General features: G+C 44.7%; 3 protein-coding genes across 8 annotated transcripts; 1 reads left to right on the top strand and 2 right to left on the bottom strand.

The window, feature by feature from the left end:
- Positions 1–32210: 32210 nt before the first annotated feature.
- TMEM39B (transmembrane protein 39B) lies at positions 32211–51711 on the bottom strand. Of its 3 annotated transcripts, none has more exons than XM_048502042.1 (9): positions 51587–51711; positions 48999–49199; positions 46445–46664; positions 43432–43524; positions 42113–42267; positions 40555–40891; positions 38671–38858; positions 34956–35076; positions 32211–32743 (listed from the first exon to the last, which is right to left on the bottom strand). In XM_048502042.1, exons 2-9 carry the CDS (start codon positions 49124–49126, stop codon positions 32507–32509), a joined length of 1479 nt encoding a protein of 492 aa, XP_048357999.1. In that variant the 5' UTR covers positions 49127–49199; positions 51587–51711; the 3' UTR covers positions 32211–32506. The 3 variants fall into 3 exon arrangements, with proteins under 3 accessions (XP_048357999.1, XP_048357997.1, XP_048357998.1); XM_048502040.1 differs by lacking the exon at positions 51587–51711 and adding an exon at positions 51287–51580; XM_048502041.1 differs by lacking the exon at positions 51587–51711 and adding an exon at positions 51287–51580 and having other exon boundaries at positions 43441–43524.
- Positions 51712–57767: 6056 nt separating this feature from the next.
- On the bottom strand, positions 57768–87100 carry KHDRBS1 (KH RNA binding domain containing, signal transduction associated 1). 2 transcript variants are annotated; one of them, XM_048500300.1, is made up of 9 exons: positions 86525–87100; positions 70978–71102; positions 70475–70591; positions 68418–68564; positions 66182–66315; positions 64505–64718; positions 62114–62181; positions 61288–61346; positions 57768–59102 (listed from the first exon to the last, which is right to left on the bottom strand). In XM_048500300.1, the coding sequence occupies exons 1-9, from the start codon at positions 86877–86879 to the stop codon at positions 59005–59007; spliced, it is 1317 nt and encodes a 438-aa protein (XP_048356257.1). In that variant the 5' UTR covers positions 86880–87100; the 3' UTR covers positions 57768–59004. The 2 variants fall into 2 exon arrangements, with proteins under 2 accessions (XP_048356257.1, XP_048356258.1); XM_048500301.1 differs by having other exon boundaries at positions 64598–64718.
- A 15467-nt stretch (positions 87101–102567) lies between these two features.
- PTP4A2 (protein tyrosine phosphatase 4A2) lies at positions 102568–140372 on the top strand. Of its 3 annotated transcripts, none has more exons than XM_048500302.1 (6): positions 102568–102832; positions 113962–114641; positions 118728–118820; positions 130338–130468; positions 135420–135494; positions 138085–140372. In XM_048500302.1, exons 2-6 carry the CDS (start codon positions 114546–114548, stop codon positions 138191–138193), a joined length of 504 nt encoding a protein of 167 aa, XP_048356259.1. In that variant the 5' UTR covers positions 102568–102832; positions 113962–114545; the 3' UTR covers positions 138194–140372. The 3 variants fall into 3 exon arrangements, with proteins under 3 accessions (XP_048356259.1, XP_048356261.1, XP_048356260.1); XM_048500304.1 differs by lacking the exon at positions 102568–102832 and adding an exon at positions 111752–111809; XM_048500303.1 differs by lacking the exon at positions 102568–102832 and adding an exon at positions 113521–113748.
- Positions 140373–143453: the final 3081 nt, after the last annotated feature.

The raw sequence follows: 143453 nt of genomic DNA, 5'->3' as shown, positions 1-143453 counted from the left end.
ATGGGTCTGCAACCTGAAGCTCTCCAGATGTTCATGGACTACAATTCCCATCAGCCAATTGGCCATGGTGGCAGGGGCTGATGGGAATTGTAGTCCATGAACATCTGGAGAGCCACAGGTTGCAGGCCCCTCCAATCTCATCACAGCTCATAAGCTAACCAGGGTCAGCCCTGGTTAGTACTGGGAGACAACCAAGGAAGCCCTGGCTATGGTTGAGCCCAGAGGTGGGATCCAGCAGGTTCTCACAGGTTCCCGAGAGTAGGTTACTAATTGGTGATTTTGTGTGTGCCGAGAGGGGGTTACTAATTGGTGATTTTGCCACGTGATTTTTGCCTTAGTTACGCCCCTCCTCTCAGCAGTAGCACGCAGAACTTGAAGCAGTCTAGCAGGAGGTGTACCGGCGTGCATGGCAGCCTGCGCCTTTGTGCATTCAAGTTTCCCCACCCAAGGGATCGGCACAGCTGGCAAGGGGCCTCCTTAAGCTACAGCGCCCCGCCCAGGAATGCCCCACCCCCAGAATGCCCGACCACACCCCCATCGTGCCCCACCCAGCCCTATTGGCACTATGCTACAGTTTGAATTCCACCACCATGGGAACCTGTTACTAAAATTTTTGGATCCCACCACTGGTTGAGCCCGACGATGGCAAACCACCTCTGTAAGTCTCTTGCCTTGAAAACCCTCCAGGGTCACCATAAGTGGCTGTGACTTGATGGCGTTTTCCACCACAGTGGCCTGTTGTGTCTTGCTTGCAATGGCTGTTGAAAGGCAGGGCTCTCCCCCCTCCACCCCCCTGCCACCTTGGTCTCTGCCCCAAATCTATCTTTGATGCAGCAAAACAGGTTTTACCACTCTGTGCTCCATAAAAGAAACACTGAGTTTTTTTGTGAACAAAAAAGTTTTTAAAGGCTTCTAGGTTAGACTTTACATTTATTTACATTAGATTCGGATTTCATGTTAAATCAGATTATTTTTAAAAAAGAGACTTCATAAATTTTTTTTTCTTATTGAGAGATTGATTTTAAAGTGGCAGAGTCAGTATCGGGGCAATCAAGGTGATGGGGTTTCTAACATACTGTTTGTATTTTGCACATGAAAACAGGTTCATTCTTGTGTAGTTTCTGTCTCCTCTGTCCCTACAGAAACAAAAACTCTGTACGTGTGCACAAGTGTATGCAGATGTATTCCAATGAATGAGCATAGGTTGTGTTTGGAGCTTGCCACTGAAATCATCCCGCTCCCTACTCAGCTTGTGACCCAGCAAAAACAAATTACTTTCATTTTCAGCTAGTAACTTCTATCCTCTGGAGCATGCCAGACCCCACACCAGTCTATATTTGGGTGCGTGTGGTTTCTTCTTCTCCTTTTTCTTCTTGGAACTGGTGCTGTGTTTCTTTACTTGTTCTGAAATTTATTGGGCTCTTGTAGATGGTCTCTTTAGTAAGGAAATGTTCTGGTGTTCAGCACAGGTGGGTCAATTTTCACAATACAGTGTTTCAAATTCCATCTTCCCTTACTGTATTCCTTTACTGTTCTGCACAGTTTTGAAAGGAAAGAGGGCATTACCTTTTTGGTTAGGCAGATAATAGGCCATGCATTTCAACCTAAGAGCCATAATATGCAAGTCTCTGTCTGCTTTGATGATTCCACATTGGATGTAGACAGGTAATCTGACCTCACATTCAGAGATCTAGTTTATAAAATGGTTACAGGAGAGCCTGAAACCTGGCATTTTTCACAACTGATACTAGCAACGTTTTGAACAGGTATTCTCAAAAACTCCCAAAAGTGGCATAGGGGCAGAGGTTTCTTGGAACAGAGATCCCAAAATCTGGACTGTTACCTCTAAAAAATAAAAGTAATGACCCTGTGCTTGCACCTTTACCTTTAAGGCTTGGAATTTGCATTCAGTGCTTGGATGCTGGTGTAATCAGCAAGTGGTTTACTTGTATGAGCAGCCTAATCCAGGAAGTGGAGGAGAGATTATAGGGCCTGTCCCCACTTTTCCCTCGGCCACTGTCGCTGTGCGCAATTCCCAGCGCGCGGCATCCCTGGCTTGCGCCTGGGCGTCCCCACAACCCTGTGCTCTGCGCGGGGTCATCAAGAGCGCCAGGGATGCCTCGTGCTGAGGGGGTGTGACAGCGGCAGCGTTGGGGTGGCCGCGCTGTCGCCGCCTCTCTCGTGGGGAGTGCCAGGGGACCCCACGCTACTCTCCTCAAGTAGCGTGGGGCTTAAGGTATGTGGGGAAAGGCCCATAGTCACTTTTTCCTAACTATTATTTATTTAGAAAATGGAGATGCTGCCTCTCCAGAGATCTGTCCCAGGTGGCTCAGAAACTAAAAGAAAAAAATTACAATAAACCTGTGAAAACGATAGAATAAGAATTATTAAAACAAGCCAGGGGCATAAAAACAGCACAAAACCACATTCAGGTGCCTAGAAATCTCTTGCTAGCCCTTTGAGCAGCCATTTACTAAAAGAAATCAGCTGTAGCAATATCTACACCAGCTCAAGTTCTGGAATATGCAGAGGAAATGGTTAATTGACCTTTCAGGGAAGTCAAAGTAAACCAGAATTACACATAGATGTTTTCTTCTCACTGAACTGAGACAGAAACTGAACCCATTTTCTGAAAATCTCCTGAAAGGAACTAAAAAAAAATCTGGTTTCCACTTCAATATAAAGAGTCAGCGAAAGAAAACGACCAATGTGGCAATACATTCCCTGGCTGCAGTCAGAATGAATCATGAGTATGCAAAATTAATGTCTGGAAAGATCTGGGATGGGTCTTGGATTCTGTTCACAGTTCCTTTAAAGGACTATAAAGGAACAGGAGAAATGAAAAGGCTTTTGCTTTATGTGTTAAGGAGAACATCATGGTAATTAAAGAGCACTGTTTTTAAAAAGTTACACATTTTTTAGCAAGAACTCCAGTTCTTTTGACTTCAAAGGTACTTATGGATTGTGACTGATACTAATTTAGATCAAGTTTACACCCATTATCTCGCAAACAAGCACATATTTCAGAACTGGAACGAAACTGGTTCCACAAATGTTCTCAGCACCTTTGTCAACGACAAGCGTATTTAAAAATTCTGACGAGAACAGACTATGTGCCTTAGCCTGGAGAAAAGAATCTCCTTGACCTCGTGCCAAGCCACCAAAAGATGTCTCACTGCTTTCTGTGCATTTCCAAAGTCGACACAACCTCAGGGTGAACCCCCAGCCCCAGCCTGGAAAATCTCATTGCCTTTCAAACTCCACATGGGGTTTTTCCCCACATGGAATGCAGGAAGTTTTATTTATTTATTATTTAAACTTTTAAACCGCCCCATCCCCGAAGGGCTCTGGGCGGTGTACAACACAAAAATGTAAATACAGTTAAATAAATAAATTACTAAAACCATTTTAAAACAGCGATAGCAGTAAAAGAGGTGTCCGCCAACCCCAATTTTAAAATTCTCCCCAGGAAAGTGCGAGGGGGAGGTGGCGAAGCCAGCGTTAGATGGAAGGCCCAGGTGTAGAATCAGCTAGGGGCCAAACTGAGGGGGGTACCCATTTCAGCGGCTGGACCCTCCAAAGGTCTGGCGGAACAACTCGCTTTTGCTGGTGGCCCCCCCCCGCGGACTCCGTTAAGGTCCCGCAGAGGGGTCTCTAACAGGTTGGAGGGAAGGTCGTTCCATTCAGGCCGGGGCCAGAGTCGTGGAAGGCCCTGGCCCGTGCGGGAGGCTTTCAGCCAGATCATCGAGGGGCCAGGGACCACTAATAAATTGGCCTCCACAGGAACGAAGTATCCGTGCCGGGACATAATGGGTGATGCGGTCCCGAAGTTGCGTTTTAGGGTCCCAGGTCGCTGTAAGGCCTTGAAGGTCAACACCAATACCTTTGAAGATGATCCGGAACTCCACCGGGAGCCAAATGCAGCTGGCGCAATACAGGCTGAATATGATCGTAAATGGCGCTGCCTGTGAGTAAGCTGCTGGGCTTGCCGTATGTTGTCCAGCTTTAGACCGGAGCAACTAGCAAGGGAAGGTCTTCCGTAGGAGCCGGTTTACCAGTTCAACCTGGAGGTGACCGCTGCATGGATCACAGTATAGGGTCCTTTGGGGAGAGTAGGTGAGCTACCGGCCGGGCCTGGCGGAGGTGGGAAAAAGTAACCCGGGTGAAAGAGGCAAGTCGTTCTGGGTTCCCATTGAAAGAGACGGTCCAGGTGGACCCCGAGTCTGCGATCGGAGGGGGTCGGGCGCCAATATATTCCCCTCCCACACCGGCGGCTGGGCGACCCGCCCTCTCCCTCGCGGCCAAGCCGGAGGATCTCCGGCTTCGATGGGCCCAGTTTTAACCTGCTCTGCCGCGAACCAACCAGCAACCGCTTCCAAACAGTGCTGGAGAGCCGTAGTATCGTTTAACCGCTCCCCCCTCCATCAACATAACGAGCTGCGTTTCGTCACCGCTACTGGTGACAAGCAAACCCAAAACTCTGCACCAGCTGAGCAAGGGGTCGCCTACGGAGGCTAAACAGCAGCGGGGATAGTAAAGTTCTCTCAAAACCGCAATCAAGCGGGCACTTCCGGGAGGCCAAATCCCCGCATCGTTCACTTGCTGACTCCGACCCCGGAGAAACGAGGCAATCCACTGAAGGACAATGCCCCGCGACTCCCCGGAGGCTGCCAGGCGGTGGGTCAAAAGGTCGCGGATCGACCACATCAAACGCTGCGGTAAGATCTAACAATACCAGCAGCCACCGACCCCCCCCGGTCAAGCTGGAATATCGGAGTGTATCTGTGGACGGCGACGAGAACAGTCTCATTCCCATGCCCAGCACGGAAGCCGGACTGGAAGGGGTCGAAGTCGGCTGTGTCATCCAGAAAGCCTTGAAGCTGCTCCAACACTACTCTCTCAACTACCTTCCCCAGAAACGAAAGATCTGAAACGGGGCTGTAATTGGCCAGATCCCTGTGGATCTAAACGATGGTCTTTTTAAGAGTGGGTGGACCACTGCCTCCTCTAACCCATCCGGGAAGACTCCTTGCTCGAGGGAGCCATTGATGATACCTAACAGATGGGGTCAGAAATTCACTCTGCAGGTTTTTACAAGCCAGGAGGGGCACGGATCCAGAGGACAGGTAGTTGGTCTAACAGCAGCTAAGGTCCTGTCAACAGCAGCTTCAGAGAGCAGGGAAAACTGGGCCAAACAAGGGCCTCTAAAGATGGCAAGGGATTCCAGTTCACTAATTGTAGCTAACGCGGGGAAAGATCATGGCGGAGCGACGCCGACCTTATCCGCAAAAAAGCTTCAAGTAAAAGCCTCTACAGCTAATACTCAATTGTGAATTTGACGACCTCTCTGATAGGGAGGTTAAAGTCCGAATTATACGAAATAATTGTGCCGGGCGAGAGCTAGCGGATGCGAGGGAGGAGGAGAAGAAAGTCCTCTTCGCTTCCTTCGTCGCCATCTCATAGGCTTTCATAAACGTCCTATAAGATGTTCGCGCAGCCTCGTCACGAGATTTCCTCCACACTCGCTCTAGGGCGCTTAAGCACCTATTTCATAAGCATGCGCAGTCCCCTCTGTATACCACGGAGCGCGCCGAGAACGAGGGCGTAGAGGACACTAGGCTTTTATTTAACTTTTATTTTACAAAATTCATATCCCACCTTTCTGCCCTCACAAGGGCCACCCAGCTCAATTGCATCAGTTTTGGAATGAGCTGTGTCACCTTCAGAAGATACAGCTGAGCACCAGTGAAGTTGACAAGGGAAGTTGATTTTGCAGGAGGACATTGACAAACAGCTGGTGTGCTTTGACCATCCCTTGTCAACTTCTGGGCTTCTTGTCAACTTCGAGAAGGATACTGACAAGCTGGAATGGGTCCAGAGGAGGGCTACCCAAATGGTGAAAGGTCTGGAATCCATGCCCTATAGGAGAGACTTAGGGAGCTGGGTATGTTTGGTGAAGAGAAGGTTAAGAGGTGACATGTTAGCCATGTTTAGATTTTTGAAGGGATGTCATGTTGGTGAGGGAGCAAGCTTGTTTTCTGCTGCTCCTGCAACTAGGACCAGGAGTAATGGGTTCAAGGTGAAGGAAAAGAGATTCCACCTAAACATCAGGAAAAACTTCCTTAGGGCTTTTTGGCAGTAGAATGCACTACCTCGGAGTGTAGTGGAGTCTCCTTTGGAGGTTTTTAGAAAGAAGCTGGATGGCCATCTGTTGTCAGGAGTGCTTTGATTGTGTGTTCCTGCATTGCAGGGGGTTGACCTTGATGCGCCTTGGGATCTATTCCAATTTTTATGATTCTAAGGTGGTTAACAAATTAAAATATCCATGATTTTTAAAAATCACATTTTCAATAATATTAAAATCAACCCGCCTCCAAAACCTACATCATTAAAACCTGAAAGTCAAGCTGAAGCATAGACAAAGACATAAAAAGAGCAACTGAAACATTGGTCTGGACAGAGGGTTCACTGAGGAAACACCAAACTAAACGAAAAGTCTTCACACTCTGGCAGAAGATGGAAACAGAAGACGACAGATGAATCCCTCTGGGGACAGAGTTCCAGATTGTTGGTGCCATGACTGAAAAGGCCCTCTCCCAGGTCGCCACCCACTTTGTCACAGAAAGCGGGGACACCTCTGAAGATGACCATAGTGGTCAGACAGCTTTGCAAGGGAGTAGGTAATCCTTCAGGAGTGTTGGTTCCAAACTATATAGGGCTTGAATGTCAAAACCAGCACCTTGAATTGCGCCCAGAAACAAACTGGGAGCCAGTGTAGATGGGCCAAGACTGGAGTGATGTGGTCCCTACAATCCATTCCACTCAACGTCCTACCAGTGGCACTCTGCACCCATTAAATGCACACAATATTCAGAGCATCACTGGTACTCTTCCTGAGACTTTACCTATTCAACTTGATCAAAGAAAAGTCTCCTCTGATCAGGTTTAAAGGGGGAACTGCAAAGTAGCTGGCTGTGTGTGGAATATTTATGTGGATGTTCCACCCACAGTCATAACGGGGAGGGTGTGGAGTTCCACATTTCCTCTCCCTCTTTTTAGCCCTTTGAAGAGATATTTCTCTTCCCAGTTGCATTCTGGTGCGATCCAGTTAGGGTTCTGGGCCACAGGGTCTGGCCTTGTCACCTGTCTCATTTGTACTTTTGCACAAACTTGGAAAGGGGAGGGTGGAGGTGCAGCAATCAGCAGCACCCAGACCAAGTGTGTACATCCACCTGTCCCCATTAAACTTGCCACTGCTGCAGTGCCATGAGCACTTTTGGGCACCCTCCCTGTAGATGTGGCCTGTGTGCGCTTCCATCCCACTCAGCTTGGAGTTGGGGAAGAGGGCAAGGACTTCCCATTGTGTTATCCTTTCACATTCAGTCTGCTGCTGGAGGCAAGATGGACAAGCCCATAATTTGTAGGGCTATCGAGGTGAGCGCCCCAAATCTTTGCTGACTTGATTCAGGACAAATTGAGTCACTACTGCTGACGATTGCAAATCAGAAGCACTGAATGAGTCCTTGGTCTGAATTTAGATTCACACCCAATTTAAACTCACAAGTGAGGTTAATCAAAAATGGATCGCCAATGTGGCACCCATGGGCACTATGGTGCCCACTGACACCTTTCCTGTAGGCCACTTTGACTTCAGAGGAGCTCGACCACCCTTGTGGATCGAACAGGACACCTCTCCAGCTTTAACCTCTTTACTTGCATCAGGTAATTAAATTAACAGCACTCCCGCAAGCTTGACCCCCTGCGCCACACCAACCTCCTCCCTCTTGCCCTGCTTCCCTTTTATCCCCTCAGGAGGTTCCCACCCCTCTGGGAGCTTCCTGCTCCAACCTCCTAGTGGCTGGTGAGCTATCTATCTTGCCCTGCTGTCCTGAGACTGGCTCTTCAGCCTTCCTGGCCCCTCTCCTTGATTGAAGCTATGGCTGCCCCATGCCCTCAGAATGGCCTCCCAGAAGGGGGGTGGGTCCTGGTCTTCCAGCAACGCTGCATAACAGAGCTGTTCCAGTCTGCCTGGGGTGGCATGCAAGGGAGGGGAGGGAGGGTGCCGGCATCTGGACCTGTCCCACGCACCCTAGCGGAGGGAGGGGGAGGGGAGGGAGGGGTGGCATGCAAGGGAGGGAAGGGGCCTGTCCCACTCTCTAAGGCTGCTGACTACTAATTGCAGCTGGACTCGAGCTGAGCTGCCTCCATCCTGATCCCTGGAACTGCTGAGGCTTGCTCTTGCTGCTCAGGCTCTCCTGCCATTTCCCTGCTGTTCCTTCTTGCTGCTGGCTTCCTGGGGGTCCCTGCTCCTGGTAAATCCAGGGGTGGGGCTATCAGTTGTGGGGTGCTCCAGGGTCTTTGGCTTTTGTGACAAGGCGGGGGAGGTGGAACATGTTGCCAGATGCTGGGAGGCAGCCCTGTTCCTGGACATCTTTTTTAAAAAGATGTCCAGGGATCCAGAGGAATCCAGAAAAATCCAAAGGGATCCTGAGGAAAACTAGGAAATTAAAGACCAATTATCTTAAAATCGGTTCTAACTGGTGGAAACTTATTAAAGATAGAATTATTAAACACACCCAGGAAGGAGAATACCATAAGTTCTGCAAGAATGTGAGTTTTTAGAACGTGATGGAAGAATCGGGAAAGCTTTGTGGTGCACTACAAGAGGATTCAGCTGCAAGCATGCACTTTTGCTGTGACATCTCCCTCAGCTATCTCATTATTTCTTGTGGGAGAATTTGCACAGTGTGGCAGTTATCAGGAATGTAGCTACCATGTTCTAGCAGAACTGGTTGTACTGAGAAAAAAAAATCAGCATGGCTTTCCTAAAGGGAAATCCTGTTTCACTAATCTTTGGGAGTCCTTTGGAACCACACATTTGTGCCTGCGATAGCTATCACGATCGTGCAGGGCTTGTGAATGTTTTTGTTGGATTACAGGAAGTAAAGTGGCAGTTTAATTGTGCAAATTGTTGCACTTAAGCCGAGTGCATGTCTGATGCACAACAATGATTATTCTGTTTAGAAAGACTGCTTTTAGAAATGGGAAAACACGCAATTAAGACAATAACTTGCTGCTGATGGACCATTTAACTGCTGGATCAAACTCAGGTTTTATCTAGTAAGCTCAGGTTTTATCTAGCAAGCAAGGAACTCTCAGGTTTGCAAAGAAGGCTCCTGAATACGGGGCACTAGGTACAGATAGCCACAAAAACTGTGTGCATGAAGTACCATCAAAGCCACAGTCAACTTCACAGCCAAAGGCACAGCCAACTTAATTAACAAGGCAAGAAACCAGCGGTGGAGGTTTGCCATTCCCTGCAGCTGTGTAGTGACCCTGGCTTTCTTGGTGGTCTCTCATGCAAGTCCTAACACAGGCCTTCAACGTCACTCAAAAATTATTAGTACCAGCGACTGATTCCAATGCAGCGATTCATTCTCTAAGAGAATCATTCCAAAAAGTGGTTATCCCATATGGATGCTGCCACACTTAAATGGGGCAAGCAGAATTGTATGGCTGCTGCCAGCAGCCCCAAATAGAGGAAGCTCCTCTAGGATTTCCCAGAAGAAGCTGCAGAGGGTTGTGGTCATTCTGATTTGCATAGGAGATTACAAGCATGTGACAAAGCATCACTGCAGGGTAAGCTAGCAGGCCAAGAAGTCACTCTTGGTCAACTCCCATGTTTATGTGGCTGAAAGCGCATTGAGGGTTTCCCCAGATGAGGAGAGAATAGAGCAGAGGCCGACAACGGCTGCTTTTGTGTGTGGGATGTTCTGGGCATGAGAGGAAGTCAGAAGTTGACCCAGTGACTGGGGACAGTGTCTGCAGAGTGCTGAGGACAAGCCACTGCCTGGCAAAAGGCATTACTGAGTCCAGTGTGTTGGCTGGTTTCCCCCCTCAAAGCTGAATGAGCTGTCCAATTAGAATCCAAGGAAGCAGCTGTTCTCCGCCATTCCACACTACTGCCAGAGCAATGAAAATGCCCCGTCAGAAAGCACAAACTTGGGTTCATGCTCTTCAAACTGGTTTTTAAAAGGAAAGTTCACAGGTTAGCCTGATCTAAGCAATGTTGGCCCTGTTTAGTATTTGGAAGGGAAACCACCAAGAAAGACCAAGGGTTGGTATGAATAAGTAGGAAATGACAAATCACTTCAGAATATCTGTGGCCTTGAAACCCCTAGGTCAACATAGATCAGCTGTGACTTAATGGCACGTTCCACCACCACCACCACCATGTTAAATATCCCCACTTCACTGTGGAAGCTCACTAAGGTGCCTTTGGGCCAGTCTGATTGTCAGCCTAACCTACCTTACAAGGCTCTTGTAAGGATAAAATGGAGGAGAGGAGGTGATGCAAGCTACTTTGTGTCCCTATTGGGGGAAAGGAAGAGTATAAAGGGGAAAAATTAAACTCCAGTTGTATAACTAGCGTTTATAACTAGGGCAGCTTCCACTTGGAGTTTTCTTTCCACCTTGCCACCAGAGGACATTTTGAAATATTCTACACGACATCATGGCGTCATTGTTTTGTTTCCCAGTTTCCCATGTCCTTAGTTTGCTCTTTCCCATGTCTAGTATGCATCATGCTTACCTTTTTGCAAAGAATGCAGCACACCATCCAGAAGAAACAGTGAGCACATTCCTGCCCTGCAAAACCTCTGCTCACATCAGCACTACCTCCTCACTGTCAGCCCCTCATGGTGCCATTTCCCTGGCATTTTTGTTTGCCATACCACTGTAGGCAGTGGTAGAACTCAAATAATTTAACAACCTGTTCCGGTGGTGGGAATTCAAATAATTTACCAACTGATTGTTTACAAGCACCATTTTAACAACCAGTTCTGCCGAAGTGGTGTGAACCTGCTGAATCCCACCACTGACTGTAGGGGTTTTTTTGGGAGGACTTTGAAAAGCTTGGCAAGTGCTATCATACTATATCAATGCAACACCATAATGATCTATTGTCTCTTACTGACTTTAACTCTTGTGACTTTGGGTCTGTTTGGGTTGCGGCCACTTCCTGAAGGTTCTATCTCAAAAGTACCCTTAACTACACCATAGACAATATTGATGTAATTAATATAGCTGACGTATTGATGTAATTGCATCAATATATTGATGTAATTAATGGGCCTTTCCCTACTTACCTTAAGCCCCGCGCTACTCTCCTTAAGTAGCGCGGGGTCCCCCCGCACTCCCCACAACAGGGGTGGCAACAGCGCAGCCGCACCGACGCTGCCGCTGTCGCGCCCCCTCAGTGCGTGGCATCCCTGGTGCTCTTGTAAACGGCGCCTTTTGATGCGCGGGGTCGTGGGGACGCCCGGGCGCGCACCATAGGGGGAATTGTGGAGAGTGGGGAAATGCCCAATATCGCTGAGCGCTACAAGCAAGGATTGATTAAATAATTAGATTTACTAAGAATTAAACAATTGAACAAATTTCAGCTTAAAACAACTAAGCCAAACAAAGCAAAACCCCAAAGAAGACGCAATGCAATTCTAACTTTGACAGTGGTACTTTTACATGCCCCATATAGGTACAGGAACTGTTCGATTCCATTACTTGTATATTTTACATATAATGTAAATTTTGCCCACCAGACATGCTTGTGTGGGTTGCTCTGAGAACCAAGTTTTTCCAGAACTTATTTCTTAGCACAGTTTTCTTGACAGTCTTCTTTTTCATCCACTCTTTGCCCAATTGAGTCTCAAAAACTTGAACTCACACTTTCAGCCTTATAATTTTCAGACTTCCACCAGTCAGACAAATAGCTGCCAGACCTCAATCAATTGCAGGTCCAGCCATGCAGTGGGAATCCCCTTTTCAGTTTTAGGGTTGCCAATATCTAGGCAAGGAGTATATCTGAGGTAACGACAGGGTACAAGATGAACCGCAAAGTTTCTGTAATGATAATTTTAAAAAATAGGTCGGCAATTGTTAAAGTAAGATGAAATCGTGTCACATGCTCCTTACAATGTGGAATAATTTAACATATTCTCAAATGGTAAGTGAGAGGCCAAATTTGCAAGTCTTTTGCAGAGGCTTAGTGAGAGCAGGTAGCCTGGCAGGGTAACACTCTTGCACCTTCTTATCGGTCTTGTTCCAGCAGCTTAACATAAGGATGTTCATTGGCCTTTGAATATTGCTGGTGGATGAGGAGAAAATGGGGGACTGAACAGTAGCCACAAGTGCTAAAAACAAAACAAAATGAAAACAAAAACAAAAAAACTTTTAAAAACGTTTGAGCGTAAGCAGTCTATCTAAGAAATAAACACTGAATTGCAGTGGGTTTTGCCTTTAAGGTTCAGGACTCCCTCCAGTGTCTTTTCTCTGGAGAAGTGTACAAGAATGAAAACACCCCCAAACATAGACACGATGGATTCAGGTGAACTGGGGTTCTGCAGAGAGAATCTCAACAGCGACAGAATCTCAGTTTAGAACAAAGAAGCCACTGAAAGGAGTTAGAGTAGACTTCAGGCAAAGGGGTTTGTGGTTATTGTCAGCACTTTATTCTTCCTCAAAAATTGTTCTTCTGAGTTTATTTTTGGTCCTGGTTGTTCTGGTTTAGTTAAACTTTGCTGCTCTGCTTTGTCAAACTGCTTTTTGTCTAGTTTCTAGATTGGTTTTGCCTTAGTTTTGTGGTTGGGGTGTTTGTATTCACTGTTATTCTCTTGTGAGCTGGATTCAATTCAACCTCATGCAATTCAACCTCAATGTTGACCCCTTGACTCAACCCTCACTACATTTGGGCCTTCAGGCTGGCTTGCATTATGGAGCCCTTAAAGGCAGGCAGGAATTCAGGTATGGTGCACTCTAGCACTTGGGCCACACTTGTTTCACCGTTTGGTGGGGAGTGTTGTCCACTAGCAAAAACAGTGGTTAGGGTTGCCAGCACCAGGTTGGGAAATACCTGGAGATTTTGGGGGTGGAGCCTGAGGAGTATGGAGTTGGAAAAGGGAAGAACTTCAGTGGGGTATAATGCCATAGAGTTCACCTTCAAAAGCAGCCATTTTCTCCAGGGGAATTGATCTCTGCCACCTGGAGATCAGTTGTAATCCCAGGAGATCTCCAAGCACCACCTGGAGATTCAAATAATTACCACTCTGCACAGTGGTTGGTTCAGTTAGCAGCATTTATTAAATTATTAACTTTTAATTAGATTAATTATAATTATAAATTTTAGATCCCTACTCAGGTTTTAATTTTACAGGTTTTTAAGTATGTTGAGATAGTTTTATTGTATTGCTGTTTATTCTGTAAATCGCCCCGAGCCAGTTCTGGGAGAGGTGATTAAGAAAGTTGAGAAAATAAATAAATGTCAATGCATAGCAGCCATGCTAGAACTGCATTTTCTTTCAGTGCCTCTACCAGTTATTCCAGTTCAGCTGAGGTGTGAGATCTTGAGCTCCTGGGTTCTAGTCCCACAAGAGGCCACCCAACATTATTTAACCTGACTTCAACATCTGCAGATTCAGTGTGACTTCTGTGGCTCAGGCTGAAAGCTTGCTTTTCCTTGCTTTACAAGCCGTGGTGGAATTGCACTCCCCTCAGTGACATTTGAGACTAAAAGTAAATCTTAGCGGGAGTCTTGTGGGGCCTTAAAGATGAACAAGTTTTGATTCTAGCACCAGCTTTCATGGAATCAAGCCTGCTTCCTCAGAACTTGGCGCCTAAACTATAATCCCCTGAGCCAGGATCAGTAGCATGGATTAAGCTTGTTGGGGGAATAGGGTTGTCTAAAGTCCCCGAGAATGAGAGAGGCATTAGTCATCTTGGGGGCGGGGTGGGGGTAAGATTCCCACGCTGGTGAGTGTCAGGTGATTACCTGCAGTCTGCATTTCTCAGCAACAGCAGAAAAGGTATGAGACATTACAGAGGCTAAGGAGGAAGTTCCAGCAGAAAAATACAGACAAGAGGATTCTTGGACAGGAAATGACCACTGAACTAGGTTTAAATGTCCTCCAAAATTTCCAAGACAAAAACAGAGATGCTTTACCTTCTTTATTCTAAGAATATCTGCTGAGCTCTCATGTTCCTTCCTATTTTAATAATAAATAAGTTCCATGGACTTATGTTGACCCCCATAGGTTTTCAGGACTTGAGAATAAGCAAAGGTGGTTTACTGTTGGTTGATTTCCCACTGGAAAAATGAAAGTGGGTACAAACTAGTTTGGTTTGATTCGGGACCTTTTCAGCACGGTTTCATGGTCCCCACTGCAGCCAAACGACCCCTGCTCCAGGTGACACAGCAGCCGGGCTGAATTCCCCACTGTTCGCGGATCTGCTGCGCGATCCACTCAGGGGCTTCCTGACTGGCTGCTGCATTGTGCTGGGGCGGGAATTTTTTTATTTTGTGCACTTCGGATCCACGTCTGCGCGAGCATGCGCAGAATAACTGCACACAATGCCCCGTTTCTGTGCTGCTTTGTCACCTCGTATCCATGTGGATACAAGGCGTAGCGTTCCTTTGTGTTGCAGAAAACCAGAAAATCATTCTAAATAGCCCCATGTCACCACGTATCCATGTGGATTCTAGTTACATGAAATAAAAATAATAGTAAAGGGCTGCGCATGCATTGCGCGCAGCCCACTGCGCCCTGATTGGATGGGAGGCTCCACGTCACTCACAAGGGCGGGTAGTTCGAATCCAGATTCACACCCCCAAACTTCCCCACTGCTCCAGATTGACTGTGCGTTTTTTCAAAAGGTCTACTTCCTTCCAGGTTCTAAAATAATGCGTGCTGAGGAGGTGGGGGGGTGGGGGACCGAAATGGGGTGAATGCGTGTTCGGCGCTGGTGTAGTGGGGAGTTCTGCAGGAAACCTGGATATTTGGAGTGACGAGCACGCATCTAACCGTGAGTCGGGAATCAACCGTTGCTTCCCTCTGTGTAGCAGTCCTGGACTTTCCTTGTAGTCTCCCATTCAAGTACCCTCCCTTTTTCAACATAAGGATGACAAGAGATTGAGAATTCGATATTTTTCAGCGTAGCCACTGAAATGAAGTCTCGGATAGTGAAATAACAGAGTTGTCTTCTGATAATTACTCTGTATTAAGGATTGTATCTTAAAGGTATGTTGGTGATAATATAAATTTTATTACTGAGGGGGTTCGGCTCAGTGATATAGCACTGGCTTGGCATGAAAGTCCTTGGTTCAGTCCCCAGCTGTTCAGATAAGGCAGAAGGTGATGGAAATGATCTCTGCCTGGGACGCGGAGAGCCACTACCAGTCTAAGTAGGCAATACTGACTCTGCTGGATCAATATTCTAATATAGTATAAGACAGCTTCAATGAGACACCTGATAGTCTTTATTTATTTATTTATTTTAGAGAATTGTCACCAAAGACAAAGGCAGTGATTTATCTGGGACAGAAATCACAAAACTGTCCTAGTCTCTGACCATGGGGACCATTGAGCCGTATGGAGTAGAGAAGAGATAGGCAAAGGTTTCCTCACCCTTCATTCAGTACCTCGGCAGAAGTGATTTGATGAGAGATTCCAGCGTGAAAAATACCAAGCTGGAATTCATAGGATAATATTTGCCTTGGACTCAATAGGGACTCAGACCTGTTAGCCCCAGACAGAAAGTAATTTGTAAACCTTACAGGTTTATGTAAACTATTCAGATGCTTCCTACTTTACTGATCATGGTCCACACCCACTCTGATAGGATCCTTTCCTCGGGCTTGGACAGGATCCTGTTTTCATTCATGCTCTGCAAACTCATGCAATGCCTCTCTTGCCTTGGAATGCTGGTCCTTCTGGCCTCTCGTGTAAGATGCCCCCTTTCTTTATGCATTCACATCTCCGCCCACTGATTGTGACAGCAAGGAATCTGATTAAGCTCCACTCAATCCCTTGTGCCGATAACTTTTTTTCTAAATTGGGCAATGCAGAAAAGGGAAGTGAGTCACCCCCCCACCCCCGCCCCCATACCTGCGGCCGTAAAGTTGAGTCAGTGTGTATTTCATCCAGGTGAAAGTTGAAGGAATAAGACCTTTACAAAGGGAAAGTTGGAAGGGTCACCTCCCCCAAAAGCCAAATTATGTTTCACTTTTCGGCATATGCACCTCAGGGGCTTTGAACAGGAGAATAATAAATAACAGGTGGCCTGAGACATTTTGAGGAAAACTGTTGCTTGGGGAGGACAGCCTGGCAAGGAAGTTTTCCTGCTCAAATAGGGTTGCCAACTTCCATGTGGGGCTTGGAGATCTTCTGCTGTTACAATTGATCTCCAGGTGACAGATATCAGCTCCCTTACCGGAAATGCCTCCTTGTGGAGCATGGATTAGATCATAAGGAGAGCACAGCTAGGTCAGGGAGTGTCCCATCTAGTCTGGAATCCCACTTCCCACAGGGTCCCACCAAGTTTTGGTTGGGGAATTCCTGGATGTTTGGGGGTACAGCCTGGAAGGGTGAAATTTGGGGAGGGAATCTCAGAGGGGCATAATACCAGAGCCCACCCTCTAAAGCAGCCATTTCCTCCAGAGAGACTATCTCTGGGAGATGGCCAGTTCCCACCTGGAGGTTGGCAACCCTTGTCCCACCAGATGCTTCTGGGGAAGCTCGACAACAGAGTATGAAGGGGAGAGCTGCCAGCAGCTGCAGTGCTGAGGTATGCTGCCTTTGGACTTGTAGGTTCCATTCAGCCACCCTGGCTAGGAGCTGCAGATAGACCTGTCCTCTGTTTATTCAACCCTGTTTTAAAGGCATGGCTGTTGCCACACCTTGTGATAATACATTCATTTCCGTTTGTTCTGAAGCTGCCAGTTAGGTTCACTGGGAGTCCACCAGTTTTTGTTTTATGAGAAAGAGAGAAAAATACCTTGTCTGCTTGCTCCATACTTCCTGGAGTCCTACAAACCTCTTTAAGGTTTAGGGTAAAAAAAAGTTCAAGTCGGCAAGGAAAGGGCTCAACCCCCTTTGAACATTTTGGCTGGGGTGAATTATAAATATTAAGTTTCGTACTAGGAGCTTGCCAGGAATTGCAGGAAGAGGGAACACCTTCAAGATCCCCTCCATCTTGATTCTGTAAATTCTCAGGGGCAAGTTATTCTCCCTTTTCTCTTGCTTTGATTACTGGTATTTGGACTCTTAGCTACTTGCAGCATTTTTGTGCTCCTGGACCTGGAGTAAATTCAGTCCTCGTCTGTCTGGTTCTTTTTTCTTTCTGCCATATTTCCTGGTATTTCTTCCTTACGGTCATATCTCCTGGAACTATGGTTGCCAACTCAGGGTTGAGAAATTCCTGGAGATTTGGAGATACCGTGTTTCCCCGAAAATAAGACAGTGTCTTATATTAATTTTTGCTCCCAAAGATGCGCTATGCCTTATTTTCAGAGAATGTCTTATTTTTCCGCTCCACAGCTGCATGCTCTGGTGTTCTGTTCAACGGGCACGCTTCCAAACAAAAACTTTGCTACGTCTTACTTTCGGGGGATGCTTTATATTTAGCACTTCAGCAAAACCTCCACTACGTCTTATTTTCAGGGGGTGTCTTATTTTCGGGGAAACAGGGTACTGCCTAAGGAAGATGGGGTTTGGGGAGAGTAGGGACAGCGGATTATAATGTCATAGAAGCCACCATCCAAAGCAGCCGTTTTCTCCAAGGAAACTGATCTTCGTAGTCAGTTGTAATTGCAGGAGATCCCTAGGTCCAATCTCATATAAGGCTCACAACCTTATACTAGTACTCTGAATGTGTAGAGACCTCACCCTGTCTGTGGGTGGTCCGATTTTACTGCCTGGATTGGCAGGGGAGCCATTTTGCTATTAGATAGTATCTGATAGCCATTCTGTCTTGTTCTAACATTTCTCCAAAACCAAGGCCTGGAAGAGATCGGCCTGGCTCTTCCTCTCTTTTCCTACCATTGGCAACATGTCTGTCCGGAGCGGAGGCTTCTCGAGAGATAATATTTCTTCAGGCTTTGCATCTGAGCGGCTTCATGTGCCTCACGCAGCTAATCCCCTTCTCTCTGCGTCCCGTTGCATTTAGACAAAGGAGAATTAACTGGGAGCGACAGAGACTGCTTGGATCAAGGGCTTTTCTGGGTCAGAGGACTGGAACAGCAAAGGGAGGCACAAGAGAAACATTGGCTGTGTGTGTGAATGTGGGCATGACAGGCAGGGAAGAGGATGTGAAAAGTCTTGGGCGGCAGGGCGGGGGAGGGAGGTTCAGGTACTAGGGAGGGGGGAAGGATCTGAATCCAAGGCTTAGGGCTTGTTGGTTTAACTGAGACACGGTTTATTCAAAGGGAATAAGAATAAAAGCAGAAGTATCCAGGCTGTGTTCAGGATGGGCCAAACATGTTGAGAATGCCCTTGGCCATTTCCGAAGTGCTGGGTGGCGGAGATGCCGCCAGGTCAAATAGGGCTGGCAATTTTGTGTTGGGAAGAAATTTCTTGAGATTTGAAAGTAGAGCCGGGGGAGGGAATGGACCTCAGAAGGGTACAATGCCATAGACTTAGGATTGCTAGCCTACAGGCAGGGCCTGGTGAACTCCTGAATTGTTCTCTAGACAACAGATCTCCAGACAACAGAGATAAGTCCCCTTGGAGAAAATGTCAGCTGTAGACAGCAAACTAATGTCAGTGCCTGCTCCTTTTAGCTCCTTGCCATCCTCTAGGCTGGGCCTGGAATTATCCTGGAATTACAACTGGCCTCCAGACTGCAGAGAGCAGTTCCCTTGGAGAAGATGCCTGCTTTACAGGATGGATCCTATGGCATTATATCCCAATAAGGTCCCTCTCCTGTTCAGACCAGAGGCGTAGCAAGAGGGAAAAGCGCCCAGTGCACTGGTGCGTCCTCCATCCCTGTCCTGCCCAGGAGTGCTCCCTCCCCGCCATGCCCCAGAATGCCCCCGCCACACCCCCGGAACGCCCACACACCCACCCACAGCAGTGTGCACCCGGTGCGTCGCACCCCCCGGTCCCCTTGGAGCTACGCCTCTGCTTCAGACTCCAGCCTCTCCAGAGCCTATCCCCAGACTTCTAAGAACCTTCCCATCTGGAGTTGGTAACCCTGCAGAGTCCACCCTTCAAAGGGCCTATTTTCTCCAATAGAACTGATCTCTGCAGTCAGTTGCCTTTATGGGAGATCTCTAGACTCCACTGGGAGGTTGACAATCTGAAGATGAAGTAAAGCAGATGGCACTGGACAGCCATGGGCCAATTCTACCCCTCACAGGTATCAAAGCCCTGAACTTGCCTCTTCTAAGCACAAACAGTGTCTCCTGGGTGTTCTTCATTTTTGGAAGGTGTTCTGAAGAAGCAAGAATATCAGGGCGATATCTGCATGTCAGAAAAAGTTGCTAGAGATAAGGCGGGATATAAATGCAAGAAATAAATAAAGGTGCTTGGGCAGAAATTATCATATCCTGAATCTGTGGGGACTCCCTATGTATGACTTCTGAGTAGGGTTGCCAGCCAAGGTCAGGGCGGATTTAGCCAAATGGCATCCCAGAATGCCGTGCCACCACTTCTAGCTGCACAGTCAGTTATGACGGCATCAGCATAGTGGAATGCTCAAGGATTCGCTAGAAATACGAGAGTGAAAACCACAGAGTTTCAGATGAATCCTAGAGCACCCTGCAACTTTGTGCCCTTCACTTGTAATCATGTTGCTGAAGGTGACAGTTGGACACTGCAGGACACTGTTTCGCTCCTTTCTTCTCCCTCACTTCTACATAGAGCTGTGACAGGGAATGGAGATCAATGGTAGAAGCAGTGGTGGGATTCAGCAGGTTCACACCACTTTGGCGGAAACAGTTGTTAAAATGGTGCTTGTAAACAACCGGTTGTTAAATTATTTGAATCCCACCACTGGGTAGAAGGTTGCCCACCCAAGTAGGCAACCTGTCTAGCCTACTTCTGAGCAGCAAGCAAAAGCTACTCTGTACATGCTGTACTTGTGTTCCTAGTTATTCAACCTGCATGAAGTCTGAACTCTGACAGAGAGGATTTGTTTGCTCAGACTGCAGACCTGACTCAGATTTATCTTGGGGCTAGCTCACTCTCACACACAAATGTACATAGTAAGGCCATTTCCACACAGATTATCAGCCCCAGGTTCAACTGTTGTGAAGCATTTTTTCCCCTGGCATCTCACAGCATTGTGGTGCATTCCTGTACCTTCTGAGGTTTCTCTAGTTTTCTCAGACCTCTCATAAGCCTGGTTTGCTCTGAAATAACACAGGGAAACCTGGCTGGCTGATGTGTGTGTGAAAATTCAGATTTTCCTGCCCAAATAGTAGCCATTTTCCCCTGAGATATTCCTGTGGCAGTCATTTTTTCCACCACTGGGGACTTGCTTATTGTTTTTCAGATAGGAACTAGATTTTCTTTATACCGACATACATAAAAAAGTAAGCCTCTTCTAGCCCTTTCCAATGAGGAGATATAAGGAGAAAGGCATATCTCCGCAAGGAACGACAGGCTTACATTTTATAAAAATGAAAGCTGGGGATTTGGAGAGCTTGTGACACGTATTGTTATAACATTATATCGCTATCGTTATATTCTAGTGCTGATTTAAACACAAAATTGCAAATATCCTGGCGGCACGGCACAGAACAAGCCAACTCCGTTTCATCACTATAGCATGTCAGGATGTGTGACTGCTGCTCTCTCCCTTTCAGCTTTGCATCCCAGAAGGAATTTCAGGATGCAAAGCTTTTCTCACACCCCTCCCCAGTGGCCTCCAGCCATCTCCGCTTCACACTGCAACACGTGGAGCTGGCCTTGACCTACGCAGGGCAAGTGGAAGGCATTCTGTGCAGGCTCAAATGCACCTTGCTTGTGATTTCACTCAGCCCAGAGTCATGAACCGTAATGCTCCGGAATGGAAGATGCTCCCTGGCTGCTGCACGAGGCATCCCTGCTCTGGCCCTCAGCCTTCACATGTTCCAATGCCCCTTTCTTCGCCTCCAGAGAGATTCTCTTTCTCTGTCTATCTCCAGCCATCAGCTCCCCCTCCCCTTTTGCATGATGAAGGAAGAGGGGTGGGAGGCGGTGGCCATGGTAGGGGGTGTCTGACGACAGTTGTTCCCATGACGACAGTGGTAACCTTTTCCTCGGGTTTCCACGGCAACCATTCAGGGCTTAGAAAGCTTCCTTGTCCTAAGGCCCCCTCCCTTCCTCACCAAGCTGCATCAATCCATTGACGCAGAAATGGCGGCTGCCTTTGGAAGGAGGAGAATTTGGGGGGGGGGGGAGGAGTTGTTGTCTAAGGGCTGTCCTTGGGTTTGCTTGGACGGGAAATCATTGTGGAGGGTGGTGGCTGGCGGCTGGCCGAGACTTCCTTGGCCTACCCCAAGACATTGGCAGTGCAGTTCAGAAAAATGGCTCCCGTTACATCACTGCAGCCCTTCATAGAAATGAGAAACGTGCAAATGCCACTAGGTTGCCATTTGATTTTTACAGTATTGTGCCATAGTAACATGCAGCACATATGAATATGCTAATAAGTATGATGCTCTATATTGCTAGTATCATATTGCTAGTATTAAAACTGAGCATGATTTGGCCAAAGCTTTGGGGAACATTAGTGTCAACGATGGGGACTGAAGGATATGTTTAAAGTTCCTCCGATGCTGATTTTATTCTTAGGATTGCTCATTAGTGGGTGTGGAAATTCCTGGAGATTTGGGTTCAATGCTAGGAAGGGTGGAGTTTGGGGAAGGGAAGGAACTCAGCAGGGGGTGATGTTACTCTAGGACTTATTTTTCATAGACTCACTGGTAGTTCACCCTCTGACGCTGCCGTTTCCACCTGCGGAATTGATCACTGTAGTGTGAAAATTAGTTGTAATTCCAGGAGAACTCCAGGTCCCAACTGGAGGATGGCAACCCTGTTCTCATTGGCTGTGACAAGTGTAAATGTGTCGGGAGGCGTATATGGAAAGGGGGCAGGGAGCCGAAGCTTCGGAGTGAGAGGGAATGGAGAGCAATCAGTGATGGGAACAGGGTGGGAGTGCCAAGGGGAAATGGGAGGGAAGAGAAGAGTCTTTACTGCCACTACCCTGCCTGTGAAATTTCACAGGCCCTTTCATAACAACAGCATCCCCCCTTCCTTCTGCTGAGTATAAATATGACTGCCAACTGCAAGGAACTTTTCCTGCATCTGACAAAACGAGCTTTCGCTCACAACAACTTCTGCCACAATACATTTGTCAAGTCTTAAAGATGCTGCAAAACTCTCCTGTTATTTTGGCTGCAGTAGGATGCAGTTACTCCCTCTGGAATTTGTCATCATAATTCCAATAGTCATTTTTTAAAAATTATGAAATGGCTTGCAGAGCTGTCCTCTGCCAAACGGGGTCTGATCTTGCTTTGGTATTCCCATCAGCCAAGTTTTCTGATGCAAGAAGCATGGCCAGTCTGATATTTGCAAATAGGCTGTCAGTTTCTCTTCAGAAGATGCAGAAGGGGCCTTTGCATTCCTAGCTAGAAGAGAATTTTTTTTCTGTGTGGGTAAAGGAAGGCAGAGGAGAGAAGGGAGCATGGTTGAGGGATCCAGAATCAGGATCCCTGGTTACACTTCGCCTCACCACATGCTTAGATTTGCACAAATTACAGAACTGGCCCAGCCAGAGAATCAAAGAAGACAACTGCGACTTGTCTGATTCTGCTAGTGGTAAAAAGCTGACTTATAAGGTTTTCAAGGCAAGCACAGGTGGCTTACCATTGCCTAGCTCTGTGCAGCAACCATGGACTTCCAGGCCCATTGGGTCTTCCATCCTAGTACTAACCAGGGTTGACCCTATTTAGCTTCTGATGAGACTGGGCTAGCCTGGGATATATATATATTTTAAATTTTAGAGTAATACAATTCCTGGGGTGCTTCCTGCAGCTCTAGAAATGTCCTAGAATAAGAACTTTGGGTGAACTTGGAGGCAATTGAACCAATCATGGACTGGTGGTGTTGCTTACGTTCTGGCGACAAGATCTGGAGAACTGTTTGATATTGAGGGCATAAACATAACCATAAAAGGGAGGGTTAGCAGGGGCTTTGGTTACCAACTCTGTTGCTATAATTTCCCGTAGATGATGAAGAAGAAGAGCTTGGATTTATATCCCACCTTTCTCTCCTGTAAGGAGTCTCAAGATGGCTTACAAGCTCCTTTCCCTTCCTCTCCCCACAACAGACACCTTGTGAGGTAGGTGAGGCTGAGAGAGCTCAGAGAGAACTGTGACTAGCCCAAGGTCACCCAGCAGTAATGTAGGAGAGTACAGAAACACATCTGGTTCATCAGCTAAGCCTCTGCCACTCAGGTGGAGTGGGGAATCAAACCCACTTCTCCAGATTAGAATCCACCTGCACCTAGAATCTTAACCACTGCACCTTGATGGCTCTGGCAGTGCAGTCTGTGAATGGTGGAGTTTGGGAAGGAGATTGACCAGGGATGTAATTCTTATAGTCCACCCTCTGAAGTGGCCATTTCCTCTAAGGGGACTGATCTGTGTAGTCCGCAAATCAGTTGTACGTCTGGGAGGACCCCAGGCCCAATCTAGAGAATAGCAAGCCTAGAAAATACAGACACTAAATGTATTCAGTATGTGTATATCTTGCCTTTCTCCTTTTTACAAGCAGCAGGTATAATGTTCCTGGGAAGTCTCCTGTGCAACCAATGATCTGCAAAGGGCAGTATCACTTACCTTCCAACTGTTCCTGGAATGTGAAAATAAGGGAACGGTATTGTGGTCAGTTTAGCATGCCAAAAAATAGTGGGGTTTCCAATTGGCTTAAGGTAGCAGACCCCTGATCTGGATGTCCCAGGCTATCACGATCTCATCAGATCTCAGAAGCTAAGCAGGAGTGGCCCCAATTATTGTTTGGATGGGAGACCACCAAAAATCCAGGGTTGCTGTTACAGGACCAGGCCCTGACAAACCACCTCTTTCTGTCTCTTGCCTTGAAAACCTTAAGTTGTACGTTGACTTGACAATACTGTTCACCATGAAGGTAGTTCAAAAGTCCAGACACTCACTGGATCGTTCTCCAAGGCTGTGTGTTCAGGACTGCACATTCCAACTCCAGTAAACTTCTCGACCCGTGAATTGCAAGCTGTCATCCAGTCATTCCAATGTGGAACATTCAGATGCAGCGAGTGCAAGCAACTCCAAATGCAATTGCTTTGCCTGTTCTATATTTGCCACACCGTGCCAGTTCTGACCTCTGCTGCTGGTTCCAGGGGTTGGGGCTTGGTGGTATCACTTGGTAGGGGGAGTGAAATTAACGTTGCGCTTGAACCCCTCTGTTAATTATTGTGGTAAGCTATATTTAGCTCTCTGGCTGGGTGGAGGTCGAGGCCAAGCGGGAGGGGAGGAGAGAAGGAGCTGGCACTGTGGAGCTTGAAACAAAGCCCTGCACGCACTTTAATTAATTGAAGGCACTTAACCTGCCTTTCTTTTGGAAAGCATCCTCTTCCTTTCCCTGTCCCCTTTGCTTTCCTCTCGTTTCTTGCCCTCCCAGAGAAGCTGATTCTGTCTGGAATCCTGTTCAGGCAGGAGAACAAGAGCAGTAGCAGAAAATAGATTGCCAACACTGCGGCTGTGCCCTTCGCTGCACATCGATCTGCAAACATTAGCAAGCGATAACGCTAGCCTCCATGCTGCTGCGCACAGCTTCGCCTACCGATTTCTGCCCATCAAGCTGTTGCTAGAGGCCAAGACGCAGGCCAGGCCAGACTAGTGCTGTCTGTTTGGTGACAACTCGTCTGTTGATTAAGCTTTGGACTTTGCTGGTAAGGAATTTGTTTTGCAAGGCAGAACACGAGTGGTGCTGTGCAGAACTGGATTCAGCAGAGGGCCAGGCAAACTTGGCTCTTGCCTGGGGCCCTCTTCTCCAAGGACACAGAACAACCTGCAGCTTGCCTGGCAGGATGTTGACACGTCTGCCTATAAAAAGGGGCTGGGAACTGTTTGCCACCTGTCTCCTTAGAGTCCTGTCCGAGCTGTTGGTTGATCTTGCAGTGATGTCATAGAATGCCCACAAACACACTTATCTTCTATGCAGGAAATGAGGCACAGTAATATGTTGACAAATAGGGCAGTTTGTGTGAAATCTGGGGGGTGGAGGTGGAAAATCACAGGGGGGTAAGCAGAAAGTGAGTAAAGTAGGTTGACAGGCTGAGAACCAGGAAGTAAAAGGAGCCAGTGAATGCAACCCCCTTTCCCTGCCTCTGCAAAATAAACCCTGGTAGCTTTGGAACTAAAATCTCATTTGCATTGTGGAATCTAGTTGGAAAGGAAATAGTCCTATGTGTGAGCAGGCAAGCCCTTCTCTCATCACAATTTCTCCCCCCCCCAGCCCGCTCAGGAGTTTGGGTTTTTGAGGGAGGGCTTCCCAAACAGGGGTCAGAAATTCCAAATCAAGCCCCCAACATCTTTCTTGTTAGAAACAAAGCTCCATCAGCAGAGAGCTAGTGGCAGCCCAGAGTCATATGGACGTGAATTCTGCATTGGAAAAATTGCTTTCCTAACTTCTCTGCTGCACATATCAGTGTTGATTCTGGCTGTTGTGGTTTTTCTGTGCAGCCATGGTCGGGGTAGTTTTTGCTTCTAATATTTCACCTGCATCATGGCAGGCATTTTCACAGATATGCCACAGCAAGATAAGTTTCTCTCCACCCAGACACATGCAAATATGTCTCTAATCCCACCCCCCATGAAGTGAATAAAATATATACCCCACCATAGTCTACACTGTACCACGGAGAAACCTATCTTGTTGTGACATATCTCTGAAAATGTCAACCGTTGATGCAGGCAAAATGTTAGGAGCAAAAACTACCAGACCACAGCCGCACAGCCAATTGATTCTGGCCATCAAAGCCTTCGATAATACAGTGTTGGTTCTCTAAGAATGAATGAATCAACATCTAGCAGAACCCCTGCTAGTTCCAGGACAGAATCAGTGTGCCAGTCACAACATTGGAGAACAGAATGCATCAATACCAGTTTTCTGCAAATTTTGCTTTGCAGCATCTAATACCATGAGTTCAAAAATGGAATTCTTCCCTTCAAACAGCTGTGTCGAAGATGGTGCTGCATCTGTGGCATGGGCCTGGTCTATTGGAAAGGATCTTGGATGTAGAATAACCCCATAAGGACCCCACAAAGATGGGACGGGGAATGCCACTCGACAGAGGTGCTCCGAAGTTCACAAGTAGTTTCAAGAAGGCTGGAACCTCCCCGCCTAATACATTCAAACTTCTCCCCCAGCCGAGAGTTTCCCAGAGTCTGGCTACAAATCTAAGCATGAGGACCCAGTGTGAAAGACAGGATTCCAGATGTGACGAAGAGTTGAAGAACAAGTCTGTTCGCTTCCCCCCCTCCTCCCTCCCTACAATAGCTTGGCCCAGCACCAGGGACTCCAATGAAAATTTTAATTACAAATTTAGGAGATCTCGTCTGGGAAGAAGGGCCGGAAGCAAAAAGGGAGAACCTGGCAGAGCCTCCAAGAGCCTGTGGGGTTTGTTGCCGCCATCCCCTATGGGAGACTGACATGCCGATTCAAGTGTACGGAGCTGGATGGCTCAGTCTGAGAACAAATCAGCCCTCCAAGAGCAAAGGCAGGCCTGCAGTACTCCTATGCTGAGACACCCATAGCCAATCTGCTATGGATGGGGGGTAGGAAGAAAATGATGCAGGTGCTCCCTGACTTGTTTCTCAAAAGAGAGGCTAGCTTACCTTTGGACCCTGGCGCCCAGCCCCTTAAACGTGATACACAGGAAGACGGCTAAGCTTATTGTGGGGATAGAAAAAATACTCTGTACATTGTCGAAGGCTTTCACGGCCGGAATCACTGAGGTGCTGTGTAGTTTCCGGGCTGTATGGCCGTGTTCTAGCAGCATTCTCTCCTGGCGTTTCTTAATTGTTACTCACAGGTATATATACTCCAACTTGCTTTCCTTTCCTACTATCAGATCCTCTGAAGATGCCAGCCACAGATGCAGGCGAAACGTCAGGAGAGAATGCTGCTAGAACACGGCCATACAGCCTGGAAACCACACAGCAACTCTGTACATTCTCAGAGGTACCTACTTCTTCACATATCCATGCACAATGCCTTGGGAGATGACAGCAAGTTTGGGGGTGGGGGGTGTCAGCCTTTGTGAGCTGAGTACAAAGAGCAATCCATCTCTTGAGATCACGTTTGGAGTGGGGAAGGAATGGGCCCCTTAAGAAAGAGAGCCAGAGGAATTACTCCTGTTGTACTCACATGTTGCACATGGGTCCTGCACCTGTTGGTAGACAGGGCAGGTGGATCCATTTTGGATGGCACTGGGTAGATCCCCCGCTTTGTCAGCCGTTTTAATATATGTTTACACACACGTACACCTTTTCTGAGCTGAGGCAGGAACGATGCCGCCTCACTGGCTGTGATTTGGAGACAGATGATGCTCTGGTGCCCACTAGTGGCTGTGCTGGGGAGCAGCTTCTCTCTGGCTGGCAACTCCCCCAACTCTCACTCCTTGAACAAAAGCCGTTCCTCGAACTTTTGCCCTGTCTCACCTGTGCAACAGTTCAAAAAGATACCTTCGTAGTAGACGGTGGCTTCAAAATCTGGTACAAATGCCCCCGAGGCAGAGGTTAACATTTTCTGCTACAGCAACGATTGTTTGGAGACCACGCCAGGTTTTCGACCAGGGCGGGTTTGGAGGTGGGGAGGCGGCGGAGAACTGGGAAGTCATGCACTTGTAGGCTGGCTCTTCTCCAGCTCATCTGGGGCACTTGCTGGCTTTCCATCCTCTCACACCACACCCTCTCAGCTACATAAGCGTGGGAAGGATTCATTTTACAAAGGGAGGGCTCAGGTTGGTAGGCATTTGTTTGTTTAAACAGCGATACCCACTTTTCTTCTTAAGGCAACTTGCTTCACAGTAAACACACACACAACTCTCTCTCCGGTGGGGATGCAACAGGTACGATCCCTTTCAAAGCCCTTAAAACTGTGGGGATGAGCCTTTCTTGGGCTTTAGCAGTAGACACATTCTTAGGAAGAAGACAGGACTAGCCAGTTACCACCCAGGATAGCAACCTGGAACCTCCATGATCAGTAGCAGCATACCTTTGAGTATCACATAGCAAGGATGGCTGCTGTGATCGTGCCCTGATTATGGCCTTCCCAAGAGGCATCTATCTGTTTGATCATTGCTGGAAGCAGGGTGCTGGAATGAATGGATGCAGAGGGACCCTTACTTGCTTAGTGATTGCTGGCCATGATTAATGAAATTAGAGTGCTAAGTAGTGGTTAGAGCATTGGACTATGTGTGGAGATCCGGTTCAAATCCCAGTTTGGGTCAGTCGTTCTCCTCATCACATTCGTCATGCCTAACTTACCTCTCAGGTTTATTGCTGTGGGGAAAATGGAGAATTATGTTCTAAGCTGCTCTAGGACCTCATTGGGGAGGGTATAATAAACAAACAAACAAATGCTTTTTTCACACGAAGTAAGAGTAACTCACATCTGGGGTTAGACGCAATAGAGTGCAGGTGAAGCAGGTGACTCCGAGGTAGGTTTCAAACCCTGGAACCATTTGATGTAAAATTTTAAGATAATTCCCCATCCTCCAGTGCTCAGCAAAAGTCATTTTGGGTCTAAAAGAAAGGGGGGCCAAACCAAATAAGAGGTCCTGCTATCCTAAAGGGGTTTAGAATTGCCAAAAGGACAAGGAATTCTTTGGAAGCTTAAGGGGTGAGGTACAAACATGCCCCTCGTCCTTTGCTACACCTGTAAGCGGTTTCCCATTTGGGTAGCCAAAGGCCTTGTCTTATCCAGAAAACTATTAGATCATTTCAGGATTTTGGCATGGCTCCACAGCCCCGAGGGACGCAGCCTCAGCTGGCCAGGATCATTTTAATTACCCTGGAAACAAACTGACATTCAGCTACTGCTGTGGAAACCATTAACCCCTCGGCTCTGCCAGTAACAACAGAGAGTGCTCCCAAGCACAGAGTCCCCTCCCCAACGGGATTAAGAGAATAGGGATTAAGGGGGCAGGGCTCCCAGGCACCCGTGAGCCTAGTCATCCCTTGGAAGACACCAGGGTGTCAGCAACACAGGGAAGTGTCCCTATGAAGGGCCTAAGGGCGGAGCATTTTAGGTCTTGAACTGGCACGCGGGTGTGACTGCGGTTCTGCAATCAGGTCCCAGTCCTTCACACGCTGCCAGATAAGGCTAGCTTGCCTGGTCTCCAGGGACAGAGGAACGGCAGCCTGGGGACCATCAGGAACAGTGCAAAGGGAAGCTAGCAGGTCCCTGCCTGCAAGAATGCTCTTCCCTGTGGAAGAAACACGTCTATTAAATATTTAATCCCCGGGTAAGACTTTTCTTCTTTCATTTGCAATAATCTTGCTGGAGACAGATGGTGCCCTGGTGGCCTAGATAGCAAGTGGGAGGCCTCCGTGGTAGAGGGATAGCACAACACAGTGCCAGGAACAGAAACCTTTGCAAATCTGGGAGGATACAACAACAACAACCCTCCCCCCCCCCCCGCCCCCGCCACAATCTGAACAGGTACTTTTTGCCAAGACGGAGGAGGGACGAAACGAAAGGAAGCTGCCCTTTCCTCATCCGATGTCCAGCTAGACAAGTACAGGGAGGGATGAGAGGCTGGTGGAATCAGCAGGCCAGGCCCAGCGGCTCTGACTCTGCAGATACACAGAGAAACAAGGTCTGGATTGGGGCAAGATTTGAGTCCAGTAGCACCATAAAGGCCAACAAGACGTCCAAGATAAATTTTTGAGGCAAAGCTCCATTGGTCAGTTACAAAGGCTGAGAAAAACAGCAAGCCACAGAGGCAATATGATGAAGAACACGAAGAGCCCAGAGGCAGCACAGCAGGAAGAGAGCAAAGCAAAATCCACTGCCATAGAACTACACTCCTCCGCACAACCAAGCCCTTCTCTGCTGGCACTTGGCCCTGGTGGTACAAGAGGGACAGATGTTTGATTTGAACAAGAGCTGCCTAAAGCTCAGCCTGTTCCTCCAAGCATGTGCAGAATTCCTCAGTCACCACTAACCCCAAACCATTTCTATCCCATCTTGACTGTTCCAACCTGGTAAGTCGAACAGGAAGTGAGGATGTAGCCCTCTTCCTCTAAAACTTTTGGCAGCATCCAGCAGCCCCAGAAGTGAGACCACTTCTGAATAAAAAGAAACTAATTTGGCCTCTCTCACATTTGCATAGCGAATATTCAGGGAAAAACACTTGGATCTTGGACAGTGGGTGAGACACACTTACTGCCAGCCAATTGGAGACCTCGATGCATTCTATTTACCCGATACTCACAGCAGCCATGGTTGTCCTGAGTCCTGGCTACTACATCTGTCATGAAACGGCCCTATCTGGGAGGATACAACAACAAGCCCCTGCCCTCCAATCTGAACAGGTACTTGTGCACCTGGAGGAACTGGGTTTGATTCCCAGCTCTGCCGCCTGAGCTGTGGAGGCCTATCTGGGGAATTCAGATTAGCCTGTGTGCTCCCACACACGGCAGCTGGGTGACCTTGGGCTAGTCACAGCTTTTTGGAGCTCTCTCAGCCCCACCTACCTCACAGGGTGTTTGTTGTGAAGGGGGAAGGGAAAGGAGTTTGTAAGCCCCTTTGAGTCTCAGAGGCACTTTGGGGCAGGCACACCATGACGCTTAGGGAGCAAAGCTCTTGAAGATGAGCTTTTTCATTCACAAAAACTAGCCACTGAGAATCCTGTCTTCTAGGAATCCCTCTGATCCTTTTTAAGTCCCACTCCTGCCAGTGGCCACCATGTTGCAGTGAAATCCTTCAGTCAAAGAGGGGGCTCTGGCTGCTGTCTATTTGCTATCAATCAATCGCACTGCAGCCTGATTCGTACACACTCTCTATCATGTGGGTGGCTGCTTACACAGGACAACATGAATTGTACCTCCAGGCTTTCAAAGGTGTTCCTCTACCTGCCCAACCTAGTGCTTCCAATCATAACTGCGGCAAGGGCCGTGAACAATGTGATTTGGCACATGAGGTTGTGCATCAGTTTGTCCTAGTCTGCTGCTCTGCACTCATTGTCATTTCACATACTTATATTACGTTCCCCCCCCCCGCCGCCCAACCGTTGCTTCCTAAAAAGATCTCTTAAAACCAAACTGTAATTATGTTAAACTACTGTGACAGCCAGCATGGTGTTGTGGTTAAGAGCAGCGGACTCTAATTTGGAGAACCAGTTTGATTCCCCACTCCTCCACAGAAAGCCTGCTGGGTGACTTTTGGCTAGTCACAGTTCTCTTCAAATCCTCTCAGCCCTACCTATCTCACAAGGTGCCTGTTGTGGGAAGGGGAAGGCAATTCCTAGAAGACAGGATTCTCGAGCCCTTCGGGGAAGAGGCGGCCTACAAGTCTAAAATATAAATAAATAAATAAAATTTTAACTCCTTAAAGACAGAGATTTCTTAAATGTGGAGAAAAGCAGGGCATAAAAACCGGAACTTCTCTTTTATTGACTTTCCGCAGCTCTGTGAAGCCTTGAAGTATGGCTGGGTAGGGACCCCTACCTTTGCTGTGTGCATTACTCTACAGAGCACCAAAGCCTCCTAGAACTGGCATACTTTTCAATTATTTACACTGAATGGTGGGCACAAGGGGAAAGCACAAAGAAGACCTTTCTCTGGATGCACAATGGGATGTCACCATTGTGCATCCATTGTGCAATGGGTGTCACCCCATTGTGCATTGAGAGCCAGCATGGGGTAGTGGTTAAGAGCAGGTGTACTCTAATCTGGAGAACCAGGTTTCATTCCCCACTGCTCCACCTGAGTGGCAGAGGCTTATCTGGTGAACCAGATGTGTTTCTGCACTCCTGATGGGTGACCTTGTGCTAGTCACAGCTCATTCAGAACTCTCTCAGCCCCACCTGCCTTACAAGGTATCTGTTCTGGAGAGGGGAAGGGAAAGGAGCTTGTAAACCACCTTGAGTATCCTTAAAGGAGAGAAAGGTGGGGTATAAATCAAATCTCTTCTCTTCTTCTTCTGTCCCCACGTGGAAGCAATCTTAGTGACTCTACCTCTTGCGTGTCCTTTCAGATCGTGTGCAGTGAGAAATTAAACCCAAACCAAAGGCAACGCTCGTCCCCTGAAACCACCAGCAGCTACAGTCATGGAGGCTGGTGTTAACGCAAGAGCTACAGATCTCTCCGCTTGCTTTTACCACTCAATAAGCCAGACTGTCAGCAGTTGGGAGTACAAAAATAAGGTATTTTCATAATCATATCAATTATCAAACCAACAACAACAACAAAAACCAGTGGTAAAAAAAGTTACAAAGCTCAGGACCGGCCCGACTGCACGCCCTTTGAGAACGGGCCCCAGCCTCCCCCATAAGGTGGCAGGGCCTCCTGGGGCAGGTTTCTTAGGCTAAGCGGGACGGATCCTGCACAACAGGTGGCAGAAAAGCTGCCAGCTGCCCCGATACAACTCCGGGGCCGCTTTCGCTCTCCTGTTGTGTTTACACCCCAGTAAGTGCGATGCATTCAGTTTAGCTTCTGACTGCTGTCTCTGCTGGCAGAATATGAGTAAGCCTTCCCCAGCACCAGCCGGTCCCGCAGGAGCTTGAAGAAGGCGTAGTAGTTGCTGAAAAGGATCAGGGCCAGGGAGATGGTCTGATGCCACTTCTCGGATGCGATCAGCGAGTAGAGCTGGTAGAAGATGACGGCCCCTTCCAGGAGAATCAGGATGTTCAAGATCCTCAGGGGTTTGCTGAAAAAGAACTGGAAAGGCCCAGGGATGACTGTCAAACGTTTGAAATGCCCAAGGAGCTGTCTAAACATGCACGGTCAAGACAGTCACAAACTTGTGCAACAAAAGTGGGTTCTACGGAAAAGCCAGAGCTCTGCATATTGATGGCTGAAAGGCCCAGAAGGCCTTGCAACCTTTAAGCCTCTTAGTGCCTGGGAATTACCCTGGAGTTGCTGAGACGTTTCTCAGGTGACCTTTAACAAGGTCAAACTCCCCAAAAAGGGAGCTTACTCACTACCTTCCATCTTCCCTTGTGTTGTGAAGCTGCAGAAGAGCACTGCATGAGCAGACAGCTCTTCTCTCATCACACCTCCCCCCACATATCTTCTACGATTGCTCCTTATTCACACAAGGCAACGGTGAGGTCCTAGACACCTGGCCAGGATACAACAGGGACAGGGTGGAGTGAGCAGAGATAACACTTCCCTTTACCCAGAATCCTCTGCTATGGGGGGAGGGGGACTTCTGTGGCATTCACTGGCTGTTTCTACACATAAGTTAGCTCTGCCTTGGCTCCCGAGCTGTGGGTTCCCCCCCACCCCACAACCCTGCGAACGATAGTACTGTGAACTCATTCATGCTCTGGGTTTTGCCTGCCCTATGATGTCCCTCCCCACCCGCCCCTCAAAGGCCCTGCTTTAGTACCTGAGGGTTTGGTCAGTGTGTGAATGGGAAGGTGAAGTTTTTTTAGATCTCTGTATCTGTGTGCCATTTCTCCTCACTATCCCCTTGTATCTGCCATTTCCTGACTCCACCCCCACCCGGGAGGGTGGGGCTGCCTCTTGGCTTTTTAACAACATAGCTAGATAGCAATATAGCTACTTCTAATTAAAATAAGGTTGGCAAAAAGTCCTTTGGCAGCACGGGATGGGAGATATACTGGTGGGAACTAGGGAATAAGAAAGAAAACATGGAGAACCCATGTGCAGGGATGCTTCACTGCTGCCATAAATACCCCTGCAAGTGCAGCAGCAATGGGAAATCATCTCTGCGCCAGAAGAGCCATTTAGGAATTTCTTAGTAGCAATTCAATGGCAGGAAAGTTCTGTCAAGGCAAGGCATTTGGGAGAGACAGTTTAATGCAGGGGTGGCCAACCTACGGCACTCCAGATGTTCATGCCTTCGGGGGAGGGCGGTATATAAATGTAATAAATAAATAAATAAATAAATAAAATAAATTCCCATGAGCCCCTGCCAGCATGTAGTCCATGAACGTCTGGAGTGCCGTAGGTTGGCCACCCCCGGTTCAATGCATCTACTTCTCAGAGACTCAGCTAGATAAGTCGCTATGGCTGATGATGACTGCAAAGAGTTTTCTAGGCAAGAGACGTTCAGAGGTGGTTTTCCATTGCCTGCTTCTGCGTAGAAGCCCTGGATTTCCTTGGTGGTCTCCCATCCATATACTAATCAGGGCTGACCCTGCTTAGCTTCCTAGATCTGATGGGACAGGCCTAACTGAGGACAAGCAGGCGAGAGCAGATTAACATTAGTTCCAAAGTAAAGCAAGACTATCTTGAACATTGAAGAAAACTGACAGGAAGAAAGTTGATCAATTTGAAATGCGAGATTAGAGGAGAGCGTTAGGGATAGTGGGAACCACCAAAAAGACAAATAAAGAGGGTTCCAGATCAGATTAAGCCTGAACTCTCCTTAGAAGCCAAAAGGACGAAACCGAGATGATCATACTTTGGTCGCATTATGAGAAGACAAGTCATGGGAAAAGAAAATAATGCTAAAAAAAGGTGAAGGCAGCAGGAAACAAGCAAGATCAGCATGAGATGGACTGACTTTACGAAGGAAGCCCTCTGTTTGAAAGACCTGAGCAAGCCTATTAAATAATAGGATGTTTTAGAGATCCTTGATTCACAGGTTGCCATAACTGGAAGCAACTTGAGAGCTCTTAACACACAGACACACTCTCCTACATCCCAGCCCTGCTCCTGATTTGCTGAGCCTTCCCAGACTCTGGCCTGGCAAAAATTAAGCAAAGGTGCTAATGTATCAAATGCATGGCAGGAGCCAGAGACACGCCTTTCAGAAAGGTCCACTCCCTGCAGTTGTGCTAAGGAAGCAAAGCTGGGCACACATCTGATTTATAGAAACCTGGCCACAGAACACACTTCTGGACAAAGATCCCTGTGTAACACACACAACATCAACAGAACAAGGACCCCAAAAGCTTACGTGAAAGCGGAAGTGGGAGACATCAGAAGGCACGGCCACGTTGTAGTGGCCCACCGCTTTGTAGACATTTTTGCTGTGTTTTACCAGCACTCCCTGGGGCCACATGCACTCCTCTGTCCACCTGCAAAAGAGGTCAAGCACCAGCTCAGATGGAGCTCTGCCCCACAACGTTCCTGAACACGGCTACACAGGAATGGAAACTTAATTCAATGAAAATTTTTCTGGAATCAACTATCATCTCAATGGGGAATGCGTTCCAAACATTTGCTCAGATACATAAATGGAGTGTGAGTGAACATGACAGACAGGCACTTTTAAACAATCAGAGAGCTTTGAGCCCGTTTCTGTCTGAGGGCTGTTCTAAATGAGACAATCTTTGCCATGGCAGACAAGAAACAGCGGGAAATCAGAAGCAATTAACCAAATGTTGTCTTGAGAGTATCTAGAGGAAAATTTTGTCCGGGACTGCCAGGTCTTTACTGCTACCAGCGTGATGTAGTGGTTAAGAGCAGGTGCACTCTAATTTGGAGAACCGGGTTTGATTCCCCTCTCTGTCACTTGAGCTGTGGAGGCTTATTTGGTGAACCAAATTAGCTTGTGCACTTCAACACGTGCTAGCTGGGTGACCTTGGGCTAGTCACAGTTCTTCGGAACTCTCTCAGCCCCACCCTCCTCACCAGGTGTCTGTTGCGGGGAGAGGAAAGGAAAGGAGCTTGTAAGCCACTTTCCTTACAGGAGAAAAAAAGAAGGGGTTTAAATTCAAACTCTTCTGCTTCTTCTACCCCTGGGCCTATAGCACAAAATGTCGTGGCAGCAGCCGTGGGCTATGGTGGCTCAAAAAAACCCTAGATAAATTCATGGACGACAGCTCTATACGCAAACAATAGCAATGATTGCTCAGTGCACTCTTGGGTTCAGAGGCACTGTGTCTTTTTAAAGACAGCTTGATGGGCATGAACAAATGGGTCTCCATACTCTGTGGTAACAGGCTTCCCAGAAGCACCTGGGTTTTTTTATTTAACAGAGCTCCTTTGATCCCAGATCCTGAGCCTTACAATAAGATTAAAATTAGTCACAGTCTTGTTAAACCATACTAGAAAACGTATAAAACAAAAGGAGCACCAGGCTAGCCAAACGTTTGTACAAATTTTAGACATGTTTAGAAATGTTAGACCTACAGAAAAAAATGAGGAGAGGAGGTGACCTATATGCTAAACTAACTTATCACTATAAAACGTATCACTCAGAACTTGGCATACAAAACAGCACTATTTGGTGTAGATATGAAATGTAAAGGCATGAAAGCCTTAATTTTACAAAACCAAAACTGTGATTTTACAAAATCCTCAACTGCCACCTAAAGAAAATAAAACACTGAAAGCAACCCCCCCCCACAAAATCTATGTAGGATAAAATAAAACAAAAACCAAGAAGAGAATACAAGAAAGAAAAAGCAAAGAGTTTGGATTTATACGCTGCCTTTCTCTCCTGTAAGGAGTCTCAAAGTGGGTTAAAAGCTCCTTCCCTTCTCCCCACACAGACACCTTGTGAGGTAGGTGGAGCTGGGAGAGTTCAGAGAGAATTGAGACTAGCCCAAGGTCACCCAGCAGGGCTTCATGTGTAGGAGAAGGAAAATAAATCCAGCTCACAAGACTCCTCTGGTCATGTGGAGGAGTGGAGAATCAGACCTGGTTCTTCAGATTAGAGTCCATCACTCCTAACCCTATATTACGCTGGTTAATGTAATTTGGAGAGAAAGTCTCAGACATATTTTGCTCTGTCATAGTTTCCTTCATACAGTAATGTTTTGAGGGGCATCCATGCAACATTTTCCTGTTTTCATCCTGCTTCTGTTGTTTCTTTGCTGCAATCTTTCCCAAGTATGATTTTTGTATCTGTTTGGAAATATTTCAGTCAAGAAGGTGTGCATTTTTGCATTTCTCTTTCCCTAGTTACCATGTCCCTCCTACATACTGGAGGATCTACACATTTTCCTTTCTAAGGCTACAACGAAAATGGCTAGATACTTTTTTAAAAAATGAAAGCTCGGCCCTAGGAGGTTTTTTTGAGGTCATTAAAATGTTATTTTTAAAAGCCTTCTGGTGAAGGAGAGTAAAAGGTGGCCTTAGAGGTCTGATGCAAGAAAAATGCAGGAGAAACTGCTATGTGGATGCTGTGTAGCCACTGCAAACATGTTTGCAGTAGCAACAAGAACCATAAACAGAACTGTCTCTGTGTAGAAGTTGCCAGATAGTCTGTAGAGAAAAAAATCATTCCTAGGTTCACAACCCCTGTGTTCATTTAACACGCGTCAGACTGCTTTTTAAAGGGGCAATACAAAGTGAGACCAGCACAAGGGCTGGTGTCAGGCCTGGCTTCCGCCCGGCCTGGCTTCGGTGGGCTGGGGCTGAGGTCACACCTACACTTGCTGTTATCTGTGTGTTAATGGGCTATTCTACTTTAATTGCTGTGTTTGCAACTAGTGAAATATGCATACCTCATTCCTCCCCCTCCCGGAGGCCCGGAATGAGCTCTATCGCTGTCCTTGAGTTTGGAACACATAATGATACTGTCTTCATTGTCTTATGCTATTGTGGGAACAGGTGGTGGTGGTGGGGAAGTGGGAAAAGTTTGGAGATATATTCTAGCTGCGAACGTCTGGGCCCCAGCTCTGGCTTTCTGCAGCTAAGGAACTGACACAGCTCAATAAAGCTCTTGACCCTACCCTGAGTCTCAATTATTGACTGGAGTAACAGAACCTTACAGCTGGCAACTATACCACTCTACTCTCTGTCAGCTCTGGTTTAACATGACCAGCTAGGCCAGGATGTAAAAGAAGAGAGTGACAGCTCCCAGGCTTCTTCCCCCACCAACCCTCGCCCTGTCCCCAGACTTTCTGACTTGAGTTTTCCATTGACACCTAGAATGCAGACCCAAGTCTCAGTGTGAAAGGAGCAAAGGCATTACGATCCTAATATATATACAGATGGCACAGACCAGGGAGATTCCAGTGGTATGTTCTTTGGAGGCTTATCAGGGGTTGCCACAATGAGGAGACCAGAAACACTAAGCAATCTTTCCTGCTTGCTCTCCATCACTTGTGCAGTTGCAGGGGAGGGCTGGGTGTATCTGAGGGCAGATGTTGTAACGCAAGACTCAATTAGTCTAGCCGGATTTCCACATGAAAAGATAGAGCAAAGCAGAATGCAGTGCATAGGGGTTCTGAGGCAGACAAAGGGAGGTACAAAGAATCCCCTAATAAGAATGTTTGAAAAATCATAAACTCCAACAAAGAAGTAGAAGAAGAGTTTGGATTTATATCCCATGTTTCTCTCCTGTAAGGAGACTCAAGTGGGCTTACAATCTCCTTTCCCTTCCCCCTCCCCACAACAGACACCTTGTGAGGTAGGTGGGGTTGAGAGAGTTCCAAAGAACTGTGACTAGTCAGAGGTCACCCAGCAGGAATGCAGGAGTGCAGAAACACATCTGGCTCACCAGATAAGCCTCCGCTACTCAGGCTGAGGAGTGAAGAATTAAATGCGGTTCTCCAGATTAGAGTGCACCTCCTCTTAACCACTACACCTCACTTGCTCTTGTCTGCTGGGGAATATGAGGAAAGGCCCATTTGCCCCACGAGAGTGTTTCCTGAAGCAAGGTTTCAAAAGGGATGATGCCCAGAATGGGGGAGGGGGGATGTAACCAGCAGGTGGCTTACTGGTGTTGCAGCACATTGGAGCAAAGTGCCGGATCGACCTTCTGCCAGCAGCCAAGATGCGCCGCAGCCTTGTGGAGGAGGTCACAGTAACGGGCGGGCAGGAGATGCTGCATGAGGATGACGGAGGTGCTGATGGAGACCAACAGGAACAGCTCACACGACCATCGCTTGTCATAATACTGTGTGCTCTGCAAAGGGGAGAAGAAGAGAGTGCAGGAAGTCCCAGGGGCCGCTATCCTAATGAGCGGGGTGGGTAGGAGGTGGGGGTTAAGGCAATCTAGAAGAGGCTTCTGTACAGATTTACCTACCCACAGAAATGTTTACCAGTCTGTTTGACCAAATACATATTCACCTTAGCCCAGGACAGGACAAATCCCAGGAACTGGATCACTGTGGCACCTAGAAATTTCATTGCAGAGCTTAGTATATTCAGCCCTGATTTTAATGTTGTAGGTTGGCCATCCTTAGTGGAAGTACAAAGCTGATTTTATCACTTTACAGCTGAATCTTTGCATAACATAAAAGTGCACCTGAATATTCTTCTCAAAACTTGTCTATATGCTAACTTTACCAGATCCGACAGTGCTAGATTAATTCATTTCTTGATCAGGTGGTTTCTATACTTGCTCCAATATTCAATTAAATCAATCTTTTAAAAGCAATAATGAGAAATTGGGCAGAAGTCCCGATTAGAGGTTAACTTTGTTGCATTGATGGGAACCAAGGTTTTCACATGTGTATTTACATGTTGCAATACTTTGAGTACATTTTCAATAAAATTACAAGAAACTGTGAAGAGTTAAGGATTGGATTTTTGGTAGGAGGAAGGGGAAAACCACTGTTGTTTACAGTACAAAACCCAAACGCTGAAAAATAAGCCTGGTTCCTGAATTTTGGGGCTGGTTCCCAAAGTCAAAGAACATTTGCCAAGGCCTGTCTCTGCCATTTGTGATGTAAAAGAAGAAAAAGAAAAATGTTTGCAAAGCTTCCCAGCTTGGTCACCCCAAGAAAGGAGACAAAGTCTGCTTTGAAGAACAACAGCAATTCAATCTTAAGCCTTCGATAGAAGGGTAAAGGCAATAATGTTGAAATGTCAAACCCAAGCACTTTTAAATCTTGTTAAAAAAAACAAACCAAGGCAACAGATCATAAAAGTTGAATTGTGGCAGGCAAGTTCCTGTTAGGAAGTTCCCATCTTCAATCATCAAATTCACTTTGGCTTGTTTCAAACTTATAATCTCAGATCTATCAGACAATACAAGCCACACACACATAAGAACACAAGAGTTTGTTTGCTGGATCACACCACCTCCTCCAGCATTCTGCTCCCAACAGCAACCAGCTGGTTTCTTCTGGAAGTTTAGCAGCCACGGAATGACTGGCTGCATTCTAGACATGCAGTGGAATGCCGGACTTTTACTTTTCTGGCAGCCAGCAACCCATATTAACTGATTCCCTTGCTGGGTACTGCGCATCTGCTGAGATTCACGGCAGATTGGCTCGGAACATGAAGATCCATTTACAAAATAATAATAATAATTTTGGATTTATACCCCACCTCTCTCTCCTGTAAGGGGACTCAAGGTGGCTTACAAGCGCCTTTCCTTTCCTCTCCCCACAACAGACACCTTGTGAGGTAGGTGGGGCTGAGAGAGTTCCGAAGAACTGCGACTAGCTCAAGGTCACCACCAGGAATGTAGGAGTGTGGAAACACATCTGGTTCACCAGATAAGCCTCTGCTACTGAGGTGGAGGAGTGGGGAATCTATAGCTAGTGTCCACAGATCAAGCTACCTGTTATGAATCTGTCTACGCTCCATATCTCTATTGAGAAACCTGTTATTTAACAGGCCAAAAGCAAAGTTGCAACCCATCTCTCACATACCTTCACAAACCAGACGGGAACAAATGCTACATAGTAGGCACTGAGCATGGAGCTCACCAGCACCTCCTTCATGCGCCAATTGAAGTCCATCTTCAGGTATTCCACCTCATTGCGGATCAAGTCTGGGGAGAGACAGCAAGCATGGGTGGGCATGGCCTCAGTGCTGTACATCTGTCGGGTGTGCTGCTTCCAGGTCTCCTTGAGGACAGACAGGTAGTCCTTGCCCTTTGAGCTGGCATCCCCTGTATCGCGAGGGCCAATGTTGGCAACGTGGGAGAAGAGACTCGTCTTGCGGAAGTCGCAGTTCAGCTGCAGGAAGGGGACGTACATGCCAAACCTAGGAGGGGAGGAGTTGGTAGTTGAAATTATTTCTTACAAGACAGCTTGAGAGTCTGGCAGTAGAAGGCATACTAAGCAGAAGTGCCTCCTGTCATACCAAGGAACTGTATGCGGACAGAGGGGGCGTGAGAAAGAGAGGTGGGGCCAGCCGGAAGTGGGGGGAGAATGCACACAGAACATCTGCTGGGGTTTATTTGACTTGGGGGCCAGAGCCAAGTGCTCCCAGGAAGTGAGGAAGGTGCATCTCTTCCTGCAACTTCATTTCCACGCTCAACACTTCTGGCATGGGCAGCCCCATCCACAAACTGGGTGGCCAGCTGAGGGCATACCTGGCCACCATCTCCAAAGAGGCTTCCTGGTGACATGAGGAGGCTGGGAAAGTCAAACATCGAGGATCCTCCAATGGGATGCAATGAACTTATATCAGCCCAAAGACTGCTTAACTCCTAACCGCGGCCACCAAAGGCCAGGAGGGAGCCAACTAATGTCGGCTCCTCCCCTGGCCCACTCCTGCTACGCCGGCAGTGGCAAGACTGAGACTCTCATACAGTGTTCAACACTGCGTTCCAGCACTGGGCAGGGGGAGCGGGATCACCCCTCCTCTGAAGTAAGTGCCCCAAGGAGGGCAAATCTGCCAGAGTGGCTACGTGCTGCTCCCACAGGTAGATTTGGCTCCCTCCACCCGGGAAGGGGCTCATAGACTCAATGGTGAGAAGTACATTCAGAAAGATACCTTGGATAGCTGTTGCCAGTTCGATTACACGGTAGTGTACCATGCAGACTATAGGCCAGAAGATAGCTTCCTATTTCTTAGCATGCTACCATTTTCCCCCTTGAGGCTGACCTTAAAACTACATTGCATCTGATGAAGTGAGTACTTGAAACCATGTTTCCCTAACTGTAGTTCAGTACTATAAATAAAACACATGCTGGAACAAATAATGTTAGTCTTCAAGGTGCCAATGCACATTTTGTTTTGCTTAGAAGTATAGCAATTTTTACTGAATTCAGTTTACTGGGAACAGAATTTAGATTGAGGCGGAAGAAAACTGTGACTTTTTAGCATGGAAAAGATACAGTGATTTTTAGTGATTTTTTTTTCACTGCAGCCTCACAGAAAACCTGTTACGCTTTTGGAAACCTAAGTTTGACCCTGCCCACCCTACCTCCCACCCCCAAACAACAATAGGACAGAAACAGAAGAGCAGCCTGGACTTACGGATAACACAAGAACAAGAGGTTGAGCAGCGAATGGGTCCGGAAAAGATGGATTATGGATCGGCACAAACTCCAGCCTGTGCCAGTAAGGACAGCAAAGCGAGTGACCACAAGGAAGACGGAGCGCGGCAGGGAGACTTTGCCTGTATGAGAAGCCTGGAGGAAAAAGAGCAAGATGCCAATGAGAATTCTTCTCCCCTTACAGAATGATCTGCCATATTCCAACCTGCCCCCCACACCACCACACACACACTGGTTCCGGCCTTCAAAGCGCTTCCCTTAGACATGCCTCTTCCCATCCCAGTTAAGAGCACTGAATGAGGCCCTGCTGAGGGTGTCAGCTCCTCTTGACCCTAGCTGATGAAAGCAGTGAGGTGTAGTGGTGAGAGTGTTAGATTGGGATCTGGGGGGGAATCCTTCTCTGAATCCCCACTATGCCATGGAAGCATTCTGGGTGACCTTGGGCTAGTCACACAGCCTAGCCTACTTCACAGGATTGTGATGAGGATAAAATGGAGGAGAGATATAAGCTGTTTCGGGGAGAAAGGCAGTATATAAAAGAAGAAATTATATATGTATACACACACACATATACACGAAAAGGCTTCTATGCTAGTAGCTCTGTTCTTCAGAACTTCTACTCAAGAGAAACACTGTGAGATTACTTCTCTACATAAAAAAACTGAATGCTGCCTCTCCAGAGACCTGCTTAAAGCAATTCCAAAATACAACAACACAGCTGTAAAACAAACAGCTAAAAACAAGCCAGGGGCATAAAAACAGTGTGGGGAACTGTGAGACACTTCAAATGATATCAAAATAGGTCAATAAAAGAGATGGAACCCCTCAATTAAAAACCTGGGTAAAGGTATGTGCTTTAGAAAAGAAAGAAAGAAAGAAAGAAAGAAAGAAAGAAAGAAAGAAAGAAAGAAAGAAAGAAAGAAAGAAAGAAAGAAAGAAAGAAAGAAAGAAAGAAAGAAAGAAAGAAAGAAAGAAAGAAAGAAAGAAAGAAAGAAAGAAAGAAAGAAAGAAAGAAAGAAAAGCAACCCTCAGTCAGCCTCAGGGGGAAAGGCATTCCAAAAGTGAGGTGCTAACACTCAGAAATCCCTCTACATTCAGGGGCATAGTGAGCGGGGCTTGAATAGAGAATCTTAACTAATGGGCTGGACAGTGGCTCTGTCCTCTTTACAGGAAGCAGACTATGCCCATGATCCTCCACAAGGAAATTCTCCTGCACCCTCCCCATTGGGGAGGGGGGAAAATCACGGGCTGAACAAGGACACAAGTTACGTAATAAGCAAAAAGGCTCCAGGCCTCTACCTCCTTCACCTCCTTTGCAATAGCACCAATCAACCTCCGGGCCAGAACGATAGTCGTCACCGCCAGGACATTGAAATCAATTAGATGAAAATTCTGCAGAAAGAAAAAACAAATCTGGTCAGTCCGCGTACAAGACTGAGATGTTCTGCCAAGCCTATGGTAGAGGATAGCGCCACTTTTAATCTTAGCTGGCCTCCTTACCCCCCACCCCCACTCCTGTAGTTTCCTTTGCATTTTATCATGTCTTTGCCCCTCCCTTTCCCTTCTTTCTTCTCCCCCTGATTATTCCTTAACTGGTCACCCGTAAAACTCTTAAGGTTTCAAAGGCACCATCTGGAATTTTAAACTAATAAGGTTTTTAAGTATAATTTATATATAGTATGTATTTTAATTCTATTGTAACTGTTATTGTTAGCTACCCTGAGTCTTACTGTAGCTGGGAAAGGGCAGGATAGGAATCAAATAATAAACACACAAAGAAGAGAACTTCATGGCAAAGGAAGCAGGAAGTATGTTTATGGTGCTGAACTACAATTAGGGCAGGGGTCGGGAACCCATGCGGCTCTCGTGGAGTCAAAGCGATGCTGCTCTTCACGGCCGCTGTTCTGCGGCTCCATGAGCGGAGCCGCCGGCCCCCTCTTCGCCCGCCCTGCAGGAAGCAGGGTGGGCACATCTCCAGCCCACGGCTGGCGAGGCTGCGCGTGGGGGGTTTGGCTCCTGCTTGCCCCGCTGCTTGCGGGGCGGGTGCTCTCCCGGCGGCCGGGCAGGCCGAGCCGCCGGGCCCCTCTTCGCCCGCCCTGGAAGAAGCAGGGAGGGCATTGATCTTCCAGCCCGTGGCCGGGCTGGCAAGCCGGGCCGCTGGCTTATGGCTCCCTGCCCGCCTGCCTGTTTGCGGGCGGGCGCTTCTCCCCGCGGCCGGAAGGCAGACCGAGTTACCAGGCTCTCGCCTCGGCCTCTGCAGGAAGCAGGGCGGCATCTTCCAGCCCGCTGCTGGCCGGGCGGCAGGCCGCGGCAGCGGGCTTATGGCTCCGTGCCCGCCCCGCTGCTTGGCGGGCGGGCGCTTCTCCTGGCGCTGCCTGGCAGAGGCCAAGCCGCCGGTCACGCCCTGCAGGAAGCAGGGCGGGCACATCTCCAGCCCACGGGGGTGTGTGTGTGTGTGAGTGGGCGGGGGGAGGGAGGGCGAGCGAGCAAGCAAGCAAGTCGGCGGGGGAGCGGACGGGGGCGAGTGGGTGGGGGTGGGGGGTGAGCCAAATGGCTCTTTGGTGGTGAGCCAAATTTGGTGGTGAGCCAAATGGCTCTTTGAGGGGAAAAGGTTCCCGACCCCTGAATTAGGGAGCCATGGTTTCAATTCCTCACTCAACCAAGATATGATCTGGGTGATCACAGGTTATTTACTTATTTATAGTCTGCCCCATCTTGCTAAGGCTCAGGGCAGAAAATAGATTTGGGAAACAATACAATAAAGATCAATATGATGCATTCAAATAGGACAATAAAACCAGATTACAAAATTTTAAGACAATGAAATAAAAAACACGTAATACTTTCCCCCCAAAATGAAGCAGAAAAACTCTTTAATTAAATATTAGTCTGTTTACTACCACCCTATTTCCTCTGTGCTGCCCTGATAGGGTGACCCATGCTAGCCTGATCTCACCAGTTCTCGGAAACTAAGCAGGGTTTAGCTGTTTACTACTTGGACAAAGGGATCATCAAGGGCATCCAGGCCAGGAAATGGCCAGGAAATGGCAAACCGCTTCTGTTCATATCTTGACTTGAAAGTGCTACTGCAAATTGATGACCCTTTCTACCATATCCTCTTTATAAAAATGCCCTCCTGAGAAACTCAGTTCCACAAATTTTGCAGAACAATTAAAACCACGAGAGCTTTCCTAAAGCTAGAGTCCTACCCTGTTTCCCCGAATATAAGACATCCCCTGAAAATAAGACGTAGTAGAGGTTTTGCTGAAGTGCGAATCATGAAACAGGCTATGTCAGAAGGCAGAAGTACAGAATTGGCCTGTGTGCGAGGGGCCAAATTCATTGGGGTTTCCAGTGAAGAGTGGGAACTCAAGCCAACTGGTTTCCTCTCCTGTATTTGCCAAGGATCATGGGTCTGTAATAATGACCCACAGGGGTGAAAGCTTTTCGGCCACTGTTTAGAGTGCCTGGCTGGGCCTCACAGATCCACTGGCTCCATGGAGGTGGGGGACAATGCCGGCAGCATCCACACACCTGACGTGAGGCAGGTTCCTGCCCACCTTGTGCTAGGTTGCCCAAGAGCTGCAGAGGCTCCAACTGGAGGGGCAGCCCACAGAGCACTGGCCTGCCAGGATTTCCCTCAGCGGCCTTAATCACCAATTTGCCCTTGATCTCCTTTAGCGGGAAGAGATAGGAGACACAAACAGAGAACTCTCCTGTGCAACTTACAGATAATAAAATGTGGATAATTTGGTTTACTTAGGTTTCATTAAGTTGTCACAAAACGGTACCAGAACAGAAATTTATCTCTGCTGGGCACTATCCTAGTTTGCTCATCTTGCCTGCCTTCCATACCCTTCCTCCTCTGATGGGTGGGCTTGATTGAACCTAGTTAGATTAGGCTCCAGTTTGCTGTAATGACGAAGAACAGGCCTTGGCAATGCAGAGTTAAGTACTCATGGCTTATGGGGCTGGGTCTCAATTTTTCCCAGGCATCTATGTTTGTGTATCATGAGAAAAACAGAGCCTGTTCCAACCAGTGAGAGACATAGGTGGAAAGAGAATATGATCCACAATGACAAACCTCTCTTAAAATGAGAATTTATTGCGATGCCTGAAAGCAGCCTTTGGTAATGTGTCTCTGGAACAACACCCTGTTATTATGCCATGTTCTGATGACAGGTGATGAAATGCAGTTCTGTTTGGCTATAAAGCTGCAGAAGGCCTTGAATTATTTTTTTTTAGAATTTAAACATCGTTTTGTGCAGCTCTTGATATTTTGCTTTGTAAGTGTGGGCCAAGAGACACTCACCAATGAGGTATGGGAGGGAGGGTGTGAGGGTGGATACCACCACACGGTTTTGTAGATGTTGATGTAATGGACGAAGAGTGCAATTAGGTGGCAGAAAAAGAGCTGCAGTTCAAACAGGATGCTCCTCTCCACAGGCAGTTCTGGGATCTTGCAATGCCGGAGGGGAATCACTGTCTGAGTTGCCAAAGGAGGACTGGAAAGGCCCGTCCCTGAACTGCTCCTAGAGGGGGAGAAAAGTTATCTGAGAAAAACTAAAACGAAAGAAAAATCACAAACATTTGAATGCATTAGCCCCAGAATGTGACCTTGGATAATCCAGAAGAAGAAGAGTTGGATTTATATCCCCCCTTTCTCTCCTGTAAGGAGACTCAAAGGGGCTTACAAACTCCTTTCCCTTCCCTCCTCACAACAAACACCCTGTGAGGCTGAGAGAGCTCAGAAGAACTATGACACTAGCCCAAGGTCACCCAGCTGGCATGTATAATGCACAGGCGAACCTGAATTACCAAGTAAGCCTCCACAGCTCTAGCGGCAGAGTGGGGAATCAAACCGGGTTCTCCAGATTAGAGTACACCTGCTCTCAACCACTACACCACTGCTGCTCATCTCTCTTCCCCATAATCAAGCTAGATACCCCTACTTTCATCAGCATCTGTCAGTCTCCCTCGCCTTTGCTCTATCCGTCTAATTTCCCCACCCACACACCCATTCTGGCTGTGTCAATCTTTTTTCCCCAAGACAAGAAAAAGAATTCTCAATCTACCCCCTTGGCTTGCATTACCCAGGGTTCATTGATCTTAAGTTTTTCAAAAGGTTAACGTATTGCCTTTTCAAAGATTGAACACATTCAAATAAAACCAACGCAGATCTTCTAGGAACCGCCACATCAGGCATAGTCTCATTTCAGACAAACACACTCTGAAACAGGTAGGCTTAACAACCTTTATGAGATACAGTGAGAGAACCATGGCCTCAATGGAAAGTTCTGGAAAGTGCAGGTCAGAACAGAAATCTTTTAAATGAATTTTAAAAAGAGCAGGCCTAGGTCTCCTCAGGGAGGCTATTTCACAGCCTTGGGGCAATCACCATTAAAATCCAGCTCATTACTGTGAATAATCTCACTCTATACAAAGAAGGGATCTTTCAATAGTATTGATAACTTCCTCTGAAGCCCATCATGACGTGTGGTCCTCCTTTCATCTGAATGGTCACCTCTTTCCACATAAAATTAGGTGCAAAGTGCACTCTTTGTAGCAGTCCCTGCTTGCTCCCTCTTACCAAGTGATCCGTACTTTTGCAGGTCACTTCTGAGCCCTCTCCACTGTTGCCCCACCTGAAACAGTACAAAGATCTCCTCCTCCACCTCCTCAAGAAAGCATGCAAGGGAGTGCTCTTCCACAGGTTTTCTTTTTTTACAGACTTAGACGCCCAGCACCTTGTTTATATCTGATTCTGCACCCTATCCAATTCTGGTTTAGGTTCGAGGAAAATTTTTATGGAAACTTCTTCCTGCTATTACACCGTTTTCTTTGTTAATATTAGGGCTATTTTATTGCATTTTAAGGTTTATGATTGTTAGTAGTCTTACACATTAACTAAAATTAAAGGGAGTTAGCAAAGGGCCCAACCTGTAGGGATGGATGTGCGAAAAGCTGTCCCTGGCAAAATATTTCCTGTGCTTTTAAATGCCCAAAAGATTGCCTCTGCAACCTGAATAGTAACTTGTAGATCCAGACAGTATTGTCATCCCCATGTTGAACAAAGTAGTTGGAGTCTTAACAGTATGCCCTAGGGCCTAGAACAGTGATGGCGAACCTATGGCACGGGTGCCAGAGGTGGCACTCAGAGCCCTCTCTGTGGGCACGCGCAAACAGAGTCCCCCCCACACACACACACACACATCTAGGCTGGCCTGGGCTGCTGGGCTTGATTATTAGCATTAAATCTAAGTCCTAATTTTGGGGAAGCAGTGTAGGTAACCCTGTTAAGCGCTGTTAAACCCCACTGATTTTCATGCAAACAACTAAAGCGCAATCCTTTACCTGGGAGCAAGCTCAGCAATAGGGCTTGCTTCTGAGTAAACCTTCCTAGGGTCGTGATACACCCGTTGGAAGAGTTGCATGGTTGCTTCAAAGCAAAGCCACTGACTACAAAGCCAAGCCACCAAGCTTACTCCTGAGTAACGCGCGCCTTGGAGCTAACCATTTTTTCTAAACGGAAACCTCAGTATTCAGGTTAAATTGCCATGTTGGCACTTTGCAATAAATTAGTGGGTTTTGGGTTGCAATTTGGGCACTCAGCCTCGAAAAGGTTCGCCATCACTGGCCTAGAAGGTTGTGTTGGGGCAAAGTATAAACCAGAAAACTAAGTTCATATCTACAGTCACCACTCTACAAGGGCCACATGATGGAACTGAAACTTAGAAATGAAGCAAGAGAGCTGGTATATTTTACTGGGCCAATTCAGATGAGTGTCAGAGCAGAAAAAACTTCCAGAGTAGATGGAATCCCTCCTAAAGAAGGGCCACCCAACAGGCTCTGAGGCATGCACCCACCTGGTACGGGAACGCACGCTGGTGACTGAGGAGCTGGTGGAATGGCCAGCACTCCCGGCAGCTCCAGTTTCACAGAGAGGATTGCGGCAGTAGGATGTCCGGTTGGGTCCCCTCCTTCCCCCAGCCATAACCACATAAGAACCAGAAGTTGGGTAAAGAAGGTCAATGTCTCTCCTCAAAGGATCCCTGTGCCTCTTCAGACTGCAAGGGAAAGCTCGATTAGACCCTGAAGAACTAAACAGCGCCATAAAACAGAACCATCCATTCCCACAGTCTCTTATACGGTTGGTCACAACAATCATAGTAACACAAGGGATTGCACAACACATTTCAAGGGCTTCAAGAAGCAACCATGGTGGCGGCGTCACAATGCTCCTATTGCAGTTTTGAAGGGGAGATCTGGGAAACAGTGATTCACCCAATGGTACTTGCACGGCAATCCTCTGAAGTATTTCTCTAGTCTAGTCTAAGTCCACTGATTTGAATTGATTCAGATTAGAATAACTCTGCGTAGGATTGCATTGTTAGTGAGCTCGAGAGGCAACAATTGCATTGGAATATTTCCAGTTCAAAACTCAGTCAAACTAGTATGCTAATATCCTTCATAACAAGCTACAATAGTTAGTGGTGAACTAAAATGTGGTAGGTACAGGCTTAAATCCACTCTTTGCTATGGGAGCTTGTGGGTGACCATGGGCCATTCTCACATGCTCAAGGCTTGACCTACCTAGCAAAGTTGTTGTGAAGATAAAATGGAGAACAGAAGAACAATGGAAACCACTTTGAGTCCCCATTGAGAAGGTGGTTTAAAAATGAAGTTAAAATAAATAAAATTCAAGTCTAATAGCACCTTGGAGGCCAAGATATAAGCTTTTGTGAGTCAAAGCTCATTCTTTCAGATATAAGAAAGAATGAACGTCCATCATAACTTACATCGGGGTGGGAGGTGGGAAACAGGTGTAACCAGGAAGGGCCAGGTAGAATCAGGATGAACAGAGATGTCAAGGGCAGAAACATAGCGTCTATAAATTTTGTTGGTCTCTCTTTTCTGTTACTATATATTAACAGTGCAATCCAGAGATGTGGGATATTTTCCCTCTGGAGCTGGCACACCCCTGCGTTGACATGAGTGCCCATTCCCCTAGCAGAGGGGTGTCAAATTCATGGCCCTCCAGATGTTCATGAACTACAATTCCCACCAGTCCCTCCCAATATGAGCATTGGCTATATTGGCTAGGGCTGATGGGAATTGTAGTTCATGAACATCTGGAGGGCCGTGAATTCGACACCTGTGCCCTAGCACAAGGGACAAAAGCGCTGCCGCAGAATAAATTACCCTGGTGGCCAAGTTCCACGCAGCTCTGTGGTGCCCGATCCTGAAGCAGCTAAAACTGCCCAGGCCCGCCAGTGCAAAACACTATGCCAGCGTGGCTGGGGGCATTATGGGGACCTCAGTTAGCTTATAGTACCCGGTTGGCTTCCATGTGCTGGCAGAGATATGCCACAATTTTCATGGTGTATTTCCATTCTCCCTCATGGGGGACTTTTTGGTGAATTTTTTTAAAAAAACCTTTTTTGGGTTTCCTGTGCTGTGATAAGGCCCTGTGGAGCAGACAGGGCAGCATTGTCCCAGCCAGCACAGTCTGGATTGGCGGTAACACTATCCACCGAAAACTAAAATAAATCAAATAAATATTAGTTCCAAAGGTAAGATCTAACATAAATCTTTCACAATTCTTTATCTACAACATAAGTAAACATTATTCCCCAAGCAGGTAAAAACAATCAGAAACCACATGGCCATCACAAATCTGCCAAGAGTTTTGGGCCAAAGATTATACCACCACACCAAGTGGCTAGAAATGTCACATCAGTACTTTAACATCTGCTGCCTGCACAGGTTTGTTTTGAAAAAAATCCAATTTTCACTCCTAGGGACCAAATTTCACCTGCTTTGCGTATATTGGTCCTGGAAAGGGGCAGTAATGTGCGAATAAGATTGCCAACTGGCCTGGCAGAAAAAAACTGGCCTGTCATTTTAATAGAAGCAGCATGTAGGAAAATGGGCAGGTAAGCTTTTCAGAGTAGGGAGGTAAATCACATCCCCTGGGAAGTATCCTATTCAGCCTCTCTTAAAGGGACAAGGCATTTTTCTCCCTACAGGCAGGTGGAAGCCCGAAAGGCGAAGTTAAGCATTAAACAAAAAGGATGCTGCGCAACAGATAGGATACGGCTCACAGCAGGAGCCTCAAATCCAAATCCCCACTCAGTGGTTTACCTAAGCCTACCTAGCAGGGTTGCTGTGAGGCTGAAGCGGAGGGTAAGGGAAGCTTAGCCTGGGAAGCGAGAGAATCGCAAACGTGACTCCGAACCACCAGCCAAACACCTGTGAGGTTAACCCCTCACTCCCCAGAGCCCTTTTCTTGTTTCCATAGTATCGGACAGAAGTCGAGCGGAGTCCTGCCCTGCCTCGCCCCCTCCGCTTTCCGCCGAGCACCGCCTTAGCTGGCTTGTCCTTCCCGTTCAAGGAGGGAGCCCGCCAAATCATCCCAAGGGGACTCTCCACGCGCGCTGCCCCCGCCGCTCACCCATCTCCAGCAAGCTCGGCTCGGCTCCGACACCCGCAGGGGCCAAGATGGCGGGCGGGGCCCAACTCCTCGCCTTGCCTCGGCTCCCGAGGACGGCTGCCAGGAGAGGACAAACCGGAGCCGAACGCGCTCGCTGAAAGGCGGTTGGGCCAGACAACAAAGAAGCGGCTGGGAACAGGGAGGAGCTTCGTCTCTTTGAAGACCAGCACGTGCTCGGCTTTTGTCTGGCGGGAGGGACAAAGGCGCTGGCTTCAGAGATTTCTCCGGTCAGTTCACTCACCTGCTGCTTAGGAATGCTGTTACGTGTTATCACAGCTATTTGTCTGGGAATCGAGCAAGCCCGCGTTGTTCGTTCCCAAAGGTAGATTGCCTTTGAATAGGGAGGCTCCAATCAGTGTGCATGACTTAAGGATTTGCGCCATCGGCTAGTAGCTGTACTTTTAAGTCCAACATATTCTTCTCTCCATTGTTATGTCTTGATTGACACCCCCCCTCAAACCTCTGCACTATTTTAACCCTGTTATTTGCCTCCCCTCATGATAGACTTGCTGGCCAACCATGTTTACTAGTGATCAGCTACGAAGAACGTGACACACAATTCTAGCCAGAAAGACCCAGTGCCAAACTCGTGAGGAAATGTGACTTGACTGGGGCAGGCCTGGGGTAACTTGCATAGCTGGCAAGCCCACAGTGGGCCCAGCAGCCCAGAACGTCACTGGGGGATATGGTAAGCATTGGGTGGAGTGGCTGCTTCAGATGACAAGATTACAACAGTCTCGCTAGCCCAGATTGGCACTACCTCAGCTGGTGAGCCCGCAGTGGGTTCGCCTCAGCTGGTGAGCCCACAGTGGGCTCGCCAGGCAAGATCCAGAGTGGAAGGGGGGGGGGGGAAGGTTGCCTCAGCTGGCTCACCAACTTAATGAGCCCTCTCAAGGGGCCAGATTTGACTTCTGGGCCACACAGCTGTGCTAGCCAAAGGGTTGCAGCAGAAAACACCTGGTCATATATATTACGGACACAGGTCAGCTTGAGTCTGTTTTGCACTTATAGATTAGGAGCTATGCATGATATAGCTTCTCTCCAGGCGTGGTGGGCATAACTATCCCCAACCAGCTTTTATTCTTCAGCTTGCCTCCTCATGGTGCAACTGGCATGTACCAATAGCTTCAACATAGGCTCTCCCAGCTCGAGCAATATGTTCATCCTTGGATGCTTACTGTTAGTATTCCACTGAATATAAAAGCTCCCAAGAGGTTAATGAGCAAGCCTGGTAAGAAGTCCTCATCATAGCCACTAGGAAGAAGCCATCTTGGAATGTGCTTAAAAGCACTCCATCAGCAGCAGTGCTCAACTCTGGAACATGTAAACGTGTTTCAGGACTGGACTCCAGCTAAACATAAACTCAATCTACATTTCTTTGCAGAGATTTATGCTTGCCTTTGGACAAGTGCTCCCAGGCTGTTGTACTCTAAAGTTCTCCGCTAAAAGTCTAAAAAATTGATAGAACTTCTAGGGTGGGGATAATAAAATAGGTCGAACACAACATGTTTTTCACACATAAAGCTGTTTTCTTGCCCAACGTTCCGCAGCTTCTTGTGAGAAAAAAAAGGCCTTGAAGGATGAAAATTGCATTTCCATGTAGTATACATGAAAAGGATTTTTAATCTGCAGCATTTTTCCAATGTACAGTATGTTCAAAGCCAACCCAGCATTTTAACTTTACCTCTCCTCTATGTGTTGAATGAAGAGTTTGTGTTGATGACAAATGACATATGCAAACAAAGAAAAGCATGATGCTCAAATGTTCTGTGCTCCATGTGGAATCCGTGACCATACATTTTAGTTTCCTTTGTTGCTCTACAGCAGCATGGGTCTAGCCATTAAGACCAGGAAGGACATCCAAGCAGATTTCTTTTTCTTCCTAGTCTTAATGGCTAGCAGGGTGAGCTACTGAGTCTTCAGCAGGGAATTCTGGCCCATCTCTCGTCTTCCAGAAGTACTTGAATATTAAAAATTAAATTAACATTAAAAAATAAAACAATAAGCAGATAATCACGATTAAGCCCAAGATATATTCTCAAACATGTTATTCAGCAGTCAACTCATGGCACTGATGTAAAGGCTCAAGAATTTTCTCTCAACTTGATTTCAAATTATAATACTCCCACAGAACAATCCCAGAAGTTGAAGGTCTAAGCATGCCAGTAAGAAAAAGCAATGCAACCTGATCAAGTGATGAACACACAATGAGATTTTTTTTTAAAAAAGGAATATCTTTATTAAAATACTCAACAAGAGAAGTTAATGAGTTGCTGAGGAAATACCTCAACCACTTGCAATGCAATGCACTGCACTATAATCATGCTAGCATAAAGGTACGTTGCATCCCAGATGGTTAACTGCTGGCACATCCATCTTGAGGAAACTGAATCCAGTACGGCAACAATACCAGACCCCAAATGCAAATCTTGTGAAAATCTTCAAGGCATCTACTCAGCTGTGATCTATGGATACTTGTAACATTCTTGAAAGATCACTTCTTGGCAAGAATTGCCCTCTAACCGGCAGCTTCCAACTTATTTTTCTGGGAAGCGAGGACTCACCTAGTGGGGGAAAAGAAAAAAAAATTATTGTAACAAAGCATGCAGCCAATTGTTGCTAAACTGCAAAAGTTATCTGCCAGTGGTTTAAAACTGTGACCCATGGACTAGAGATAGAATATGCAACCATGATGAAATTAAGAAGGCAATGCTGAAAAGTCAGGGGATTCTTCAAAGCTTCTACCACATGCTGAAGAGGTAACCCAATATTAAACTTTGTGAAACTGAAAAGTAGGTTGCCTCTGTAGGTGTGAAAAGATCCTCCAGGCTGGCTGTGCATGCTCCTTGCATGCAGTGTGAGGACAAATACTGAAACAAGTTGGTTCAGAAAGCCTTTTGAGAGAAGAAAATATGCTGGACATACAAAGACTGACCAAAACATTAGTGTTCCACATCACAAAGTTTAAGAACCACTGACATACTCAGCATCTGCACGTAACACATTAAGGGACAACTAACTCACTAAGCGTTTCCTATACTACTTAACCCCCCCCCCCCCCATTCCCTGGCACAAAATTTAAAAAAACCCACCAGACAACTGAAAGTAGAACCAAATAACATCCCCTTTCCCAACACAAATGCACAACACAAAGTTCTGAGTTACCTGAAGCAGGCTTAAAAGGCACAAGAATTCTTCATGCACTCATGAAATTTATTCAAATAGTAAAACTTCAGTTTTCTTGGCACAGAAATTACGTTTTTTGTCCTGGGATGCAGGACTGGGTCTAATCAAATTGGGGCTAGGATTCCATATTTTAGAACTTGGTAGTTTTTCTAGGCCTGCTGTATAAGCTTGGTCAGAGGCATTCAGGGTGAGCCCACTCCTCCCTATTTAACCTAGTGATGCCTTTTATAACTAGCTGCTGCCAAGCTTGTTGACCCTAACTCACTTGTGCCTGAAGAATACAAACAAGTCCTAAAAACCCAGAGAACTCATAACTCTCACAACCAGCAGAGGGAGTGCTACCATTATTTAATGGCTAAAATGTTAACAAAGGGGCCAGTGTACCACCCATGCAATAGCCTCATTTCCAGCAAATCACCAACAATTGTCATTTATGTAACTTTTTTATCATCTGAAGTAGTTTGCTACCTTCAGCTCTCAGGTAATTACTGGTTCTGTTCCACAGAGAGAATGCAACTATTACAAGTGACATTCCCAAATCAAGTAATCCTTGTTAATTTTCCCCTTAAGACAACCAGCCAACTGGACAGAAGCCAAGTGCAAAGGGTAGACAGTGCCGCACGCTCACTATAGTCACACAAGCAATTCAGGAGTACGGGAACAGATTTCTCTCTAAAGTAAAATGTATATTCATCAGAGCTCTCTCTTTGCCAGAAAACAAGTAGGAGGCAGTATAGAACACATAATTCATTTTGTCAAAGTCTTTTTTTTTTAAAAAGAGACATTCTTATGACTGCAAAAATGCTTGAAAAGTACATGAAGAAGCCTGCCAATTATGATTTCCAGTGGTTGGGTTTCAGTGCAACTCATAGCTTTAACCCCCTCCCTGAGCGTAATAAAACCACAATCATGCAAATTGTCCAATGGATTATGTCAAACATATTGTACACTCAGATAAATCTTAAGTTTTCCTTGGCACAGAATCTCGAGTGAACAGAACTGATGTTCAGCTGTGTTTCTATTCCTGATTCCCCCTCCCCTAGTAAGAACAATACTGAAACTGGCCACCAGGGTTTGTGGGCTAGCTGTTCACATTTGGCTTATTGGTATTACCAAAATCTTTGGTTCCGAAACCCAGAAACTGTTAAATAGCATACCCAACTCATCCTCAGCAAAAGCCGCTTTCATCCCAACCAATGGTAGACCACCTCCTGAAATTGGGAAAAGAAAAATGTAAGTCTCCTCAGAAAGATGTGCAGGTTGAAACAAAATTTATAGTGCTCTTGCATGCAATTTACACATTCCAGGAAAGAAAACATGCAACTTAAACATCTAAGTAGTGGATGCTTTAATATCGTGAACAGCAATATTGGGTAAATAAGGGCCAGTGTTTTACTTTCTACAACTGCACAGATTTGGTGGGCAAAAACAAAGGACTAGCTGCATCCAGTTTTGATATTTAAGGCTTGATTCTTTTTGGCTTTTTTGCCCACAGTTACCGTCTATTGCATTGATAAAGGGCACAATTATTAAACATTATCGCTAATTTATGCAGAAGCAAGTGGATGTATTTTAAATATCTATTTTTAAGCCTTTTTTGTTGCAAAATTTTACATTAAAATTAACACGTGAAGAATTTCTTCAGTAATAATAAAGTTTATGCAAGTTGCCGTCACAGTTTATGTAAAAGAAATGCGCTATTAAAATCAGACATTTAGGTTACCTTTTGAGTTTTTCGGTGCATGTTAGCTTTAAGACATCCTGAATTCTCCTGCGATAATTTTCCTTTAAAAGGGGGGTTTTGGGCGATCTTTTCATCAAGCAAGACATTAAGCCCTGAAAGCTGACTCCAAACCGTTGCGGAAAATTCAGTTATTTACATTTTTTAAAATAACAGTCTACAAATACAACTCTTTTGTGGCTTTTAAAAGTAGTTTCCCTCAATCATGCACTGCTATTAGCAGCTTGACAGTAACAGAGGATTCTTTTTCACCCCCAGCAGTTCTTTCCCAGTGATTATCTGATTTTAAAGTTGGCCAAGAATGGAAGACTACAAAGCCGACCTTCCTACACAGCAGTTAATTCTGCCATTGTGCCTGGTTTGTAACTTACTGCCTGGTCATCTGCAGCAAATAATTTTTTTTCCTCCAGGCAAACAGGCAAGGGAGTTTTAGGAAGTCTGCCCCCCCAACCTCCACCCCTTTTGGGCAACAATTACCAACTCAGATATGGTGTTTGTGTGGGCAAGCGGGCTACTAGTAAAATGGGATTATGAACCTTTCCCTATGGACTGTTGTCAACATGCCTGCAGAAACCACCACCACGTGTGCTTTGTCACTGGTTTGGAACCCAAAATAGAACACTACTCTGAAAACCGGCAGCCATCAGAGGAGAGAGAGAGAGATGTGCGGGGTGGGGGACAAAGAAAAACAGCTTTTTCTCCCAACATTAAAGGCTTTGGGAGTTTTCCCTAAATGTCACACGACATATTGCACTTCTGGCCTCTGTACAGAGAACAGTCTGATGAGAAAGGGGGCAAAAGCATTGCCATTGCTTTGTTAATTCCTATTCATTTGGAAGGGGTTGGGGCAGAAGCAGCTTCCCACAGACTCGGTGCACGAGACCCAGCAGGCAGAAGAACAAGTGCCAGCAGACTGCCGGCGTTCAGTTAAAGGAAAGAGGGATCCATCTCCTTGAAGCTCAGTTTCAGAGTCAGCACCTCAACTTCCAGGGGGTGAAAAACAATGTTTTTTTGGGGAAAAAAAAAGAATGAAACTTATTCAATTTTGGCAATGATTTTAAAAGTTTCGGAACACATTTTAAGAACATCTTTGGATTTTAAATGTTTGTTTTTAAAACAGACCATGACATTTAGCATTAATTTAAATTGACTGAAAAGAAGTTTTTTTTACTGCTTGACCAAACTTAAAATAAAATGACAATTCATCACATTTACTTTGATTAAAAAAAGGACTAAACTTTATTGACAAACTGCTGCAGACATCTCCACAATTTTTAGCTACCTATTTAGGCAGGCTTACACATGTAGTAGTAGGCATTTAATCTTCCAAGAACAAAATGGGAGGACAGCGTACAAACCCAGGTAGGACTTAGATCTATGTACAAAATGAAGCTCGCTCTTTCCGTGGTGGCTTTTTTTTCAGCTGCAATGTCCCTTTTTAAACATAATGCTTATGTTGAGATACACTTGAACATGCCATTGGAATGCCTACGTTGACAGTTTTGCCAATTTTAAGCATGAGCTTTACTAGAGACTACAAACATGGTCAAGTGTTCAGCTCTTCATTTAAAAAAAAGAAAAGAAAAAAAGACACAATGCACAGCTACTGTTCATTTAATACTTCCTAATATCAAAACACTGGGCAGTTATAGAGCAATATAAAATTACAGAGCAGCTTGATGTCCAATTCTCTTAAAAGTTCCTCACGCAGTATTAAGCTAAGAACAACTTTTTTTGTGGAAAACCTCTTCTACTACCATCTCAGCTAGATTTCAAAACCCACAAGGGAGATGACACCATTACAAACCTAAATTTTTAAAGTTATACTGATTGAAAGCAACAACAAAAAAATTATAGTTTGATTTGTTAATAACGATTTTCTCTATTAACATTTAAACTGAAGATTAATCAAGCAATCTGCTTTTAAGGGCAAAGTTTTGACGTGAGGTTGCTTTTAAACTGCGGAAGTCATTACTATTACATTATGCTTTTAAGTCATTAAAAAACGCTGAATTTTGAAATGTAGCCTACTTTGGGGGATCTGTAACTAGAGCTTTTATGGGTTGCCTAAAAAAACCCCAACAAAATACTTAAAGGTTACAGACTTTAGTTTCATAACTGTTAAGCAAGCATGTCACTTTGGAAACTAACATTTTAACTCAACTTTTTAAAAGGTACAGTTGTGTTTATATATCTAAACAGAGAAAGAAAAGCAATCTACACACTTAAATTGAATTCGGTCTTCTATATCTAACTCATTTTAAAATACTACATACAGAAGCTAGAATGCAGGTTCGGTGATGGAGGGGATGGAGGTGGGAGAAAAAGGGAGTCAGAAAAATTAGGGAGACAATTACTTGTCTGTTGTGGGTAAAGCAACAGGAATCCTGGGAGATACAAGAATCAGAAACAACTGTTTTCTCATATGTGATATTTTCCCCTCATTAATGCTTTAATAGCGGCCGTAGGGGTGCTCTCTGTACGCTCCCTTCACTGGCCTAGTCGGGGGGGCCTTGAGTGAGGGTCTGGTTCCATTCCAATCATCTTGACCTGCAGAAAAGAAAACAGCACCTTAATATTCTGGACTGAGAAAAAAAGGCAGCCACTGTGGCTTTCAATATCCCAATGCTACCAGATCTCCAGGAAAGGCTCAAGACAGGAATTTTGGATTATCACCAAACTTTGACTAGATAAAGCCTCCAAGAAACAGGGCTGCATTTCAGCCTGGCTGGTTCCCCATAGGTGACCAATTTCAGAAAAATAAATGTATTGAGTTCCCTGGATGGCCCAGCCCAGCCCAATCTCATCAGATCTGGGAAACTAAACAGGATTGACTCTGGCTAGTGCTTAGATGATAACCAAGGAACTCCCAGAGTTGCTACACAGAGGCAGGCAAAGGCAAACCACCTCTGTTCATCTTTTGCCTTGAAAATCCCATGGGGTCACTATTAAGTTGGCTGTAACTTGACAGCACCATCTACCACTCAATGCACCTATTCAGCATGGAGAGACTGGCCAATTACCAAGAGCCTTGTCAACTGCTGGAAAAGCACAATAGTCCCATGGCACAATATTGAACTGCCCAGAGACTTTTATATGCACATTCACAGTTCTCAATGCTGTTTCTTTTTAAATTGCTGCTTTTTCCTATGAAAAGGCAGAAGCTTCAACAAAAGGATTTGGCTGCTTGCTTTCACACTCCATCACCCTAGTTCCTTTGCGAAACTGCAAATATTCAAGAAAAAAATGACACAATCCTCAGAGGAGGAAGCAATCGTTCTTCCCAAATGTAATACTTGACATAACACACTGATTTGGAATAACAGTTTTGGAAAAAAATACATGAAGCTTCTTTCACGACAAAAGGAAACTGGTTCTGTTGATTTCCATCCTTTTTTGACTAGATAAAGCCTCCAAGAAACAGGGCTGCATTTCAGCCTGGCTGGTTCCCCATAGGTGACCAATTTCAGAAAAATAAATGTGTTGAGTTCCCACAGGCACACTAGTTGTGCTGTGAACCATTCTTTGCTGTTCCCTGCAGTGGCCCATACAATTTATTTTTCTCATTTCATCTGCAGGAAAGCAGACACCAAAGAAAATTGCTGTGACTGAACTAATTAACAGCAGCAATGTCACGCCTAGCGTACCAGGGCTTAGTTCTGTGCAACACAGAACACCTGTGGTCTGTGCAAGCCAGACCACCGGAGTCACAGTCATTCTGAAGAGGCAAAAAAGCTGCACCCACTGCTGCCCAAAAGGGAAAGGCAAGGGACATTGTGATGAACAAGCAAAACATTCAGCATAGCCTGCCATTCTTGCAGCCTTATGAGATGATGTGGGGCCTTCGGGCATACAGCTCCAGCTATTCACATTTAGAAGAAGTTTGATTTATATCCCCCCCTTCTCTCCTGTGAGGAGACTCAAAGGGGCTGACAATCTCCCTTCCCTCCCCCCCCCCTCCCCACAACAAACACCCTGTGAGGTAGGTGGGGCTGAGAGAGCTCAGAAGAACTGTGACTAGCTCAAGGTCACCCAGCTGGCATGTTTTGGAGTGTACAAGCTAATCTGAATTCCCCAGATAAGCCTCGACAGCTCAAGCGGCAGAGCGGGGAATCAAACCCAGTTCCTCCAGATTAGAGTATACATGCTCTTCACCACTATGCCACTGCTACTCCTTCATCATATACAGTTACAGAATTCCATAACTGCTCTGTACCAATCCCAAGAAACAGCTTCAAATGCAAACACACAGATTTTGTAATGGGCTGCAAACTTCCTCAGAAGACCTCCTAGAGCTTTAGTTCTTTGTTATAACCTTCTTCCCATCCCTGTCTAATAGAATTATGCAAATCTGCATATATGGTTATAAGAAGCTGCTTTTGTCAGCCTAATAACAATTTAGGACAAATGCCACTGCCACTTGGGATATCCAGGAGAGAATCCTACAGCCTTTATTGACAGCACTCTTCTACAATCAAGCTATCAACCCTGAAAGCATCAGACGAGAGTATCATTTAAGTAGGCTGGTTTTCAGTTGGAGAAACAGATCCCCCCCCCCCCCCCCAAGTGTCATTCTCAAAAAGGTTAAATCAGGGAAGGCTGTATTTTGCACTTGTGTTAAATGTGTGTGGGGGGCGGGGCGGGGGGGGAATGGAAGTCAGTATACACAGAATTAAACAGTTTCCAAGTGAGCTGTAGGTTACCTTTGCTACAGCTAAAAAATACGTGGACGTACCATATGCTTCATAGGACTCTTGTGTCTCTCCATGTCCATAGTCATAGTATTCAGTTTCCCTAGGGGAAAAAAAAGACAGCAATGTTATGGCTTGAGGAAGCGATAGCAGTTTCTCTTCCAAACATCTCTGCCAGTGCTATTCAGTGTGTTCCACTACCCAAAGGGGCCAACATGTGCCCCAACTGCCCAGACAGGAATTCTCTAATCTTGGGGATCATCCTTCCTTGCATTAACTGTGTATATATACTAGGTGTGTATGGTGGCAACTCAGGGCCAGCTTCCAAAGTCCATGACTGGATAAAGAAGAGGCTGGTGACAATGGTACTGGAATGATAAACAGAAGCCCAGTTGTATGTTAGAGACTAACAACATCTGTTTCAACATGTACTTTTGTGAGTCACAATCTTCTTCATAAGAGAGGTATATGAAGGGAAAAATGGCAAAATTTTATGGAAAAGGTTGTTGATGGCTGGGGAAGTCAATGCTTAGCATGGATTACATCACAAATCTTTCAACTGGAAATCCCAATGCAAGGGGGAAAGGGAGGAATTTATGCAGACAGGCTAGGAATGAGTCTCATCAAGAAGACACACACAGAAGATCACTAGAGCAGATAGATACCAGTGGCTGCCCACTGATAGTGAAAGCTCTCTGTGAAGGCCTTTGAGTAGTTCTCCAAGCACCATTTGCTGTTGCCTTCTTTGATACAGGGAAAACAGGCCATTCCATCATGGCACACACAACCCTGGGGCAGAGGCCAAAATGCTCTGTGCACTTCAAATATTTGTTAGAGTAAAGACATCAGACCCTCCAATGGAATACTTACTGTTGACCCTGGCTGTAGTAGCCTTCATACCCTTCATAGCTTTGTTCTGCATAAGCGTCATCATAGCCCTGAAATGGACAGAGGTAAGGAGGAAGCTGTTATCCCTACAGTCGTAACAGCCAAGAAGACAATCAAGAAGGAAAAAGTGCCATTCTACATAGTGTCAGTGAAGAAATTTGGGGAAAGGGGGTAGAACCTCCACTGTTCTATCTTACATGTAGACAGCTATTCAAGCAACATCTTGAAGAATGTTTCACACATTTAAAAGAGCCAATATGAGGTGTACATATAAAAACACCATGTATGAATGCAAATAACATGTATTGTACACAGCTACTTCTCAGAAGCACAAGGGGGGGGAGTGAGGGAATGACTACACTGGAGTCATATGATCTTTCTCCTGTTTGTGTTTTGCTATGGGGTGCAGACCTGTTACTTTACAACTGTCACAACATCTGATTGATGGCATATTGGCTGCTACTTAATATGTGAAGTGGCTCTTATATCTTATATGATTAACTGTGGGGTGGTCAGCACACAACAGAATTTAGAAACCCTCCCCAACTCTTCGAAATCTTCCCTTCTGGTGCTCTTATAAGCTCTCGGGCTTGAGCAGAGTAGACCTTTTCCCCACGATGTTCTGAACACTGTGTCCCTTGGAGAGCATGTTCATCATGCAGTTTCTGAACATTTTGTCTGCTCCGGGTAAATTTACAAACTGATTTTGCTGAAACCTGGGGAGCAGTCAGAATATTCTGACATCCCTAACTTTCTTGGATGACACCATTGTGTTGGTTTTGTCTTCTGCAAAGGGGCCAACCACCATATATACTTGTGTATACGTCAACCCGCATATAAGTCGAGGCACCTAATTTTACCACACAAAACTGGGAAAACTTATTGACTCATGTATAAGTCGAGGGTGGGAAATGTAGCAGCTACTGGTAAATTTCAAAAATAAAAATAGATACCAATAAAATTACATTAATTGAGGCATCAGTAGGTTGAATGTTTTTGAATATTTATTTCAAAGAAAAACAGTAAACTAGCTCTGTAAGTGGAAAAGAGGATCAACAAAAACAATATGGTCTCAACAATAACTTTAAAAGTACAAAAACCTTAGCTCAACCAGCAACCAAGCTAAAACACAAGAGTTAAAATCCTTCAAAACTGGATTTTTGGTCAGGGGAGGAATATTTATGTTAGCAGTACCAACATTTCAGAGTATCTTTAGGAGACCCTCCTGATGATACCACCCAGGTTTGGTGAAGTTTGGTTCAGGGGGTCCAAAGTTATGGACCCTCAAAATGTAGTCCCATCTACTATTAGCTCCCATTGGAAACAATGGGGGATGGGGCACCCCCTTTGGGGGTCCATTAACTTTGGACCCCCTGAACCAAATTTTACCAAATTTGAGTGGTATCATCAGGAGTCTCTTGAAAAATCCTGAAATTTTGGTGCCGCTAGCCTAAAAACTGTGCTCCCTGGCAGCCGACAAAGTAAAAACCCTAAAATATTTTTTAAAATACACCTGACTCGCGTATAAGTCGAGGGGGGCTTTTTCAGCACAAAAAATGTGCTGAAAAATTCGACTTATATGCGAATATATACGGTATTATTTTATCATACAGAGTGGGCTCAACCAGTGAAGAAGCTGACAGGATGAGTTGGAGCAGATCTTTCTCCACTTTCCCCAGTCAGCCTGCCATTTGTCCTGAAACTCAGTCTTAACAAGCAGAAAATGACCCAGGACAGGCTGCGGGGTGGGGGCTGGGAATCACATAATTGTCTCCCTCCTCCACTCACTGAAGCCACAAGCAGGGGGAGGAGGAGGCAACTTTATCTTATTCCTTATTGTTGCTGCAGTGCCCCAATCTGGGGTGCATTTTGCTTTCCATGCTCTACAAATTCTCAGAGAGACATTTCAGGACTGTGTCTGCTCTGCCCAACCTCTGTTGGATCTAACCAAGTGATTCCAATCAAGTGACTTCTGTTCTTTCTTTTGTTAAGTAGCCTTTTCCTAGAGTTCTCATCTAATCTTACTGCAGCATTTTTTAAGAAGTTCAGGTGGCAGGGAAATGTAAAAAAAGGTCTGCTCTTCTCTCCTTTGCTTCATATTGCTAGCATTGCAGCAAGTAAGCCCAGTCCATTCTCAAGGGCATATACTTTTTACAGCAGGCAGATCCAAAGGTACCATTTACAAGAACTAATTGTAGTTTATCCAGGGCAAATACAACATATAGGGCTTTTATGGAATTTTTCAATCAAATGCAATTTTTCCGATTTGGCTGATCTTTAGTGTGTCACTTGGACAGTTTGGTCAAGTGAACTTTTCATGCACTTGGGATCCAGCTGTGTTCTGAAATGTGCAAAAGTTTTACAGTTGCTTACATAATCTTCGTAAGCTTCTGGTGCAGGAGGGGGAGGAAGAGGTATTCTTTGAATGCCTGCTGCACGAGCTCTTGGGGTAGGGGCGCCTCTCACCGCTGGAAGAGGAGGAACACCACGGGCAACAGCTGCTCCTCTCACAAGGGCACCCCTCACTGGGGCCCCTCGTACCAGGGCTCCACGTGGAGGTGGCGGCGGAGGTCCCACGCCACGTCCCCTACAAGTTTGGGCGGGAGGAGGGGAGAGAGAAATCAAGCACACAAGTCAGTACACTAGATGCTCTGACACTGGCCCCGTCGGGTCAGAAAGCTGTTGCCTAACAGATAAGTTTACCCTAGTCCTAGCAGAAATCACTGGCAAAATTCACTATTAGCAACCTTGATCTTTGAGAGGATAAATCACAGTCAGAAGTGGCCAAAGAAGAATCTCAGAATAAGCAACAAAGATTATGTACCCACCAGAATCACTATATCTGGAACTGGGCCAGACTAGAATATCAGCTGACAGAGACTTTTCAGAACAGATATAGATAAAATAATGAACTTCACAACTTTTGAATTTATCCAAAGTATTTATGGGAGAAAAGAGGTTACTTTTGCTGAAGCAGTATCACTCTATCCCTGACACAAGACCCAAATTTCATAATCAGAGCAATGTGCATACTTGAAATCCTACCTAATGGAGTCTGCTTCTAAGATTCAAACTTTTTTTTTTTAAAAAACCCTAAACACTAAAAGAAGCAGAACAGGAAAAGATACAGACACCACACTTGAAAGACAGAAGAGTTGATGAGAGATTTTATGACCCAGCAAGGTATAGTGCACAGCACTTAATACCCCACTCCTCTAGTCACTGGAATCCACAAGTTGGATCCAGAGTAATTTGGAATCCACAAGTTGGATCCAGAGTAATTTTCCAGTGGCAGAATGGAATTTCACTCTCCACCTGCCCCTTGCCTCAACTGCAGCTCACTGCTCTCTACCAAATCCTGTTCCTACAGGATAGGAGACCTGAGGAATGGTATGAGGGGAGTCTGCAGAGGGAAGGGGGAAATCAGTACAAATTGCCAACTTAAATTTGTATCTAACCCCATGCCTGACACCCTCTGATTTCTGAAAGGCTGGATAATATGATGCTGATATTCAAGCATCTCTCTGAAACTACAACAATGTTCTTGAACAAAAGGCAAAATTCTGTACATCAAATTCTGCACTTTCATGGTGCAGAATACCTAGACCTGAGCATACGCTTATAGGGAGAGAACATTTGAAGCTGGCCTGCAATTTATGAGAACCCAGGTTGGCCAGCATCGTGTTGAACCCCCTCCTCTGCCTCAGGTATCCAGCTGCATGTCAAGAAGAATGTGGCCAAAGGTGTAATCACTCAACCCACCCCCCATTTTATTTACTTATGTTATTATATTCAGTTTCTCACAGGTAGATTCACACTGTAAGTCAATGCAATAACCAAATGGGACATTCAATAGCTAATGCATGATTTTTCTGATACTACACCATTTCAGAAAGGCTGTCCTATTTTATATGCTAATTTTTTAAAAATTCAAATTTAAGATTGTATTGCTTCCATCCCTCCCCACCTTCAAACTGTCAGTGCCATGCATATAGTGCTACAAGACTGGCTGGCACCCTCTTATCTCCAACAAGACTTGCACTTGTTTACCTTGGAACAGGGGGAGGGGGAGGCACAGCCCCCCTCCCTCGCACAGGAAGTCCTCGGCCACGTGTTGGTTCTGGCACTCCGTTAAGATACGACAGTTCCAAAAACTGTTCCTGGCAGATGTCATCCATCATATCCTATGAAACAAAGGGGGAATTCACTTCCAGGAAATGCAAACACCTCTCTTTGATTTGAAGCAGTGTTTTATTCTGGCGGGAGAGTACCAAGAAAAATGCCAAGCACCAAAGCTGCCTAAGACACAACAGCCATAGCAAAATATTTCTGTAGTCTTTCCAGAGAATATACTCGCCACTAATCAAATGGGCTCCCTCAAGAGCACAGGAACTGGCTTCAGTCCAAGACAAAGACACCAGTCAACCAAAGTTGCCTCTTTTTGTCTCTGCTCCATACATTCTGCTCTTTTCCGCTTCAGGCAGTGAGCTCAATGTTCCAGCAGTTGAGAAGCAAGGACTCACTCACACCGCACAAACCCTATGAGATAACACAGGCAGATTCCGCACAGGCCAAAAACATCAGTGTGAAACTGGTGTGAAACCGGTATAAAATGGTTTAACACGGTGTAAAAGGGTTTACACTGTTTTCACACCACTGTTTTTGGCCCGTGCGGAATTCGCCACAGCGAGAAATGCTGATTGGTCCAAGGGGATACTTCAGAACTGAAATGGCTACATATCCAAGGCAGGGAAGCTGCCGGGGGTGGGGGGGGGGGGGGGCAGCTTGGCAAGCAAGGGCCTCAATATGAGTACCTGTTTTTGCAAGGATTGCTACATAGCAATATCACTAAAACATTCACCCCCTTTTAAACACACATGGAAGTCCACCAACATTTACAGGCTGCACAAAGCCTGCGCGAATCCCTTCTTCAGAGGGCCTGACTTCAGACTGGAGCAAACATTGAGCGCCCACTCTTTCAGTTACATAGCAGTGGATGCGCCTTGGAGACAATCACAGTCACCCATACAAAAGCTCAGCAAGGCATGCAGCAATTAAGTAACTTTCCTGATAACAGATTTCATATACATTCACACCAACATCATGCACATGCATTACAAAATTTAACATGGATTCAACCCCCATAACAGAATTGCCAATTTAGTTTGATACAACCCATTATCTGCATCACCAGTCGACTTCAAATTGTTAGACCGTGGATCTAACAGCTGTCGTCTTTCAAAATAGGGCAAAGCCTCTTTTTGGAAGGGAAAACTAACTATATGTCCCATTCAGCACATTCAATAAACCCAGTGGTCTGCAGGGAGAGTAGACATTTTGATCTGATAATCAAAAGAGGCCAGACACTGAAACTGGTTTGGGATTTTTCAGGTGACCACTGTCAGGTAACTCTTCAAAGGATGTGAACTGGCACCAGCCAACTCTAATTCTGAATGAAATTCCAGTTCAGCACCCCCAAAGCAAACAATTGCTGGAAGATGAGAATTTGAATATCACAGCTAACTGCAGTTTAAATGAAGCCACAGTTTGCAAGATCTAAATGTAGCCTCAACAAGGACAAAAATCAAACTGGCATCCTTCCTTGTTCCCATTTACATAAATAAAACAGATTTTACTAGGTGTTAGGAGAAGGATTCACATGCTATGGAAGGTGGCGAACCTATGGCACTCCAGATGTTCATGAACTACAATTCCCATCTGCCCCTGCCAGCATGGCCAATTGGCTCAGACCATTTAAGGTTCTGTGGGTTAATACCAGCACAGAATGGAAGTCAGTGCAGATCTATAAACACTAGAGTAACATGTTCAGAATGGCAGGCTCTGGTTAACAGCTTGGTAGCTTTATAATTTCTGATCACCTGTTAAGTTTTTATACCCCACTTCTTTCTACCTTAAAGAGTCTCAAAGCGGCTTACAACCACTATCCTTTCTTCTCCCCACAACAAACACCTTGTGAAGTAGGTCTGAGAGAACTGTGACTAGCCCAAGGTCACCCAGCAGACTTCATGTAAAGAAGCAGGGGATCAAATTAGAGTTCGCCGTTCTTTACCAGTGATGGTTTCATGAAGAGCACTGCATACAATCTGAAGCAGCATATAGCAAATCAAAATTCTAAATAAGCCCCCATAATTCTAAATAAGCAAATCAAAATTCTAGCAAATCAAAATTCTAAATAAGCCCCCATAAAACTCTGGCTGATTTTATTCCACAGAACCTGCATGGACCAAGCCTGTCTTTTCAGACTGAGGGAAAGTGTGTTACCTACCGGAACAAGGAACTTCTTGACCTCTTCCATGGCGTGGGCCATTAGAGCATAGGCCTCACAAGGTGGCCCAAAGACTTCAATGAAGACATGCAGGTCCATGTTTAAGTGAGCATACTTTGGATCACCTCCTTTACGCAGTTCCTCCTCCTGAAACACATGGATTATTATATAATGGCAAGAACCTTTTTAAAAAGATACTTCCTTGATTTTTAGAGAATGCCAAATTTATGATTCAGATTTAAAGTAGTAATTATCAAGCAGAACTCAACTTTAAGAAATAATATGTCATATTTATTTTCAACCACATCTATTATTTTACTGATATAGCAACATAAAATACTACTGTTTGGCATATTTATGGAATTTATAATATAAATGTCTTAAGTTTTCTATACAAAAATTCCAAGTCTATTTTAATCTGAGAGAGACCCTCCCACCCCCCAAAAAACCTCATGAACACTAAAGGTAGACAACAAACTCTACATAAACAAAATATATTATTTGGACAGAAACACTCATGCTGTCGTAATATTTAGGGCTACCAGCATATTTGTAGATCACATTAAACTTTAAAGAATTACAAACTGTAAACTCTTTAATAGCATATTTCCATTAAATACATTATAGCTTATTCGTTGATTATAAAAACACATTTTAAAAAATGACGTGTTCCTGAAAATATGTTGTATCAAAAGTCTATACTGAGATCTCCATTATACATGCCGTAGAATGTCCTACAGAAAAATGTTTCATACTACACATTTTGAGTAAAATCATGCCTTAAATTTTTTAAACTAGTTCTTAGGGGGGAGAATCACCCTATTACACCTCATTATGCACCTCTGCAGAAAGATAATCTGTTCAAAGTTTGCTAGTAAAAATACCCAGGTGTCAAGTCTACGCAGAAAGGAAGAACATTAACTTAAAACTAGGACAGGGTATTTGCTCTTCCGATGAGCAGCTGAAAGCATGACTATGAGCAGCTGAAAGCATGACTTAGGCAGACTTCAGAGGCAACTCTAGCAACTCAGTGCCCATCACATCATAAAACATTTTTACTGGGCTTTTGTACCTTTCACAATTGTTTGACTAAGGTAAGTTTTATTGCTGTTTTTGCAGCACAACATGAAGTTGTACAGAATTTGTTCTTCAAGTTCCTTTTGAGCTGGCTACTTACTGAGCCCCTAATGGCGGAAAAGCATGCTAAAAATGACTTACAGTGTCCATTACAGAAATTGCATTTTTACGTACACACACACTGCTAGACGTCCATGTCCAACAGTTGCTGTTCGTTTACTTGAATTTAGTAGCTACACTGAAGCATAGTAGACTAGATAGCTTGGCTTTGAACTCCAAACACACCATTTGTTATTTACCATTCAAGTACTTAATTTGAAGAACAGAAAATCCATACATAGCCATTAGTTTGATTAAAATGGGTTACTGGCCTTTCGGCAACGGATGTGACAAACTGTGACAATCTGAACCAGCCCCCTCCCCAGCACAGTTTGAGCAAAGAAAAAAGAAACGTGGTCTATGATCACTAGACTAAAAATCTCACAGTAATGTCTATAAATTAACTAATAAAATAAATGTACACATCTGTGCACACATTTACTATGCTGTAAGCTGCTCTGGTGGTGTTGTATGAAACAAATAACCATGGTATTTTCCTTAAAAAGGTATGGAGGTAAAGCAGCAAGAACTCAACCCAGAGAGAATGTTCTCTGAAGCACTGCACAGAGTATATGAACTTCAGACCTTAATGTTATGGATTTGAACTCACAATTCCATTCTAACAGCAGAGCCTTCTTGAAGTGCAACGCAGAGCAAAGTAACGATACAACCTTTGTTGTGATAAGAAATGGAAACTAACTTTATGAAGGCTTTACTAATTTTTCCAACAAGGAAAACAAATTTTCACTACATCACTGTACAATTGTACCCAGAAGCTGTGTGCCGTCCGTAAAATAGGGGAGTAAAGTCACCTTTGGTGCAGATTTATACAGAGAAAACAATCCACAAGAAAAGTTTCCATTCAGGCTCAGGAACCTTACCTTTGCCTTGTCTCTCATTGACCCCTTCCCAAGAACAGAGATCTTTGCTCCAGTTTCTTCCTGCAGCCGCTTGATGGTGTTACCCTGGGGTCCAAGTATCTTCCCAACAAAGTTAAACTAAAGAGGGATATACACAGGTTTATTTTTCTACTTTTCAGACCTATTAATAAAACCACCAGGATATCTATCATGCAATAACAAGTGACGGCAATTATAACCTTAAGGCAAATTCACTGACTTCTGGAAATGGCTGGCTGTTTAAATTTAGGTATAAACATGTCAGAAACTTGAAAAAAATGCCGGAGAACACTGTTTTTGGTTCTTTATTTTACTCCAGAAAAATCCTGTCTCAATCCTGACAAAGAACTAAAGAATGAAAGTTGTCAACTATGCAGCTTGTTTTAACAATTTACAACAGCAATAAAAGGATTTGGTCAACATGAAAATAAATACTTATAGAACTGGACATAGGCATCCATTTTAGAATCTTTTGCAGGCTTCACCTTGGGATACTGCTTGACTGGTATCAGAACCCGTTCCTTCAGCTTCATGTTCTTGTGGGAAAACAAGTCCAAATAGGTCTCTTCCTCATCCTTCTTTGTATCATCTTTCTGAATTTTTTCGATTTCTAAACAAAACAAAGCACACAATGGTTGAGACATCATTTTATTCTTCCAGAGATAAAATATACACACCATATTTGCAAGCAAGAGAAGCTCACAGATGGTGCCAAGAAGCAGCCTTTCTAACCTCTCTGAGCCAGCCATTTTTCTTTGACTAAAGGATGCTTTCACACATGCTGAATAATGCACTTTCAATTCACTTTCAGCGCACTTCAATGATTGTTTGCAAGTGGATTTGGCCATTTCACACAGTAAAATCCAGCGGCAAAGTCCACTGAAAGTGAATCGAAAGTGCATTATTCAGCATGTGTGAAAACGCCCCCACCCCCCCAAGCCCTACAAAAAATGACCCCAACACACTAGCTGTTACAGCAACCATACAAAACAGGTTCACAAAAGTTAACACAAAACTTCCATTAGCCCACTGTCAGTCATTTGTGGCCTAAAAGAGCCAACCTTTTGTAAAATGTTCACATCTTGTGGCAACTCTTATTCACCACAGGTAAGAAAACAAATCTCACATAATAAGCTAAGCTTAAATATTTAGCTTATTATAAACAACTGAAGTTATGTGTCTGTATAAAAACCAAACTAAAAGCACTGGCAAACTTGTACTTTCTAAGTAACATGGTTGGACTTTTTTGATTAAGTCAACACCTAATGATGGTAAGAAAGAAGCTGATCTTCAGGCTTCTCTGATCACTTGTACAAATTCAAGAATGAATTATTTTTTTCTGCACAGCATAGAGATTTTAACTACAACCTGTTAAGCACTGCCATGAGATTTAATCATGCATAGAAACCTATTTCTGAGTTATGTGTGATACATTTTAAGGGGGGAATCCCACTGCTTTCTTCAGATGAAGAACTGTTTTATGAACTGACACAAGTTGAAATAAATTCTATTTTAAGGGTGGCTTTTTCTCTGTAACAATCTGACTTCAGAACAGATAGAATGACTTATGGATTAATCTGCATAACATAAGAGTTATATCTGATCTCACTAGCAGTCCATAGATGGGATAAATAGGGTGTGCCACAGTCTATTATGTACTCCCACAGACATGCAGATGCAGGCAAATTCGTTCCCCCTCAAACTATGACCTCAATTCTCAAGAGAAATTAGTTGACACCAAGTTGCATACGATCCCTGCAGTTTCCCCACCACACACCTTGGGGGGGAGGGGCACCTTGGACCTGCATTAACTCTCATGTTCCCTTGGTACTTTGTTATAAAGAGATGTGTGCACTTACATACAGGATGTACACGCATCCACTGTTAATGGGCAAACAGCACAAGTATCTTAACAGTATTACACTTCTGGCCTCGGTCATGGATTTGCTAAAATTCATCTGCTCAGGGAATGAAGTAGTCTGCAGTCACTACTTTTAGTGAGGAATGGGAAAACAATACACTAAAGGATGGGTAGGAGGTAGGAAGTTGAAGCAAGTAGGCACCAACTGGGTGAATGTGAGTAGCTCTGAAGAAACCTCACATATTATATCATTTAGCATTCTTATACACTATGGAGAAAGAAGTACTAGGAAGGTTAAGGAAAAGGCTGACTAAAAGGGTGGCTAAGACAGCAGCAGAGAGGGAAACAGTGAGTGGTGAGAAATAATGAGACGACTAGAACAAAGTAGACCTTGGTCAGAACTACACTTGGAAATAAGAAGAGATGTGCACTACTGAAGTGCCATACCGGAGCTAAATTGCGCCCAGGGGCATGACTGCCTCCTCACGCCTCCCACCCAGCTCCCCGTGTGCCCCACTTATGGGAGCCAGTAGGGAGGCCAGGCTTGGACAGGCACCGGTGCTGGCCGCCGCCGAGTCCCCCCCCCCCCCCATATCCCTGCAGGCTGGCTCCTGCCATCCCCAGGGCCTGGGGAGGGCATAAGTTGGCCTGCAGGGAAGTCAAGGGGACTCGGCAGTGGGCAGGCGCCTAGCCCTGCCCCCTGACCTTTCTACGGGCCGGCAGGGGGTAGGGCTCGGCCAAGCCAGCTCTTGCCCTCCCCAGCTCTTGCCCTCCCCGGCGGTGCGGTGTGTGTGTGAAGCAAACAGCTCAGTCAGCAAGTCACACCCCTGCACGGGAGTAGCCGCTGTGTCCCCTACCTGTGTTCCTACTGACAGGAAGGAAGCAGTACAAAATTCTCTGATCTAGAGTGAGACTTTCCCAGGTGTGTTTGTCAGTTTTAGTATTAGAATACGATGCATGTGCCTGAGGGCCAAGAAGCAGAAGGCAGCATTGATACAAATGAATGAGATACTGATTTGAACTAACCAACCAATTATTCAATTTCAGGTTCCTAGAAACTCATCTAAAACTACAGATTTTGCTGTGGGGTGGTGGGAATAAGTAACAGTGGACAAATCAAATAAATCCTGTGACAGATTAATTAACATTATTTATATGTTATCTATCTCACTTCCAGCAGATTACACAATGTAAATCAGTAAAATCAATAAGATGATACCTCTCATGAGAAATGCAAAAGGACTAGGAATTCCAGAAATTTGCAACAGAAAACATTATAACACCAGTGGAACCACAGTGCATTTCCTTCACCAATTTGCTATGATACAGTTCTATTTTCTTCCCAAAAAGAGTACACACCTAAGTCATTATTTTACATATTCTACAAAATGCCAGGAGTATGGGAACCTTTCTGACCATTTCAAGCAGGTCATTCGACAGGGTGGGGGGACACTAAAGACAAGGAACATGCACAGGTAGTTGTGGACCTTGCTCATTGCAATGGTGGCACTTGCAAAACCACCACAGAAAACTTACCGTGAAGTGTCCTTCTCCTCTGAGCACAGGAGGACATTTTTCTTTTGGGTGATTCCCACTAGTCTATTAGGGAGGCAGGAACAAGAATTATTCTCCTTCCTGCAGGATCCACCCCCTTCTCTACTATTTTGGTAACTTCGAACACAAGTCAAATACCGTATATACTCATGTGTAAGTTGACCCATGTATAAGTTGAGGCATCTAATTTTACCATCAAAAACTGGGAAAACTTACTGACTTGGGTATAAGTCTAGGGTGGTAACTCCAAAGCAGGTGGGGACAGGGAAGAGCCAGGGCGCCCACTCCCTACAGGATCACTCCCCCCGCCCCCCGGATCCCCACAGTAGCCCCAGCCCTTGGCTGCTCTGGCATTTCCTTGCTTGCAAGCAAGGAAACGCCAGACAGAGCATTCGCCTGCTTTTGGGGTTTCCTTGCTTGCAAGCAAGGAAACCCAAAAAGCAGATGACTGCTCTGTCTGGCATTTCCTTGCTTGCAAGCAAGGAAACGCCAGAGCAGGAGAGGGCAGGAAAGAGCTGGGGCCACCCATAACACCGGGCGCATGCCTGAGGGGTGCCCAGCAGGCTGCTGCCCACCACCCCCGCCCACCCCCACTTAGTCATCTTTTTTTCTTTCCCTGCAGACTCTGCAGGCTCGGTTTCAGGGAAGCTGCCGCCCTTTTAAGAAAGAAAGAGACAGGCTGCCCGGAGCGGCAGCTTCCCTGAAACGGAGCCTGCAGGGAAAGAAAAAGATGGTTGAGTGAGTGAAGGGGACGATGGGCGGGTGGCTCGCGTATAAGTTGAGGAGGACTTTTTCAGCACAAAAATGTGCTGGAAAAGTCGACATATGTGAGTATATACGGTAGAACTATTTAACGACTCACACAACAATAAAAGTTCACACAGACTTAGAAGAGAAGTTCAATAGCTTTTCAGAAACAACTGCAAGAATAAAGAGCAGGAAAGAATGAACTATATACTGACTCAAATGATGATACAGGAGGGCAAGATAGCCACCTGTGCTCACGCTAAGTTTCCACTGGTAATTCTCCCTTTGAGTTAAAGGACATCTTTTGGGACCTCCCATAGCAGTGTACCTATGCATTAGATGGGTTATTGTCATCTGAGTTATATACTGAAGTACTCTTCCTCCAGGTATTCCTGGAGAGCGGAGAGAGTATCAGCTTTGGTGGAAGGGTGACAAATTCTATGATGTACCCACTGGTCACCACCTCAATCACCCAATTGTTTGCACAAGAGTGAATCCATTCTTGCACAAGGCCAACATTCCTTCCACCAAAGCTGATTCCAAGTCATGCCTTTCCTGACCTGCCATTGTGGCTCACTTTGTCTTCCCTGGAATAGAATCTCCTTCCAAAGGCTCATAAGAACATAAGAACAAGCCAGCTGGATCAGACCAGAGTCCATCTAGTCCAGCTCTCTGCTACTCGCAGTGGCCCCCCAGATGCCTTTGGGAGCTCACATGCAGGATGTGAAAGCAATGGCCTTCTGCGGCTGTTGCTCCTGAGCACCTGGTCTGTTAAGGCACTTGCAATCTCAGATCAAAGAGGATCAAGATTGGTAGCCATGAATTGACTTCTCCTTCATAAATCTATCCAAGCCCCTTTTAAAGCTATCCAGGTTAGTGGCCATCACCACCTCCTGTGGCAGCATATTCCAAAAACCAATCACACGTTGCGTGAAGAAGTGTTTCCTTTTATTAGTCCTAATTCTTCCCCCCAGCATTTTCAATGTATGCCCCCTGGTTCTAGTATTGTGAGAAACAGAGAAAAATTTTTCTCTGTCAACATTTTCTATCCCATGCATAATTTTATAGACTTCAATCATATCCCCCCATATCTTTTGAAAGGCTCTCTACTCTGGTTCCAGCTGTTTCTCCTGTTGTTGAAATGTATGTTGAGAACAAAAGGAGCAACTGCCAGGATTTTGTTGTGGGAATGAAAAAAACTTTTTATTCAGGCACTTGTTGAGGAAGAATTCTTGGTGACCCTTGTGTCTGATTTCTGTATTGATTTTCGGTTAGTTCTTTCCTCTCTGGCAGCCTTTTAGATCTAGAGTTGCCAGGTTCTTAAACAGCAGATATTGATAGTCTTTTTTTAAAAAAATTGAACAAATCACTTGGAAACCTGGAACTCCTCTTCCAGTTACCCCTCAGAAAAGAACTCACCTTCTCTGGAATCTGCATTGCTATCACAAGCAGGAATGTTATCTCTGGTTGCACTTAATCTCTGCTTCTTATAGGCCACCTTGATTGGCCATTTGCTACTCCCCATTCCTCCATAGAAACTCCCCTGGGACAAGAATCCCTGTCAGGAGAAGCAGAGGATGGGTAACTGAATTCCCTACTCTTGAGAACAAAGCCCTTCTCCTGCAAAAAATTGGCCATCTCCTCTCAGGAAATTTTGGAACGCTTCTTGTTAGGCTGCGAAAGTGATGGATGTTGATCCAACTGTGTGGCTGACTCAGCCCCATGGGTCATGCCTGCTGGAAACGTTTCCATACCTACTGAGAAAAACTGAGCCTCCAACTCTTCTTCTGAGAGGAAGCCATCTTTGCACTGAATTGATCCCCTTCTGATCACTATGAAAGATCTTGGTCTGAGAATTCTCTCTTCCCGTTCAAGGCCCAGGAGAAGCAAACAATTGAGGGGGGGGGGGAGGAAAAAGAAGAAATGTAAAGCTAAATGGAGAAAATAGAATAGAAAATGAAATGGAATGGAATTAATAAGCTAGACAGCACAGGCAACAAGATTTCTGCTCTTCCTGGAGGCAGGAACAAACTGAGGGGGTGAATTTCACAGGAAGCGGGAAAGAGACGAATTCTCTTGGTAAGAATTCTCCCTAGTAGATTGGTAGAAAATCACTCAAAGAAAGATATCATGGAACTCAGAGAGAGGCCCTGCTTACATAAGCAAAGTGGTTGCCACAGGACACAAGTGGAAACACAGTCTCTGTAGATAGGGGGGTCCAAGGTCATGTATATATGTTGGTTGAACTGTTGGTTGAATATGTTGAACTAAGCTCAGTAACTGATGGGAAACCAATGGAGTGACTGCAGAATGATTGTAATATACATGTACTGCTTAGCTCCCAATAATATCTGAGCTGCAGCTTCTACACTACTTGGGAGTCTACAAGGTTGATTTCAAAGGTAGACTTATACAGAGTACATTATAGTAGTTTAGTCTCAATGTTACTGTGGAAAAGGATCCAGATGGCCAGATCAGCTAAGTCAAAGTAGGGGAGTGGGGAGCAATCATCTGGGCTATGAGTTGGAAGGAAATATTTTGTGGCTATGTTAACTTGCTTCTCCAGCAGTTATAATGAATCCAGTATAACTCCATGGGCCTAAACCAAGTCAAGACTATAGGCTTCCAAACAAGAATCACTTCCATCTTTCCTGGGTTTCAACTGTTTACTTTCAGACATTTAATCACAACAGGAAAGTTTTGGGTGAATTTCTATTATTTCTAGAAGCTTGTGATTAATGCAAAGACATCTCTGGTGATAAAACAAAATATAGATTCAGTGATACCCTAAAGGCTAATATTTATTCCAGCATTTTGTGAAATATAATAGTTTTTGTAAAACTGAGGTAAATATTTCTCCTACTGTATCAGAAAAATTGAGCTGCATCTCATAAAAGCACACATTGGACTATTGTTAGTCTTTAATGTGCTACTGAGGTTCAATTTTATTTTGCTACAACAGAGTAACACAGATATGGCACTGAAATTATCTCTGGGGACAGACTTTATTAGTGGAGCTTTCCGGAGCACATTAAGACTTCCTGCTGACAGGATCTGTAAAATACAAAAAATTCTCAACCACAGAAAAATAAAAGAATTAGAAAGAGAAGTTGTACTTTTGCTGCACAGGGTTGATTATTTCATAAAGCCAGATCCCACGTTCCCCTTTTATTAACCACCCCTTTTCCCTTTGTTCTAAATTCTAGTAATTTCCATGCAGTTGTGAGCACTTGATATAGGAAAAGCCTGAAACCAGCAGCTGCACTGTGGCGATATGGCTAGGAGGCGATTACACTGTCAAGACGAAGGAGGAGGATACTAGAGAGACAAAGGCTGCATTTCCATTATGTTCTAATGGAACAAGGACTAATGCAGATACCCAGAGCCATGAACGAAAGGGTGATGACAAAAGCCTTTCTCTGTCTTTAGAAAAGGAGATGGGGATAGATACATGGAAATCTCTGGCTTGAAAATCAACCCACTTAACTCCTTTCTTACAACTTAAAAAATACTTTTAAACAAACCCTGTTAGTTCTTTAAATCTTCCTCTGATCGTGGAAAAAGATGGGCATTTTTGTAAACTATTAACATGGTGAGAAATCAAGGCCCAGATACAGTAATACTACTGCTATTAGAGACCAAGCTTGGTTTAAGAGATGTGACTGCCTGAACGTCTCACCCCTGAAAAAAACTGGGGAAAATTTTCCTGACTTATTTTTTTCAAAAGGAAAAACCTGTACATTTAGAGGGAAGATAAAAACACCAAAATTATTTTCTCTTTTTGGTGGGTGAACTGCTTTTCAGAGGAGATTCTGGTCAAAAGGGTCCACTGGATACTTACCGAGAAGGGTCTTTCTCCCTTCAGACGGGGGTGGGGGGTTGGGGCATCTTGTGTAGGTGATTCCTAGCTCTTGGTACAGGGAGGCAAGATCAAATCTTTAATTTGCTTGTTTCCTTTCTGGGAGTCCCCTGCTCCAGTTCACGTACTTCTGACAGCAGATCTTTCTAATAATTACATATTATATTATATCACTACTGCACAGAGGATTATCGGCTGCCCTCTCCCCTCCTTAGAAGAACTCTATAATTCCCAAAGCCTAAAAAAAGCCCAAAACACTCTGCGGCTTCGTGTTGATGTGTTTGGGGCTGTGTAGGGATGGGTGGAGGAAGGGGAAAGTGAGGATGGGGTATGAGTATGAAATTGTGTGCATTGAGGAATGCTGCTGTAAATTTCGTTGTGCGTGCACAATGACAATAAAATGCTTATGCTTTGAACAAGAATTTGTGGCAATGATACAGGAAGCAGAAGATATAGTAAGCACCAGAGGTATAACTAACTGATAGTACACAATGGGAACAAAAGACTGTGGGAGAGATCTAGATGTCCTCCTGTTCTTCAGGGAGAAGGTCCTTTCTCCGTAACTACCCAATGAACTGTTCCCCTCTGAGTCAGAAAGACATTTTGAGTGGAACCTCCTAGAGCAGTGTCTCTGGGTCATCATCTATTGTTCCAATATATGTTACAGAACCTTAAAGCTGCATCTGCTGAGCTATAAGAGTTTAGCTTACAATGCCTCACAAACATATTGGACTAGGTGGCAGCTCTGCGTATTTCATCCAATGAGGCGTGGTTAGTTGGGGTGGCATTTGTAGCAGAGCTACAGATAGAATGTATCATAATACCTGAAGGTACAGGGAGGCTTTAGGTCTTGTAGGCCTCAATAATGCCTTTAGCGTTGAGCTAATAGCTGCCATAGACATAGGTCTGCCCAGGTGAGAAGGACTGATATAAATGAAAAGGAAATCAGACTCCCTAATGTCCTCATAAAAACGAGAGCTCTTCTAACATCCCGTGTGCTGCATATCTTTTTCCTAGCATCAGATGGGCTAGAGGGCAAAAGGATGAGAGGCAAAATTCCTGAGATATGTGGCCACTTTGGGTTTAAAGATAGGGTCTGTTCTCAGAACTACCTTATCTTAGACATTTGCCTGGCTGACATCACAGCCACTCAAAAAAGAGTTTTCACGTGAAGTCACTTTAGATTGATTTCCCTAGTTGGCTCATGTGGGGGTATCATGAATGCTGTCAAGACTGCAGGAAGGCTCCAGGTCAGGAAGCAGTGGGCTTGTGGTGGATTCAGCTGCATGAATCCTTGATCTGTATATGTGAATGTTTAGAGATGCCTTTTCCTCCTTGTATAAGGGAAGGACTGTTTCTAGCTAGAGAGATAAACTTTAATGTCATTGTGCATGAACAACAAAAATACAAAAATACAACCCCCCCCCTCGATGCACATTTCCACAGTCCTCTTCAGTCCTCACACATTCCACAATCCCCTTCCAACCATCCCTACACAGCTACAGCCACGTCAACGCTACATCATGGAGTTCAGCATAGCCACAGCTCTAGAGTAGAAGCTGTCTCTGAGCCTAGTTGTCCTTGTTTTTATGACCCTATATCATCTGCCAGATGGTAATACCTCAAAAAAAGAATATGCAGGGTGAGACGGTCTTTCAGAATGTTCTGAGCTTTCTTGAAGCAACGGGAATTATAGAGTTCTTCCAAAGAGGGGAGAGGGCATCCAATAATTCTCTGGGCAGTAGTAATCACCCTATGGAGCGCCTTCCTATCTGCTACTGTGCAACCGGCAAACCATGCACAGATGCAGTATGTCAGGGCACTCTCTATGGCACAGCGGTAGAAGGTCACCAGCAGTTTTTCATTCAGTTGTTGTTTTCGTAAAAGTCTGAGATCATACAATCTCTGCTGGGCCTTCTTAACCACCGCAGCAGTCTGAACGCCCCAGGTCAAATGCTCTCTAATTATAACACCCAGGAACTTAAAGCTAGCCACCTGCTCCACTTGATCCCCATTTATAACCAAGGGCTGAATTTCTGACTTGTTCCTTCTGAAGTTTACTATCAGCTCCTTTGTCTTATTGGTATTAAGGGCCAAATTATTGTCCCTGCACCACGAGAGCAACCAGTCCACCTCACCCCGGTAGGCAGACTCATCCCCTCCAGAGATAAGCCCCACCACCGTTGTATCAACTTGCGTTGCAACTTGCTGTTGGAGGATACTTCTCTTGAACCCTGATGACTGTCCGTCATGCAGAAATTTCAGTGTAGATGGAATGTTAGGTTTTAATATATCAACCTTCTTCAATTGATACCACCATTGCAAGGTTTTCCATTTATCCAAGTTGTGGAGGGTCCACCTCTGGGGAGTATTTCAACTAGATAAGTTTTGACTGTTCAACTTCCACACAGTCAAACTGAACCACTGAGGGTTTGGGTGGAGCATGAGGCCCTGGTGTAACATGTCTGTTTCTGCTGGATGCTTGAGTGATGGTTCCTTTGCCATTTCCTGTTGGGAATAATCACACCATTCTGCACCTGAAAGCAAAAGGATGAAAACACCCTAGATTCCAAGAATAAATTTCAAAACTTCTTCCTTTTATTCACTGCTATACAGTACAAAATATAAAGGTGATATAATTATATCATTTCCATTTTCCACTCAGGCATACACAGATGCCTTTACAGTAGTTAAATTTGTGCACAAAAAATGTGTGTTAGACCAACTGCCTTAAAAAGAAAATACACCATAGGCAATAACTATGGATGTGAGGGCATCCATTCCCTCTGCTTGTGAATGAAGGTACCGTGCGTACTACCTGTCAAGTTGTTGATTCTTGAGGGTTGCAAAAACATTCAGGACTAATTAGCCGAAGTGAGGCAGGATAATCTCAACATGCTTGAGGGACCATTGTGATTCTAATTTCTCCTGTTTAATGATGTTGAGGGTGCCCTTCATACATTCTGCTTGAATCAATGACAGGTTGATTTTTAACCAATTCAGAATCTTTCGTACCTCATAGTGTAGTTTGGATGACCTTGATCCCCCTGGTTGTTTATATAAATTTTTGCTGAGATGATGACCCCATATGCTGTTTTTGAAGTATAATATTGCCTGGTATATGGCTCAGATTTCTAGCTGGTTGATAGAGAGCTTCACTTCTGAGGGTGTCCAACATCCCTGTGTGTGTTGGTTCTCCAGGGATGCTCCCCAACTGTATAGACTAAAATCTGTAAACAGTTGCCTCTGAGACTGAATACGGAATACCTTCTCCCGTCAAAGATTGAGGAAACCATCTACATAACCTGCCAAGACTTGGGTTCTGGAAGGAACAGGGCACAGTGGGCAGTGTTCACAATGATTCCCAGATGTTCAAGGTGCTGGATTGGAGTAAAGGAGCTCTTATGAAAGTTCACTACAAAGCTGTGTTCTTGTAAGGTGCAGATTGTTGTCTGAGAGACTCTGATGACTTTCCTTGGAACTTTCCCTGACCAGGAGGTCATTGAGGTAGATGTGAATCCCTGTCTCCTGCAGAGACATAATCAGAGATAGGGTACCTCTGAAAAACCCTTGGTGCTGTTGACAATCCAAAGGGGAGGGTCGTGAACTGATAATGTTCATCCTTGGTTGTGAAGCGAAGGTAGCTCTGGTGGGACAGCAAAATAGGCACATGTAGGTATGTTTCCGGTAGATAGTTCCCTGGTTGCATGGCTTTTGTGATGGATCTTAGGATTTTCATGCAGAAACGGCATCGTTTGATGAATCTGTTGAGAAATTTTAAGTCCAAAATGGCTCTCTAGTCCTTGTTTCTTTTGAGGACTGTGAAAAAGATCAAATACGTTCCTATGCCACTCTTTGACATGGGGACAGGCTCCACTGCCCTGATATCCAGTAGTTGTACTGCTGCTTGTGTCCGTAGAACCTTTTCTCGATGCTTGGGGGTCGAGATTTCAGTAAATGCAGAGGCGGTCAGTTTGAAAATTCTATGGCGTAGCCCTAGAAGACTACCTCCAGGGCCCAGACATCTTTCTGATTTCATATCCACCTGTCTGGAAAAAGCAGCAGTTTGTCCTGCACTGTAAGGCTGGCATAGTCAGGACTTAGAGCTGGAGTTGTTGCTGTCCTTAGAGGACTTGCCAAACTGCCTTGGGGGGAAGGACTTGTCATTCGATTGTCTGTGAAAAATCTAGTTGGCATTACTCCAATTCGAGCCCTTGTCCTTGGTAAACCTGGGCAGGATTTGTTGTGAGTGAAAGTTGAAGCCGCCTGAGGGTCTCTTGTCATTGCATCCCACAGATTTAGGAATGACTTCTTTTTATCCCTGGTTTTGACCAGAACTTTTTCCAGAGATGTTCCAAAGAGTATGATCCCCTAGAAGGGGTAAGCTGCTATAAAAGCCTTGAATCGTAGGACCATGACCTTAGCCACAGGTTTCTATCTGTTTCTATTGAACAGGCCATGGCTCTGGACAAGAAGATGAGAGAATCCAGGGGGCCTTCGCAGCAAAGGAGGTGGCTTTCAGAATGTGATTGATACCTTCAATGAGCTGTCGATTAGAATCTAGTAAAAGCTGTAGTAATTTTCTAGTTGAGATGATGCTGGCCCTAGAAATAATGGATTCAGTGGCCAAGGCTTTAATAGCCATGCCTCCAGGGGCTTGATTGAGCAGGTGGACTCTGAACTACAGGCTGAGCACACACTCCCACCCCTTGACATCTATTTATCATTTTCTCCTTCAAAGTCAAACCCTCCTACCTGAGGGACCACTTGATAAAGCTTACAAGCTCACCTGAGAGCCCTTGGGGGATCACAGCCAGCAACAACAATGGCTCCTCTGAGCCTGTGCCCTATGATCTGCACTGTGGTGGATGGCTGAAGCAGCCGCATTCAGCAGCCTCCATTTCCATGTTGCTTTGGGTGGCAAAATGGCAGCCATATAACTCTCCACTTCCTTTCTGTTTTTGGGGCACACTTTCTGCCTGAGGGTTGACTAGAGCACTGGATCCTGAACAGGAGGGGGCTCACTGTGAGATTTCCTGTGCAGCGGCCGTTAACAGGGTTTTCCTCTCAGCCTCCAATAGGAAGCTGTTACCCGAATTGTTTCCCATCATCAGAGAAAAGCAGGAAGAAATCGAAGTCAATGACCAGCTCTGACACTATTACTGAAGAAAGAGAAAACATTTAGAAGGGCTAGGGAACAGTGTAACAGCACTAAAGAAGGAACATAAAGTTAAGATACATAGGGTTATTAAGGAACAGAAAGAGACAGAGTAATGCTGCTCTCCCTGGGTGAGGGATACATAAGGCAGGAAAAGAACGGGAGCATGCGACTCCCAGAAAGGAAACAGGAAATGGAAGAAAGACCATCTCCTGCCTCCCTGAACCAAGGGCTGGGAATCAACTACTCAAAATGTCCTCCTGGCTCAGAGAGATAATGTATACTGTGATGTCTACTATGCACCTGTTTAGTGATGTGTGCACTGCAGACTCACAAGAAATGCTTCAAATTTCAATATGACTGATCTTACCCACAGTTTATATTCAGCGTATAAAAATGGTAACATACTACTAAGAGTAATTTTTCCATAGCTATGAAGTTCCAATTGAAATCCAAATATGCTGCTAGTCCTGTTGTGACTACATGAAACATGTAACACTTTCCCTTTCATTTTTAGCTTTTATTTTTTCTCACCTCTTAGATAACAAGAACTACAATACATAAGCTAAGACAGAAAGGACATATCAGTCCCCCTCTAGTCCTGCTTAACTTTTTAAAATAGAAAATTATGTCATTGATATTTACAAATTGTGTAAATATGCCAAATGTCATTAAATTTTAATTTCAGGATTAAACACATAAATCAGATAAATTTAAATTTGTTGTATTAAACAAAACAATATTATATCCGCTACCTAATCTATGATATTAAAAAGGAAATGTTTTGAAATATAGGCAATACTTTTATCAATTCTTAAGTAATTTTACTGTTTTAACATAAAAGTAATTTTATCGTTTTAGCATAAAAATGCAGGATTTAAAAGAGGGGAAAATAGAAAAATTCTGCAGCAAAAACCCTGTTTAGAAATAAAAAGTTTAATAAAGTTACAACGGATTTAGCAGTACATCTGCATACAGAGTTGAACACTTCTATACCAATCTCTTCTGTTTGTACCCTAGTAAGCATGGGCAAAAAGGAAGGCTTTTAGGTGAGTGCAAACATAACACTATTTTGAGACAAGGAAAATTTAAATTACTCAGTATTTCAAGAGTAATATATGCAGCAAAATGGAAGGCAGATAAATATCCAGACTTGTATAAATTGATGAGTAAACTAAATATGTGGTAATGGCAAAACTAACATCCTAACAGATCAGTGTCAGAATGTTAAGAAAAACAGAATGTATTTTTAATTATATAGCTGAAAATTAAAAATAAAGTAAGATAAGTAAAATAAGGTTAAACCAACACAAAAGAAGAAAATTTTAGGCAATTTGTCTTATAAAAAGTATATTATTAAATATGAAAACACATTGAAAGGACACAAGTAATCTGATTTATTAAAATTAAATTTAGAAAGTTCTGAATAATATATAAAAATCTATGTTTTAAACATATGCTTATTTTTGTGTACTGAAATATTTTTTTAAAAAAACCATGAAGTAAAAACTGCCTAATTGCTGAAAAAGGGGAAAAAAATAAAAAATGTGATATATAAAAATATTTAATAAGTGCAACCCTCCCTTCTTTGTTCTAAAGCTTAGTTCCCTGCTCATGATTCTTTAAAAAGTATGCAAAACAATGGTAATTTTAACCCCTTCTTTCTCAATAATTCCTCGTTCCCGTCCACTAAACTCTCTTACAGACGTGTTCCCAGCGCAAAGTCAAATTCTATTTCCAGTTCTCTATCTTTTATTCTGTTGCCCACTCCATACCAATATATACACTGGCATCTCGCTAGCCTGGTAAACTGAAGACTAAAGAAACAAAATCTTGACCTGTAACCTTGCTTACATACAAAGGTTTTTTTCATATAACCTCTGAGCATTACCAAAGTATAAATGTTTTACACTTAAAAGATTTAATTTTTCACACAAATATTTTTGGGGGAAGTTGTATCTGGAGCCTTTTAGAAATAGACAATATTTTTAACAATATAAGCATTGTTGGAATAAATTCACAACCATTTAAGTATTCAGAATCTTAATTTTACCCATATGTATATTCTTATGGGTACAAAACTTAATGCTGGCAAATGGTAACTAGTGTGATTTATCTTTTGAGGGCAATTACTGCCTCTGATGATCATACAATGCAGGTTTTGCAAACTGCAAGAGAACAAATTCTTTCACTATTCAGAAAAGATGCTTTAATTTAAGGGGTCTCTTTCCGCTTTTTCAAGACATACATCAATTGCTTAAAAGCACGTAGAAAATAATCAAAGGGTTGGTATAAACTTGTCCTTCCAAGTACAAGAGAAGGGGTTCAACACGAGGCCGGCACAGCCCACGTGCAAGAAAGATCCCACGGGCCGGGAAAAGTGCTACCAACCTTCACAGGGACACAACGAGGATGGCCCGTGGAACACGTTCCTAGTTCAGTACTATTCAAGTCGGGAGCATTAGCGTGCGGAAGTGAGAGAGAAAGAAAAGCTCTTTTCAGACGACTCAGCTACGCGCACCCGCACTAACAGGCGCGCGCACCAACCCCTATCGCCATTTTGTGCAAAATCGGGATAACTTTTTGGTGCGCAGATGCCACTGGCACATGTTCTAGTGCCGAAACTTGTACGCTAGCGTGGCAAAAGCTATACATAGATTCGTTTACACGAAATGGCGACCCACCCCATCGGGAGGATGTATACACGTGGCTATAAGCGCCTACAAAAGAGGCACGTGTAACCATTCCCCACCCTACTGGAAAGTGGCGCCGTGTGTTCAAGAGCCCAGCAAAAGGCCTCGTTCGGATCTCCTCCCCTCCCCACTGCGGGCCCGACGGCGGCGACGAAATTACCGGCTTGCAGGAGTTGCATGGCGTGCGTGAAGGAGGGATCCAGGCTGTCCTTCTCGGCCATAAGCTCGGGCAGGTATTTGTTCTCGGGCTCGGCCTTGACTGTTGCGCCGGGCATCAGCGGGGTGGGCGCGGAGGTGGGGGCCGGCGCGCCCGAGCCGGTGGCGGAGGGCGGCAGGAGGGGCGGAGGTTGCGGCCCCCGCGCCCCTCCACCCCGGCCGGGCCTACGCGGCATGCCACCGGCCTGGGCCGACGGAAGGCCGGCCGAGGCAGCGGCGGCCCCCGGGGTCCTGCCCAGGCGGCCGACTGCCGGGGCCCTGCCCAGGCGGCCGGCGGCGAGGTCCTCGCGGCGCTGCATCCGCGGCCGAAGGAGCGGCAAAGGCGCGCGAGGGAACAGGGTTGCCACGCCGACCGAGCGCCGGGCCCGCTTCAGAGAGGAAGACCCGGACCGGGAACGCCTCGCGCTTCTCCGACTCCTTTTCTCTCAGGCGCGAACCCCGCGGCCGCCGTCAACCGTCACTCTGCTCAGCTCCACACTACGCCTGCGTGAGCCTGATCGAACCGCCTACTGCGCATGCGTCGGACCCACTTCGCTGCGAACAACAAAAAGAAAATGGCACCGACGCACCGGGTACACTGCGCAGGCGCGACATCGCCAACCAAGGGCGCCGCCTTCCTTTCTCCTCTGCTCGCCGCGCGCCCCCTTTCCACGTGCGTCATGTGCAAGCGTTTTCAAAGGACGCATGCGCTTTCAAACAAGCAAGGCTGTGAGAGGACAAAGCTGGCGGGGGAAGGGTATCGCTGTGCACGCGAAAGCGCTGCCCCGCTAGGGAAGCACAAAGAGGAGCAGTGGGCGCGTGCTCGTTGGAGGAACTGCGCATGCTCACCAGAGGCGCCTTTTTGATGGGGGGGGGTCCATATGGTTAGGTGTCGGAGGACGCGTTCGATTTGTTGCGCAGATTTAGAGTCTGGCCTTATCCTGACTTTACAGTAGTTATGTCCAGGTACAAGTATTTCAATTGTAAATGGGACTTATTTCTAAATAAAAGTGCGCACTACTATACCTTTCTGCACTGTAGCCTCGCACCACGTTCCTATGCATGTTTATGAAGAAATAGCTTACTACACTTTATTGAAAAGGATTTAAGTCCAGGTAGCCTACGTATACGTTGCCCCTGGAGATCTTCTATTACAATTGATCGCCAAATGACCAAGTTCAGGTCTAGCGCAAAATGGAGAGTGAACTCCATGGCCCACCTCAAACTCTGCCCTTCCCAGGCTCCACCTCCAAAACGCTGACCTCGAGCCCCAAATCAATGTAGTGTTGCTCAGTTATCTGCTTCTCTGAGCTATGAGAAGTTAATGGGATTGTGCTGCTCTTACAGATTGTATTTGAAGGGCATTAGACAAAAATGTAAATCTTTGTAATGTATTTGTTTAATTTACAAATGTACAGGTAGGGGCACAGAGGCATTTCTGTAGGGCAGCAAATACACTATGCGTGTGCATGAAGTGCCTTTGTCAGAGGCAACTTATGGCAAAAGAGGCTTCCGAGGCAAGTGAAAGAGGCTTTTCAAGGCAAGTGAAAAGCAGAGGTGGCTTCCCATTGCCATCTGCTGAGCCTTCCTTGGTGGTCTCCTGTTCAACTATTGCTTAGCTTCTGAAATCTGATGTGATCAGACTACACTATACTACTTTCCGTCATGTAGATGTGCTATTACTGCACATGAAATCCACATAAAGAGAGATCCAGCTTGCATACTTCCCCAAAGTTCAGTTAACTCCCAGCAATGTCTGCTTGGCTTACTCAAAACTGCTGTTTCTTCACATATGATCATACCCCTGCTTCCTCTTCAGCCGGTATTTTAACCGGGTAGGTGTATAGAAGACACTATGACAGATACTATGCCTTGGCGTCCATAAACTTGAGTCATAAACAAATGATTTACAGTTGTGACATTTGATTTATAATTGTAAGTCCCAATCTTCACTTCTTCTAATGATCAATCTAGGGATTGATCCAACAGGTGAAGTAACAAGAGGCTTATATAGAGGCTCTCTGAATAGAACCTGCTGGCACAAGAGAATAGTTTTAGGCCTTTAAGAAGAACCTGCATTTGAAATATCAATTTATTTCAGTCTATTGACATAATCTAATTGGCTTGATAAAGAATACAAAATAAAACCATATCCGGAGGTTTTATAGCCTCTAATAAGCCTCTTGCTACTTCACCTGTTGGATTGAACTATCCCTGGATTGATCATTAGAAGAAGTGAAGATTGGGACTGTCGCAATTGTAAATCAAATGTCACAATTGTAAATCATTTGTTTATGACTCAAGTATTGAGTTTATGTATGTCAAGGTGTTGTATCTGTTATAGTATCCTCTTCAGCTGGGACAGGTCATGTTCTCAAGCAATCAAATGTACCATAGAGAGCCACTTGGCCCCCACATCCACTGTAATGAAGGAATATTCCCCCCGCCCAGCAGTATGACCTGAATCCACTTCCATTCAAATTGTTCTGATACAGCAGTATTGCTACAGACTTTGGTTCTCCCACTTTCTTCTTTTTTTTTCTTGTCACATCACATTCCACTTACAGTGACGCCCATAGGTTTTTCAATTGCCTGACTCTGCATAGTAACCCTAGGCATCCCTTGGTGATCTACCAAGCTTTTGAGATATGATGAGATTGGGCTAACATGGGCTGTCCAGGTCAGGGCAGGATTATGTTTTGTAGCAGTTCAGTTGATTCACCAGGGCCAAAAAGAATGGCAAGGAATCTTAACAATTGTGGATATATTCTCAACGGGTGATAGTGTGAGCAGTGAAATAAAATAAAAACAATTCTTATTTTTCTTTTTGTTTTTAAATAGTTTATTTTGCTTATTAGATAGATGCTTTTGTTAGATAGATTTTCTTCTTGACAGGTTACAGTTTGTAAGCACCTTTCTGGAAGCACTCAGAAACTTGCGAATAGGGTACCTCCCTCCTCCACCATTCTTGGACAATAATCCCATCGTGGGCAATAATAGTCCTGAACCTGGCAACACAAAAGATTGATGAACTCAGGAAGATGGGATGCAAGATTCTCTATTGTTATGATACCCAAACCCTGGAAAATCGAGTAAGTGGCGTCACCACTGTCTTTTGTTTTGCAACCCCATTTCTACCAACGGCTGAAGCAGAGCCCCAGACATGGGGCACAGTCATTCAGCCAAGACACCTTTCTGGATGACATCAGACCTTTAGATACAGACACCCTCCTGCTTCACAATCTGCCGCCATTGCCAAGGTTACGTAAGAGCTCACTGACTTTCATTCATGAATTCCCTGCACCCATTCATGAATCTTGTCCATTATTTTAATGACCCAGCTTTGTCTTTAGATGATCTGCATTGTGTTCCTTGTTGTTCCCCTTTGATCCCATTTCCCACTTGCCTATAAAAAACCCTGCATGCTCCCCTACCCGGCTCAGTTGTGCCTAGTTTTGTATTGGGGATTCTTTGGTGCTGCAGTAAAAATCCACTTTTTAAGAATCCTGTTTCCGAGCCTTCCTTTTGAGCTGAAATCACTATTCAAGTTACCTGTGGGCAATGGGCAACACTAGTAAAGGGCTCTGGCTAAGTGTCCATCAAGTTTGGAAGAGATTAAAGGATATCAGTGAAATAGACTACCTCTGGGGCTGGCTAAAACTCCACGTGGTGGAAGGTAGGATGCCTCTTTGGAATTCTGTTACCCCCTAGAAGTGCCTTCACCTGTGCTCTGCTTGTGGTGGTGGAAAGTTCTATCATGTTGCATCTGACTTATGGTGACCCTGTAGGATTTCCAAGTCATGAGAGGTGGCAGAAGTGATTTCCCATTACCTGGCTTTATAGCAAACCTGGACTTCCTTGTTGGTCTCCCATCTAAACATGCCCTGCTTAGCTTTGAAGATATGAGATCAGGCCAGCCAGGGCCATTCAGGTCAGGCTGTGCTCTACGTTTAAATAAGGCAAATACTACAGAAATGCAGTGCGTCTCTTGAGAAAGTGAAGTGCATGCATTTTATTTATTTAAAACTTTTCAATCCTGCTTTATTTCATTGGACTCAAGGCAGCTAAAATGCAGAGAAAATGCATAAAAGGCCATTAATGGATACAGAAATATATTCCTTCTGCTTGTGCTACATTAGCCTCCTTTCTGTTATCCTCAAATGAGTGGATCACAAAGTGACATTCAGCAGGTTCCCTGGAACAGAGATGCTGTGTTATGAAAAGCTTCCTTGGTTACATAATTTCCATTTCCCATACAGCTGTTCAAAGCCCAGTAGCTCATCCCAAGCAAGTGTGTAGTGATGGGCGAAGGAGAAGCAATGTGAGGACTCAGGTGGCATAATGTCAGACTAGGACCTGAGACATCTGAGTTCAAATCCTTTCTCTGCCATGAAAGCTTGCCTGGTGACCCTGGGCCTGTCACAATCTCTCAGCCTCACCTAAATCACAAGGGAATTGTTGTAAAGATCATGAGAAAAGGGGAGATGGATGCAAAAAGCTGCTTTGGATAATGATGAGACACAAAAGAGACACATATGTTTTTTAAAAGTATAAATGAAAATAAAGTGACAGATCATGGGCAGGAGATATGGAGGGCCCTGGGTTCAATCCCCTGTCATCCCTGTTCCAGAGTGCCAATTAATTTTTGGGTAGGAGGTAGTGGACTCAACATTCCTCCCAAGGGGCACAACCTGGTCCCCAGGAAGGCTGATTGTCAGGGAGAGCAGCAAATGGTCACTAGCATTGTGATGGTCTATAACAGGGGTAGGGAACCTGCGGCTCTCCAGATGTTCAGGAACTACAATTCCCATCAGCCTCTGTCAGCATGGCCAATTGGCCATGCTGGTAGGGGCTGATGGGAATTGTAGTTCCTGAACATATGGAGAGCCGCAGGTTCCCTACCCCTGGTCTATAAGACTCTATATGAAAGTTTTTCACACCCCCAAACAGAGCTGGAGAGACTGAGACATAATCTATTACACTTCAGCCCCTACTGGAGACTGTCATCTCCATTGAAAAGGATCAGGGGATAGGTGATAGGAAAGACAGCTGTCTAGGACCATAGAGAGCTGTTGCCAGTGTGAGTTGACCGTGCTGATCTTGATGGACCCAGGGTCTGAATCAGTATAAGGCAGTTCCCTGGGTATATGTGAAGTGCCATCAAGTCACTTCTGATTCATGGCAACCCTATGAATTAATGTCCTCCCCAATGATCTCTTGTTAACAGGCTTACTCACGTCTTGCAACCTAAGGGTTGTGGCTTCCTTGACGGAGTCAATCCATCTCATGTTGGGTCTTCCTCTTTTCCTGCTGCCATCAACATTTTATTTATTTATTTATTCATTGATTGATTGATTGATTGATTGTTTCGATTTCTATACCGCCCGATCCCCGAAGGGCTCCGGGCGGTGAACAACAATGTCAAACAAGGAGCAAATCATACATAAGAGAACAAATACATAGGCTCCATCCAATTAAAAGCAATAAAATATCTTAAAACTTCCTAAAACAGCGGTTAATAATTAGTGAATAGATAAATAAGCAAATAAGCAAGAGGCATCCAAAGAACCCCAATTTAAAACCTACCCCCAGAAAGGGAGCGGCCCCTCAATATGAGGGGGGGTGGCCTGATGGAACAACACAAGAGCAGAGAGCAGAGAACAAGGAGGGGGCACCACATCAGCGGTTGGACACTCCAAAGGCCCAGTGGAACAACACGGTCTTACAGGCCCTGCGGAACTCACCAAGGTCCCGCAGGGCCCAGACAGCTGGAGGAAGGGTGTTCCACCAGGCCGGGGCCAGGGCAGTAAAAGTCCTGGCCCGCGTGGAGGCCAGTCGCATCATTGAGGGGCCGGGGACCACTAGCAAATTGGCCTCTGCTGATCGCAGGGACCAACTAGGGACATATGGGGTAACGCGGTCCCGAAGGTACGAAGGCCCCAGGCCGCGTAACGCCTTAAAGGTCAAAACCCACACCTTGAAGATGATTCGGAATTCAACCGGGAGCCAATGCAGCTGGCGCAACACAGGCTGGATGTGCTCTCGAAAGGCGCCTCCTGTGAGCAGGCGTGCCACTGCATGTTGGACCAGTTTCAACTTCTGGATCAGGCGCAAGGGAAGGCCTGCGTAGAGCGAGTTACAATAGTCTAGCCTGGAGGTGACCGTTGCATTTTCCTAGCATTATTGCCTTTTCTGGTGATACTCTTAATCATTTTAGCTTCCAGGGAGAGTTCAGGCTTGATTTTATGTACAACCTACTTATTTCTCTTTTTGTATCCTTAATACTCTCATCCAACATAACATTTCAAAGGAATCAACATTCTTCCTGTCAGCTTTCTTCATTTTCAAGCTTTCATATCCATACATTGTAAGAGGGAATATTATGGAATGAGTTAAATTGATCTTGGTCCCCAGTAGTATATCCTTATACTGAAGAATCTTTTCTACCTCTTCATGGCTGCTGCTCCCAGTCTCAATCTCTTTCTGATTTCTTGGTTGTAGTCTCCCTTTTGGTTGATGAGGAAGGTAAGGAATAGAAAATTTTGAACAATTTCAGTTTCTTCATTGCACCTTTGAAGTTGTGTAATTTTCCAATAATCAATTCTTTGTCTTCTTAATGTTCAGCTGTAATCCTGCTTTGGCACTTTCTGCTTTAACCTTCAGTAGCAGTCATTTCAAGTTTTCACTATTTTCTGCCAGTAATGTGGTGTCATCTACATATCTCAACTTGTTGATGTTCCACCAATTTTCACTCCACCCTCATCTAAATCGAATCCAGTTTTCTTTATATACTCTGCATACAGACTGAAGAGATAAGGAGATAAAATACGTAATTGTCCAACACTTTTGCCAAATGGAAACCATTCTGTTTCTCCATATTCTGTTCTAACAGAGGCCTTTTGTCTAAAATACAGGTTGCACATCAAGTTAGATGGTGCGACATACCCATAGCTTTTCATGATGTACGCAGTCAAGAACTTGGCTGTAATCTATGAAACACAAACTGACTTTCTTCTGAACATCTCCTGGATGCTCTAGTAACCAACATACATTTACAGTATGATCTATAGTGTTTCTTCTTTTTCAGCTTGAACATCTGGCATTTCTCATTCCATATATAGTAACAGTCTCTGTTGTCGGTTTTTGAGTATTCACGTGAGAAACTAATGTATTTGTCCAAGTTGCTGCAGACTTTGATCTCTCCCTTTTTTGGGAATTGGAATGTAAATTGACCATTTCCAGTCTGAAGGCCATTGTTTTGATTTCCATATTTGTTGGCATTTTCTTGTTAATATCTTGATGGACTCTTTTTTTGTGGTTTGGAATAACTCTATTGATATCCCATCTACTCCTGGTGATTTATCCCAATTTCTCCCAGCACAACTTTAATTTCACTTTCTAAAACAATAGGCTGTACTTCAATAGATTGTTCCTGAAAGTAATGTCATCCTTTCATCTTTTTTGTATAGTTCTTCAGTACATTGTTTTCATCTTTTCTTTATTTTGTCCTGTCTAGTTAATGTAATTCTATTCTTGATATTTGTGTATGCCACAATGTGCATTAAATTTCCCCTTGCTTTCTTGTATCTTGTGGAACAGATTTCCTGTTTTTCCTTTTTTGTTATTTTCTTCTGTTTCTTCACACTGATTCTTACAATAGTTCTCTTTGTCTTGGAGTGCCAATTGCTAAAATGTTGCATTTAGGCTCTTGATTCTATTTCTGTCATCTTTTACTTTAGCTTCTTATCCATCTTTGGCAATTTTAAGAGTTTCTTCAGTCACCCATCAAGGTTTTTCATTTCTTTTGGCTACGTATATGGTATTTGCACATTCTTCCTCGATAATATCTCTGGTTTCAACTATAGTTCTTTTAACGTTAGGAACAAGATCTACCAGACCACTGCCACACAGCCCGGAAAGCCTACAACAACCAGCATAGTTTATTGGTTCATGTTCACTTGAACTTAGAAATGCAAATCTGTCCTTTACATGGTTTTTAAACTGTTCATAAATGTTGCTTAAATTGTATTTTGAAACTATTACTTGTTTTGGTATTTTTCTTCAGCTTTATTCTAATTTTCGATATTAACAGTTCACTGTCTGTACCACAATTGCCTTTTGGTCTTTTTTTAGTAGTCAGACAGAACTTTTCCATCTTCTGCTACCAATGATGTAATCTGCTTGATTTCTGCTTTGGCTGTCTAGTGATATCCACATATACTGTTGTCTCTTTGGTTGCCTGAAACATGCTGACAATGAACAAATTGTTGTCTTCATAGAGTTCTATGAGTTGCTGTCCTGCTTCATTTCATGCTTCTAGCCATATCTTCCAACAATACTTGAGTTTGCTTTGTTTCCTACTCTGTGTTCAGCTACCTATGATTATGAGCTCATCTTGTTTAGGTGTGTAATCTTCTTGGATACTTGCATAGAAGCTTTCAGTTTTTTCCTCATCAGCATCTGTAATGGGGTATAAACTTGAATGGTGGTTATATTGATGAGCTTTCTATAAAACCTTTGGCTAGACTTGACATTATAGCCACTGACTGCCTAAGCTACATCTTGCCTCACTAATAGAACAATTCTGTTTCTTCTGTGTTTGTTATTCTCCAAGTGAAAAACTTTATAATTTTCTGACTGACAATGTCCTAATCCAGTACAATTTAGTTTGCTCACATCCAGGATTGCAATATTTAAATATTCCATTTCTCCTTTTATAATTTTGAGTTTACCTTGACTTATCCTTCACATGTTCCATGTTTTCATTATATGTGTTGAATAGCTTAGGGCTTTCCTTTTTCATCCATTCATGTCTACAAATGAATATCCTTTCGGCTTTAGTCCAGTTGTGACATTAACAACAGATCTACTTATAGTTTTCCTCAGATCTTCCCCAATAGTTGACTGCCATCCAACCTGGGGTTTCATCTTCTAGCACTACATCTTTTTCCATTTTGCATTGTCTCATTATAGGGCTTTTGAGGTATTCATGTGACTCCTCCATTAACAAAGCAGTTTGAGCCTCAAGGCAGTAGCTCCTTACAAACTGTATTATGGAGAATATAGCTGAAAAAGAAAAAAAAACACACATGAAAAATGCACACCTACAACTTTATTAATCTTTACAAATGCAGGGTGCCTTCACTCAATATTTTTTCCTCTGTTTACTCTCTGATTTGAATTTTCTTTCAGAGCCAAATGCCGTTTGTCTGCTGCTCTCCAGTGGTGAAATAGAGAAAATCAAGCATTTAACTTTCTCCTCAGGTCTGAAAATGAAATTCAAACAGTTCTTGCAAGGTTGTTGTGAAGATGATTCCATGTGTACCACTCTTAAGCTTCTTTCGGGAAGGCTGGAATACTGATATGATCAATATTCCTTCCTTAGGTTTCCACACCAAAGTCTCAGCCATTGAAGCCTCATTAAAGTTCCTGTTCTCTCCTCTGCAGTGTTCTGGTCAAGTCTGAGTGGTCAAGTCTGAGTCTATCCTTCCAGTACAGATTCTAAGTGGCTCAGGTCGGCACTTTGATTGAGTGATGAGCTTACTAGATTGTGGGAAAGCCATCAATGTCGTTTACCTTTCTTTCAGTGAAGCTTCTGACAGATTCCCACATGATGTTCTGCTAGGTAAGCTGGATCACTGCAGACTAGACTCTAGGATAATTAGATGGATAGGAAACTGGTTGAAGAAGTGCAGTCAAAGAGTAGTCGTCAGTGGCATTCCATCTAATTGGAGGGAGGTGTCCAGAGGCATAGCTAGGGAAAATGGAGCCCAGTGCAAAATCTGAGTTTTGCGCCCCCCCATGTTCGTTTGTATTTTTTGTATTTTTTAGTGTTTTTTAAGTTTTCGGACTGTAGGGGGCACAGTTTTTAGGCTAGCAGCATCAAAAATTCAGGGTATCTTTAGGAGACTCTCCTGGTGATACCAGCCAGGATTGGTGAAGTTTGGTTCAGGGGGTCCAAGGTTATGGACTCTCAAAGCCCCCATCTCCTATTAGCTCCCATTGGAAACAATGTGGGATGGGGGCATCACCTTTGGTAATCCATAACTTTGGACCCCCTGAACTAAACCTCACCTAACTTGGGTGGTATCATCAGGAGAGTCCCCCAAAAAGTCTCAGTGCAACACACACCCTCCGGTCCCCTTGTAGATCCGCCTCTGGAGGTGTCAAGTGCGGTGCCACAGGCTCGGTACTTTTCAGTATTTTTATAAATGATCTGGATGGAGGGACTAAATTAGGAGGAACAGCAAACACCAGAAGATATAGAATTCAATGAGATCTGAACACATAGGAAAAGTGGGAAGACGTGAACAAGATGTAATTCGACAGGGAAAACTGCAGAGTTCTACGTCTAAGTGACAAAAATAAGAAGCACACATACTGGATGGAGGATACATGTCTGGGTAGCTGTGTGTGAACAAGCTCTGGGGGTACGAGTTGACTGTAAGTTGAATACAATCAGTTAGTGTGATAAGCAGCAAAAAAGGCAAATGCAGTCTTGGGGTGTATCAACAAGTGCATAACTTTCAGATCGCAAGATGTCAGAGTCCTGCTGTAAACTCGATTGGTCAGGTTGCACCTGGATCACAGTTCTGGATTTCTGGAGACCTCTCTTCAAAAAGAATGTGGACAGAATGGAGTGGGAGCAGAGGAGAGTGACAAAGATGATCAAAGGCCTGGAGACCAAGCCCTACAAGGAAAGGCTGAGGGACCTGAGACTGTTTAGACTGGTTGAAGGGGGACGTGAATGCTATCTAAGTATTTGAAAAGCTGTAATTTATAGGAGGCCAGGGAGCTATTCTTGCAGGCAAGAGGATAGGCCTTGTGATAATGGATGTACATTACAAGCAGAAAATTACAAGCAATGCGAGTAGTACAGCAGTGGAAATGGTGGTCTCTGGCAGTCTTCAAGCAGTGGCTGAATGAATTGCTTGTCAGGGATGCTCTGATACTGCACTGAGCAGGGAAGTTGGACTGGATGGCCTCGATGGCCCCTTCCAACTCTTTGACATTACGTACATTTGCATGTTCCCACAGGCGTGAATGAATGTTCAATAACTCTGATAGCCTCACCTGGGAGAAAGCTAAATCCCACTCATTGATTATTCTGGTAATATTCAATTTATTTGATTCGTATCCCGTAGAAACCTGCCAAAAAAGTTAAAAACAGCATGCTAAAATAATAAAACAACAGCACAAATATTATCAGTATTAAAGCACACCACAGAAGTAAGCAGGGGTATATGAACAACATTCAGCAGCCTAAAATGATATCCACAAAATGGACCTCAACCACATGTTAGAAAGAAAGAACTTCTCAGTTAATTGCCTGGGTAAATTGACCCATTTTGCCCTGGGGCAAAAGAGAAGAGAGCAGGGTTTAAGAAGATAATCTGTACTGGTGGGTTTGACACTACAGGAGGAAGTACCCTGGACTGTGAGGCAAGATACAGTTGGCAAGATACAATCCCTGCATCCAGCTCTTAATAGTAGTGTGGTTGCTGTTTCTGGTTGGACATAGTAGTGCTACATGCCATAGAGGAGACCTCGGACTACAAGCTGTAAGACTGGATTTTTAGATATGATGTAATATTTTCCATATATTAATTTTTTGTGGAAAGAATTCTAAGAATAGGAAACATTTGAAAGCATTTCAGCTGAGCATATCTTAAGTGTAAAGCCCTGTGATAAATACATTGAGAAAATGTTGATGAAAAATGGCAATATGTTTAGTTTCCCATCCTATGTGCTCTCTTCCCTATGAATCATGTGCTGGTCATGGTTGGCGGGGTATGTGCACCTTTTTTTCTGAGAAACACCCCTCGCCCCACATTCTTCTAATTGACACAGGCAACTTCCAGTCATTTTCTAATGACATCACTTTTAAAATTACCTGCCTCTGGATCACATAAACAAAGTTTGTGGCTATAAGAAAAGGAAGAAGATAAGGCCACCACGCAAGCAATTAGGGATATTGTTGTTGTTATTATTATGGTAGATTTCACAGCTGCCAGATCTTTAGCTGGTTGTTGGCCTTCATTACAATTCGAGCCTCACCCAGAGGCCTAGGAAGTTGTAATGTATCGGCATAGTATTCGTGCGGATCCCAGCAGGGCTGCCTTCTGAATTTGACAGATGTTAATTTTGTCAATTCGAAGATGATTATGATTATGATTAATGGGATTTGGTATACCGCCCAACAGAGGCGTTCCTCCCATTGAGCAAAGTGGGCAGTTGCTCATGGCGCCGCCTTGTGGGGGGTGCCAAAAATGCAGGTTCGTTTGTGGGATTTTTTTTGTATTGTCAGAGATTTTTCAGGAGACTCTCCTGATGATATCTCCCAGGTTTGGTGAGGTTTAGTTTAGGGAGTCCAAAGTTATGGACTCCCAAAGGGAGTGCCCCATCCCCATTGTTTCCAATGGGAGCTAATAGGAGATGGGGGCTACACCTTTGAGGGTCCATAACTTTGGACCCTCTGAACCAAACTTCACCAAACCTGGGTGGTATCATCAGTAGGGGCTCATGAAGATACTCTGAAATTTTGGTGCTGCTATCTTAATAATTGCACCCCTGACAGCAGGCACCCTCTAAATTTCCCCAGATTCTCCTTTTAAATCCACCCCCTTCCTGCCAATGCTTGTTTTCTTTCTTTCTTTCTTTCTTTCTTTCTTTCTTTCTTTCTTTCTTTCTTTCTTTCTTTCTTTCTTTCTTTCTTTTATTCTCTCAATGCCTAATAAAGGTTTTTTTAATTATTATTATTATTGTTGTTGTTGTTAAATCCACCCCCTTCAGCATGGATTTAAAGGGAGAATCTGAGTTCCCCAGTTTAAACATTGAAAGTGATGCTGTTTCAGGGTGGGGGAGAATCCACCCCAAAATAGCATCACTTTCAATGTTGTTTAAACTGGGGACCCCAGATTCTCCCTTTAAGGTGGATTTAAAAGGAGATTCTGGGCTCCCTAGTTTAAACACCATTGAAAATAATGCTGTTTGGGGGTGGATTCCAGCATCACTTGTTTAAAATAAGGAGCCCAGATTCACCTTTTAAATCCACCTTAAAGGGAGTATCTGGGCCCCCAGTTAAAATAACATTGAAAGTGATGCTGTTTCCCCCAATTGGGGGGACTGGATACAATATCATAAAATGTTTTCATAGCAGTAATAAAACATTTTGAAAGCATTTTGAAAATGTTTTTTAAAAAATATTTCTGCTGTGTAGCTTGGCCCATTGCTGTGTTCAGATTTGTGAGTTGGGGCATGTTCTATAATGTGATGGTGACTTTGAAACGACCTGGTGGAAAAAAATCATTGTTTGGTCACGGTGGGGGAGGGTGGCCGCCCATTGGGGGGGCGGTAATCAAACTCAGGTTTTGCCCAGGGCTCCAGTTTGCATAGGTACGCCACTGCCGCCCAATCCCCAGAGGGCTCTGGGCAGTAAACTATTCACTTATGGTATAGGGAAAAGAAAATATGTTGGCTTAGGGATAATCACTGGAGTGGCTTCCTGCCTATAACTGTCCTATTTCCTTGGCACTGCCACCATGGGTACGCCAGCTTTTGGTATGAGGTAAAGACCTACTGTGAGGCAGTTACAATGCAAAGACATTTAGAGTTAGCTTTAAAACAAATGTTCAAAGTTCTTAGATACAAATGTGTAAAGGTTCAGAATTCTGGGTTTCTCCTTCTTTGTGGCAAACCACATTTTCTTTCTTCCCTTGAAAGGCTTTCAAGTTAAAACTCAGCCACTAAATTTCTTCTCTGCGGTTGCAATCTGTCAAAACTGTGTGCACCCGACGCATGCAGAAAGGACAACCACATGCCCATCTGAGGTCTTCGTTCCAGCTTTTGTTGCTGCTGCTTATGCTGTTAAAGCTGTTAACCTTTGTTTCATTTCAACTGAATAGTGAGTTGCCTCTTTGACACATGGTAGAAACTGCAAAGAAATATCTGGCTGTTCAGTATTTTCCTTTCTTAATGCTACTGCAGTCTCTAAGGGACCACTTGAAGTGCACCAAGGATGCATTTCACCACTGATGGCCGTCATTTGAAAGTCGCCTCACCCGATCTCAGGGAACACTTAATTTGTGGAACTGTATGTACCTATGAAGGCCAGATGCTAGTGAAGAAAAAGAGGAGAATGATGCTGATGCTGCTGTCATGTTGTAGTAGTAGTATTGAAGACAGAGTTGGCTTGAATGGATTCTTGAATGGATTGGATGGATTCTTGGTTTGATTCAGGAATGTAGTTGCTTTAATGAGACACCAGACATGCAAAGAAAGTTAAAATGTGCTAAATAAACCCAGAAATGGAATGCAATTCATAGTAATAGTGACATTATTATTGTCTGATACCACTATGAAATCACTATGAATTACAACTGATCTCCAGGCGACAGAGATCAATTTACCTGGAGAAAATGGCCACTTTGGAAGATGGACTCTGTGGCATGAGACCTTTTGAAGTTCCTCCCCTTCCCAAACTCTGCCCTTCTCAGACTCCGCCCTCAAAACCTCCACCTTTTTTCCCAACCCAGAGATGGCAACCCTGCCCCCTCATAATATATGGTACATCGTGATCAGATACATATTTATACAGAACTGCAGTGGCGTACCCAGGCAAACTGGAGCCCTGGGCAAAACCTGAGTTTGATGCCCCCCCACCCCCATGGGCGGCCACCCTCTCCCACCGTGACCAATTATTTTTTCCACCAGGTCGTTTCAAAGTCACCATCATATTATAGAACATGCCCCAACTTTCTCAACCCGGAGATGGCAATCCTACATCTTCGTGATAGGTGGTGTGGTGTAGTGTTTAGGAGCAGTGGACTCTGATCTGGAGAACCGGGTTGATTCTTCACTCATCCACATAAAACCACCTGGGTGATCTTGTTCCAATTCTCTAAAAATTCTCCCAGCCCCACCAACCTCACAACGTGTCTATTGAGGGGAAGGGATGGGAAGGGATGTGTAAGCTGCTTTGTGACTTACAGCTGAGAAAAGTGGGGTATAAATCCAAACTCCTCCTCTTCTAATTTATTTTGCTTAACGAGTATTTTGTAAACGGAGTGACTTAAACCACTGAGCTGTTATTTATCACTTAAAAGGAGCCCAGCTCTCCAATAAATAGAGGGAACACTCTGTGGATTCCGCATGGGCCAAAAAGAGCAGTGTGAAAACAGTGTAAAATGGTTTGAAAGGGCTTTCACACCGCTGTTTTTGGCCCACGCGGAATCCACCTAGCCTTTGAAAGCTGTTACCAGCCTAAATTCTGTTAGCTTTTGAGGTGCCACTGGATTTTTGTTTTATTGTGCTGCTGCAGACTAACATCCACCCTGGAATTATTAAAAGTTTGGCAATTATGTGCAAACATGCATCTATAAAAACAAAATAGTACATACAATTTCTATGTGTGCCAATACTGTCTGGGGAGGGGGGGAGGGGGCGGAGACTCTCACTATTAATCTACTTTGTTCCTTCTAAGATGACCGCCCTGTTACCGACAGAAGTCGCATTTCCTGCATCCTTGAAAATGGATTCTGGCCAAAAATAAATAAATATTTACAGCACTATATTCACTCGTTAGGTCTTTCAAGTGTTGACAGACTCGAAATTATTCAGGATTTTTCTTCGTAAAAGTGTATAAATAACCGATCAATCGAACACAAGTGTTTCAGAACACAAAGGCGCCGCTTTGAACTGAACCGCGGCGCTAACTCCGGAATAAGCGGGGCGTACCATCGTTCCATGAGGGGTGTTCTCTGCGCTTCACTCTGGCCGTACCATTCTACGTGGAGGAGGAAGGACATGTACCATTCCTTTGGGGCGAGATAAAAACTGATAGACGTTGGTATCGCCGAGGGGAGGGGTACTACCACCGTCTTCCGCGCTGCGGGGGAAGGATGAGGCTGGTCGGGCAGTACCATTGGGCAACAGGCAGAGGGTGGGGTGGGCCGCGTGCGCCTGCGCGAGGGGTCTTGCGGGCGGGGCCGGTTCCCGGAGGGCCTTGTGGTTGGTGGGTGTCGGCCTGTCTTTTCCACCCTTTCGCGCGTGCGTCGCGTCGTCGGCCGGTCAGGTCCGGTTTGGGGGCTGCTACGCGACGTCGTCGTCGTCGTCTCCGGCCGCGCGCGCGCGTCCTTCCTCCTGTTCCTCCTCTTCCTCTTCTTCCGCGGCTCTGGCCCATTTCCGCGTTTTGACGCAGGCAGAGGGGTCCTCCCCGGCGTGGCCGTGTGGGAGGCGCCCGGCCCGCTCGGAGCCTGGACAGTCAATGCTCTCGGTGAGTGAGAGGCCGGCCAGGCCGTGGTTGGGGGGCTGCCACTTGTGCGGCCTTCGGGTGCCCTTTCTTTGAGTTAGGAGGTGTTAAGTGGGGGATATGAAGGGAGAGCTGTTAAAGGGGGGGGGGAGTTGAATGAAGGTTTGTGTTGTAGCAGTGGGGGGGGGGCAAAAGATGCTGAACTTTTTTTTTAATTGTGGGATAGGGTGGGGAGAAAAGCCTTAAAGCTTTCGGCTGTTGATTTCTGGCATTTCGAAGGGGCAGTTGCCAAGGAGGGAGCCTGGTGGTCTGGGGTCAGGATAGGCATATATGTGGAGAAAACTATGCTTAATGATGGGAATGGCTTTTGAGGAGTGGTGGTGGGGAAATCTTGTCCTCTCCCCCGCCCCGCATTTGCCATTGGTGTAAAATAAAGCAGGAGATTAAGAACACCATACAGATTGACGAAAGGTATTTGAGTATAAGCTCTCGTGCGTCATGCTGCCGGAGGTTGCAGGTGGGCTGTGACTCATGAAAGGTTAGGCAGAAATGCGTTTTGTTACTGTTTGAGGCACTCCTCCACCCCTGTTTGCTGCAGAAGGGTATGGCTTTCCACCTGGACTTATTTCCATGCTTGTAGGGGGTCAGGATGTTCATGAGACTCAAGTTGTGAAGGAGTGTGTATGGGATGGCAGTGCTTGCTGGGGGTGGGGGGTGGGTAGATCAGTCGTGGGTAGTGTGTCATTAACAGCTTCCTTCATTTTCATCTTGTAAAGTGTTTTTTGGGGGGGGAGGAGAACTTCTAAATTTGAGTTAGGAGGTTTAGGGGGCATTTTAAGGGCAGTGTCTCTTGTCATGCTGGAACTGGAAGAGGTGAAACTGCTGGTGGAGCTCAACTTCAGAGATGAGATTTGTTATTGGGGGCATTCTTCAGTATCCTTTGTTAAGAGTTTGAGGGTGGCAACAAGTGTGTGTGGGGGGTTCCTTTTAATTTGGTTGGAAGCCTTGGGAGAACTGGTCAAAGACTCAGCTGCTAAGTCTGGGAGGGAAGGACCCTGGTGGTGGGGCATTGCAATAAGAGGGGAATGCCAGACCCCAAGGGTCCAAGACATAGCATAAGTGGTTCCGGGAATGTACGAGGCGAATAGCAAAGTGCTCTAAGAATACTGTGTAAATTACAGAAATACCATAATGGATAGATTTCTGTTATTGATCTGTTACTCCTAGAATAGTTCATCAATGTTTATGGGGTGGGCATTTTGTTTTTGATGGTCCAGCAAAATTGACAGGATGGTAAAGGAATGCTGGACAAAAGGTTGGGGTGGAAATTATAACAAGCGTTTAAAGAAGATTCAATGGTCTGGGGGTGGGGCTTCTAGGGTGAACCACAAATAAGTGAGGTGGTGAAAGCTGCAAGATCTTGGAAACACAGAGGACAGGCTGAGAGAGTATAGTTGTAAGAAGGAACTTGAATATTCTTTCCATGTTATTGGGTTTGCGAATGGAAGGTGAACTGGTCACTGCTAGGAGGAAGTAGTTTTGAGCTGATAATTATGGTCCAAAGAAACTTGCAGGCTACTAGAGTGATGCAGACGAGAATCTAGAATGACTGTTGCATATTTTTTTAGAGTGTTCAGAAACAATTTAGAAGAGCCAGGTTTGAAACCCTACTCTGCTGTGGGGGTGGTTTGCAGGTTGCCTTGGACCAGTCACACATTATCTGCCCAGTTAATTTCACAGGGTTGTTGTGAAGGGAGGGCTGCTTTGAGACCCCACTGGAAAAGTGAAATCAAAACAAATAAACATCTAAACATGGAGCAGAAGCATTGTGAATAGAGACAACCACATCTTTGGTGAGTAATTTGGTGGCAGGAAGGAAGTGAGGCTTTGACCAGGAGCTGCAGTTGAGTATGAACTTTAATGGCAGAACATGAACAGTGAGAAGTATTTGTAGCAGGAAGTGGTGTAGGGCGGGGCCATCAGTCTATGAGCATAAGAGGTTAGAGGTTCATGGTGCACATCAGGGTAGGTAATTAAGAAGGTTAGGAAGTGAGGATCAGGCAGGTAAGGTGGGATAATACTTGGAGAGGAATTGAGGCAAAGGTGAGGGGGGAGGTGAAATTGCATTGAGAGCACAGGCCTAGAAATGGAGAAGTGGATGCAGTAAGGTCAGGGTAGAAGGAAGCATGCGTGTGGTTCTAGGTAAGAGTGTATGCATTCACTGTGCCAAAAATTTTGCAGTGCCTCCCAGGTTTCCTTCACTTATTTAGTCACCATGTTGCTTCCCCCTCCCAATGTGGGGCAGTTATCTCTAAGAGTACCAGCTGGCACTTTCAGGAGTTCATGTGTGAACTGAAAAGGAGGAGCACACACACTCTTCTTGTTGAATGAGCAGGGTGGCTTGTGACTCAGAACTGCAGTAGTGAGGAAAAAGAGGCACCTCCCTATCTGACTCAAAGTGCAGAAATGTTATCTTTGGTTAGCCCCTGATTGGAAGAGCGGGTGGGTGGGTGGGTGGGGAGTGGGGGGGAAGTTGGAAGGCTGTACAGGAGTAAGATGCTCATGAATGACTTTCATTGTGGTAAAAAACAAAACAAAACCCAGGAGACTAGCACGTTAAAAGACAAGTAGCATTTTATTTCACCACAAGCTTTTTGTAGGCTGAAGCCCACTTCTTCAAATGCCTCTTTTTCGCATGCTGGAGTTTAAGCAGCAGCTAAACTTTGTGAGTACTGTTAATGTAAAGTCTCTATTCTGATTCAAAACTTCTTCTTAAGACTGATTCTTAATATTGTCTGCTGTCCCTGCTTTTGTACTTTGCCCTTCTATGGAATGTTGTGCTGTTAACTGTTGCCTGAGCGGGAAAGGGTCATATTGCTGATTCCAACATAGAATTTAAAAAAATTAATACAGGTTAATTGTCATTTTCCTCTTTTTGCAGTACAGTGTCAGAAAAGTCTTTTTAGATGTTCTGGTTTCTTCATCTTGTATATAGTCCATCTTATAAAATAAATACATTAAAAAAACTGTCACTGTGAACTAACAGTGTAATTGTGTTTTTACTAGGTGCACAGTCCATCTCAGTTTCTTTAATTATTAGCAATGATGTGTCTGTTTTGGGCACTAAAACGTCCTCTTCAGTCTATACTCTACATGTGTCTTACTGAGCTATGCGAGATGTAATTTTCAAGTCAACATATGATAGAAAAGAGGAAGATCAGTCATACAGTTCCCCATCTTTTTTCCCATAGGCAAGTGGTTGGGCTAAATATGCTGGTCTGTAAATGCTGCTGGAAATAATGACAATAAGATGGTGGCATACCTGCATCTGGAATATCACACAGTTCTGGTTATTGGTGACAAAGATAGTGATGACCACTAGAAAAAATACCTTTAAAATAGCTGTGATAGTCTGATCATGGTAACAAAGCTATGCCCAAGAGAAGGAATCTCTTACAGACACACTAATAGGGATGGTATTGACTGTGATAACTTGCCAGTTTTTATCAGAAAGCTGAGCTAAATGACCATAGCAAGGTCCAGAAAGGAAATATAATAAATACCTCAATCTATGAAAATAATTGTTCTATAATTACATAATGGGTCTGACGTTGTTGGAATTCATTATAGTAAACTAACTGTTTGAATAGATTGTGTTAAGTTAATTGCCTGTATAACCTGGAGGGACATCAAATAATTAGTCATTGAGTACACAGAATGGTTGTTGACATAGTTCATATAAACTTGTTGGTGGGGTTTGTTAGATGCTAACATCTGGCTCAGGTGAACTGAGCAGTGGTAAACAGCTCTGTAATCCCCCACCCCAACAGTTGGTAACGGGGATTAGGCATACAAGGATCAAGTAATGGTTAAATGGGAGTTTTTCTGCATTTCCTTGTATCGGTTTAAACTCATTTGCTTTTGAAAATTCATTGCTTGTCATTTATTTGAACTCTGAAATTCACCCAGTTGACTTACTTCCTCTATTCCACTTGACTTGTTCCTGATTCCCATTCTTCAAAGCATTTGTGCTTAGAACTTTCCAGTCCTCCTTATTGGCAGGTGCCTCCTTTTAAAAAGGGAAATTCCAGTTTTCAGTAAAAATATGGGACTTTAGCTCCAAAGGGGCAGTGTCATAGTTCTGTTAGGAGTCTGTCCCATTTCTCTACTGTTATCTGTAAGAATTGCTGGTATATCTTCCTGGATAAAAACACAACTAAAAATTCTTCTCTCCAATCTGGAACCACTCCCAAAACTTTTGACAGCATGCTTATCTGTACCCCATGCATGAGTGAATTCAGAGAGGAGTAATTCTAAGAAACCCAGACTTCTTGCAGAGTTTTATTCAGAGTTGGCCAGAGAACGGCTGTATTAAACCCATGGAACATATGATGATTACCTTCTACATTGACCCATCAGTCCATTGAGGTCCATATTGTCTGCTCAGATTGGCTATGGGTCTCCACAATCATCTTAAACAGAGGCCTTTCAAATCACCTGCTATCTGATCATTGCAACTGGAGACGCTGGAGATTGAACCTGGGACCTTCTGCATACAGATGCTCTGCCACTGACCCATGTCTCTTCCCTGTTAAAAGCCTACCCATTCAATCACGCAAGTCTGCCCTGTTCCTCACTGTGTTTCTATGGTTAAGAACAGGTGCATTCTAATCTGGGGAACCGGGTTTGATTCCCTGCTCTGCCACTTGAACTGTGGAGGCTTATCTGAAGAACTAGATTAGCCTGTACATTCCAGTACACGCCAGCTGGGTGACCTTGGGCTAGTCACAGTTCTTCCGAGCTCTCTCAGCCCCAGCTACCTCACAGGGTGTTTGTTGTGGAGGGGGGTGGGGGATGAGATTGTAAGCCCCTTTGAGTCTCCTTGCAGGAGAGAAAGGGGGATATAAATCCAAACTCTTATTTTTCTTTTATTGTGGAGGCTGAGAGTGATTCTTGAACAGTGGAGTGTGCACAGTATGGCTTGAAAATTGAAGGTGGTTGTGTAGTTGTTGATTATCATCAAAAGGAGCCGCAGCTGGGTAGGATTGCAGCAAGAATGCAAAGTGAAAGAGGTGGAGAGAAGAGGATGCAGTGGTTGGCCAGATAAGAGATCTGATATGACTCAGTGAGTCCCTGAGAGATTGCGTGGTCATATTCATATCGCACCCTTCCTCCAACGATGGCAGGGCAGTACACATTCTGCTTTCTTACCCACTTTACTCTCACAGTATACCTGTGTGGCAAGTTAGGTTGAGAGATCGTGTCTGCTCCTGTGTTGCCAAATGAGCTGAATGGCAGAGTTTAGGCTCGGACCCCAGTTTTTGAAAATCCAAGCCCAGAACTGTAGCCACTATTCCACATGGGCATACTGAAATAATGCACATCCTTCTTTCCAGCTTGTAAAATGGGCAGCTACTTTGTTGACAGAAATGGTTCCGGGGGTGGGGGAGAGAATTGAGCAGTTGTCTGAGGTGAATGGAACATGATTCTCCTGAGTTGTTTTTTGTATGGTTTGTGACAGGTTTGCTCAGGTCAATCCTTGGCACCAGTTTGGCCCAGCTCCTAGAAATGTGATATTAGTGCCTAAGGATTCCAAGTGGATGTGAACTTGGAGAACAGACAGAATCACAGAAAGAGAGTCCTAATAGCATTGCTAAAAGGATCATATGTTGCTAATCACATTGCTAAAAGAATCGCTTGCAAAAGGATCATATGTTGACTTTTAAATAACATGCAGCTAGAAATGTACATGTAAAAGGGAAGAAAAGATGATGATCAGTTTTATTGAGCCTCAAATTCAGAACTGTGTAAGGGGAAATGGCCAACGTTGTATGTTTCATCAGGACAAACTGCCTGTTAAAGTAGGAGGCCTGCATATCTTTGTGTGTACACAAAGGGTAGCTTTATCCATGCAAACTGGTAGCATGAAACTGATGAGAAGCTGATGGCTCTTAAAATCATGCCCAATGCTGAAGCATGCATTGTCTTCCTGAGGAGAGACAGTATTTTATCATAGTTGAGGGCTGCCCCCTCATGGGTTTAACCCTGGTTGCTCCTTTCAAAACTAGTTATGCAAGTTTTGCTTTTTATTTAAAAAAAATTAGCTTCCAGATGTTCTCTCAGAAAGTTACATTCTTGTCCCTGAGCATTATAAAAAAATTCCTGGTTATAACTTTTCACAGAAATTCTAATCCTGTGGAAAACAACTGTGCGTTGAATTCAGCAAGAAATAAAATGAATTCAGATAAACTAAACTGCAAGGTGTTGTTCACACACACTGAGGCATGATCTTCTCAGACTAGCTGACAAATTAGCAGCTTTTGCTTGATGCCGTGCCGCTCGGCAGCACTATGTGGGAAGGTGATCCAGATAACCTTTCCAAACTATGTGTGTCTTGCAATCTCGGGATGTTGCAGCTGCTGCAGTCTTTCTTACTGCCTTGGAGCAGCTACAGCAACATTCTTAAATTCAAGTTTCTTGGGGGGCTTTTAAAGGCAAAGGGGTATATTTTGGTCTGTTTCTTGGTAGGAGATGGAATAGAAAATTGGATTAAGTTTTCCACTGTCCCTGAACTAGCAGCTCCTTCGGCAGCAACAGAAAATCTCTGTACGTTCGTTGCCACTGAGATGATCCAGGTCACCTTGCCTGCTCAGTTTTACAGCTTAAAGAAAATGAAATATCTCTAGGAGATTAAGTGACCCAGCAGCCAATGTTTTGACTGAGGAACCGAGGTCAGTAAACTCTTCATGTGTGTTCATCTGGCCACCATTCTCATCAATGTCTCTCCTGCTGACCTCCTCTTCCAAGGCCAGGTGAAATATAGTTCTTTCGCTCCATTTTCTCACTTGGCTTATCGTTGCTTTGTTGAAAACATACTTTCTCCTTATCTGAAGTGAAGAAGGGCTTGCGTGCATCCACTTGTTTTGTTGCATCATCGCCATAAAGAAAATGACGCCCTGCTGAGGGCTGCGCTTTCCTTGGGCTCAACAGGGATAAACTCCGGTGTCTGCTTTCAGTACTGGGGCAAGTATTGGAATATGTGTGAAGATGCCTGTGAGCATTTGGAAAGTCCCATTTTCCTGGCTGCTGAAGTACATCTCAACTACAAAGTCCTCACTCATTCACTGGAAGGGTATATGGCCGTGGTGGCAAACCTTTGGCACTCCAGATGTTATGGATTACAATTCCCATCAGCCCCTGCCAGTATGGCCAATTGGCCATGCTGGCAGGGGCTGATGGGAATTGTAGTCCATAACATCTGAAGTGCCAAACGTTCGCCACCATTGGTGTATGGCATGACTGTCCCACATGCCTGAGCCACACTACCACCCTGTCAAAATAAAGCAATATCTTCTCCCTCCTTTGTCAGCATAACATGTAACAAGAGAACTTTTACTTTAAGCCATAAATATCAGCTCTTGGTCTATTAATTTCTCTTCTTAATTGCTTCTCTCTAGAGTTTTTCTGCTCCACTTCTGGGATAAGCTCTCAATTCTTTGTCTGCCCCCCCTCTTCTCCAGCTCAGGTCTACACTGTGTAAAGGTTCAGTCCAACATTCAGCCTTGGGGGTTGAACCTAGGGAAATCCCTACACACACAAAAAATCCACTTCAGGTTTTTACACCATTTCGTTCCATCTGCCTTGGAGGAGTTTTTCCTCAAAACAAGACCGAGGAACTAATAGAGGAAAGACAGAATCTGCTTGGTGGGAACTTTGGTAGTCTGACAGTGAGGCCAGTGGCGAGGGCACTTCATCTGTGCAAAAATCAACAAAGTGGCTCAGCTTAGATGGAGAGATTTTTTAAAATGGCTGCATGTGCATCTGTTCTGTCTTCTCTTCCAGTTAGCCATCTAATTAGAGAATTGCTTATATTTCTCCCTTTTGCAAGGCTTCTCTAGCACAAGTACATATATGTACCATACATGTATTGTTAGTGTATTCAAAGTGAACACTCAAGCATTGTGTGCATGCTGTGAATTGCATATCTTCCATTATGCTGGCACCTGTGGCCAGGTGAGTTCCACTGAAAGGAGGAGTACTTTCGTAGAAGGAAGAGCTTGTGTCAGAACATATCTTGTTGAAACTCAACAGATGTGTGAGTTCTGGCAGAGCAAAGTGTGTAGGAACCCAACTGTAAGGACTGGTGTTCCCTGCTCTGAATCCTTGCAACACAGACAAATCCCAACATGTCCCTATGAGATATCAGTTTCATTGGCTGACTATTCAGTTGGACACATTTTAAGGACTTACATGAATTTTTGAAGACTTCTTTTGTGAATTATTGTATTAAGGATGGTCCTGATCTCTACCAGTGGGTTTCACCCTATTATTAAACAGTAAATTGCATTAAGCATCAACAAAAGGTATGTTTATTGATGTTTTCATCATGAGCAAAACCTGCTGGTTTAAATGGCAGGGTTAACCAATAGCTATTTAAGTTGCCGAGTCCCAAAACAGGATTAAGTGATTTACTTCCAAATGCCTTTGTGTTTTTCTTTGGGAGAGATGGGTCATCATCCTGTTTTCAGATGGTGAGTTTAAGCTGATTATCGTTGAGCTGAAAGGATGAGATATTCTTGGTTCTGACTCACCTGTTGTGATTCTTCTGGGCTTTCCTGAAAGATTTTAGAGGGAATCTGCTAATGTGGGAATACTTTTTAAAAATATTGCCGTGTAAGGTTTTTGCATGCCTGGCAGGAATGAGAAGTATTTAAAAGAGAAGAATTTGAGGAATTCTAGATGGAGAATCTTTCTTTTTGGCCGGATAGCTGAGTGAGTCTGCTTACAATCAAAGCTGGCCTGATAAGGTGAGAATGTTAAAGTAGCAGTCAAGAATAGGAGGAACCTTGTCAGATGGTAGTTTTTGTGAAGCTGTTGTAGAATACTGGGTGTCTCATTCTGATCTTCAATCTTGCATAGCTCCCTTAACCACTACACCTTGGAGGCGAATCCTCATTTATTTCCAAGAACTTTGGGCTTCCAGAGTAAGAAGAGAGGCCAGGTAACTTTACCTTTTATACTGCTCAATAGCTTTTAGGCTTTCCTTCAGAATCTAGTTTTAAATATTTCACAGAATATGTGCTTCTGTCTTAATACAGTCTCCCTACTTGTAGTGGACAGGGTTGGGCTGCATTCACCTCGCTATTTGGTAGCCTACTGGGCAAGAGATGTTTTAGGTGAAGTTCTTTCAGCTTCGTTTCTAAGAGTTTCTGGTATGGGGGACTCTTCAGGTGTGTGTCAAATGGCTGGATTCTGTGTTATAGAAACAACGTACAAACCTCTTGTGAAAGAAAGAAAGTGTAGATGTTCTGCAAGCACATATATTTGCTAAGGAGTCAGGATGGTGTTTTATTAACCCTCTGTCTTCTGTGAGAAAGAATTTAGATTTGAATCTAGTTAATTTTCTCTAGTTTACTTGCACATTTGAGTTTCAGTCACTTAGACTAAGAGCTGTGCTATTGTTATTTTAAGTGACTGAATGTATTCCAGTTTTTCCCCCCTCGGGAAGCTTAATTAAAGTGTTGACTTGCCCTGGGAAACCAGTGTCACAGAAACAAGAGTTGCAGGTGGTTTGACTTGGTGTTGAGCAAATGTAATGGTCACTGTTTAGGTTTTAAAGATATGCTCAGTTACAGGTTTTGACAGACTTTCTTGGCCAGTAGGAACCATCTCAACAAAACAAAACAGGCATAAGTCTCAGGACTGTATTTTCTAATTTTTGTTACCCCATAACCTATTATCAGTCACTTCAGTTTCTTGCTGTTTTATTGAATCTATAACATGTCAAAAGTGTTGTTATAAATATGGGGCTGTCGTAATAAAAACCTCATAATAAAATCACTTCTGAAAATATTACATGCAATTAACTTCTTAGGCAACCTGACACCTGGGATTTGTTGAGACCTTTTCTGTGGAGCTTTAAGAATAGTGGGCAAAGGCTCCTACTGAACCTTTGCATGTGATTTGTGTTGTGAAATATGAACTCCGAAGGGATGAATTTTGCTGTGCCAGATGAGGGAGGCATGGGCTGGGGATCTCACTGACTCTACCATGAAATCTGTGCATCTACCACCCCATGCATCTTCCCCACTGGACCACGGAGAACAACCGCAGCAGGGATGTCTGTAGGCCTCTATCAACACCTTCATGCAATTAGCTATTTTATAAAGCCTCTTTAGGATTGGTGAAAAAAATGAGAGCAATGTGGATGTGCGCCTGTGATAGGAGCATGATGCTAGGTTGCCTTTAGACCACTGCAGATGTTTCTGCTTCCCCATCAACATTTGTGAATCAAAGAATTTCCACATGCCATCTTGCACATCACAATATCCATCACAGAGACTGGGATGCCCTTTCCAGGTTACTGTTTATACTTCTGCCTGAGGGCAATACATCTGCATAAACATTCAAAAATGACATGGAGCGGACACCACTTGAATGTTTAACTTGATCATGTAGCTAGGCTACTGAAGTGCAGTGCCTTCCTTAGTGCATTGTCTTAGCAGGTGTACGTCATAACCTTGGTTAAAATCAACACTGAAGTGAGGGCAGGTTAGAATTTCCTGGTGTTTGTTTAACGCTGTGCGTCATGGAACACTTTGCCTTATGAAAATGTGAGTTGGACAGCTCTGCCTCTTGCTTCATTCTGGCAGGACTTGGGTCTGTGTTGTCAAGGCAGACTTAGCACTGAATGAATCCAATGTATTGAACTTTCCCCAAGCATCTTATGACAGTAACTGTTTTTCATGGGTGACGTTTGGTAGTGTGCTCAGTGGAAAACTTGCAAAGCCTACGGCTGACTGTGACAAGGTTGGGCAGAAGTTTCTCCTGAGTCTGCATGCTGGGGAGAAATAACACAGTGTATGAACTAAAAACCTGAAGGTCTCGACCACCGAAAAAAATCCACCATCAAAAAAAGGATAATATGAGAACTGGTCCTGGTGAGTCACAGTGAGAGTTTTTATCACAGGAATGTCGTCTTACTGCATTAGCAGGTGCAATTGAGTATATCCAAAAACAGTTTCAGAAGCAGGTTTGCTCTTTGAAATTGTAATGTGTGGTAGGTATACTGATGCTTTTCTGCATGCATTGTTTTGTAGTCTTTGCCTGTGTCCCCACTAAGTCATGGATTGTTTTTCCCCTCTCCCTCTTAGGTTTTCCTTTGGAATCCACGCCACACATTTATGGCGATTCTGAGCATCAGGGCAGATTTCTGCCGAGCCCAGCACAGCGCTCTGGCTGACAAGTGAACTGGGGGCCGGGTCCTACGTGCCATAATTCAGCTTTGCCTTGAAGATTCTACACACTGAGACATATAAAACCTCAAATATATGGGGATATCTTCTGCACATTGGAAACCTCTTTTTCTTAGTGTCTCTAGAAAAGTGAAACCTGGCCGAGCTCAAGGGGAGAAAAGACCTGCCCCTGGCATTTTTTTTGTGCCTCACCAGTGCCTAAATGCAGTAAAGGCTGCCTGTTTTTCTTGCATATAGCGGGAGACTGCAGAGTTCGAAGGAACGCCACCTGCGGCGTTTGAGGGTGAAGTTGTGAGTTCCAGTTGATGCTAAAGCAAGCCTGCTTTTCTTGAAGTGAAGAATTCTTTTGAAGAACAAAGTAAACGAGGAAAGCTCTGATCAATTCTGGACACTTTAGTGATTTTTTTAATGTTTTCTGCTGTGAAACGTTGCAAGGTTTGAACTTCTTTTCTTGTCCTCACACACCTTTTTTTTTTGCCACTATGAACCGTCCTGCTCCAGTGGAGATTACTTATGAGAGTATGCGCTTTCTGATTACCCACAACCCAACCAATGCAACCCTCAACAAATTCACAGAGGTAAGGAAATGTCTATAAGGAGCATGTCCTTTGGCCAGGACAGCGTGTCTGGAAGTTCAAAGCTGCAGCTTTCCCTAGTTCAATTTCTGTCAGATTGTGTTGTTGGGAGCCCTGGAGATTGTTTGAGGGGAAAGAAAAGATAAAGCAGCGCAAATGGCAATTTGTACAACACTGTTAATCTTTCCCCATGGGTGTGTTGTTGTGCATGTTGTCATTCCAGCAGACCTGACTGGTGAACAGAGAGTGCCCTTAGGAACCTGATGTAAAGCTTGCAGTGTTTTAAATAAAATCCCCATGCATTTTCTAGGCCTACCTGTCATTCTTTTTCTCCATCCACCAAAGGAACTGCGTGATTCTGTGTACCTAGTGCACCATCCCATCAAAGGCATACACACAGCAATATAAGGGGCAGCTGTTAATATTAAATATATAGCAATAATCTTTAAAATTTGAGAACTTAAAAGTTTAACAGAGCCCTGTGGTGCAGAATGGTAAGCTGTAGTAGTGCAGTCAAAGCTCGGCTCACAATCTGAGTTCAATCCAAATAGAAGTTGGTTTCAGTACCTGGCTCAAGGTTGACTCAGCCTTCCATCCTTCCAAGGTTGGTAAAATGAGTACCCAGCTTGCTGTGGGGTAGAGTGTAGACAGTTGGGGAAGGCATTGGCAAACTGCTCCATAAATAAAGTTTGTCTAGTAAAGTTGTGATGTAACATTACCCCGTGGGTCAGACAATGACCTAGTGCTTGCACAGGGGGCTATTTGTAACCTTTCAAATCACCATATTAGTTTGGACTTTGTTGGACTTTAGCCAGTCCTTATTAATCTGGAGTTAGAGAAAAGGTTCCCTTTAGGCCTTTTCAGTCTCTCCTCAACATTAGAGACAGTTGCTCATGAGAAGAAGTGAGATTTCCACAGTGACCAGAGGAGCGCAAAGGTCATGCGTGGCTCCAAAACCCCTACTACTGCCTTAAAGTATTTCCTTGAAAGGGTGGCCACGTGCTTTACCTTTTCCAGCTTCGAGGACAAGTGTATTTGGAATACTACTCTAAGGCATGGTAACTCTGTTTCTGGCATCACATGCATTTCAGTCTTTTAAGTACAAGTGCAGATTAAGTATATAATTCAAAGTGATCATTCATTTGTTGTAATCATCCTCTGTTACAGAGGTGTCCAACTCTGGTGCATCAGATGTTCATGGACTACATTTCCCATCAGCCCCTGTTGGTGGAGCCAATTAGCCATTCCAGCAGGGGCTGATTGGAATTGTAGTCCATGAACATCTGAATCACCAGAGTTGGACACCCCGATCTGTTAAAAAGAGTAAGAAAAAGGGCAATTCAAATGGTGCATTTTTACAGTAAAAAATAATCAGTATATTTGTTAATGGAAAGGGGAGGGGCATGTCTGAGAGAATTTTTCAGGTGGCAACATTTGGTTGGTTGGCCTCTAAGATAAGGAAATCCTGGGATAGTCAGCTCCAGGAAGTGACCTTGGGTAAGAATTTAACCTTCTCTAAGCAGCGTCTGATGTTGAGAAAAAAGTACGATAGTTACTTAACTGATCCAATGGAGCTGGATGTTCAATCTCTGTGTTGGTTGACTACCAAAAGGCTGCTGTTGAACCGAAAGCCCTGCTTACGTCCCTCCCTCTCCTTTCGTAGATCTCATGACTTGTCCTCTGCTCCAGATAAATGCTGCTGTTTATCAGTGAAATGTCTGGTAATTGAGGGATTGTCTGTCTAGCTGCCAGTTCCAGAAATGATTTGTTCATTTGGACTGTCCATCCTGGAATTCTCCAGGCTCAGGTCATAAATATGTTGTAACAGCCTTGAGTGAGTTGTATGTTTAAAGTAAATCAAGAGATTTTAAAATTAAGCTGATAATCCTACTGGAGGGGGAAAATACAGAACACTTTCCAAGTTCTAAAACTCATCTGGGGATAATGTTTGCTTTCCCCCAGTAGTAAACTACTTATAGTACATTACTAGGAAGCTAGAGAACAAGGCTGTCCTTTAGACCAGAAATGTCTCAGGGCTGTTTCTGCCAGGCAGTCATGTGCTTCCTTTTCAAAGGAGGTGGGGGAGGGAGGAATGCTAACTTTGCTGTTCTTCATTGCCTGTCTGAACCTTAGTCCATCCTTGCTATACTCAGTATTTGGCCTTTAAGGGGAGGTGCATTTTGATATGCTTTCAGTGTGATTTCCTTTATGCTGCCGAAGGGTCTCATCAGCCTCTCCTCTTCCCCAGAGCATGGTTTTAGAAGCAGCATTGAGAAACCAAACTGCAAGACTCTAGAAAAATCAGTGTAATTTTGAGTGAGATATTCTTAGAACTAATTCAGAGCCCCAAAGGTCACTTTCTTTCTCTCCCCCCCCCCCTTTGGTTCATAATGAACTAAGTTTTCTCAGACCATTCCATCAGGTGAAGAGATTATGCTGGCATATTCCTTGTGTTAGGATATGTCTATGCTGCACAGTTCAACCTGTAGAACAGGGCTTCTGCCACATAGTCATGGATACAGTGAAGACAACTTAAGGTGGGTGACCATGCTGATCTGTCTGCAGTAGAAGAGGAAGATTCAAGTCCAGTAGCACCTTAGAGGCCAACAAGATTTCTAGGGTGTAAGCTTTCAAAAGTCAAACCTCCCTTTGTCAGTGAAGGCAACATAAGCCCTTCAATAGACTTGGCAGCAGCTTGAGCAATATCCTTTCTTTGGGACCTGTGTGAGTGTTCTCACATGTACACAAAACCCTAACCATTGTTGTTTGGATCAACTTGTCAGTCATCCCATATCCTTGCCTTGCCTTTCCTGCCCCCACCCCGTACATTTTTTTTGGACAAACAGTCCCTGACATACTAGTGCTTGGAAAAAAATGTTAAATGTGGCACAAGTTCAGAGAGAGGATTTCTGTGGTTTCCAAGTTGCATAGAATCCCAACTTTAGCCTTGTTAAAGAGAAGGTTTAGAACATCGTTGCTTGAGAGATTTGGAAGTATAACTATGATAACAAACACATTAACAGATTAGAAACACATTAAAGATTCAGCTATCTTTAGTTTTAATTTGAGTATTTTATTCAGTTTGTAGGCTGCTGTTCCCCATATGGGCTTAGGGCAGCTCAAGAGTAGCAATTTCAGAGTAAGAATGGTTGTAGTACGTGGCATCAAGGATGATAGTAAATTTAATGAAAATGAAATGGTGATGTGGCTTTTCCGATGTGGCTTGTATGCCATTCATAATGTTTTCAGTGATGCTGCACTGTAACCATTTCTGGCAGTTTTGCCCTAAAGCCTGTATTCTGCATACAAACTAGGGAGTAAGGACGAATTTATCCCAGTCTTGCTATTAAGGTTTTTTACTGTTATTTTTTCCCCTGTGGCATGATGCTCTACCCTAGTATGTTACTTTTTCAAGGGCAACCTTAGATGTTGGCACCCGAGGTGAAATAAAATTTTCCTCCTATAACAGTGCACAGCACCTAACCAATGCATTCAGATATGCCATTCAGTGTCTGTCATTCTTCTTTTTGGCACTCTTCCCTTTTACTATTAAACCCTTCAGCATTCTCTACTCACTGGTATTCCTGGACCTTAGAAGCATGCATACCAATGTGATTTTTAGAAAAGGGAAGTCCTTTAAATTGATGCTATTTCAAAAGTGCCATTTCTTAGGCTGTCCTGAAGGCCGCTGACCATCAGTTATGGGTAAAGCAGAATTCGAGGTCTTGCCTGCTCCCACAGGCATCTGCCCATTCTCTGGTGCCATCTTCTGAGGCCCTGCACTCAGTGCTGGTGTCTACTAAGGGTTTGGGGACAGAACCCTCTCGGTAGTGACAGTCCCATTTGTGGAATAACCTTCCAATAGGCACATGCGGAGCACATTCTTATAGACGTGTTATTCTCTCAGGAAGCTTCTTAGCATGTTGTAGTGCTCATTGCCCGTTTAATCAGTACTCCTGGCCATATTTCAGTATGGGTTGTATACTGTGCTTCCGTTTAATGTTCTACTTTCTTTATCTTTAATTGTGAGTAGGAAGGCGCGGTGTGTTTGTGTGCGTATAATTTTAATTTTTCCTTTTGCTTTCAAAGGAATTAAAGAAATATGGAGTGACAACCTTGGTGCGGGTCTGTGATGCCACCTATGATAAAGCACCTGTTGAAAAGGAAGGAATCCAAGTCCTAGTGAGTACCTGTTCACGCTCTGAGTGGGAAATGCCGTGAGGGACAGAATGTGCTTGTGTTCTACTCTGGTTGGTGTTCTTGCTTCAGAACGACATGATGCGTTGGGGGCTGATCTGAAGCTGAAGACTGATGAAGCACCTTGTGCAGGATTGACTCTGATTCTAGATTATTGAACAACTTGTAATTAGCAGAATTCTGAAGTTAAGCGAATGCAGAATTCAAGTTGCGTCTGAATCCCCAGAGAGGTGTGAGGCACCAAAGATGTTGCATTTTTAAGGTAGAATTGTTAATGTGTTGACATAATCAAATGAGATTTACCCAACTGCCATACTCTCTGCTCCCCTGCTCTTTAAAGCCAGGTGAGGTAGCCTATTTCCATGAGAGCATGTGCGCATGCACAGCTACTGGGGAATAGCAAGAACAAGGCAAGGCCACCCTAAGAGTCAGTCCCTGCTACCACAGAGAGTGATGAGAGGGAGGTGATTTTGCTGGAGGGCAGCAGGTCAGTGGTAGGCAGGAAGGGCACGTGCAGATTGGCGCTTGGATGATTTCCTAAGGTCAGCAGCAGGTCATACAAGTGAGTGGAATGTTACAGAGCTAAACTGTGTCTTGGCTAGAGCAGAAACTAAGTTAATACTAGAGCTTGAGGAGGGATGCTACTCTGCATATTTGCTGCACTGACAGTTGGCTTTGCTGCCTCAAGCACCAAAATTTCTTGCACCAGTCCAGATGTTCAGTGATGTGTAGTTGTGTCCCTGATTTGACTTCTAGAGGAGGCAGGCTGTTTGGTAATATTTGCAAGAGCAACCACTTAGTGCTCTCGTTTTGAAGGGTGGAGTCGATACTTCTTGCTATCTCCTCTCTCAATGGGACCAATTACTGGAATTAAAATACATGTTGTGTTTTAAGCAGCGTCTCGTGTGAACTTGTCCTTGGAAAGCCATTAATCCAGAATTGCTTTGCTTACATTAGTAAGGGAAGCAATGGCTGACTCTAAATTTTCTGGGACAAGTCTCTAGTGGACCCTGGAGAGGCCACCACAGAGCTCTCACCCGTCCACATTCTTTCCTTTCTTACCCATCTTTTTTAGTTCTTGGATGATTGGCAGGCCAGTTGTCCAATTAACTGATTATGTGAATGGTTCAGAGGAGGGAAAGTATTCAGTGTAGTTCCTGAAAACTGATTACTTGTAATGGCTTGATGGGCTGAATCTCTGCCCCCCACCTCCCCCCAAAAATCTGGTTTTCTGCAAAATCAACTTCCTTTTTGCTTTTGTCACTCAAAACTTTGATTAAATGTCTGCAGAGGTGTAGCTATGGGGGGGTGCCACGTACCAAGTACACACCTGGGGTGCAGAAAATTGCCCCCAACTCCTCCCCCTTCCCCCCTGCACCCCCCACTTACCTTAGTTCAGGCTGAAAAAGCACCCTGGTGGGAACTTCATTTCCCAGGAGACCTTGCGAGCCCCAAATTCCCAGGAGACCTTGCGAGTTTCCACCAGGGCACTTTTTCAGCCGGAACTGAACAGGCCGCTTTTTCAGCCTGAACTAAAATAAGGGGGAGGGGCTGAACTAAGGTAAGTGGGGGCGGGGGTGGGGGCAGAAAACACAGAGTATGCCCCAGGCGCAGTTTGGCCCAGCTACGCCTGTGATGGTCTGTCTGACAATAATACTTCCTATAATATGAAGTTAACCACTTATTTACAAATTTTTGACTATAGATGCAGCACTCCTATCTTTATTTCTCTCTTACATGGTTAAATATTAAGATGGAGAAAAACCAGTGAGTGTTGGAAAACTAAAGGTGTTCATTTAACTTTAAAATCTTTTCATACACACAAATTGACTTCACTAGCAGAGGTGTGAGTGAGGGAGAGAGCTGTCTGTCACCTTCTGCTCTGATAGATGGTAAAACAAGGGAGCAAAATTGGATATAGCCTGCTTGAACTGGTAATGTTGGTAAACAAGCATGTGCAGTAAAGAGATTAAAGGCAGGGGAAAGTTAGGGGTGGAGCAGGATAATACAGGCATCTGAGTTCATGCCAGCTGTTACATCTTCACAGGTTCATGTAGCCTAAGGTGACCAGATTTTAACACTGGTAAAGTGGGACACCATTGACCTTCGCGCCCCGCCGCCAGACCTACCCAGGCTCTCAGGGTCCCCGGGAGGCACAAAACATGTCAAGGGACCCGATACCCCGAGGCATGCCTTTCCGTTTAACCCGAATGGACGATAAGAAAAGGTGCTTCAGATCCTTTTTTTCAAATACCTTAACTCAGCAGAGCTGCAGCCCCCTAACATCACCCCCGTAACCTCGTTAAAGCCCTTTCTTGGGCGCAGAGGTGTAGCTAGGGGAAATGGAGCCTGGTGCAAAATCTGAGTTTTGCGCCCCCCACCCTGTGGATGGCTTCCCCAAGACCAAAGGCCGCCCTCCCCCACTATGACTAAAGAACAATTTTTGCACCGTGTCATCTCAAAGTCACAATCACATTATAGAACATGCCCCAACTCACAAATCTGGGCTCCCTAGTTGAAACAATATTGAAAGTGATGCTGTTTGGGGGGTGGGTGGGTGGAGGAATCCACCCTGAAACAGCATCACTTTTAATGTTGTTTAGACTAGAGAGCCCAGATTCTCCTTTTAAATCCACTTTAAAGGGAGAATCTGGGCTCCCTAGTTTAAACAACATTGAAAATGATGCTGTTTCAGGGTAGATTCCCCACCCACCCCACAAACAGTATCACTTTCATTGTTGGTGGTTGTGTGTTTTCCAGGCTGCGTGACCGTGTTCTGGTAGATCTTGTTCCTAATGTTTCACCTACATCTGTGGCTGGCATCTTCAGAGGTGTATCACAGAGAGAAGTCTGTTATACACTGTGTCCAGACTTCTCTTATTACAGACTCCTCTCTGTGATACGCCTCTGAAGATGCCAGCCACAAATGCAGGCGAAACATTAGGAACAAGATCTACCAAACCACTGACACACGGCCAGAACACCCACGACAACCAGTTGAATCCATCTGTAAAAGCCTTTGACAATACTTTCAATTTTTTTTACTCTAGGGGGCCCAGATTCTCCCTTTAAATCTACTCAGAAGGGACCAGAAGGGACCAATATCTGGGGGAAAATTGAGTGTGCCTGTCAGGGGAGCAATGGTTAAGCAGTACCAAAATTTCAGGTTATCATCAGGTGACATTCCTGATGATACCACCCAGGTTTAGTGAAGTTTGGTTCAGGGAGTCCAAAGTTATGGACCCCCAAAAGGGGTGCTCCCATTCCCCATTGTTTCCAATGGGAGCTAATAGTAAACCATAAACCATACTTCACCACACCTGGCTGGTATCAGCAAGAGTCTGTCCTGATGATACCACCCAGGTTTGGTGAAGTTTGGTTCAGGGGGTCCAAAGTTATGGACCCTCAAAGGGAAGCCCCATCTACTATTAGCTCCCATTGGAAACAATGGGGAATGGTGGCACCCCTTTTGGGGGTCCATAACTTTGGACCCCCTGAACCAAACTTCACCAAACCTGGCTGATATCATCAGGAATGTCACCTGATGATAACCTGAAATTTTGGTGCCACTAGTCTAAAAATTGTGCCCCCTGCAGGCCGACAAAGTAAAAACACTAAAATATTTTTAAAATGCATTTTTGAGGTTTTGGCAGCCCCTTCAGGCATGTGCCCGGTGCATCGCACACCCCTTCGGCCGCTGGTGGCTATGCCACTGCTCCCCAGTGCCTACCAAATCTAAGACTTTCCTTCTTGCCTCACTTCCTCATCATGGATTGAGCCCCCTAATTTCTGCCTGCTCAGTGGATCTGTGCATGGAACTGATGGCAGTTCTGAGAATGCTATCTTGGAGATTCTGGTCTTTAACTTTCTACCTACTGATGTACCTTCTTCCTCCAGGGCTACACAACTACAATAAGCAGATTGCATTGACATCTTTCTTGTCTTCTTAGTAGACAAAAGTGAAGCCTGAAGGTTTCCTGTCACGTTTAAAAGTTTCTGGCCTTTTGTAAGCCACATAAAGGAAACAGCCCAGGGTAGCCTTGAGAAGGGGACAGCCATTCATATGGCTAGCTTATTTCAACAAACTGGAAGGGGGACTAAGTGTAAGGTCTCTCAGTACAACAGTCAGTAAAAACATAAGAAAGAGCCTGCTGGAACAGACCAGAGACCAGCTAGTCCAGCACTCTGCTACTCGCAGCGGCCCACCGAGTGCCTTTGGGAGCTCACATGCAGGATGTGAAAGCTCCTGAGCACCTGGTCTGCTAAGGCTTTTGCAATCTGAGATCAAGGAGGATCAAGATTGGTAGCCATAGATCAACTTCTCCTCCATAAATCTGTCCAAGCCCCTTTTAAAGCTATCCAGGTTAGCAGCCATCACCACCTCCTGTGGCAGCATATTCCAAACACCAATCACACGTTGCGTGAAGAAGTGTTTCCTTTTATTAGTCCTAATTCTTCTCCTAAGCATTTTCAATGGATGCCCCCTGGTTCTAGTGTTCTGAGAATAATAATGGAAACTCTTCATAAGCTCAGAAGCCTTCACTGAACTGGGTCAGGCACCATAAAAGCAAAAAAGCAAGAACTGAGAGTCTCTGCTAAGCTAACATTTAATAGTAGCAACAATCCAAAGCCCCCATCCCCCCCATTCAACCAGCATCTTCCAGAATTCCAGAACAGAGACCTTGGTTTAGAACAACAGAAACGAGAAGGGGAATTGTTTTAGCAGCTCAAGTTCATCACCTATGAATTGCCATTGAAAGACACAGCAATTAAGACTGGAAAAGGGCCGTTGCATGATGAGCTAAGAGAAAACGAAACTGTTTTTTTCCCCAGCAAACAACACAAAGCATCCATGAATTTCAACACACACACACCCCTCCTCTCAACTCCCAATCTTTCTTACCCCCCCCCCACCTCGTTGGGGAGATCGTGAGGAAGTTCTCTCCCTCTCCTTCCATCCACCAGCGAGCAAAGCAGCCGAAGGAAAACCAGAGCGGAGATCCCAGCCCACAAAAAGTCCCGACTCCTGTGCTTGCTAGGCTAGCTGTGGAGACTGGAGTGTGTCCTCAGGCTCCAAGTCTCTGCAGGGAGGGGGAAGGGGAGTTGAGCAGTCAATTGCTCCTTTTGCTTAGGGCTGCTCAGGGCTCTCACAGTTGATTGCTCTGGCCTGGCTGCCGGGCTGGCTGCTGCGGCTTGGCTTCTTTGGGATGCGGAGGAGCCGGAGGCCACAGCTGAGCAGCAGACCGACGAGGGGGAAGGGAGAGGGGCCGGGGGAGAATTTTGCGCCCCCCACGTGACCCATAGCCGTGCGCCTGGTGCGTTGGGCACCCCCTGTCACCGTCACCAGCACGAGACAGCCGAGGAGAGCCAGCAAAAATCGGGACTTTTTTACAACGCGGAGGGACGCGGGAGAAATTGTTAAAAATTGGGTGTGTCCTGCCAAATTCGGGATGCCTGGTCACTATAATGTAGCTGCTCTTAAAAATAGCTCTTCCTGAATAGTCTGCACTGTTTGATGTAATATGCAGGAAAGACAGGACTGAATTTTCTTCTTATGACCAGCAGCATCAACAGGAGTTTTGTGCATTGACTACTTCAGGAACCAGGATTGGTCCAGACTGTAAAATCACTGGCAGGTGCTGAGCAGTAGGAAGCTCACAAGCACAGTCACAGAAAAGATCGCTTCTGGCCTTCCAGACTGCTATTAAGGTGGTTTGTCTGCAGAGCTAGTCTTACAGGCTTCCGTAATTTCTTCACCCTAGCTAAAAGGAATGAGGAACATTAGATGGTCAGGCCCGATTAAACCACAGTAGATCTATGTTAGTAGGAATGTCTTAAACAGCAGTTGCTGAATGTGGAGATTTTTGTACTTCCCTTCATCTGAGGTTTGGAGGTCCACAGGATGCTGGCATCGATTCTGGCAAGCTGTAGTAGCTGGCTTGTGTAGCTATCAGGCTGTGAAAAAAATCCAGCGCTTTGCAGCATGAGTCATCGTGGTCTTATTGTGGTGCTCAAGGTCTAATCTGGGAACTGTGATCAAGGGATGACAGCCTCGTGCTGATAACCTGACTTGTGCAAGAGCTCTCTGGGTAGAAGAGCTCTGTTGCTGCTGCTCCCGTTCAGCCCATGATAGCTTGTGCTGGGCATTGCAAGGGAAGATCCATGCTATTTTCCCTGTTTCCTGTCATGCCTTTTTCTGTGATCTTGGCTCTTTTCTTTAAAAGAACTCAGTTCAGTGTCCTTGTGTTCTATCTGGAATGTCTGCTCAAAATTCTTGTGCTGCGCCTTTCGATTTCTCCTTTCAAATCCTTCTCATGCTTTCTGTGGTTGAACGTGTCTACCAGAATACATCTTAAACCCCCGATGTTTGCTTATTTGTCTCATATTTCGCTCACCCCTTCAGTTTCTCATTATTGAACTTCTGGCAGCATGTTCATGGGGGCAAGGACCTGCTTTTTTCCTCTGTGGTTATTTGTCTGGTTGTTATCCCACCTCCCCTCAAACTTAGGTTTGCATACATGGCTCTCGGTTTTATATTCACAGAAATCTTGTGAGGTAGGTTAGGCTGAAATAGAGTGACTGTCCCAAGTCGTCCAGTACATTTTTTTCAGAGGGCGGATTTGAAGCTAGATCTCCCAGATTCTAGTCTAACACTGTGACTCTCCTTGATGTGTATTGACATTGCTAAGAGAGGAAAAAAGATATTTAAAGTTTGAGAGGGGTATTTTATTTGGATAGTGCAATATAGCAGACCATTATCCAAATCAATAATATATTGTGGAATACATTGTGGATGATCAGCAATAGCTGTTCATTCAGTCTAATCACAGATGCTCTTTCGAACCCCCCCCCCCCACTGCTTTCAGAACGTTGTCCTCCTTTCCTTCCATTTAATCCTCACAACAGCCCTGTGAGGTAGGTTAGGGTGAGAGCCTTTGACTGGTCTAGGGTCACCCACTAAGCTTCCATGGCAGAGTGGGGATTCAAACCTGGGTGTTTGAGATCTGAAGATGCTGTGTAACCATGCTATCACACTGCATTTCCTTTAGTGTGACAGGTTTAATCACTTTCATGATTATCCCCTTCCTTGCAATGAGCAGACCTATGGTCAGGTCAGAGCAGCAGGAATGGAGATACTTTGTGAGAAAGAAGATCATATTGGCAGAGTGACCTACGGTTACATTTAGGAAATAGCTTCCATGCCACCAAAAGGAAGGTTTCACTGCGTCTGAGAATAACTTCTGCAATTTCCAGGGTTTTGTTTAAAGCAGGGGTCGCCAACCTATGGTACCCCAGATGTTCATGGACCACAGCCAATTGGCCATGCTGGCAGGGGCTGATGGGAATTGTAGTCCATGAACATCTGGAGTGCCATAAGTTGGCACCCCGGGCCTTAAAGCATATTCAATTGTATTGACACAGTTCTACAAATCAAAGTATAGAGGTAAGTAACAACATCAAAAAAATTTTTTTTAAACCCTATGACAGAATCATCCAATACAAAACTAAACCACTACCGTGTTTCCCCGAAAATAAGACAGTGTCTTATATTAATTTTTGCTCCCCAAGATGCGCTATGTCTTATTTTCAGGGGATGTCTTATTTTTCCGCTCCACAGCTGCATGCTCTGGTGTTCTGTTCGACGAGCATGCTTCCAAACAAAAACTTTGCTACGTCTTTCTTTCGGGGGATGTTTTATATTTAGCACTTCAGTGAAACCTCTACTACCTCTTATTCCCAGGGGATGCCTTATTTTCGGAGAAACAGGGTACCTGTCTGTGGCCCATGATAATCCAGTCCTATCTGCCTTGCCTTCCAAATGCTGATAGCAAGGAAGCATTTTAAACCTAAGATTTCTGCACAAATCAGTGAAGCCTGATCCCAGTAGAGTTCTAGGGTGGGAAAATGGGGAGTGATTATTTCTAGACATGCAACCATAGCTCACATCCACAATGGTCAATACCACTGACCATGAAACCACGGTTTGGGAAATGGTGTGGTTCATGTAGGAAACTGACTGCCATCATCAAGCTTTTTCATGAAATTCTGGTAGCCTGGGCATTGGTGTAATTGGTTTATTAATTTGGCTAATTAAGAAGACAACTAAGTGGATTAAAAGGATTAAAAAAACCCATTGATGTCAGAGATGAGTTTCCTGAAAGCATCACTTGTCACAGTTAAAATGGCTCTCTTCTGTTTTGAAAATTAAATACTGTGGGACCTAATGAGCCGTACTAGAATCACTAGACACTGAATAGTAGTGCTTTAAATTGCTTTCTAAAAATCTTTAAACGTAAAATGTTGGCCTTTAAAGGAGTGAACTGTTGTTCATTTAACAAAGCACATAGGGTTCTTTTTTCACATGCTCAGCCTGATTTTTAAACTTAATTGGTGTTGTAAATGCCAAGCTTTTTTCTAACCTGATATGACAGGTTGTATGCTGTTTTATGATCCAGTGAACACAGAGTTATATGTTGGAGTGACCGATTTGAGCTTCAGAACAAGGAAGCAAACCAGCCCCTTGGAACTTAACTCAAAGGGACACAATAGCAATGCCTTGCTCTCGAATGTGAAAGACCGAGGACTAAATCCTGTCTTTGTCTTGGAGCTCCCTGGCAAACTAGACAGTCATTCCCTCTCCTCCTAATTTGCTGAGAGGTCATTGGGAAGGCAGAGTGATTTAGAATTGTAAGTTACTAAGGATTACATGGTAACAGGTTTTGCTGCTTCCTGAAACATTTTACATTTCTAATCTACTTGGAGCTGACTTTCTGATTCTTCATTTTGCTTCATGAACAGTTTTGTGAAATTCAGATAGAGCGACCTTGCCATGCGTTGCACCAGTAAAATATGAACTAACGATTAAAAATTGGTAATGTTATTTTGAAAGCATGTTTAGTGTTTTTTCCAGGTCCAAGTGTTTGGAACAGGGGTCTTCAAACTATGTCCCTCCAGATGTTCATGGACTACAATTCCCATTAGCCCCTGCCAGCATGGCCACGTGGTAGGGAATTGTAGTCTCTGAACATCTGGAGGGACATAGTTTGAAGATCCCTGGTTGGAGGGTATGGCTTCAACTAAAGCAGAATAGCAATTTCACACTTCCACCTAGTTTAATTTACCTGCTCACATTGAACATTTAACAGCTAATTGAGTGACAAATATAAATATCACCTAAAGCAATTTAAAATAAAATGCATGTAAAATTAATATTAAAACAGTGTATTAGAGCTGCACAATTCAACGCAGGCTGCAGAAATTGTATACTTCGAAGCATGGGGCATTCCAATATTTCTGACAACCTGAGGGCATTGTATTATTGAAGGCTTTCATGGCTGTATTCAGTGGGCTGTTGTGGGTTTTCCAGGCTGTATGGTCGTAGTCTGGTAGTTTTGCTCCTAACGTTCTCCTTCAGTAGGGCTGCAGTCATCCAGGTTGATTAGGTCATGCCTCCTTTGTCCAGGCAGGGCTATGCAGATTTTTGCAAGGGCTCATGAAGGGATTGAGCTTCTCCAGTCTGAATAGCCGTGCTATTCAGGACAGTGCTATCACTATAGCTCCTAGACCTGAAAGGAAAGGAAACTGAAACCCTTTGAATTTTCATAGTAGAGTTTCTTATTCACTGAAATGGGTGAGGACAAGTCTTCTAAGACGTCAGGAAGGTCTTCTCAGGCCGGGGGGGGGGAGGGAGAGAGGGAAGGAAAATGAAAGAAAAATTCTTCCACACAGAAGACAGATTCAACAGGGAGAGGACACCTGGGAGTCACACAAGTGTCCATCTGTCCCTCAGACCCCTTTCGTGGATCTTGGGGTGAATTGGCAGACGTCCCATGTCCTGGAACAAGCACCCAGGCTGATTAGCCACTAAGGATAAATCCTCCTACCAGAGGCGTAGCTAGGCCAAACTGCGCCCTTTGCGCATTCTAATTTTCCACCCCACATGGCCCCCCTCAGCGCCCCCCTTTCCCTCTTCCCACACTTACCTTAGTTCCTTTCCTTTTTCAGAACTTTTTCAGGCTTCAAAGGGCCTGTTCTCAGTAAAAACGGCCTGATGGGAACTATACTTCCCAGGAGACCTTGTGAGCCCCAAGGTCTCCTGGGAACTGTAATTCCTCAGGCCATTTTAACCTCAAATCATACTCGACTGTCCAAGATACGTGGGTATTAGGCTCAAGAAATTTTATTTATTTTATTAAAATCTATATCCTGCCCTCCCCAACCACATTGGGCTCAAGGTGGCGTACAAACATTTTAAAAACAGTTAACTAATATATAAAAATACACTGAACAAACTTATCCTTAAAAACCCAAGATGGCAGCAGATTTAAACCTACAAAAGAACACCCGGTCCCGCTCACAAGCAGACTCTCAATGGTTGTCTAAGCATAAGCTGAGTCAAGGGAGGGGCCACGCAAAAAGCATCATGATTATGGATTGGAGGGAGGCTGGCAAGATGACATTGGGACACAGAAGTGGCCTCAGCCAAAGGCACTGTGGAATATCTCTGACTTGCAGCCCTGTGGAACTATTTCAAGATCATACAGGGCCCTGGTGTCAGCTGGCAGAGAGTTCAACTCAGTTGGAACCAGGGCAGAAACTGCCCTGATTCTGGTTGAGGCCAATTGCACACCCTTTGGGCCAAGGACCGCCAGATTTGTTGGAGGACTGAAGTGTTCCCTGTGGGCAGCATGGGGTAATATGGCTTCGCATATACTGCCTGGACAAATGTAGATCAGCTGAAGGGACCCTTGGCAGAGGTGTCGTGCTCCAGGTGCTCCAGAAGCAGGAATAAGATGGAATGTTAGTTCTGATTCTAACAGAAAAGTATTGCCTCCCTGGTTAAAGCTTTGGTCCATAACCAGCCTGGATGAGTGTAGTCCCACTGAAGGAGAATGACACTTTGGACTTACCATGAAAGTGTCTTCTCTTCAGTGGGTGAAGTCATCCAGAACCCATCCAAAAGTACGATTAGGATGAGGTGGAAAGGTACAATTACTTAAGCTAGGAAAATTGCAGGGCTTTGGGACATCTGGAGAAGCTCAGCCTCCTTGTCCAAGAGCCATTGCAAAAATTTGCATAGCCTTGCCTGAACAGAGGAGGCAAGACCTGACCATCTTGGATAACTTCACCCTTAACAATAAGTTCAAAGTGTTGTTTCACCTGCATCTATGACTGGCATCTTCAGAGGCATGTCATGGTGAGATATGTTTCTCTCCATGGCACATCTCACTGTGACATGCCTCTGAAGATGCCATAGATGGGGGTGAAACATTAGGAACAAAAACTACCAGGACCGTGGCCAAACAGCCCAGAAAACTCAAAACAACCAATTGAGGGCACATTTTCCCATTTTTTTGGCGCGCACGCACACACAAACACACACACACACACACACACACCCCGTGTATGTACCCCCCCCCATGTATGTATGTGGTAACGTTATTAAACGGATTCACAGGTAGAGTTGTTTAGGGGAAGTAATACTTTCCTTGTATTTCATAGGACTGGCCATTTGATGATGGAGCACCACCCCCCAATGAGATTGTGGACGACTGGCTCAACCTGTTGAAAACCAAATTTCGTGAGGAACCTGGCTGTTGTGTTGCTGTACACTGTGTTGCAGGACTGGGAAGGTAAAGTTCTTGTTTTAGGAGATAATGTCAAGTTTCTGGCCCAGTTTGTTTCTGTTGAATCAACCAGTCGAATAGTGTAATGTAACTGTGTAGTGACACATGTTTGCCTGTCCGTCAGAAAGTTGATTGTCAGTTTTGTATGTTGGTCCCAGAAAATACAAGGCCTATTAACTCACATCACTTCGAAAACTGAAACTCAATCATGAAAAGCCTAGTAACTGCAGTTTGTTCATATTGGATCAGGTATTGGTCCCTTGCTAATATGGTAACCTTTGCAAGGGAGTTGTGATCAATAGGGTCCAGGCTGATTATAAATCTTGGGATGAATGTTGAACCTAGTACAATGTCCCTTTAAAGCAGGAATCCCTAATCTTTTCGAACCTGTGGGCATCTTTAGAATTTTGACACATAGTAATGGGTGCAACCACAAAATGGCTGCCTTGGGAGGTGGAGCCAGGAAATGAGGTTATGCATAACTCTAATAGTAATTCTTCAGCATTTCAGGCAGAAGCTGCTCTTAACAGGATACATTTTAAATTGAACATATTGTTTTAATAATTTTTTTTGCAAACAGATAACTAATTTCAGCCCTTTCCACATGGGCCAGTAAAACAGCCCGTGGACAGCCAGCGCGTTGGCTAGGGCATGCGCCTTCGCATGAAGGTGCTTCCCCCCCTCCCCTCCCCCCCTTTCCTCCACACACACACACACACACACACCCGGGGCCATGATACGGCCCGTTTCCCCTGTGTGGCTCCGCAGATGGGAGCCAGAAAAGGGGCTTTAGAGAATGACTTTACATGTGATTCTCTTGTTTTAACGTGGCTCATAGCCACAGCCATTTGCTCATGAACCACGTTAAAACAAAAGAATCACATATAATGCGATTCTCGAAAAACCTGAGGGGGTGGGAAATGCGGAGTGGATCCATGTTAGGATCAGGATCTGTGCAAAGCCCCCCCCCCCCCAGCTGGGCTTCTGACTGGCCATTTGAGATTTTAATGGCTTTGCATATGTCTGAAAGTGCTTTGCTTGGGCAGCAGCTGCCACCACAGCTCAATATCTTCAGTGAGTGACTGCAAGTCAGCTGTAGTGGCCATTTTGTGTTGGCTTCACTTCCTGTGACAGCCATTTTGTGGGTGATGTTGACCACACTGTGTCACCATTCCCATTGTAACTGTAAACTCCAGCAAGTTGGGCAGCCTTTATTGCAAATGGGTTTGTATGAAATTGAAAAAATGTCTCTAACACTCCTAGGGTTGCAGAGGTGACTCAGGGTATACTGTAATCTTGGGGCCTTCTGCCATGCTGTTGGTAGATGACACAGCACATTTAAGTATATGGAATATTGCCATGCAATATGCAGTTCAGTGTGTAGCATTTATTAATGGTGCTCATTAATGATAATGGACTGACTCACTATATTCTGTCTCAGATAAAGATGTTAGTATGGTCATTGAGGTACAAGAGTTGAGAAAATTGTATGCTTCTGCATTAGAAAATAGTCCTGAATGAATATAAGAATTATTACATGCTGCCTTTGTCAAAACCATTATTTTTTTTACACGCTGCCTTTGTCAAAACCATTATTTTGTGCGTTATTGAACATAGTACTTTGATATAGCAGCATTTGTAGTTAATTGAATGACTGTCCCCACGCTTTGAAATGGATGAGGGGAAGCAAGCCTTGGTAGGCACTAGGACCCAGGCGGAGCATTCTACAGCAAAGAATGTCTGGCATGTTGAGTTCTGTGGGGGAGAAATATACAACCCTATTAACATCTTTATGTGAAACAGAGTATAGATAGACAATAAAGCTTTCTATTTGATTTCTTAAGCCAGTTGTCCTGAAGACAGGCCCAGCCTTATTTGTCCATATTAATCTTAGGCAATATGAACAAATCCATCCCTGCACCCTGGAATGGCATTCAGATTGTTGAAAGCTGGAAACAAAGATGTTGTCTTCAGTGTTCAAATTTCTCCCCAAAGGCTAATTTAATGCCCCCCCCCCCCCCCCCCACTCCTGGTGCGATCGTGTGCCTGGTAGTAATCTTGATTGTGGCCTGTCCTCAGACTAAAGTATCCAAACAAATATGGGTAAAGCCTTACGTGGTGGTGAACCTATGGCACTCCAGATGTTCATGGACTACAATTCCCACCATCCCCTGCCAGCATGGCCAATTGGCACGGGATGATGGGAATTGTAGTCCATGAACATCTGGAGTGCCATAGGTTCACCACCACAGCGGGATTGTGGAGTAGTGGTTGTAATAGTGTTCTCAGCGGGGAGGCAGAGTTTTACTGTGGAGTTGCCATGCTCCTTCTGTGACTTTTTAAAAATTAATTTTATTTGACCTCCCACCTTTCCTGGCAAAGCAGGGTTCAGAGCAGCTTCTAACAGCTATCTTTCCACCAAGCTTAGTGTCCTCAAGGTGGCAAACAATCAAATATTAAAACAAGCTCTTCAATACACAATATAAAAGTAATTAAGAGCAATTAAAATGCATACATGTAAGGAGAGTTAGCGAGGGAAGCCAGATGAAACAGCTAAGTCTTTGTCTGCTGGCAGAAAGCAATGAGAGAGCAGGACAGGTGGCCTGGGGAGGGAATTCCATAATATTGGTGCCACAACCGGGAAAGCCCTTTCTTGAAGTGCCATCCATCTAGCCCCCTGAAGATCAGTTAGGTTCATTTGGGAATAAGTAGCCCTTCAGGTATGTTGGTCCCAAGGCTTTAAAGGTCAATACCAGTGTTTTGAAATGGGCCCAAAACTCCAAAACTAATTAGAAATCAGTGTAGATGTAAAAAGATTGAAGTGATATGGTCCTTATAATTCTGGCTGCAGCCTCCTATACCAACTGTAGCTTCCAAACACTCCTCAAGTCCAACTCTATGCACGGTGCATTGCAGTAGTCCAATTTCATTAGGGTGTGCCCCACAGTGGCGAGATCTTCTTTGCAGGGTTCAACAGCCAAAACTGGTGAAAGGCATATCTCTGGCCACTGCTACCTCCTTCTCAACTAGCAAGAGACCAGGCAAAGTAACAGAAATAACTGGAGTTACAAGGTGGGTTGTCTTGAGATTTGAGAGAGCTGTTTCTCTTCATCCAAAGTTTCAGGTATTGCCAGTTGCAAAGTAAGGCTTCCCCCAGAGGGGAGAACCAGGTGCAGCTACCCATGGCAGTATATGTGTCACACACTGGCATTCTGGTCTGAGGAAGTACAGACTATTATGCATCATCTCCTAAATAAGCCACCTGAAGACCTGGTCATTAAATCATTAAATCATTATCATGGTTACCACCAAGGGGGAGAAATCCCCCCCCCCCCAGCCGCCATTTTTAAACAAAACTTTGTCAGGCTTCTTACTTACCAGTGCAGAGTTGCTGGGATTGCAGCTGACAAGATGGCTTGCCAAAGAGATGGGGGCAGGGCTCATATGGATGGGATCCTTTTGGAAATTTGGGGGGGGGGGCAGAAGCTTCTGTTTAAGCCAGAGGACACTGAGGCTTCTGTTTAAGCCAGAGGACACAGAGCAAGGATAGCTTCTGAGTCCTAGGTGATGTCTGGCAGTAGATTTGGGTCTTCCTTTCACTCACCTCTGCTTCAGACCCAGCAGAGCTTAACTGGAAGGGACTAGGCTAGAAACAGGAAATTGAAGTTTCATTTATTAGAAGCTGCTAAATGTTGGGAGAAGAGATTGCTGCAGCAAGAAACTATAAAAGGTTGATCATTTGTTCAATAAGTGAAATGGACTGCATTGTGGAGAAGGCTGTTTTAGAAACACGGAAGGAAAAATTAACTGTATAGGTTTTTTTCCCCAGTAGAAGTTAATGTTTCTGAGAAACAAATAATAGAAATGGGCTACATCATTACAATCAATCTTTTCTAGGAATAGTTTTAATTTGTTACATTTTTAGTTTCTAGGTATTTCAGAGGGTGTATTTACTGTGATACTATCTTAATAGCTTTGGGTTTGGAGCAAGATGGAATCTCTACTGAGTCATAGTTTTTCGTGATACTTGTGCTTTGCAGTCTTCAGTAATAAAATGGAATTAGGATAGTCTACTATATGAGGAACTGGTCTGTCAATTGTTTATCAGCATGATGGCTACATGGAACATCCATGTTTAGGGATAGTATACCACTCAACACTACTTGCTTGTTGGGGGGCATTTCTGCTTTGCTTTGCTTGTGGGCTTGTTAATTTAAAAAAAAAAGAAAAATGAATATTTACAAAAGAACGCAGGTGGCATTTTGGAAAAAGCCTTCCTCTCTTTTGAAGAGGATCACCTTTGCTAAGGCAATGCCTTTTAGCATGTGTGTGCCACCCACATCTGCCTTTGTCTTCAAAAGTGGCGCACATTTAAAACAGTTACTCAGCTAAAATTTGTGATTAAATCAGGGAAGGCTTAAGTAATTGGGTAATGGCCCTATTTGCAGTAGGTGCGTGGGGAAGAAGAGCCCGGGGGCTTGACAAGCTGGTTAGAGAGGTTGATCAAGCCATATGTGGTTCGCTGTTGAAAGGAGCAGGATCGTGAGTCTCTGTAGTGCCCCCCCCCCCAAGGGCTAAGGTATGTAACCTGCTTTGTTGCACCAACATGGGAGTCTGAGCCTGGTTCTTCCTCCATGTCCAGGCACGCTTCCAGGCGGGGCTCCAGGAAGACCTGCTGTCTCAGTGAAATGGCTGACATGGTCATTGGCTTCCAGTGGGGCGCCCTTGTGTTATACATAGACGTTCATGTGCAAACACAGCTCCATACTGGGCGCCCAGAAAGGCTATTGATTTGCACCATGCACAGGACTAGCAGCGTTACATAAAGCATGCCAGTGTTGTTCTGTAGAGGAAAGAGCCCAGAGTCTTGGGGCTGACATTTGCAATGATTGGAACTGTGTTTTTGAAGATTCAACTGACTTGTTTTAAATCAGTGCTGATTTTCCTTTTCTTCCAGAGCCCCAGTTCTGGTCGCCCTTGCTCTCATTGAATGTGGAATGAAGTACGAGGATGCTGTGCAGTTCATCAGGCAGTAAGTGACAAGGACTGGGCTCCCCCCTCTCCCCACATGCTGCCCCTTCTCTCTTTCTATAGAGGTTTTTAAAATTGAGCTATTCTCCATTGTGATGAGTCTGCTGAGTATCTGCTACTGTTTCTTCATAGCTTTGCTGAGCCTGTAATGGATGTGTAGGGTGAAAGAGTGGGCCTCGCTTCTTGCTGGTGAGAGTCAGACACTCATGCAAGCAAGCTCCAGACTAGAAAGAAACAACTTCCTCCTTTTTTGCCTTATTGGGAAGCTGTTGTATTCTTTCTGAATCAAAAATACCAGTGGTCTCTCTGTGGCGTCTTATTCCTGTTGCGCTCTGGGGCTGTTCCACTCTCTGTCTCAGCTGGGAAACAGCAGCCTTCTCAAATAAATCAGGACAGTGATGGCCACTAACCTGGATAGCTTTAAAAAGGGCTTGGACAGATTTATGGAGGAGAAGTCGATCTATGGCTACCAATCTTGATCCTCCTTGATCTCAGATTGCAAATGCCTTAGCAGACCAGGTGCTCAGGAGCAGCAGCAGCAGCAGAAGGCCATTGCTTTCACGTCCTGCACGTGAGCTCCCAAAGGCACCTGGTGGGCCACTGCGAGTAGCAGGGTGTGCTGGACTAGATGGACTCTGGTCTGATCCAGCAGGCTAGTTCTTATGTTCTTATGACACACTGGGCTATCCCTTCCTGTTGTCCTGCTTTTTAGCAGAAGAGACAGGCCACAATGTGCATTTTATTTTAATCTCACTATACTCTATCTCAGGGAAGAAAGTCAGGAGATGTGTGAATTAATTTGCCACATCTTCCTGGACCTTCTTGCATGTGAGCTCCCAAAGGTATCTGGTGGGCCACTGCGAGTAGCAGAGTGCTGGACTAGATGAACTCTGGTCTGATCCAGCAGGCTTCTTCTTATGTTCTTATGAAATGCTCTGTGAGGTTCCCGTGCCTGCCTCCCCCCTGGATTCTCTTTAACAATTAAAGAATCTTACTCAGGTGCCACCTTCGTAAAACCATTATCTTCTGCACTGTTAAACATAGGGCTTTGATAAAAGACCCTTTATATTGCCCTGGATGGCTATCAGCAACACTTTCATTTATAGTTGCACTGACCAAGAAAGGCTCTGTCTTGCCATTCTTGTAAAGATGGTAGAACCTTCACGATGCAGAAACGTGGCTTGGATTTGAGCCCTAAATGTGTCTGTAGATATAGAGCAGTGCCCATTTTCTAATGTGGCAGATTGTCTTGCATACAAATCTTAGTATACATTTTGAGCTAGCAAAACTTTGTCTGAGATCTAGCATGGTATAGTGGTTAAGAGCCATGGACTCTAATCTGAAGAACCAGCTTCAATTCCCCGCCGCTCCGCATGAAGCTGCTAGGTGGCCTTGGGCCAGTCACAGTTCTCTCAGAACACTCAGCCCACGCAGGCATTTTACTCCAAATAGATAAAATAATTCATAGCAATTTTATCTCTGTCATGCCTCCCCTATTTTGATCTGTTTGGAAAAAAAGGCCTCTGGAGTAGAATTTTCCTGATGCTCAGCCACCTTTTAGTTGCCTAGGGCACTAAGAACCAGGGAGACTCAGGTTCATATCCTTACTCGGCTGTGAAATGAGTGGATGAACTACCCACTGAGAGATGCAAAGCTGCTCATGTTCTATTCATTTTGTCCTCATACCCACCTGGGACTATGGACAAATGGACGATGACTAACTCATTAGTTAACTGCCACCAATTTTTGTAATCAGAAGTACTGTATTAGCTAAAAACGATAAAGCGTAGTCTGTGAAGCTTTCTGTCCTGGGGCATGGTAGAAGAAAGCCCCTGATTTTAAGAGAAGATGGGAATATATGTTCGTTCCTGTTTTGGAATCTTGCTGTGAATTTCAGTTCAAATTGCATTCCCTCTCTTTTAAATCCAGGCTTGGACAGCTCTTTTGTTCTACAGCATGGACATTAAGGATTGGTTAAAGGCTGCTCAGCTCCCTTGTGGGCAAAAAATTGTGAAAATCATCAAGTTCATTGTCAGTTCCATGGAAATGTGCCCCATATTGCAAGCAGCTGGGTAATTCCACGAAACATCTGGGACTGGTTTGTTATATCTTTCGTTGTATGCATTAGCTCAAGTTCCTTCAGAAAGCCAGTAGTCTGAGCATGTATGATTGGCCAAAGGTCATTGAGAAAGTGGTCTATGGCAGAGCAGAGATTTTAACCTGGATCCCCTGGCTTCTAGTCAGCCACTTCAGCCACTATACCACACTAGCCCAGAAGAGTGTCCTCAGTATTTGCGAAACCACCTTGACTCAACAGAGGAGCCCCCGAATGCACACTCTATCTAGAGATGGCCAAGCTCCATCCAGCTTACTTACATATTCATTCCGCACTACTGTATTTGGTGCTTTCTGGGAACTAAAGTTCCCAAAAGCACCAAATACAGTAGCGTGGAATGAATATGTAAGTACTGAAGATGTAAGAACTGAAGTTCCCAGAACATTGTCATGTTGTGGGGGGAGAGGCTAACACCATTAAATCCTAACTTCATTACTAGATATAGGTCTAAACCTTGGCTGCGCTTCTGTTTCAGGAAGAGGAGGGGAGCTTTCAATTCCAAACAGCTGCTTTACCTTGAGAAATACCGGCCGAAAATGCGATTACGCTTCAGAGATGCCAATGGCCACTGCATCATACAGTAAGGGGAAGGCCCTCCGTGAAGTCGTCTTTATGCTATCATGGTTGTCCTTCTGGACTCGTGGAACCTGAAAATGTAACTCTGGAATTGAACGACATCCTCGCCATGGCAGTGGAGTCGGTTCTCCTCAGCCATTGTCCTAATGATGATGATTGTGATAAAAAATAAAATTAAAACAAAACATTTCAGTGAAGGATTGCCTTTTCATGTTGCAGTCTGATCATCTGCCAAGAGAAAAAGAGTTCTTTGAACCTTCTGTATTTTTAACTTTTTGGAGAAAAAAACCCTAATAAAATCAATTTTATGTCTCAAGAAAAACAAAGAGTATCAAGGTTGTGCGTATATCATAATCTTGGAATGAAACAGCACCCCTCAGTTATGTCCTGGTATGGGGGTTAGTTTTGGTTTTTTAATGGTTGTTTTCTTTCCATGTGCTGACAGGTAGAATTGAAGTGGTGTCTTTGTAGCTATATGTAAGCGGTCAGCAGCCTTAAGCTCAGTTGGATGCATTTAGAAATAGTGGAGTTTGTACGTCCAATTTGCAGCTGACAGGATGTTTGTGGTAGTTAGGCTTACCAACATGCTGGGTTAAAGTCCTTTCTCTTAACTGGATAATCTTTTTAAGCATTGTTCAGTTTACAGGTAAGCACCTGGCCATCAGAGATGAGGGCAACATAACTCTGACTTCTTGGTGCTCTCTCCAAAATTCTGAGGAGCCTTATACTTGCTTAAAACTGGAGTTCTAGCTCCTATGATTGTGTAGGTGTCCAGATGATGTGATTGCAGATTTTGCATCTCAGTCCTGAAGTGTTGCCCACCATTTGGTTACAAATGCACTGCTGCAAATACCTTGATGTGGAAGTAAATTTGAAACTTAGCCGATATGTATAGAAAGCACCAGGCCGCCAAATTTTACAGTGTCCAGGTAAGCAATATAGTTAAAAGGACATCTCTGTCCTACATGCCCTGTGGTTGCTGTCTGGGTGACCTTTGCTTCTGAGAGGAAGAAACACAAATCAAGGCTATTTCAAATAGGGCTCTGGTGCCCATTTGGCATTTTTGTCAACGTCTGGGTATATTTTCCCCCACCCTGGTCTCATTCCTGGTTCCCATTAACCACTGGTTGACCTTGTTTTGACCTTCTCAACAGGTTCTTAAGGGATGTCAGTTACACACCACCAAGGCCTCATAAACCGTTTATGATAAACGTATGCTGTTTTTAGGTGTTCCATTTAAAAAGGCAGTTACAAGATGTTGCATGTGTGCAGACAAGACCAGTATTTAATTTTATGGTGGGTCTGCATTTCTGGCTCTCCGCAAAACCCATGTCCTCCTTCCAATTCTACATTTGAAATTAAGAATCAAGATTTCTTTGCCCTTTGGACTCACATAGATTCAAACATCAGCTCTTTCATTAGCTAGGCTGGTAACCTTTCCATCATGGTTGCTGCCATGCCATCCTCCACATCGACAGTGTATATGATTGACTTTTGACTAATATAGCCTCAACATTTCAAGTCTTGAAAATGGATCATGGACTTTCATTTCCACATGTGCTTAAATTACAACTAGTTCTGATGGATATTATGCTGACCAATCTGGATGATTAACAGATTTAAGTCTAAAACTACAATTCCTTCTTTTTGTCTAAAATATATGTACTGGGGTATGTGTGTGGCATTGTGCTATACACACAATTAGGGGCAGGACTGCAATACTACAAAAAGTGCTTATGTGGAAATAGAGTCCTTGATAGCAAATTCTAAAGATACAAGATTGGTTCTTGCCCTGTGTACAAATAAAGGTACAACTTGTTCTTATGAGTAAATCCTCATTGTTGCAAAATTTAGAATGTGCCGTTTTTCTGTTACCAGACAAGGCTTTACTATGACTAAAATTGTTGCATCTGAATGAAAAAAACCTCCCCAAACATAAAACATTTTAAAAATTATTTTCATGTATAAGTTTTTCTTCCCCTTCAGTTTTACTTTGTATTATGGTATATTAGCTTTTATTGCAATCTCAACAGAACTGAGAAGGCAGGGCTGTTTCTAAATGCACAAGGGTGCACATTCTGTCATAGAATAGAAATGTCAGAGCTTCATTGTTAGGCTCAACAGGCACAATTTCTGGTTCAGCACTTCGAACACGGTGCAATAAAGTTCTTACCTGTATAAAGTCTCCTCCCTGCTTCTCAGTGAATTTGTTACAATCACAAATTGTGGTTGTTTGTATAAGGGCAGAAATATGTGAATGGCTTTACTGGACAGATCAGAAGCCCATTCTGTCCTGTTCATATTTTGTTCTTTCATGTCAAAAACGCACAAGTACGTGAGATTTGATTTCCACGTATAGACTGGTGTACAAGGTATTCTCATTGGATGTCTCATCAGAAGCACTTTCCAGCAAAAGGCGCAGTTTCTTCACTACCCTGAAGCATCTCGGAACCATGTGGGATTTACTCAGTCATGCACTGAACGCTTTCATAATGCCCCCTTCCAATGGTAGCCAAGATTTTTGCATGCCTAAATCTGCTGCTGAAGGAACTGCAGGGATTGCTGAGTCATGTCGCTCATTCATGCCATATGTGACACATTTTAATCCAGGCTCTTTGCATGTGGCAGTTGCACAGAGGGACAGTTCAGGATGATGTATTATTGAAGGCTTTCACGGCTGGATTCAACTGATGGTTGTGGGTTTTCCAGGCTGTGTGGCCATGGTCTGGTAGATCTTGTTCCTAACATTTTGCCTGCATCTGTGGCTGGCATCTTCAGAGGTGTATCACTGCCACACAGCCCAGAAAACCCACAACAATCAGTTCAGGATGAGTTTCAGAATGATTAACCCTTTTTTCAGTCACCAGCCCGTTGCTCCAGTGATGAACCTACAGGACCAAATGAAGAAAAAATAACCAGTGCTTGAAGCTTAGCCACAATGAGCCCTTTGTATATTGTGAGACTGCAGCTGAAGACACTGGTGGAAAACAAAAAGGAATGGCTATACATGTAGCCTTGAGTTTGTAGGAGGCTACAAATGTGCTATATGGTAGGCTGTGGAGTTTCAAGAGGTTAGGTTTGTCAGGGTGTGAAGAGCTGGAACATTAACAAGATAATCACAGGTCCCCCCACCAAAAGCAATTTGGTGGTGTCTTCATGTGATATCAAGGTGCTACAGCAGATCTTCACCATTTGTACTTTGCAATTTCACATATTTGTGGAGCGTGGTCTGATCACATGATGTCTCAGCCTGGTTTAATACCATTGCTGTCATCATCACGACATCACTAAATGCTATGGGAAAATTGGTTGTGTTGCTATTAGGGGCCAATTGAACCTTGCCCCCAATATTTGAGAGTCTACTGTATTCACCTTTTGTAGAGTATGGAAGGCAGTTTTGCAAAGCATTAAAGGTACTGAGTACATCTGTGAAAAATATTTTTTTTCTTGCCAGCCAGTCACAGCTGCCATATGGCAACCCTGTAAGGTTTTCAAGGCAAGGGACTTCAGGAGTAGCTTGCCATTGCCTTCCTCTGTGTGGATTGAGAGAATTGTAACTGGTCCAGTGTCACCCAGCAGACTTTATATGAAGGGAGTGGAAATCAAGCCTGGCTGTTCAGATTAGATTCCACCACTCTTAAAGCACTACACGCTGGCTGTCTTTGAAAGCTATGACTGATATTTATTAATGAAAGGGTGGGGGTGGAGATCAAGGTCAAGCAGCGAATGTTAAGGGCAAAGGAACCTGCGAAAGATACCCATGTTTAGATGGTTCATGTTTAGATGTACCCTTTTTCTAATCGATCATGGCTGCTCTTTTATGTCCTTTGAATACCAGCGCCTTATCTTTAAACAGGAGGCGTAGTAGAAGTTTGAAATGCTGCCTCGCATACAGATTGGCGGCTGCAGGCATATTGTTGGCACCTCTGGATAGTGACACAAGTTGGTGTTGGACTAATGGTAGTGTTGTTCATCTGGCTGAACAATCAAATGCACTAGTGTCTTCTTACACTTATTGCAAGAAGCATATCCACACATCCGAATCCTGTCCAGCTCCCCTGCACAGCACAGCATTTCAAGGCAAAATGGTACATTGAGAATATTGGAACATTGAGAATACAGGATTTGCAGATCTGCACAAAAAAGAATGGGTGGCAAAGGTCAGAATGTGTCAAGTGGTTTGGCTCCTGTCCTGTTTGTAAGCTGGCACATAAGCATTTCAACTCGTTGGTTTAGCATTGCTCTGCAGTCCCCATGCGTCATAGTTTAGGGTTAAGCTGCCCTCTGCCTCAGATCATAGCTGTTGTTATGCTGGGACAGAGGAGGACACATCTAGAATCCCCTGGAAGAATCGTGTTTCCAGTTCCTCCAGCTACACCACATTCCTCAGTGTGCATTCATCTTCAACAGTCACAAACAGCTCAATTTTGAGTATTCAGAGTGTTTCAGTGACTTCTGTTTTTGGAACTTGTTTGCAGAGATTTTGGATGTGTATTCTAGTGTAATTTTGAGCCTGACTACAGTTGGGAAAGGGTAGGATACAAATTAATAATTGTTTTTTTTCAAAATGCAGATTATAGATCAGCCTGGATCAATCTGTTCCTAGGAATTGTTGAGGGAGCTTGATGCTAAAGATGATAATTTAATTCCATCTTGATGAAATAGCGTGTTTCCCCGAAAATAAGACAGTGTCTTATATTAATTTTTGCTCCCCAAGATGTGCTGGGTCTTATTTTCAGGGGATGTCTTATTTTTCCGCTCCACAGCTGCATGTTCTGGTGTTCTGTTCGACAGGCATGCTTCCAAACAAAAACTTTGCTATGTCTTACTTTTGGGGGATGCTTTATATTTAGCACTTCAGTGAAACCTCTACTACGTCTTATTCTCAGGGGATGTCTTATTTTTGGGGAAACGGTATCAGTTGCTTGGAAAGGCGAGAGACCATTATTTGCCCATTTGGGCAATGACAGTTGAGTTACACCCCCTCAGTTGTGATGGGAAGAATTTTTTGAACTTTACAGGTACCTTGCAACATTTATAGCTGCACTTAACACACATCCCCACCCAGCAGTTTAAACAGTGTGGACTTTCTCCCTCTCAAGGTATGTCACCTTTCAGCTGTCTACAGCACCAAGCAAGTCAAGTTTAGATAAAAGCAAAGGGTTTCAAGGTTGGGATGGAAACAGAGCCTGAAAGAAGGAGCCCCGTCTCTGGGCGGCCCGCGTTGTGCTCCAAGAATCTTGCCTCTGGTCTTGAGCGTGGCGTGCA

The sequence above is a fragment of the Sphaerodactylus townsendi genome, linkage group LG06 (assembly GCF_021028975.2).
Source record: "Sphaerodactylus townsendi isolate TG3544 linkage group LG06, MPM_Stown_v2.3, whole genome shotgun sequence".
Taxonomy (NCBI): Eukaryota; Metazoa; Chordata; class Lepidosauria; order Squamata; family Sphaerodactylidae; genus Sphaerodactylus; species Sphaerodactylus townsendi.
Note: the sequence above shows the minus strand (reverse complement) of the source record. Positions and strands in the feature narration are given on the sequence as shown.

Bases quoted from the DNA above. Each gene is read 5' to 3' on its own strand.
- PTP4A2 (XM_048500302.1), top strand. From the start codon at position 114,546: ATGAACCGTCCTGCTCCAGTGGAGATTACTTATGAGAGTATGCGCTTT. The intron at 118,821-130,337 runs GTGAGTACCTGT...TGTATTTCATAG, and splicing joins AGGAAGGAATCCAAGTCCTA to GACTGGCCATTTGATGATGG. The intron at 135,495-138,084 runs GTAAGTGACAAG...CTTCTGTTTCAG, and splicing joins GCTGTGCAGTTCATCAGGCA to GAAGAGGAGGGGAGCTTTCA.
- TMEM39B (XM_048502040.1), bottom strand. From the start codon at position 51,546: ATGATTTGGCGGGCTCCCTCCTTGAACGGGAAGGACAAGCCAGCTAAG. The intron at 43,525-46,444 runs GTGAGTGTCTCT...TTCTTTCTGCAG, and splicing joins CTCCCTCCCATACCTCATTG to AATTTTCATCTAATTGATTT. The intron at 35,077-38,670 runs GTAAGCCACCTG...CCTCTTTTGCAG, and splicing joins TCCAATGTGCTGCAACACCA to GTGGACAGAGGAGTGCATGT.
- KHDRBS1 (XM_048500300.1), bottom strand. From the start codon at position 86,879: ATGCAGCGCCGCGAGGACCTCGCCGCCGGCCGCCTGGGCAGGGCCCCG. The intron at 66,316-68,417 runs GTAGGTAACACA...TTTGTTTCATAG, and splicing joins TCAAGAAGTTCCTTGTTCCG to GATATGATGGATGACATCTG. The intron at 59,103-61,287 runs GTACGTCCACGT...TCTTTTCTGCAG, and splicing joins AGAGTCCTATGAAGCATATG to GTCAAGATGATTGGAATGGA.